Source organism: Oryza sativa, chromosome 5, assembly GCF_034140825.1.
Source record: "Oryza sativa Japonica Group chromosome 5, ASM3414082v1".
In the NCBI taxonomy this organism is placed as follows: Eukaryota; Viridiplantae; Streptophyta; class Magnoliopsida; order Poales; family Poaceae; genus Oryza; species Oryza sativa.
Window position 1 is genome coordinate 15,559,455 of NC_089039.1, and position 133,523 is coordinate 15,692,977.

Genomic DNA, 133,523 nt, shown 5'->3' on the forward strand with positions numbered 1-133,523 from the left:
ACTAGATGTTTCATCTCACCAAATTAGTATGCTTATTTTTTTTACCTTTCCATGAACTAAACGGCCCCTTCCTGGCTCATTCGTTGCAGGTTTTGACTCTGACTCTCCATCCTATCGGTACTGGATTTGAGTATCAAGATGGCTGCCGTGCCGTCATGCGTTCCAATTTGCTAGGTGCAACTAGTGCCCCAAGAGCATTGTATTGAAGTAGCTATAGCTTTATTGTAAATGTATATTAATCTACAAACGATTATCTCACATCCCATCTTATCCTTATTGCAATCGCGACTAAAAAATGATTATCGACAACTAGTGCAGGAGAGCTCCAGGGGAACAAAATTACGCAAGATGTCTGTCCTTTACTCATCACTCATCAGAACGACTTCATCTCTTCTCTTGGTATGTGTCCAGCACAGATCTCAGAACTTTATTCTTCTTCCTCATGAGTCAAGATGAACATTTTCCTCTCTATCCTCTTCCCTCCCCATCTCCCATCCCCACTTCTCCTTCAAGGTCAGAGGGTCCATCGCACCTCAGCAGCAGTGAGCCCGTCCAAAGTTTTCCTACGCCCTACGGCCCCTACTTTTCCCAGGCGAAGGCCAAATTTATGAGTGGTGGTCACACGTTGCGACGGCAAGCTCGTCCTACCATAACTCATCTGGAAACTGATCTTTGGTCGTGCGCTCGTGCCCCCACTACTAAAAAAAGTCTTTCCTGGCAGCTAGACTAACCACATGCGATTGAAGGCCAGTGAAAATTTAAGGTCTTCACAAGCGGGACTTCAACCGCTAGTGACAATCGATTTTCGTTGGCGGTTGTGTTATGCGAGCTGCTAGCGATAATTCATTTTTATTGATGGCTTTGTTAAGCTGGTTGCAAGGGATAATCAATTTCAGGGAAAAAAATGAAAAATACCCCATGCAGCTGCCCTCTAGCCACCAGCGAAAATGAAAATACATGCATGCTGCTGCAATTCGTTCCCAAATCTATATACCAAATCCTAAATCCACATCAAAAAGCACAAATTCCACAATGATGGTTCGATCAAGATCAAATTCATATCACAGAGCATAAATTCCACATCACAGATCAAGCACAAAAAATTCACATCACATCACGAAACACGAGGTAAGGAAGGATTTGTGCTCCCGAGGAAGGGTGTGAATGGTCGGTGCCAGATTTGCTCCCTCTGTCGCTGCCGCCAAGTGCCGCCGTCACCCCCTTCCCCGCTCTGCTCCTGAGGCTCGGTGGCGCCAGATCCACTCACCCAAGGCTCGTCGGCACCGGATCCGTTCCCTGTCGTCCCCTCCCCCGTGGCGCTAACCCCGAGAGTCCCTGCTGCCCCTTCCCAGCACCGCTCCCGAGGCCCGGCATCAGTGGATCCCCTCCTCGCCGCACCCTCTCCCGCACCTCTACCGTCGTGAGCCACCGCCAATCCCTTCCCGGTGCTGTTGCCACCACCTCCTTCCCTGCGCCGCGCCGGCCCCTTCCCCGCGCAGCCACCCTCTCCCTCATCGTCGTCGCTTGTACTCGGCCCGCTCTATCTAGCTAGTTCCACTAGCGGGAAGGATGGGGTCGCTAGATCTGGAGGCCTAGGCCTCCCCGTTGGCCGATGTGACAGCGGTACTGGGCAGCAGTGGAGGCGACTGCAACCAGCGGTGTTGGAGGCGACAACAACTGGCGACGGTGGAGAGAGAAGGGAGGAGGGAGAAGAGTGGGAGAGAGATAGAAAGAGGAGGGAATCAGAGGGACCGAGGGAGGAGGGAGAGACTCGAGGGAGTTTGGTGGGCAGTAGGTGTGGTGGGCTGTGGATTTTAATAGCGTCAAAATTTGTTTCGCAGCGGTGCCCTTTACTTACCGCTAACAAAACCCGATTTTCGCAGAGGCCTGCCTCGAAAAATAGAGTTGGTTTTTTATAGCGGACCTCCTAATTGTCCATCAGCGAAAATCCGTTTTCACTGGTGATTTGTGATCCAAAATAATCTAATATATTTTTACAAGCATTTGTTTCGTTATTCCGCCGGCAAAAATAAAAGGGTAACGCCATGAAAAATTATTTTTATAGTAGTGGCCATCTCGATATTACATTATATTGTCGAGGAGGACTGCAAGAGGCGAAGGCTGGAGAGCACGAGCACCTGTTGGAGATTGGGGTTGCAACCAGGAAGTTAGATGGGGAGGGGAGGGAAGATGATCGAGGGAAGGTAGAAGAAACCTGCTCAGAGATTCGTGCTGGACGCGTGTGAAATCCTTCCGAAGGAGTGAAGGACGAAAGTCCTCTGTAATTTTCTTCAGCTCGAGGGCCAGTCAAGCAAATCAAGGCATCATTTCTAGAGGATGCTACGTCCGGACCATAGAATTTTAATTGAAACATTCCTTTTCTTCTTTTTTTTTTTTTTGCCTACAGCAATTTTCGTGTTTGGTTACTTTTCTTTTAGGAATAACTTGGGCCAAACATTTGAAGTATAAGAGATTATCTGGTTCACAGAATCACAGCCAAACGTTAACTCACTTTACCGCGTCACAAATAGTCACGTTTAATAAACTTCGCTGCCTATTTGGTTGAGGTCACACTGGAGTATAACATGATTCTTTCTCTTCCATCTATATTGTTTGATTGCATGCTCACTCGAGATTATTCTTCTTAATGAAATAAAGGACATGAACTTTAATTAAGGAGCTGTGTTGTATTGTAGCCCTTTCATGCAACCATTTGGGCCCACACGGCCATAGTGAACGGGCAAAGGGAGGGTAAGGTGGACACACGCAGCTGGTGGGAAAAACTCAAAAACTGTTCTTCACCGTCACAAATTTGTTTGGCACAAGAGCATAATTGTGGAGATTATGGGTACCCCATACCCACACGGCATGGTTATCCGACTAGTCATAGGGGATAGCTTATATCTATGGAATATGTAACCGATCATGACTTGGGTATTACGTTTCCTTTTATATTATGAAGCGGCCTAAAGTCCTGATTTGATAATATTGTAAAATAGATTTAGGAAACCGATACCGTATTGGTTAAGGTTTCTATCTTGTAATCCTGCCCCCCATCCTATATAAGGTGGGCAGGAGGCCCTCTAGGGGGCATGAGACAACCTGATCGTCAGATCAATACACACTCGGCGGATTCAAATCCCCAAACAGGAGTAGGGTATTACCTCTCATCGAGAGGGCCTGAACCTGTCTAAATCCTTTGTCTCTGCATCCATCCACTTTTAGGTCTCGTGCGCTACCCCCTTTTATTATTGCCGAATTCATGTTTCGACAGTTGGCGCGCCAGGTAGGGGTTGCGTCGAGTTTCCTATCAACGAGCGCGATGGAATCAATCTCATGAGTCGCCGACTTCGCTTTCGCTTTGGGAGTTTTCACTTCCTTTCCGTCGACCACTTCTTCAAGCTCCTCTTCTCTGACTTGATCCAAATCAGTCAGGGGGAAACTCAATCTGATTTTTATCATTATTTATCATATTGATTTTTAATCTCAGATTAATTTCTTGCTATTTTTTGTTGTTGTTCGCATATAACTACGCGGCACTATTGAGGCGATTGATGCTGGTCATGGACTCGAGGCGTCTCAGCTTTCCGGTCGATCGGCCGCGAGTCCACTCCACCGGCTTGTCCTCGCCACCGCCATTGCTGATAGCAACAACGTCTTCACCGACCGGCTGGCCTTCGCCGCCGCCGACTGGTGTTTCCGCCTGCACGGCTGGTCTATTATGCCGCCGCTGTTGGGCGTCTACGACTTCACCACCGGCCTGCCTCCGTCGCCGCCGACTGGTGTCCTCGCCTATACGGTCGGTTGGTCACACCACCGTTGATGGGCATCGTCATCTACACCGCCGGCCTGCCTCCGTCGCCGCCGACTGGTGTCCTCGCCTATACGGTCGGTTGGTCACACCACCGTTGATGGGCATCGTCATCTACACCGCCGGCCTGCCTCCGTCGCCGCCGACTGGTGTCCCCGCCTACACAGTCGGTTGGTCACACCACCGTTGATGGGCATCATCATCTACACCGCCGGCCTGCCTCCGTCGCCGCCGAGTGGTGCCTCCGCCTACACGGCTGGCCTATTATGCCGCCGCTGTTGGGCGTCTACGACTTCACCGCCGGCCTGCCTCCGTCGCCGCCGAGTGGTGCCTCCGCCTACACGGCTGGCCTATTATGCCGCCGTTGTTGGGCGTCTACGACTTCACCGCCGGCCTGCCTCCGTCGCCGCCGAGTGGTGCCTCCGCCTACATGGCTGGCCTATTATGCCGCCGCTGTGGGGCGTCTACGACTTCACCGCCGGCTTGCCTCCGTCGCCGCCGAGTGGTGCCTCCGCCTACACGGCTGGCCTATTATGCCGCCGCTGTTGGGCGTCTACGACTTCACCGCCGGCCTGCCTCCGTCGCCGCCGATTGGTGCCTCCGCCTACACGGCTGGCCTATTATGCCGCCGTTGTTGGGCGTCTACGACTTCACCGCCGGCCTGCCTCCGTCGCCGCCGAGTGGTGCCTCCGCCTACATGGCTGGCCTATTATGCCGCCGCTGTGGGGCGTCTACGACTTCACCGCCGGCCTGCCTCCGTCGCCGCCGATTGGTGCCTCCGCCTACACGGTGTTTCCGCCTGCACGGCTGGCCTATTATGCCGCCGTTGTTGGATGTCTACATCTTCACCGTTGGCTCACCTTCGTTGCCGTCGACTGGTGTTTCCGCTTACACGGCTGGCCTATTATGCCGCCGTTAGTGGGCATCTTCGCTTTCACCGTCGACCGCCTTCGTCGCCGCCGACTGGTGTCTTCATTGTTATTGATGGACGACTTTGTTCCCACATTGGCCACTTCTGCCATCACCAAGGGGAATATTACAAAGCTAAGTCATCATTTATTTTATTCTTTATATGATATTTTTCCTTTTCCTCTGCCTCACTACACCAATTGGTCTTCCATTGAGTAGTGAGTCGGGGGCTACAGATGTTATATCATATTTTTTATAATATTTATCTTGATTGCTTGCGACATAATCTGAGTACAAAAGTACCTATCGAGTTATGGAGTTCTATCTTCCTATGCTTTCCGTTTGGTTTGCCAATGGATGGTTGCCTTTGGGCCGATTCCTAGCACCCGGGGGCTCGTTGGATGGACCGAGTAGCGCAAGGTGCTAAGTATTATTCGGAATAAATCAAAAGCATAGAGATGAGATAAATTTATTTTCTGCTCTTAATAATTGCAAAAGTACCCGAGTAGTAAACTCCGATCCGTGAAACTTTGTTCCATTAATGACGAACTCATGTCACTCATATGCATGTTTGGGAAGTGCTTAGGCCGACTCCCAGTGCTTGGTGGCTATGACTAGTTGGGCAGAGCGTTTAAACGTAATGAGTCATCTGCTCGGGGAAATCAAAATTGACAAGAGGAGAAATACATATTTATAAATATTTTAAAATACTTGATTTTTTCTCGAGTATTATATTTATATCAGATACTACTCATCCTATATGTTTGTTTTGCAGGATCCAGATCCGGATATGCATAAAAGGGATTCATGGCTTTCAGCTTATCTCTTACGCTCCAGGAATGGATCAGTCAGAACATCACCGACCGGCTTGCCTTCGCCGCCGCCGACTGGTGTTTCCGCCTGCACGGCTGGCCTTTATGCCGCCGTTGTTGGGCGTCTACGTCTTCACCGACCGGCTTGCCTTCGCCGCTGCCGACTGGTGTTTCCGCCTGCACAGCTGGCCTATTATGCCGCCGTTGTTGGGCGTCTACGTCTTCACCGACCGGCTTGCCTTCGCCGCCGCCGACTGGTGTTTCCGCCTGCACGGCTGGCCTTTATGCCGCCGTTGTTGGGCGTCTACGTCTTCACCGACCGGCTTGCCTTCGCCGCCGCCGACTGGTGTTTCCGCCTGCACGGCTGGCCTTTATGCCGCCGTTGTTGGGCGTCTACGTCTTCACCGACCGGCTTGCCTTCGCCGCCGCCGACTGGTGTTTCCGCTTGCACGGCTGGCCTTTATGCCGCCGTAGTTGGGCGTCTACGTCTTCACCGACCGGCTTGCCTTCGTCGCCGCCGACTGGTGTCCTCGCCTGCACGGCTGGCCTATTATGCCGCCGTTGTTGGGCGTCTACGTTTTCACCGACCGGCTTGCCTTCGCCGCTGCCGACTGGTGTTTCCGCCTGCACAGCTGGCCTATTATGCCGCCGTTGTTGGGCGTCTACGTCTTCACCGACCGGCTTGCCTTCGCCGCCGCCGACTGGTGTTTCCGCCTGCACGGCTGGCCTTTATGCCGCCGTTGTTGGGCGTCTACGTCTTCACCGACCGGCTTGCCTTCGCCGCCGCCGACTGGTGTTTCCGCTTGCACGGCTGGCCTTTTTGCCGCCGTAGTTGGGCGTCTACGTCTTCACCGACCGGCTTGCCTTCGTCGCCGCCGACTGGTGTCCTCGCCTGCACGGCTGGCCTATTATGCCGCCGTTGTTGGGCGCCTACGTCTTCACCGACCGGCTTGCCTTTGTCGCCGCCGACCGATGTCCTCGCCTGCACGGCTGGCCTTTATGCCGCCGTTGTTGGGCGTCTACGTCTTCACCGACCGGCTTGCCTTCGCCGCCGCCGACTGGTGTTTCCGCTTGCACGGCTGGCCATTATGCTGCCGTTGTTGGGCGTCTACGTCTTCACCGACCGGCCGCCTCGTCCGCCGCCGACCGATGTCCTCGCCTGCACGGCTGGCCTTTATGCCGCCGTTGTTGGGCGTCTACGTCTTCACCGACCGGCTTGCCTTCGCCGCCGCCGACTGGTGTTTCTGCCTGCACGGCTGGCCTTTATGCCGCCGTTGTTGGGCGTCTACGTCTTCACCGACCGGCCGCCTCGTCCGCCGCCGACTGGTGCTTCCGCCGGCACGGCTGGCCTTTATGCCGCCGTTGTTGGGCGTCTACGTCTTCACCGACCGGCCGCCTTCGTCGCCGCCGACTGGTGTCCTCGCCTGCACGGCTGGCCTATTATGCCGCCGTTGTTGGGCGTCTACGTCTTCACCGACCGGCTTGCCTTCGCCGCCGCCGACTGGTGTTTCCGCCTGCACGGCTGGCCTTTATGCCGCCGTAGTTGGGCGTCTACGTCTTCACCGACCGGCTTGCCTTCGTCGCCGCCGACTGGTGTCCTCGCCTGCACGGCTGGCCTATTATGCCGCCGTTGTTGGGCGCCTACGTCTTCACCGACCGGCTCGCCTTCGCCGCCGCCGACTGGTGTCCTCGCCTGCACGGCTGGCCTTTATGCCGCCGTTGTTGGGCGTCTACGTCTTCACCGACCGGCTTGCCTTCGCCGCTACCGATTGGTGCTTCCGCCTGCACGGCAGACTTATTATGCTGCCGTTGTTGGGCGTCTACGTCTTCACCGACCGGCCGCCGCATCCGCTGACTGGTGTCACCGCCTGCACGGCTGGCCTGTTATAACGCCAACTGATGCTACCTTCTTCACGGCTGGCTACATCGCTGTCACTACTAATAGGCATCAGTATCGTCAACACAAGCTGCCTACGTTTGCCATGGCTGCCGACTGATTTCTTCACTTCCATGGCTGCATGATTCTGCCAGTGTTGATTGGCCTATTATGCCGCTGTTGTTGGGCATCTACATCTTCATCGCCGGTCGTCTCGTCTGCTGCTGACTAGTGCCCTTACCTCTACGTCTGGTTTATACAGCTACCACTACTGATGGACATCATCATCTTCCGTCGCCGACTGATTATGCTGCCGCCGATTGGTGCTTTTATCTTCACAACTACGCGTCTTCACTACCGGATTTCTACTTGGACACCTTCAACACATATCTTCAATCAAGCAATGACTACTCGACGACAAGAAGCTATAATTCTCGACTCTATGTTCAGTTGTTTCTCAACTAACCAAAGAGTCGGGGGCTACACAAATATAAGGCTCAAAATCAATTAATCAGCCAATGAGTCAACTCCAGGAGTCATTATCTTCATCTTTGCTTCGGAGCAGATGTTCTACTTCAGCAACTTCAATTATTTCACCGACAATTTTGGCTTCTCAGCGCTGCCATAATCTACTCCAAAATTCTCAAGTATCAAGTTCAAGATTTAATCTACATGTTCGGAAGTTTGGAGTTATCAACCAATCAGCTCGGTTTAGACGAGTTGGACAACAACATCTACTTTCCTCCAAGTGAAGCATCTACAACAGCTGTAACACTAAGTTCTACAGTCATCTTCGTAAATCAAGAAGCATTGCATTAGTTTTCTTTATGCACACGCTCACATCAAGGAAACTTCTCAAGCTTCGATATCTTCTCAATGGTTTGATGGATTGTTGTCACTGGCATTATCACCAGCACGTTTACTTCATCGGCCCTGACGTCTCCGCCGTTGCTAAGGGGTGACTACGTCCTCACCGTCGGTTACTTTTGTCATCACCGACTTTCATCGCCGACTTGTTATTTCGTCTTCACGGTTGGCCTACTATGCAACTGCCGATAGAGGATCTCATCGTTATCATGGACTGCTACACTACTATTGACTAGATCAACGACATGGTTATCTTCATCAAACATCCTGTCAAGTCTCTTCAACATAGCCTACTCTGCTGTCGTTGATGGGCAACTTCGTCATCATAGCCGGCTATCTCTGTTGCCGCTAATCATCATTACCGTCGGATGCGTTTGCCATTGCCGACTATTTTCTTCATCTTCATAATTGGTGGATTTCGCCATCACCGTTGATGCGCGTCTACGTCTTCATCGTTGGTTTGCTTTTGTCACCACCGACTGTTCTTTCGTTGTTGTTGGGCGCCTACATCTTCACTGCTAGCTGACCTGACTGTTGCCGACTGGTTTCTTCACCTCCATGGTTATGCAACTTCATTACATTTGATTGGTGGCATCTTTACTACCACTGACATCTTCCGTTACTTCTGATGAGCAATTTCGTCTTCATGTTGGTCATTTCATCTCCATGCCGACTGCGTCAGTTATTGCCAATAGACAATTTTGACTATGACAGAAGGACAAGCTATATGCTCAGGGGCTCATCAACTCAAGCGTGAGGATTATATCTCCAATTTGGACTTGTTCCGGATACATTCCACATGGATTCATAGTCATGAGTCTATTTTCTATGCTCAAAGACTGGACCAATTATTATTCCCCGTAAGGGCTATCAACCGAATACTTGCGCCAGTCGGGATTCAATTATTATATTTATTTTGGAGTATCCCATAAGGGATAATCATTCAGATCAGAAGCTATTCATATGAGCTACACTTGGTCTATATTACCCGGAAGATTTATTACTCGGGAGCATGTTACATGCGTCATCCTTTAAATGGTGTCGAAGGCATATTTTTTGGCCTAGGCCTAATATGTCTGCAGCCCATATTTTCAGGTGTGGCCTGTCACGTTCTTTTAGGGACTTAGGCACTTTTCGCTTAGGCCAAAGTGCGCGTAATCAAGTGCCCAATACCTTAAAATCCTTTTATACCGCAGTTACTCAACTTTTTAGGAGTTGGTACAATGCATCTTAAAAGGTGTCAAACAGTAAAGCTTTATATAGCTGGCCCGCTGACTTTTTTATATAGTCATGGTGCTGTTTGGGTTTTTAAGCAATTGATTGGATACAATATCATTGCTTTTTGCCACGTAAGTGTGCATTTTTATTGACCAATATTATGGCTTAGGCTGATTATATATTGTGGTCATTTTTCAGGCGGTTGGTAAATCCTTTATGAGTTTATTTACTCGGATTTTATACCACATATGCCATATATTTCCAGGTGTGGTGGGACCATGTGTCTTCTAGGGACTTAAGCACATCTGTTAAAGCAGTGTGCGCATGGCGTATGCCCAATACTTTGGAAATTTCTTTATTCACAACATACAAGCTTCTTTATAGCTATTTTGCTATGTGAATTTTCAATGATGTAGTCAGCTTTAGGTTGCACGCATCATATTTTACAAAGCAGTCGGTATATCACTCGGATCATGTTATTCAGGGATTCACACCGCATATGCTATATATTAATATTAAGTCACTTGTTTGACTACGATTATCAAAACCACTCAGTTGGTGCATCTATTAGGTACATCTACTCGATGCACCTGACTTTATTTTTCAGCCCTCCACAGTCTTCATATTTGGTAAAAGTACTCGGGAGATCATGGCGAGGATGATTGAAGCACTCGGCTTTGGAGTAATCTAGTTCGAGAGAAGATTATCTTTCCGACTGTGAAGGTCTCAGGGGCTACTGTGGAGATTATGGGTACCCCATACCCACACGGCATGGTTATCCGACTAGTCATAGGGGATAGCTTATATCTATGGAATATGTAACCGATCATGACTTGGGTATTACGTTTCCTTTTATATTATGAAGCGGCCTAAAGTCCTGATTTGATAATATTGTAAAATAGATTTAGGAAACCGATACCGTATGGGTTAAGGTTTCTATCTTGTAATCCTGCCCCCCATCCTATATAAGGTGGGCAGGAGGCCCTCTAGGGGGCATGAGACAACCTGATCGTCAGATCAATACACACTCGGCGGATTCAAATCCCCAAACAGGAGTAGGGTATTACCTCTCATCGAGAGGGCCTGAACCTGTCTAAATCCTTTGTCTCTGCATCCATCCACTTTTAGGTCTCGTGCGCTACCCCTTTTATTATTGCCGAATTCATGTTTCGACAATAATCATTAAAACAGCATCAACAAAAAGATCTAATTATCACGAGATTTCTTCAGTACGAGCTTTGATCATTTGGAAAGGCAAAGCAAGGGGTCCATGGCCACGAACTCCTGTTCGGAAAAGGAAAAGACCAGGATGCATAGCATAGCAGTGAGAGAGTACAATTAATGATCGATAGCAAAAGGACGATGCGACGCTACATGAAAACCAAAAAACCACACCAGCACACACATGCATCAATCGGCATTATTGACGAGTGAGGACCCCGGGCATGTAATCGTCCCGTCCTCTGTGGAGTGTGGATCCAGCATATTGATTCCAGATTCAGATTCAGCTATGCACCGAATCGAAACGACGTTGGTTGTAGCGTGCTGCGTGCATCGTCACTGTATGGTGGTGGTTGGTCCAGGTACGCTCGCTCGAGATTGGAGAACCAACCGGGCGGGCCAGACGGCGGTGGGGCCGCGCGCGCGGGGGCCATCTCCCCGTCGCTTTTGCCGTAAAATCCACCGTCCCGTCCCCGTCCCGCAGAGCTGGGCCACCGGTCGACTACTCATACATGTCGCTGTGTCGACTGCTCGTTTGCTACTTACGCCGAGCGGCGCGTGCCCCCGCCATGTGACGGTTTTGGAGCATGTACTGTACAAACTAGTAGCACAAGCCAGCGGCAGTGGAGTTCTCCCGTGGCCAGACAGCGCGCACCGCAGAGTATTACAAGTGGCGCGCTAGATGCTGCATGCTGTCTGCTGCTCGGCCGTTTCCTCCTTCCTGCAACGATCGATCCAGATCCGGTCCACGGGTAGCACCGTGCGGTGTCTCGCTGCTTGTTCTGGGGCTTGCACACCAACGTTACACCGCACTTGTACCTTTGGGTTACGTGGCAATTAATTATCTGTCATTCGTTGTCTATGATATATGGGTCCAGTGGTAAATAATTTAATTATTCTTTGGGTTAATTATTCTTTGAGTTCGGGGTATCTCACAGCTTGTAGCTTCTGGGGCTTGCACATGCGCTTGGTTTCTTTCTTTTTTCGTCGATTTGTAATATACGTTTGTTGAGCCTATAGATGTTCTGGGATATTGTTTGATTTCGTCGATTTTACTGCACCGATTGGTTTTCCACTCAAACTGGTTTGCCATCTTTGTTCTCACGTTTTCATCGGTTTCCAAATTTCTGCTCAAACAGGTTTTCATTGGAAACAGATCAAAATTCTGTTGCTTTTTTGCTCAAAACCGGATGTTGGGATTCTTTTTTCTTTTTTTTTGGACGAGGATTAGGATTCAAATTTCGATTTGGGAATATTTATTGGTTCAAGAATTTCATTATTTTGCTGATGCACGTATCCTTCAAATGGTACTGATGTACGTTCACTTTATCAGGAAATTGGAATGGATGAGAAAGGCGGAACTAGGCTCTGTTCTGCTTTTATTATCTCCATCAGCAACAATTCAAGAAGATAATTAACGGTAATCTTCCTAAACAACTAAAGGAAGGCCTCCACAGGGAATTGAATCTGTGGTTAGCGTCATCTCGCTAGAAGAGAAGGACGAGGTAAAAAAAACACATAACATCAACATTTAAATTACTAGGATACTGAACTGTATTATAAAGTACTGATGTATAAATCATTTAACCTCCATTGTGTCATAGAAATATCGGCAAGATCAAAAATTGGTGACAAAACCTTGCTACGCTACAGAAACCTGAGCTTGTGAAAATAGCCGAACAAATATAACGATGCTCTCTCTCTCTAAAAAAAATGATGCTGTATGCAAAAATAGTTGTTTCCGAAGGTATGCAAAAATTGTATTATCCAAGTCTAATAGAGCTTCAGTTGGCAAAATGCAGGGCGGTGAACAACACCATCCTAGTTCAATTTATAGGCTGCTTGAGTCCCTTCCATAGATGAACCGCCTGCCCCAATCAGATACTACCAGCATCCTGGTGCGCCAGCTGAATTGCTTACTGCATTCCATAAGAGCAAAACGCCATTAAAAACTCTACACGACACGTCCATACATGCGAGGGAAGATGAAGTGCAGAAAGGAAGACAAGCATGTTCAGTAGGGTGGCATTATTAATACCTGGCATAGACAGAATACCATAGCCATTGGGTGCTGTGACCAACATGTATCCAATCACCCGGCAATTGAGCGGCTGTTTGCTCTCCACCCAGTGGAGCAAACTGGCCAAGGTGCCTGTACCTGTAAATCATAAAGGGCGACCATTAGGGACTGCTGTATTCTGGATGCCATGCAAAAGAAATCTCGTGTATCAGCAATATGTGACAAGATTGGTAGGCTTTTGTTTGGTTTGCTCCACCAACTTTGGTTTGGCAATGCCAATTGTTTTTAGCTACCAACCAGTTAGATGACTAATTTATTGGTGTTGTCGATTTCTTGGCATAGTTGATTGGAGTCATAAACAAAAAAAGTTCATCCGTAAATCCATATCAACATGGTCAGCAGTGTTTAAGTGCCTAATGTATGTATGCTAAGAGAGCAAGGGAAAACAAACCTGAAAGGTTTGAACCGATGACGCCCTGTGCCTCTGATCCTCAACGGACCTTCAGGGTTCTCTTCACAGTATTTCATCTTGTTGAAGCAGTTTGCCAGATAGGCTCCCTCTTGTGAAGCAACCTGAAGTGCCAAACGAAAATTCAGAATACATGAAACGGTTTGTAGATATTCAAGGACACATCAATTTGACATATAAAATGCCAAACAAAAATTTACTCCCTCCATTCAAAAGTCTAAGCCACTTTTTTTGTCACTAAGATCAAGAAATTACCTCATCCACCATGTGACAAAACCACAAAAATTTACTCCCTCCATTCAGAAGTCTAAGGCACTTTTTTTGTCACTAAGATCAAGAAATTACCTCATCCACCATATGTGACAAAACCAAGGAACTATATACATCCATACAACCAATTAGTAAGATGGTTCTTTGTGTTTGGGTCAACAATTTAATTTGGCACATAAAGACTACAAATATACCCAATCTCATTTGGAAAACATATAATGGTTTGTAGATATTTAAGGACACATCAATTTGACATATATTGCAACAGATTTCTTTCCCTATGTGCAAAGTGCAAACTCTCTAATGGTAGACATGAATAATTACCTGAGCTGTTGCTGGGAGCATCTTAACTTGCGAGTCCACTCGAGCAAGGGCTTTCTTGAATTCCTCTATGTTCAGCTCTTTTGACTCCTTAATAGCATTCCCGTCTGAATCTTTGAGTAGGTCATGGAAGTCCTTCATTTGGTTAGTTTTAAGGTACAACTCAACCTGTGGGTACCTTTCATAGATGTCGCCAAGAACATTTTTAATTTTCTTGACAGTCAAAGAGCCAGAATTGTCCTTGTCTGCTACCCGGAAAATTGAAGCAATATCTTCCTGAATATACATATCAACACAATCCATTAAGAATGTCAGAAATTCATAAACAAAAGTAGTTGACAATACATGAAATTTGTTTGCTAAACAATTACTAGCATTTATGTTAAGATGGCATTAACACTACAACAGGTAGATGCTAGATCATGTCAATCTTGCCTTTCTCACAAAAAGAATTTGAAGTAGGAACTGAAAACATCCTCCAAAAATTTTGAAGTTGGTTCAGAAAGGAACACCACGGTGTAAATCTTTATAACTATAATAGTGATATGTTTGAGATGGCTAAACAGCTTCACACAAAGTTGCAGTCTTTAAACCATAATAATTTCAGCATTTGTAATTTTTTATATTTAATCATATGAACTTATTATCAAAACAAAGACTTAGATATAATTAACTGGCAACTTAACACTGAAAAGGGCTAATTGCTGTACATAGGCCACTATTTGAAATTCAATTATGCTAGCTTAGTATTCTAGAGAGCAGGCGATGAAACATGTTAAATTATAATTATACCATAACATATCGAGATGTTCTTGCCAATGACAAAATATGGTGCATTCTTTACTTGAACAAAAAATATGGTATCTTTGCATTGAGAAGTACACACATACCATAACTTTTCTTTGAGTTATTGTCGCGCAATCACCGAGAGCATATACATCATCACATCCATGAACCCTGAGCCATTCATCAGTAGCTAGCACTCGTCGGTTTGCCTATAAATTAAATAAGTGTTTTAAAAACATAATTTAGTGTAATATGTTGAAATGTATTCTCTTATGAGTTCTGTACGAGATATACCTGACCAACTTGCTTCATGAAATCCATTATGAGGGGACGGGTTCCAATACCAGTGGACCAAACAGCCATGCCATAAGGCACAGCAATCTCTCCAGTTGCAGAATTAGTCATAGTGATAGCCTTATCAGACACCTTCACAACCTTAAAATTCGTCTTCAAATCTATGCCTGTCCTCTTGAATTTATCTTCAGCAAATTGGGTAATTCTCTTGTCAAACCTGCATATATAGAACATTAAAACTTTTTTTTGCAAAGAATATCATAAAACTGCATCAAGAAACAGAATTTTCTGAAATTTGAAGGCCTCCTACATATGTAATTATCAACTAAAATGCTTCTGATCGGTAAAACTAAAAGGGTGAAGGTTCAAAATTACTAACATAAAACTAAAAATGTGAATATTTTGCAATGGTTCAACAAGTACAACAGATCTCAAGGTCTTACATTGTAAGGATATGATCTCCAGCTTCAATTACTGAAATATTCGCATACTTCTTCACATCAGGATACAACTTTGCCAAGTCCTCATTGACAAAGTCATGAAGCTCTGCAGCAAATTCTACACCTGTTGGGCCACCACCAATAACAACAAAATGAAGATTCTTCTTCCTCTCTTCCTCAGTTAGGTTTGGAAGGGACGCTCTTTCGAAACATTTCAGGACACTCTTCCTAATTTTTTGAGCATCTTCTACTTCCTGACAGAATGCACATGACGATTCAATTCACCATGCAAAATATGTTGCAAAATTGAACAACATAATGGATATAACATACTAAAGAAAAAGAAGTTATGACGAAAGATGGAACAAGGATATTCTTTGTTTGACAAAGAACAAGTATATGTAAAGATGTAAAAGCAAGTTTGCTGAAGGTAATTCAGACATTGACCAAGAGATAAGCTGAAAGAGTCGTAACTGATAAGATGATAAAATAAAACCGAGTTTTGTTACAACAGTTAATTTCTTTCATTAACCTACTGCCTTATTAGTACTGACCTTTAGAAAATGGCAGTTTTCAACAACACCAGGGGTATTGAATGTATTAGGTCTAGCTCCAACACTGACGACCAGGTAATCATAATCTACAACAAATTCACTATTTCCATCTGAGTCTGATCTGCAGTGGATCTTTTTGTTAGTTGGATCAATCTTGTAGCACTCTGCTTCCCAAAATCTAAATGCGCCGCCTCTCTGGAAATAATGTACATGTAATATTTGTGAGAATTCTTGCATTACAAAATGATGCAATATATCAATAATATAGCTAATTGATTATTAATTCAGTAAGGTCTTACCTTTCTCACAATATTACGGATAGGCTCTACAATACTACGTGCTTCAACTGTGCCACATGTCACACTAGGCAACAAAGGTGTGAAGGTAAAATAGTTGCGAGGTGATACGACATGAACATCGTACAAGGAAGTGTCAATATTTCTCAAGAAACTTGCGCCTGCCCAACCAGTTCCAACGATAACCACCCTCTTCTTGCCAGTTCCATCATTTATTTGAAGTACTTGATTATCCTGGCAAGCATAAGTCAAAGAACCAACACTGCAAAGATATTTGAATAAAAGGTGTGTGAGAGGAGAGACTCAGAGTCCTGAAATATATACAATATAAAATATTATGAAAACTAATATTAAGAGTGCATTTGCCATCTCAGTGAGTTTTAAGTTGCATTTACTAGTTTTTGATTTGCCAATGAATACCAACTAATGAACTTATCAGAGCCATAACAGAACATGTAAATAAAAATTTCTTCCAGCTATAATGAATAGCACACCTCTGCTGCTAGTCTTCTTCACTTTCAAAACAGAAAGAACCACAAGAGAAGTATTCACTAAAATTGCTTGAGACGCTTACAAGATTTTGCTACATGGCCCAAAAACAGAAATCTGGCAATACAAATGTTATTTCACTTTTGTGATCAAACAATATCATGAACAGTATCTGCTGTGCACAATTCCAATATGATCCCGGGTTACAATAAGAAATATGAAGGACAAACCATCACCATGAATCTATCTGGGACAAACATGTCTAGCATCATGGATTAATAGCTATAGCACATTCTCTTAAGCAAAAGGGTGAGAATACAATCTGCTTAAATGCCCACTCCTCTGTCCCACAAAACCCCAATATATCTGAAGATGTACCAGGACAACGTGCGTGTCTAAATACATCTTCAGGATTGGACTTTTTATTGGACGAATATATTATTATTTATTATTTATGACGTTAAATAAACAAGTAGGACATGTTTTGGACTTTTGGTGACACAATACATACTCGTCTCCCTAGAATCGTGAGGCGGTGATTTCAATATTACAATGTCAATGAACAAGAATAATACAATCCGATTTAGACGATTGGCCAAGTAGGCACCATGGTTCCAGCACACTTCAAATAATTTGTTGTTTCACTTTCACATCACAATCACATTCTTTTTCAAGTGTCAAGATGACATAGATAATATTTTTTAGATTTCACCATAACCAATTATGAATATAAACGTGAACCAGATTTGTTAGATCTATGAGTAATTTTACCAATAAATGATCGAACTTCTGAACAACTTTTTCACCCAAATCTTAATAAACAACGTAGTGCGGTGTTTAAGTGTTGGGCTAGGTGTAAAGTAAGCGTCGGGCTACGGACTTCAGGGGCAAAAGAAAAGTTGCAGGTTGACAGATCACCACCGACTTAATTCTTAAACCGAAAAAAAAAATCCATTGAAAAGAACATCCCCGATTAAACTAATCTCATGTTTTGGAGGAAAGGCTTTAACTACTCTCATGTTTATACAGCCGCCTTGATAGAACTAGCGCAAAATCGCGACGAAAACATTTACACGGTGTATCAAAGTTCGGCAATCAAACCAAAGCGCGGACGCGCGCACGTACGGCGGCCCAACGCACCATATCCAGCGCAAGGACACGGTTGCGCACGCGTATAACTAGATCGATCAACGGGGGTGAGGTGTATATCAGGGGCGCGCGGAGCATGAGGGGGAGAGGCGGAAACGTACCCGGCGGTGAGGACGAGGAGCCTCTTCTGCCACCGCGGCGTGCGGCGCGCGGCCTCGACGGCGCGGCGCACCAAGCTCAATCCCCCCGACGCCGACATTGCGATCCGGCCACGGCCCCTACTACGGGTGGTGTGGGACGGAGCAGGGAGGAGGAGGAGGAGGAGACGAGGCGAGGCGCGGAGGCGGCGGCGGAGGAGGAGCGGTTTGCTCGCTTGCGAACACGCGGCGGCGGACGAGGGCGACGTGCCTCCTGGCCTCCCGGAGAAAAGCCTAATTATAAACAAAACCACAGGAGAGGAGAGAGAGAATTTTGTCTGCGTGGGCCGTGGAGCTTTTCCACTTTAACCCCTCATAGGTTGACCGATTTGCTTTTAAACCCCGGAGATTTGACTCTGGAATGTTGGGTAGGGATACGATTAACAATTAAATGTTTTACAGGGGGAGATCAGCAAGACAGACAAATGACAGTTTCGTACTGCGTAATAACTGCGTTTCATTTCCTTCCTTGTTCAGTCGCGGCGAACGCGTTCACACCTTGGACACGATCGAGCGGTGCACCTTGTCCGAGGCTGTCCACGTGGACGGCGCGATGTTCGCGAGACGGGTCTTTTGGCTTGTGAGACAAGAAAGAAAGCGAGATCTTTTTTTGGTCGTACCTGAAGGTTGGGGTTGAGGAGATGGGAGGGGAGTGGGGCCAGCTTTGCTGCGGCGGCGGCCCAGCTGTACCAGCACTACTGTGGCTGCGTTCTTTTCAGGGTAGTCCTCCTCGTTTTCCGTTAGCACGCTTTTCAAACTACTAAACGGTGCATTTTTCTGTAAAAAGTTTCTATACGAAAGTTACTTAAAAAAATCATATTAGTCCATTTTTTTAAAAAAGAATAGCAGATACTTAATTAATCATGTGCTAATGGATCGCTCCGTTTTCCGTAATCACTGTTGAGAAGAAGAAAGAACGCAGCCTGTGTAACAATGGCGCTATAGGGTTTTTTTATGTTGTTTTGGAAACGTGTGATGCTTTTCTTTTCAAGCACGATTACCCAGTTTTTTTTTTTTGAGAATTGATTACCCAGTTTTTTATGGCAACGTTTCATTGGAGATTATAATAATGGGTACCTTAAATAAATCAGAATTGCTATATTTCTTGTGACAAAAATTCTTGTGAAAGAATCTGTCAGATAATGTACCCTTATATTTGCTCTTATACGCTATCTTTCTTTCGACATATTTTCTTGGAAAAATCCGTCAGATTTTGCTCTTACATTTGTGCAAGTGGCATGCTATATTTATTTCGATATAAATTCTAGGAAAAACATTTTTGTTAGATTTTCTATCAAAATGTTGTATAGCTCTCTGTAAATAAATTTGTTGAAAGACGTGCGACTTTCGGTATATAAAAGTGCAACTTCAGTACTAGTAATATGCCCGTGCTAAACGCTACGGTGCAATTCTATATGTCTTTAATTATTTTTTAAAATTTCATGTTACCAAAATAATATTTTTATATGATTTGTGCATTTAAACTTTAATTAAATTCATATCGTGTATAAAATATATTTTATATAAAGTGCAATATTATGATATTACGTGGGCACAATAAAACTTTGCAAGACTTAATTATATATAAGCAATTAAGTATACAATATAAAAGGAAAATATACGCATGAAAATATGTTAAAGAAGTATAGAGTCATTCTATTATTTGTTATTTTGTTAAGAAATGCACCTATGGGAGGGACTGAGAAGAAAAAGAAAATAATTCTATAATTTTTTTCTTATCTTTTAAGATCACTATTGGTAGATAGTATTTTTTTTATACGTCTATATTGTATTTAGAGACGTGTAGTTATATAAATTATCGTGCACCTATATTTTTTTTATGGAAGGAACTGTCGTTTTTTATTTCACTATGACACACATAACATTTCACAACGGTTTTGATATAAAATATTTATTCATCTCATGCGCATCTTTTTTCTTTGTGAGTGACATAATACCACTGGTGGAGAAACCGTCTTTGGTCGGTCGCCCGAAATCCACAATAGTCTCGGTTCCACTAAAAACCGGGACTAAAAATGATCTTTAGTCCCGGTTGGTGGCTACAGCGGGTATATTTGATCTTTAGTCCCGGTTGGTGTTACCAACCGGGACTAAAAATGATTTTAGTCCCGGTTCTAAATCTGTCAGGCCTTGTCAGCCCCCCGAGATCTTTAGTCCCGGTTGGTAACACCAACCGGGACTAAAGATATCTTTAGTCCCGGTTGGTGTTACCAACCAGGAAAAAAGATCAACATAAGCTTTACTCCCGGTTGGAGTTAACAACCGGGACTAAAGATGTATTTTTAGTCCCGGTTGGTAATACCAACCGGGAGTAAAGATTCCCATGCTATCCGCGCCTTTAAGTCCCCTTTTTTTTCTCTCCTCTTTAAGTCTCTCGGTATCCGCCTCCAGCGCCTCCTCGATATCCCCTTCCTCCCCTGGCCCTTCCCCTTCCTCCTTCCCCTCTCTGCTCCCCCTTTCTATCCCCGCCTCCTCCTCCTCCTTCCCCTCTCTACTGCGGCCGGGCGGCGGCGACGGAACGAGGTGGCGGCGACGGAGCGAGGCGACTGCGCGGCGGCGGCTGGTGGGGCCGCGGCTGTGTGGCGGCGGTGGAGCGAGGCGGCCGCGCGGCGGCGGCGGAGCGAGGCAGCTGCGCGGCAGGCGGCCGTGCGGCGGCAGCGGAGCGAGGCGGCCGTGGGCGGCGGTAGGTGGGGCCGCGGCCGTGCGGCGGCCGCGCGGCAGGCGGCCGTGCGACGGCGGCCGATGGGGCCGTGGCCGGCGGCCGGCGACAGCGGCAGTCAACATTGTTTTTTTATTTGTGATTCACTGTGATGTACTTTTGTATGGACAATATTGTGATTCATTGTACATTTGTATGGATCTGTGATGTATAAGATTTGTGATGTTACTTTGGTTTGGGTTTGATTTGGGTATTTGGGGTTTGATTTGGGATATGTATCCCACTTGATTCGAGAGAAAATAAAAAAGAAAAAGAAAGAAAAGGACCATCTCACCGCCGCTACCTCTCTTTGGTCTCGGTTGGTGTTACCAACCGGGACTAAAGATCCCCTCTCTTTAGTCCCGGTTGGTAACACCAACCGGGACTAAAGATCGATCTTTAGTCCCGGGTATTTGAACCGGGACTAAAGATAACGATCTTTAGTCCCGGATTGGTAGTCCCGGTTTGAAAACCGGGACTACAGGGGGGTTACGAACCGGGACTAAAAAGCACTTCTCCACCAGTGTACACAACAATTAACCAAATGCTCCTATCTTTTAACATGTAAAGACATGTTCAGAAAGCAATTTGGGAGATGTTCAGAATGTATTCTGGAAGAAAACATATGCATATTGTTTTGCATGTGGATGTGTACAGAAAACTCATCACATAGTACAACTGAGGTGAATTGAATTACAATTTGGATCATATTATCATACTGTCAAAAAGTCACAGTAATTGATTCACATTCAGTTTCAGCAAAACAATACACATAAAAAGGCAATATTCAGATATTACTGATTCAGTCTCAGCAGAATGAACAACCAGAAAATTTGTACAGGTCCCAAAAATCGATTCAATCACAAGCAATACTGAATAGACAACATAACAACAAAGTTTCATCGAATTTGGTTGTGCATTTCACAAGCAGTATTGAATAGGCCTGAACGACATTGTTTAATGAATTTTCTCATGTAATTCACAAGAAATGTTATATTATTCTAAGGTCAAAACACAATAGCAACAATATTAAATCATGGTTCGTTCTCGGTGGGTTCATTGGAGACGTTGTCATTGTAGATCTTCATTGTTTTCTCGATGGGAGATACCAGCGAGGATCATACCCTTCGCCCACCTTCCTTTTCTCACCTTGTCCTTTTTCTACCTTCTTGGACTTGTATTCTTCCATGGAACTTTCAACACGCTGGTAGCCATCACATATGAACTGAAACATCATCATGATGGCATTCACGTGGCCATGTAATAATTCCCCTTGTTTGCTGTTTGCCTTGATGAAGGTTGCACCTTCACATCATCCTTAGAGTTCATTGACTCCTTAGTTGTGGCTTGATGTGGTGAAAAATCCTCATCATCCACATCATCCATGGATGCCATGCCTTACTACAATACAGAAGAAGTAGGAGATCAATAGGTGCAAACTAAAGTATAATAATTTCCAACACAAAAGAGATAGATTGGAGAACAATACCAAGATGACGAGTTGAAGTTCCAGCAGTCCTATGCAGCCGACAATCAGTGGTGAGTATTTTTTCTTGGTTCATACTTGTTCACCCACTCATATATAGGCTAAGGAGGATAATGTTACCTTTGTTGCTATCATGATATTTATGGAAAGATATAGCAATATTGCCTTGTATGTCTTGTGAGTTGACATGATTGAGCATGTAATACATGGAAATATTGCCAAAATAGCACCTGACAGAGATTTGGATATGATTTGCTAACCTTTAAACTGGTTCACCCACATATATATAGGCAATCAGTGATCAACAATTTTTGGACACGAAATCCATCTCAGAAACAACCATAAAATTATCCAAATAATATGGTCAATGGTAACCTTGCTCGAATTCAGAATTCGCCAAAATCAATAGACTTCAAAGTTCAAATGATCTTCAACAATACAAATTTTGTGAACACAAAGGATAAAACAACAGATATTAGTATAACTTATGCCAATGGATAAAATCTGCACATGATAAATAATAAGTGCCTACATGCATATACAACAAACTAATGATGTGACTATACCAAGAAGGAAAAAAAATTATCAACGGCAGTTGCACAACTGCAAATGGCTAGATCAGGTTTTAACTGAATAAAGTTGGCACAATCGCTGATCGTCAATGTCAACCTAGATGAATCTATATATGTTGAAAATTAACCGAAAACAATAGCTAAAAATGTTATCCTGCAATAAAAGGAAATGGTGAAGTGTATCTATTCAGAACCTTTGACATGCACAGGAAATGTCAAAATTCTGATAGGGCTTTGTTGAAGCTCAAATAGATCCATACCTACAAGCATTAATCAGTTATAGGATATACAATGGGCTCAACTCTGTTTGTCGAGGTACTCAAAAGGAAATAGCAATGCTTAGAAATATCAGTCAAAGGTGCAATGCAAAAAATGATGGTAAAATTGCTCCCAGAAAATAAAAAGGATGAATGGCAATTGATTGGCAGATACTTAATCAACCAAATGTGGAAATATCGTAGTGCAAATCATTCATGATTAAAATACAACAAAGTAAGTAATACATTATGAGCTAGATTATTACATGATATAGTGCAAATCATTCATATTTTTAGAGAATGGATCATATTTCAATATGTTTATAAAAATCTGTAGAAATTTCATTGGGAGTAATATCTCACTGTTGTACACAAAATAAACCACTACTAGATAGAACATGGAGATGCTGCATAAATGTTTGGCAAACTTGTGTTACAGCAACATAGCAGCATAAAATCCATGTGCTTCTATGCTGTTATACCATCAAATTTACAACACTCAAGATCACTCATATTTACTTTGATTTTTCTTTAATAAAGCAATTCTCAGTTGTTAAAGACGGTAAGCTTAGTAACTGGCAAAGAAATGAATTTTGTTTTGAGAGAGCCTGTTTTAATAACTTTTTCATGCAAGCATTACTGAAGCTGTGAGGGGGAGTATGCAGTACCTGATTATGCAGTCCCTCCTCTTTTCTGAATTTTGTGGGGGAGATTCCTTGCCAAGCGAGCCTATCAAGGAGCAAAAGAAGGAAAAAAATTAGCAAGATTAAGAGTTGGAAATGACCAACATCTCCGTAACGATCAGCAGACTAATTAGATCAGCATCAAAAGCAAAACATTTGATATAGTTCACTCCATAAAGAAGTCCACTAGGGCGAGAAGATATAATTTGCAGTAGTTTATCCCTTGATCCGGTTTGATCACTCCGTAAAAAAGAAAAATACCTGTAGCCTTTAAATGCGATGAAACAATGTAATTTTCTGGTGTCATAGAATTAATAACTGATATACTTGACCAAACAAGTTCCAATTCTGTTATTTCATCTACATGGTTTAGAAACAAACTTAATAAAACTCTCAAAAAAAAGCTACTAATCACTGATACCACCAAGCTAGTAGCTGAACTACTCAATAAAACACTCTATAATCGTTAACAACCTGTTGACGCGAAAAACACACACTGGCCTGGGAGATCTGCTTAGCTCCAGTGCAGGTCCAAAGTTTGGTGAGATGTGGGCGTGCCAGTCAGTTTGATCCTGCAACTGACAAGATATGCAAATAGCAGATCAATGAGCCGATCAGTTGACAAGCCCATGGAGTAATTCCAGCCGATGCCGATACCAGCCGATGGCGATAGGGTTTTGAGCAATCGGCTATATGTCCAATGTATATAATGATATGAAGGCAATCAGCTGATGATAATATAGTATAGCAATATAATCCAATAGAAACCAATCGGCTAGCAAGTCCCAATCTCTGATCAACAGGCAGCTTCTTCTGCACCGACCGATTTTCCTTTCCGGGACGAAATTGGCTTGAACTACCGACGTGGTTTTCGTCGGCATCACTGCATCACGGGCAACCTTCCTTCGAGGGTAACCTCATCCCTTCGTTTTAGTAGAATCTAAAGAATTTGTAGTCCCAATGAGGATCGAAATTGTTGTTGTCTTTGTAACACTCCTCTTTCTGCCTCTCAAGCTTCCCTTGATATTTGCTGATGATCATAGCGGCATTGGGCCGATAGCTTCTTCTATTGGCTATCCCCTCGCTTGTGTGGACCATGTTGACAGGAAAAGGATTGCCGTCGATCTCCATGGATTTCTTTGGGTCGTCGAACTTGATTCTTCCCTGCTCAATGGCGGATTGGATCTGCTGCCTGAAGACTGTGCACTCATTGGTGTTGTGAGACCTTGTGTTATGCCACTTGCAGTATTTTCTCTTCCCTAGCTCTGTAGCAGATGGAATTACATGACCAGCAGGAAGGTGGATTTGTTTCTCCCGAAGCAATAAATCGAAGATCCTATCGTCTTTGGTGATGTCGAAATCAATTTTTTCCTCCTTTCCAGAGTCCTTGACCCATTGGCACGTGACCACTCATTTGTTCCTTGCCCATTCAGCTATTGCTACCTCAGGGTCCTCATCCTCTTCGGTTTCAGAGACATATGTGCTAACATTGTTCACCTTTTTATATGCCTTTCTAGCCTCAAGAAACCTTTGCTCGTGTGCCGTCACCTTCTGAGCTAGGTGAGCTAGACTCTCGAATTCCTGGGCTGAGAACTTCTCCTTGATTGGCACCAGTAGGCCTTGGAAAGCGAGATCGGCAAGCTGGGAATCTGTTAAAGCCAAACTAAAGCACCTGTTCCTCATATCTCTGAATCTCTGGATATAATCTTGAACCGATTTGTCATGCTTCTGTTTGATTGACGTTAAATCGGACAACTTCATCTAATGAATCCCGCTATAAAAGTACTTATGGAACTGCTATAAAAGTACTTATGGAACTGTTTCTCCAGATCGGCCCAACTTTGTACAAAATTATATGGCAATGATGAAAACCACGTGAAGGCCAATCTTGACAGAGACAGAGGAAACAATCTGACCCTTAAAGCATCGGTAGCTGATGACTCCCTGCACTGGACTAAGAATCAGCTGACATGTTCATATGTTGTCACATTGTCCTGTCCTGAGAACTTCGAGAAATCTGGGACCTTATACCTGTTCGATAATGGTACTCTCTCAAAATATTCTGGGTATGGATGCCGATACAAGTTCTCACTATCCTTAGGCTTGTGCCCGAATTGTTCCCTCATCACATTGGCTATCATATCTGCCCAAGGCTTCTGCTGAGGTGCTCCCTGGATCTACTGCGGCACCTGATCCAGTTGGTTGTATTGAGGCAGGTACTGGGGCTGAGGCGCTCCTCCTAGCCGATACTGTATCTGAGGTGAGTGGGGCTGGTACTGAAAATTAAGGTTGCCCCTTAGGTGAGGTTGAGGAGTTTGGTGTACGATGTGTTGATCAGGGTTAAACTAGGTGCCGATAGTTGGCTGTTGTTGTGGGATAGGCGAAAGTTGTCCCATGGTTATTTGCGGAATCGTCTCAACTATCGGCTGTCTTGGTCTGAACATAGATGCGACTTGTTCTGGAGAGATCCGAGGGATGTTATGCCCTGCATGTTGCGGTTGTGGCCTGATCAGAACGTAAGGATTGAATCCTGGCTGCCCTTGTGCCGATGTTGATGGACCTTGCCCCCAGGGGGCACAACTGAAGCCATCGGCTGTTCTGGGGCGGCACTCGAGATGGGTTGATGCCTGTCCATGCTGACAGTTTTGTAGTTTGGAAAAACCCTCCAGGCAGAAAAACTGGACCTTTGGCTTGATGCTCAGCTATCGTGCCGTCAACCACATATTTGATCATGTTGGTCAACATGTTGACAAGTACTCCTGATTGGTTGACCAAAGCATGATGAACGGCATAATCAACCTGGTCTTGCATACATCTGAGCGCCTCGAGATCTTCCTCCTGATTGTTGCCCTTGGCTTTGTCGTCTTTGCCAGAACTTGTTTCCGCGTCATCGTTGTTCGACAGAACTACCTTATATTTCTGGACCATGGTGTCGGAACGAGTCTGTGCGAATGAATGCAGGAATCGTTTTGCAAGTCATCTCTCATCTTTTCAAATTCTGCCTTCTGCTCCAGGGTCAGCTTGTCCATTGTTATTGGGATGACATTTTCTGGATCAACTTCTCTCTACTTGAGGCTTGCCATGAAGAAAATTTTACGAAAGTCGGTCCCACCGGGCATGCCAAAAAGTGTGTTGATGCGGAAAACACACGTACTGGCCTGAGAGATCTGCTTAACTCTAGCGCAGGTCCAAAATTGCTTTCGGGTTCCGAGCGCGCTAGTTGGTTTGATCCTGCAACCAGCAAGAAAGAAAAAGGAACAAAGTTAAATCCATCAACGATAGCCGATCGGCTGGATTGCCGATAACGTATTGTTCGGAGCCAAGCCGATGTTACTTGCATCAGATCAGCAAGGGAATATAAGGCATAGAAATTATTAGATCTACCCAATCGGCTGTAGACGTCAGCAGTACGCAATCTATCCAATGAAAGCACATTTGGATCAAGTGATTGGGATAGATCGGGCGATATGCCGAGACAGTATAAATCACTTAATATCTAAATGTGCTTCAAAGTAGGGATTATGTATGCTCACAGCATAGCCGATTGAGCAAACCTAACGTGTATCGACTATTACTCCGATACCACTTTATACTACAATATTAGCACAGATGAAATATACGAAACGTAGACCAATCTAACAAGCAAGGTGTCATGTCCCAAAACGACTCTAAAATATATCCTTTAAATTATGCCTAGAATAATTAAAATCCGTGTGAAAGCCTCCAACAATTAAAATGTGCAAAGTTAAAAGTCAAATAAGGCTTAGGGGATTTTTGTATTTTTCCTAAAAGCCTAAAAGGTGTAAATAAATTTTAGTGGAATTTTCAGAGCACAAATAATAATTACTAAGAAATAAACAAAGTTGAAAAAGTTTTATAAAAAGAAAAACCTTAAAAGTCCCCCTTCCCTCCCTTGGGCCGGGCCGGCCCATCTCTCCTCCCCCCCTCTCTCTCTCTCCTCTCCCCGCGGCCCACTCAGCCTCTCCCCGCGCGCGCGCCGCTGACGGGCGGGCCCGCCCGCCACCCTCGCTGACGGGTGGGGCCCACCCGTCATCCCCATCCTCCCGCCGCTCCGCCTGCGCCAAGCGCCGCCGCCGCCGCCAAATCCGCCGCATCCCGCCGTCCCCGCGTGCAATAAAGTGGGGGAAATCACTCCCCGTGATCCCCTCTCCCTTTCCCCCCATTTTTCCCTCTCTCTCTTGTGTTCAAACGGGCGGATTTGCCCCCGCAAATCTCGGCAGCGCCATTGATGGCGGCCGACCTCCCGCGCCGGTTTCCTTCCCCTCCGGCCGCTCTCTCCCCCTTCCAACCCTATTTAAACCCTCCCCGCACCTCCTCTGTCCGTTTCCGCCTCTCGCCGCCCTTCCTCCTCGCCGGAATCGAGCTCGCGCCGTCGCTCTCTCTCTCCTCTATTGCCAACGACCTTCGGCCGGCCTTCTCCGCTCGCCGGGACCGTCTCCCGCCCCGGCGTCGCCTCCTCCGGCTTCGCCGCACCGCCGTCGACCCCGTCCACCCCCTTGCCGAGTTCGCCGACCGCCGGAACGTCGTCGACCCCGTCGACCCGAGCCGCGCCGCCGCCTTCCTCCGCTCCGGCCGCCTTTTTCGTCGTCGCCGTCGACCTAGGGTGAGCCGTGGACCGCCGCCTCTTTTCCCCCTTCCCTTCCCCTCTCTCGGCCGCCGCTCCGCCGTGCCTATGGCCGCCGTCGGTGACAATAGGGGCGCGGGCACCGCCTCCCGCCGGCCGCGCCGAGTGGCCGCCTTCGGGCGGGCCGAGTGGCTGCCGCGTGGGGCCCGGTCATCAGCCGCCCGCGCCCTCGGGTGCGGCTGATGCGTGTTACCCACGACGCCGGCCGGTGTGAGCCCGGGTGCACCTGGTCCACCGTGGACCGTGAGGCTGCCGCATGGGCCCCACTCCTGTGGACCCGGTCCGCGTGCCCCTTCCCCTCGGCTGACGCAATAAACCCCTTTTTAAATTAAATTTTAAATGAAGAAATTCGCAAATATTCATTTAAAGAGCATATAAACTTTAAATGGCCATAACTTGGCCATTTGAACTCGGAATTGGACCGTTCAAGTCTCTAATTTTTCCTTAAGAAGTCAAGAACCCATTTTTGTGCTTTGTTCCTACTTGTTATATGGAGTTTATTAGAGTAAAAACCCTTTTCATTTCTGTTGGTCGTATAGACGCTGCAGCTTCGGAAGATCCGCTCTTCGTGGAGGTTGAAGCCGACGTTTGGGAAAGCGAGCAAGGCAAGTCACATCATCCTTGAACATATTGAATCCCAGTTTATAAAATTATTTTGATTTAAATTATTGCATTATCGCTTTATTTAAATTCCCGCGTTATCACTGTTTTATTTAGCCATGCCTATTTACCTTTGTTATGACCTTATTATTATTGTTATTGTTATTATTACCTTGTTCACCCTAGAATAAACAAAACCCCAACTAGTGGACACTCTACTCATGGTACCACTAGTATGAATTTAGGTAGATGCTTCGCTGGTTAATTAGGCAACATTAGGTGGTTTTACAACTCTAGACTTTGGGAATATTCTCATCACCTGGACACTATGGAATGGATGGATTATTGGGAATTGGATTCACACCTCCCCCTCTATTCAAAACCCTCAAAATGGTTTTAGGCTGGGCTCGGGGTGCATGGTTTTGATAGTAGCACCTCGGCCATAAAAGGACCAGTCTTCGGGCCTCTGTTGCAAAGCACTACCGTACTTCCACATGTCTAGTGGCTAAGGCTTAGTTTGTGGCTCAGTCTGGTTATAAACAAAAGTACACGGATGGAGATGGACGAAGTCGGGGGTCAATGGACATCTCTAGGGCAAATGAAGGCTACACGAGCTGCGGCCCGGTAGTCGAGATGTCATGGCACAGGGCCGGTGTCCTGCTGCTAGGGGCTCGGTCCTGCCTACCTGTCCCGAAGGTTCCGGCCGTAGGTGGGGTTGGGTCGGTAATCTTGTCTTTGGCTGGGTTGGGTTGGAAACTATGTCACGTCTTCCGTCCGTATACCGTGGTGGTATGTGGCACGTGGTTACACGTGAGAAAGATGTGTCTTGTGGGTAAAGATGTACACCTCTGATCAGAGTATAACCTATTCGAATAGCCGCGCCCTCGGTTATGGGCAAGCCTAGCAATGTACCCAAGTTATTGTTTTAATTCTTAAAACCTGCTTAACAACTAAAATGTGGAATGGTTGGCCTGGGTTGGCTTGGGACGAGCTGGGACCCAGGGTCGGGTTGCCAGTTCGGTCTGAATCATCGTAGGCCTTGGGTTAAGGCAGGTTCGTGTGGGTTCACGGCCTTGATTAATAATATTGTATAGCTCTAGGACTGTGTTTACAAAGTAGGTTGGAGCAACTAAGTGACTTTTAATGCTGTTTACTGCAATCCCTAACCCCCTATATTATGGCTCCCTTGTACTCCCTTGCATTTATTCTGCACTTGTGGGTATGTCTTGCTGAGTACGGTGGTTGTACTCAGTCTTGCTCAATTTTTCCCAAACCCAGAAGAGGAGTTCCTAGAAGATGAAGGTTTTGGTGTCTAGCTCGTGCCTGCCGTCAAGCACCTGTGGTAGTCGCCCTAGTCTTCCGCTGTTTCCCGTTTGTCTTTGTGTGTGCTGGGCCTTCGCCGCCCATGTAATAAATTAATTATTTACGCTTCCTCTTGATAAACTCTGAAATGTATCAACTTTTGGTGTACCTTGCCTCCTGGGACAAGGAATAATACACGCACGTAAGGAACGCCCGTTGGGTTAGTTCCGGTCGTGACATAAGGTGAACTAGTAGATTGATAGAGAGCTTAATACACTTCAAATAGATGATATTTTAATATAAAGGGCAAATTTAGACGATCAAGACCCAAGTAGTGGAAACACGATGGCTAAATCAGGTAAGATCGGCTGAAACTCCGATACTAACTCTATTAGCATTCATAGAAAGAGCTAGATAAAATGTTTCAAGACAGTACTTAGTAGATCGAACCTAACCAATGCAGCATTAAGTGTGAAAAGAAACATAAGATCTAAGCAAGAACGATGAAGACTCATTTGATATGGTAGATATACCGCATAATCTAGCTTAATGTTGATATCTAAATCTGTCGGCCGTTTTCGATGATAGAGGCTAGCCGATGAGATTAGATGACGAGATCAATCTAGATTATGCAGCATATATGATAACTCGGTGATTCACATAGATAGGATTAGAGTGTCATAAAGATGTAAGCACTAATCCTGAGAACGCAATCCGCTATAACAAGCTTTACCTCTTCGTCGGAGATCGAACCTGATGCAGCCCAACTCGAAAGCAAAAACTCGTCGAAACAATGAAAGAGAAAAAGGGTGGCGATGCGCCGAAGTATTATTGAGCTGTCGTCCCCTGATTATAAGGTCTCGGGTCATATTTATACCCAAAGTACATAACATCTCCTTGTTGGACATGACTCTATCTTTATTACAATGTAAAATACGAACAAGTCCCTTAGGCGGACTCTTACCAAAATATCTCTTAAGGAAACTAAACCTAATTAATAGATACAATTGCCCTTTGCTGGACCGATTCTTGTGTGGCAATGGCTATGAAGCACTTCGATTGATCCCGATGATAGTTGTGGACCTGTCTTTTCAAGACTGGCTACATCGGCTTGTCTTCATTGGATTTGGCGTTAGCCGATACATACGACAGCCGATTCCGCTTGTAGCCGATACGTACGGCAGCTGATGCCGCCCGTAGCCGATACACACTCTGGCTTTCTTAAAAAGAATTCCTCCAAATCCGGCTTCGACTCTAGCTTTGAACCCAGCCCATGGCTTTACCAAATTTGGTCGTTAACAGTGAGTTCCTCTAGTTTTGTTGAAACATCAGGATTATTATCCATTTTGTTTGCTGTAAATATCAACTTACTATGTTAGAATAAACTTCTCATAGAAACGAGGGTGTCAGCAAGAACAACCTCAGCGTGTAGGAGCATTACATAAGTAAGACATCTCATCATTTTCACTTTGAAAGAAGTGTACATTTTTTTAAAGTCATTCTTTCGTGACTGAATAAACTAAGGAACATCATAAATCCTTCTTTCTAGTTTCCACCCTCATCGTTGCTGATGCACTTTTTGCTTTTATACTGAATTAGTTACGTCTAGGTTATACTTCTGTAATACAAAGTGAGCGAGCCTCAACTAAAGAGTGCCTTGTACACTACATCTTGTCAGGAAGGATGGGCAACAAGATGGCTTTCAATTGAAATTAATATGCAGATATGAAAGTCATTAATATACCAATGTTTAAAACTTTGAAATCATATCTTGATGTCGCTTGAAACAAACAACATATTTGCATGAAGTGACACGTTTGCTCGATAAGGGCATGTCATATTCACAATGATCATGCATATGCGGCCTTTCACATGCGCTTATTTTAGTAGTGGATGAAGAATCAATGTGGATTGCTACATCTTTACGTGCTTTGTATGGTCTATAATTTTGTTGTAGTGGATTTAGTATTTGACATATGTGCTTCGTGTTTGTTCTTACTAGAATTAAAGGATGGACATCCTTTATACGCTCCATTTATATCTTAAAGACAAAGTAGCTTTGGATCGAATGTAAGCACATAGTAATATTGTAGAGTACCAATGATGGTAATTAGTTATGACGATGTACGAGGATATATCACCCCGAGTTTCTCAGGTGAAATATATGATGATATATGAGCTTATTTTTAACTTCCGAACCACTATATTGTTAAAACTCAGTACAATACACCGCCAAGGGTGGTAATGCTACTAGGTGCACTATAGTACCTAGGGTAGATACCATATCTAGATGGCAAGTTCAAAGCCAACAGAGCTTGAGCTTGAGCTTGAGCCAGATTCCGATCAAAGTAGAGATCATCAAACTGCTGGAGTTGTAGCTGCTGCGCTATGGCCTGAACAATGTTAATACCTTGATAGTGAGACTGCTGCGCCACCACCCTGAGCTGTTGCCAGACTTGGTTGTTTCTCAGTTGAAACGCAGCTGATTGCAATAAGGGGCTTGCCGCTATGCCATACTGCTGCCTTACGAACTCATTATATGGGCTAAGCACCTGTTGCTGTAGCAGGAGAGGCGACTGCAGCTAATATTGCCTATAACTTTGACCTAAAACATCAAACTGCGCAGAGGCGCTGCATGCAGCAATAGCAAGAAGAGCAAAGACGAAAATGATCTTCATTGCTACGGGACACTAGATCTTTCTTTCTTGCTGTATAATGCTTGAACTGTGTGAACGATGGGGAGGGTTTTCATTGCGCTTGTCTATTTATAGATGCGATGGGACTGATTTTCTTTCAATTCCTCATCGGTTGCTTTGGAGTGTTAGTTTTGCTTTGATGTCCTATTAGAATCCAAGTGAGTCATGTCATTTGGACACATGTTCTATTAGGTGCCCCAACAAATCCCCTTTGATTTCATCACGAAAGTAACTTTTGTGTCCATCACATATACTCCCTCCGTCCCGTAAGGAGAAACCCACTTCTAGGGATGAACCTGAACAATCATTTGTCCAGATTCATACCTAAACCCTAAACCTTGTTTAGGTTCATCCCTGGAAGTTGTCATTTTTGGGATCGGAAGGTGTACATGTTGGTTAGCAGGCTAGAAAAATAATGATATGACACATCGCTCACTTTATACGTTAGTTTGGTAAGGATTGCAACCGTTATCTAGCTATATTCGTTATGTTTTGTGAGCTATTATTTCACTAATGCATGACACGTTGAACATTAAGGTCGTGTGGCCTCATGCATTTTATATTACAAAATTTCAACAAGAGTGACAAAAATTATGGTACACCAAGTGCTTTTTATTGTTCCGTTGTTGTGGTACCGAACATTTGATTTTACAGCAAGAATTAGGTTTGCACTGAATTCTTAAATCACCATTCGAGAGATTTACGAGAAATCACCATTTTGCTATACATGTAGTGCAGGATTGACGTAATTCATATTCTTGTAAACCAACTTGTTACGTGTTTTCTTGTCTAAACTTTTTGGATAGACTTGGGCTGTGTTCAGAATCCAGGGTTCCCAACCCATCTCCATCGTATTCCGCGCGCACGCTTTTCAAACTGCTAAACGGTGTGTTTTTTTGCAAAAAGTTTCTATACAAAAGTTGCTTAAAAATCATATTAATCCATTTTTTGAAAAAAAGCTAATGCTTAACTAATCACGCTCTAATGGACCGCCCTGTTTTCCGTGCGCACTTTGCATGTTGGGAACAGCTGATTCCAAACACAGCCTTGATTCGTTTTCGAGATGGAAAAGAACTACCACAGATTTGTAGTGTGTCAAGAACCGGTTTCCTTTGGGTACATCATGCATGAGTTCCTCTAGTTTTTTTGAAACATCAGGTTTATTATCCATTTTGTTTGCAGTAAACTATCTACTTGCTATGTTAGATTAATCTTCTCATAGAAACGAGGGTGTCAGCAAGAACAACCTCAGCATGTAGGAGCATTCCATAAGTAAGACATCTCATAATTTTCACTTTGGAAGAAGTGTACATTTTTTTAAAGTCACTCTTTCGTGACTGAATAAACTAAGGAACATAATAAATCCTTCTTTCTAGTTTCCACCCTCGTTGTTGCTGTTGCACTTTTTGCTTCTATACTGAATTAGTTACGTCTAGGTTATGCTTCTGTGATACCAAGTGAGCGAGGCTGAACTAAAGAATGACTTGTACACTACATCTTGTCAGGAAGGATGGACAACAAGATGGCTTTCAATTGAAATTAATATGCATATAAGAAAGTCATTAATATATCAATGTTTAAAACTTTGAAATTGTCAGGGTTATGGATACCACATACCTAATAGTAGTTGACTAAATCTCGGCAGCACCCACCAGATACCATGTCCTATACGGAAACAACCTACGGATATAGGAGAAGTTCTGGATAAGGAAAGACAACCAGAGTTCTGTATGGAAACGACAAGTACTACTCGGATTGTATCCATATTGGTTTCCCTAGTTTTACTTGGACAAGGGGACACTTATGGGTATAAATACAAGACCCCTTAGGAGGAGAGGGGACACGACCACCTCAATCAACACCGACCATAATCAACATACACGGAACAACAGAAGCCACAACATACAAACCAACATACGCCAAGACAACACGTTGGATATCGACTTCAGGGATAAGCACGGCTAGTCCCCTACGCTGTCTCTGGATACTGTCAGGAGAGACAAAAGTGCTATCTCTGATCTTGCCGGGCAGGAACTAAAGGAGGAAGACTACCCTGTTGTCGACTACGAGTCAGACATACAGACCGCCATGTCGACAACAGTTAGATAGGCTACCCCAAATATTGTACTCGTGTGATTATGGTGAATAAGAGCAATACCGGCTTCGGCCAACAGGATATAGGGTTATTACCTGACAATTCAGGGGCCCGAACCTGTATAAAAATCGTCGCCTCTGTCTCTTTTACCTCAGTCTCGCGTATGTCCTAGTACCGACGATCCCCATACTATGCAAATACCGGAATCGCGACATCAAACGTCGACAGTGGCGCGCCAGGTAGGGGGATTTTTTGGTGCTTCAGGATTTAGACGAGATGGGTTTAAGAGATGGATTCTCCAACAATAAGCTACTCGACGACTTCGGATCAGGGAGATCCAACCTGGCCAAAGTACGTCTCCCAACGAGATTGGAATCATCGCCATCAACTATTCGATCCGGCGAGACCAATCAAGCTTCAAGATGTCGCAGCGGCAGAGGACCATAGTGTTGGCGGAATCCAAAACTGATCCGACACTAACCCATCGACGTGCAGGACGCCAACCGGTGGGCGGCATCAGCTGGCCGGGTCCAAGCCAGACTCGGCATCGATCTCCATCAACAAAACAAGCACGTCGAGGAGCTGAAATACAAGCACCACATTGATCTGTTCAGTGGCTAATATCCTAATCGGATTCGAGGAGTTCTGTAGTTTGCGCTAGAATCAAATTTCTAGTTGACAAATCTGACTACTCGTCCTGATGACGCGAATTCAACAAATATGCCTGCTCCTTACACGTACACAGTACACATGCATATGTATGGAGTCAGTACGTGTCCAGCCACCCATGATCAGGTATTTAGTAGATTGATTTTTTAAATTGATCTACTAATTCTGTAGATATATCCGGCATATATCTACAAAGGTACGCAATATTTTATATACAATTTACTGTACCTACTTTTCAAGATCATACAGCATTGTCGGATCTATAATTTATTATGTTTACCTAGAGCATGTTTTTATACAATATATATTGCGCGAGTGTCCCCGATGTTAAATCGACTACGATCTAACGCTGGGGGCTTGTCACGACCGGAAATAATCTAACGGGCGTTCCTTACGTGCGTGCATTATTCCTTGTCCTAGGAGGCAAGGTACACCAAAAGTTGATACAGTTCAGAGTTCAACAAGCGGAAGCGTAAATAGTTAATTTATTACAGGGCGGCGAAGGCCCAGCACACACAAAGACAAACGGGAAACAGCGGAAGACTAGGGCGACGACCACAGGCGCTTGACGGCAGGCATGAGCTAGACACCAAAGCCTTCATCTTCCAGGGGCTCCTCTTCTGGGTTTGGGAAAAATTGAGCAAGACTGAGTACAACCACCGTACTCAACAAGACACACCCACAAGTGCAGAATAAATGCAAGGGAGTACAAGGGGGTTATAATATAAAGGGTTAGGGTTTGCAGTAAACGGCATTAAAAGACACTTAGTTGCTCAAAGCTATTTTGTAAACACGATTCTAGAACTATACAATATTATTAATAAAGGCCGTGAACCCACACGAACCTGCCTTAACCCAAGGCCTACGATGATTCAGACCGAACTGGCAACCCGACCCTGGGTCCCAGCTCGTCCCAAGCCAACCCAGGCCATCCATTCCACATTTTAGTTGTTAAGCAGGTTTTAAGAATTAAAACACTAACTTGGGTACATTGCTCGGCTTGCCCATAACTGAGGGCGCGGCTATTCGAATAGATTATACTCTGATCAGAGGTGTACATCTTTACCCACAAGACACATCTTTCTCACGTGTAACCACGTGCCACATACCACCACGGTATACGGACGGAAGACGTGACATAGTTTCCAACCCATCCTAGCCATAGACAAGAGTACTGACCCAACCCCACCTACGGCCGGAACCTCCGGGACAGGTAGGCAGGACTGAGCCCCTAGCAGCAGGACACCGGCCCTGTGCCATGATATCTCGACTACCGAGCCGCAGCTCGTGTAGCCTTCATTTGTCCTAGAGATGTCCATCGACCCCCGACTTCGTCCATCTCCATCCGTGTACTTTTGTTTATAACCAGACTGAGCCACAAACTAAGCCTTACCCACTAGACATGTGGAAGTACGGTAGTGCTTTGCAACAGAGGCCCGAAGACCGGTCCTTATATGGCCGAGGTGCTACTATCAAAACCATGCACCCCGAGCCCAGCCTAAAACCATTTTGAGGATTTTGAATAGAGGGGGAGGTGTGAATCCAATTCCACAATAATCCAACAATTCCATAGTGTCCAGGTGATATGAATATTCCCAAAGTCTAGAGTTGTAAAACCACCTAGTGTTGCCTAATTTAACCGGCGAAGCATCTACCTAAATTCATACTAGTGGTACCATGAGTAGAGTGTCCACTAGTTGGGGTTTTGTTTAACCTAGGGTGAACAAGGAAATAATAACAATAACAATAATAAGGTCATACAAAGGCAAATAGGCATGGCTAAACAAAACAGTGATAACGCGGGAATTTAAATAAAGCGATAATGCAATAATTTAAATCAATATAATTTTATAAACTGGGATTCAATGTGTTCAAGGATGATGTGACTTGCCTTGCTCGCTTTCCCAAACGTCGACTTCAACTTCCACGAAGAGCGGATCTTCCGAAGCTGCAGCGTCTACACGACCAACGAAAAAGAAAAGGCTTTTACTCTAATAAACTCCATATAACAAGCAGAAACAAAGCACAAAAATGGGTTCTTGACTTCTTAAGGAAAAATTAGAGACTTGAACGGTCCAATTCCGTGTTCAAATGGCCAAGTTATGGTCATTTGAAGTTTATATGCTCTTTAAATGAATATTTGCGAATTTCTTCATTTAAATTTTAATTTAAAAAAAAAAAGGTTTATTGCGTCAGCCGAGAGGAGGGGCGCGCGGACCGGGTCCACGGGAGTGGGGCCCACGCGGCAGCCTCACGGTCCACGGTGGACCGGGCGTACCCGGGCTCGCACCGGCCGGCGCCGTGGGCCCCACGCGTCAGCCGCACCTAAGGGCGCGGGCGGCTGACGGCCGGGCCCCACGCGGCAGCCGCTAGGCGCGCCCGGAGGCGGCCACGTCGGTGCGGCCGGCGGGAGGCGGCGCGCCTGCGCCCCTATGGTCGCCGGCGGCGGCCATAGGCACGGCGGAGCGGCGGCCGAGAGAGGGGAGGGAAAAGGGGGAAACGAAACGGCGGTCCACGGCTCACCCCGGGTCGACGGCGACGACGGAAACGGCGACCGGAGCGGAGGAAGGCGGCGGCGCGGCTCGGGTGGACGGGGTCGACGGTGCTCCGGCGGTCGACGAGCGAAACGGAGGGGTGGACGAGGTCGGCGAGGATGCGGCGAAGCCGAAGGAGGCGGCGCCGAGGTGGGAGGTGGTCCGGGGCGACGACGGCGGCGGACCGGAGCTCGACGGCGACGGCGGAGAGAGGGAGCGACGGCGCGAGCTCGATTCCGGCGGTGAGAGAGGGCGGTGAGTGGCGGAAACGGTGGTGGGGAGCTCGGGGAGGGTTTATATAGGGTTGGGAGTGAGAGAGGGCGGCCGGAGGAGGGGGAAACGGGCGCGGGAGACCCGGCCGCCATTAATGGCGCCGGCGAGGTTAGGGGAGGGGTTTCCAAATGAATCCGAGGGAGAGAGAGAGGGAAAAATGGGGGGAAAGGGGGAGGGGATCCCGGGGAATAATTCCCCCGTATTGATTGCATGCGGGGAGGACGGGGGCGGCGGGATTCGCGGCGGCGGCGGCGCTAGGGCGCGGGCTAGGCGGCGGGAGCGGCGGGAGGAAGGGGATGACGGGTGGGCCCCACCCGTCAGCGAGGGTGGCGGGCGGTCCCGCCCGTCAGCGGCGCGCGCGGGGAGAGGCCGGATGGGCCGCGGGGGAGAGGAGAGAGGGGGAGAGAGATGGGCCGAGCCGGCCCAAGAGGGAGAGGGAGGGATAGGGGACTTTCTAGAGTTTTTCTTTTTATAAAATCATTTTAACTTTGTTTATTTCTTAACAATTATTATTTGTGCTCTGAAAATTCCACTAAAATTTATTTATGCATTTTAGGCTTTTAGGAAATATACAAAAATCCTCCAAGCCTTATTTGACTTTTAACTTTGCACATTTTAATTGTTGAAGGCTTGCACACAGATTTTAATTATTCTAGGCATAATTTTAAGGATATATTTTAGAGTCGTTTTGGGACGTGACAGGGTTCACTCTATTTTCTTCCATATAAATCATGCTTGTTTACGGTTTACATAATGCCTGATATTTATATATGCTCGTTATATCCTGATAATGCTAGAAAATCCATGTAGTTTTTTGAGTACACACTTGATATTATCTGCTATATATCTTGTCTTCTAGAAAATATTTTTCAGGAATAATTGAGCACTCAAGTAGGTTGTGATCAAGTACACCGCATTATTGAGAACAATCTCGACAAATGCAGAGTCGTCGCGCCCAACCTACCAACAAAGACCGACGACCTATCTCATAGCGCCGGCCGTGGCTGGACTATTTGAGAAAAATGTTGTTAACGGATAATTCCTCGTGAACGTTGTCGGCTTGATCACCCGACATGATTGCGAACGGACATCCGGATATGCTACAAGTTGGGTGTGTGAGTCATGCTGGCCACATGAGATACACATGTAATAAACCAACTCTAGTGCTTCCATTGGTGTTCGAGAGATGATTCTACTCGCTCGCTGGTTCTCGAACCAGTACGTAGCAATCTCCCGCACCGCAACCTCCATTGGTGTTCGAGAGATGATTCTACTCGCTCGCTGGTTCTCGAACCAGTACGTAGCAATCTCCCGCACCGCAACTTCCATTGGTGTTCGAGAGATGATTCTACTCGCTCACTGGTCCTCGAACCAGTACGTAGCAATCTCCCGCACCGCAAACTTCCATTGGTGTTCGAGAGATGATTCTACTTGCTCGCTGGTTCTCGAACCAGTACGTAGCAATCTCCCGCCACTTCCATTGGTGTTCGAGAGATGATTCTACTCGCTCGCTGGTTCTCGAACCAGTACGTAGCAATCTCCCACACCTCAACCTTCATTGGTGTTTGAGAGATAATTCTACACGTTCGCTGGTCCTCGAACTAGTGCGTAGCAATCTCTCAAACCGCAACCTCTATTGGTGTCCAAGAGATAATTCTACTTGTCCGCTGGTCCTCGAACCAGTGCGTAGCAATCTCTCGCACCGCAACCTCAGATGGTCGAGGTACGGCTACAGCAATAACGCAGCAGTCCATGCACCACAACTTCAAATGATCGAGAGACACCTACTCACTGGTTCTCAACCAGTCAATCGTACCGATCTCTCGTACATTCACTTCTAGTGGTTGAGTTACGACTACTACCTGGTTCTTGACCAGAGGTGTAGCGATTCTCCCATTACCTCTACTTCAACAATGTTGATATCAGGTGCACAATATCGCCAAGTGTTTTACCCAGAGATCCCTTACCACGAAAGACACCTAGCGTTGAAACCTAACCTAATGTCCCTTTACGCCGTCTTGACAAAGTCTCTGAGGAACCTAAGGGAACTTCGGCTGGGGACGCCCAGAGCGGATAAGGCTTTGTCGGATCCTTTAGAGACGAAAGACCATCTAAGATCTGGTCGTTTAAGAGTTCTCGCCGTGCGTATTAACCAAGCCGTGTAATCGGAAATGAATTTTCTAACTTCACAGCTGGGGGCTAGGATCAGTGCTTGTTCAACTAAGCCAGGTCAAAGGTCCAAGAGCCTTATCATCCGAGAACGATTCTCCGACGATAAGGCTGGGGGCTAGGGAGAGTGTATAACTCAACAAACTGACTGGTCGAAGTCGGTAAAAGAGTAGACGCTCATACACAAAACATTAGTTTGTAAACCTAATTCATTTTCAGTTTTTCATATATTCTATAACACGTTACCCTTTGAGCACTCGCTCGGGGGATATTTTTATCTAATGTTCTTTTCTGAGTGTTGATTTCAGGAAAATTCTATTCAACATTGTCGAAGACTTCATGTCTCTGTGGTTCTACACCAAGATCGACTAAGGCGAGTACGACAAATGTTGACAAGGCTCCGTCGTAGACTCTGCGCCTTCTCGATCACTCAAGAATGGTTGGTGGATCTCAACAAGGAATACGGAATGAAGAGATGGTGTACCCGCCAAGATAAAATTTCATGACTTCAATCCAAATTCTCGATTACAGCAAGACGGGAGACTTAGTCGTATGCTCTGTACTTTCTTGGTTGACGTTGGAGATTGACTCAGACAAACCCTTTAGGTGCCTGCACGAGGCTGATAAAGGAAATCTAACGTTATCTCTGAACTCACCGAAAACGGTCACATGAGCTCGATAACAGTTCCTCCAAGGTCTGCTGTGGAGAATAGGAACTCGTTCATTTGCATTGAAGTCGGGGGCTACTGTCAGGGTTATGGATACCACATACCTAATAGTAGTTGACTAAATCTTAGCAGGACCCACCACATACCATGTCCTATACGGAAACAACCTGCGGATATAGGAGGAGTTATGGATAAGGAAAGACAACCAGAGTTCTATATGGAAACGACAAGGACTGCTCGGATTGTATCCATATTGGTTTCCCTAGTTCTACTTGGACAAGGGGACACTTATGGGTATAAATACAAGACCCCCTAGGAGGAGAGGGGACACGACCACCTCAATCAACACCAACCACAATCAACATACACGGAACAATAGAAGCCACAACATACAAACCAACATACACCAAGACAAGACGCCGGATATCGACTTTAGGGATAAGCACGGCTAGTCCCCTACGGTGTCTCTGGATACTGTCAGGAGAGACGAAAGTGCTATCTCTGACCTCACCGGGCATGAACTCGAGGAGGAAGACTACCCTGTTGTCGACTACGAGTCAGACCTACAGACCGCCATGTCGACAACAGTTAGATAGGCTACCCCAAATATTGTACTGGTGTGATTATGGTGAATAAGAGCAATACCGGCTTCGGCCAACAGGATGTAGGGTTATTACCTGACAATTCAGGGGCCCGAACCTGTATAAAAATCCTCGCCTCTGTCTCTTTTACCTCAATCTCACGTATGTCCTAGTACCGACGATCCCCATACTATGCAAATACCGGAATCGCGACTTCAAACGTCGACTGAAATCATATCTTGATGTCGCTTGAAACAACATATTTGCATGAAGTGACACGTTTGCTCGACAAGGGCATGTCATATTCACAATGATCATGCATATGTGGCCTTTCATATGCGCTTATTTTAGTAGTGGATGAAGAATCCATGTGGATTGCTACATCTTTACGTGCTTTGTATGGTCTATGATTTTGTTGTAGTGGATTTAGTATTTGCCATATGTGCTTCATGTTTGTTCTTATTGGAATTAAAGGATGGACATCCTTTATACGCTCCATTTATATCTTAAAGACAAAGTAGCTTCGGATCGAATGTAAGCACACAATAAAATTGTAGAGTACCAATGATAGTAATTAGTTACGACGATGTACAAGGATATATCACACCGAGTTTCTCATGTCAAATATATGATGATATCTGAGCTTATTTTTAACTTCCAAACCACTATATTGTTAAAACTCAGTACAATACACCGCCAAGGGTGGTAATGCTACTAGGTGCACTATAGTACCTAGGGTAGATACCATATCTAGATGGCAAGTTCAAAGCCAACAGAGCTTGAGCTTGAGCTTGAGCCAGATTCCGACCAAAGTAGAGATCATCAAACTGCTGGAGTTGTAGCTGTTGCGCTATGGCCTGAACAATGTTAATATCCTGATAGTGAGACTGTTGCGCCACCAGCCTGAGCTGTTGCCAGACTTGGTTGTTTCTCAGTTGAAATGCAGCTGATTGCAATAAGGGGCTTGCCGCTATGCCATACTGCTGCCTTACGAACTCATTATATGGGCTAAGCACATGTTGCTGTAGTAGGAGAGGCGACTGCAGCTGATATTGCCTATAACTTTGACCTAAAACATCAAACTGCGCAGAGGCGCTGTTTGCAGCAATAGCAAGAAGAGCAAAGACGAAAATGATCTTCATTGCTACGGGACACTAGATCTTTCTTTTTTTGTTGTATAATGCTTGAACTGTGTGAACGATGGGGAGGGTTTTCATTGCGCTTGTCTATTTATAGATGCAATGGCACTGATTTTCTTTCAATTCCTCATCGGTTGCTTTGGAGTGTTAGTTTTGCTTTCATGTCCTATTAGGATCCAAGTGAGTCATGTCATTCGGACACATGTTCTATTAGGTGCCCCAACAAATCCCCTTTGATTTCATCACGAAAGTAACTTTTGTGTCCATCACATATACTCCCTCCATCCAGTAAGGAGAAACCCACTTCTAGGGATGAACCTGGACAATCATTTGTCCAGATTCATCCCTAAACCCTAAACCTTGTCCAGGTTCATCCCCTAGAAGTTGTCATTTTTGGGATCGGATGGTGTACATGATGGTTAGCAGGCTAGAAAGATAATGATATGACTCATCGCTCACTTTATACGTTAGTTTGGTAAGGATTGCAACCATTATCTAGCTATATTTGTTATGTTTTGTGAGCTATTATCCTATATACCTATACAAATCATCCCCACTACTAGGAATTCTCTGCATCCTGGTGATTCCACGTCATCTTTTTTCTCTAGCCGTTGGTTTCTAATCAAACGATCAAGATCACTGTCGCATCGACTATCCATTAAAATTTGATTGACATTGTATCTCACTAACTCACGCCTAAAATTAGGGTTTCTCTCCTCTAACGCGACGCCTTGGAGTTTCACCCTACCTCTCCGATCTGGGTTGATTTTGTCCCGGAGTCGGTTAGAAATTCAATCTATGGCTGCTCTGCAAGTCGACGTGAAGACGAAGAGCGATTTTACTGGATCTCATGGCGAGCGCAGCCTCTGCAACGGAGAGTCAGAAGTCGGCGAAACCTAAAGGATCCACGGCAAGCCAAGAAGATGAGGCAAAGGATGATATTGAGATGCTTTTGGAGGGTTTGGATCTCAGGAAGGACGAGGAAGAGGATGTTGAATTGGAGGAAGATCTCAAAGAGCTGGAAGCGGATGCCCGATGGTTAGCCCTAGCTAGGGTTCATACAGAGAAATCCTTTAGCCATGGTGCTTTGTTTGCCAGCATGCGATCTGCATGGAATTGTGCGAAGGAAGTAGATTTCAGGTCCATGAAAGATAATTTGTTTTCAATCCAATTGAATTGTCTTGCTGATTGGGAGCGAGTTATGGAGGAAGGACCATGGATTTTCCGTGGTTGTCCTGTGCTGCTTGCTGAATATGATGGTTGGTCAGAGATTGAATCTGTGGTTCTTGAAACCTATCCCACTTGGGTCCAGATTCATGATCTGAAAGAGAAGATCAGAACAGGGAGTATTGCAACTCAGTTAGTCCGTAAAGCAGGAACTGTCATCAAATTAGATGAGGCGTCAGTAAAAGGGAGTGGTGATGGTGTTCGAGTAAGGGTGAAAGTTGATGTTCGTAAGCCTCTCCTGCGAGTAGGAGCACCACTTTGAATAAGAAGAAGTGGTTTTTCCGGCTGATGTATGAGAAGATGCTGGTCTTCTGTGGGATTTGTGGTCTGGTGGGTCATGTCACAAAGGAGCATGGTGATGGCGTGCATCTTCCAGAAGCGATACAGTATCCTGATACTTTGGTAGCACCTGAGTTTAGAAGATCGGGTAACTGGTTTAATGGTGGCGGAAGAAAAGGCCGAGGCCAAGGAAGAGGAAGGGGATGGAGTGGTCGTTCTTATCGACCTGACTCTGATATGGCTGCGTATGATGGGGGCGACGATGAGGAGATGATGGATACAGCCACTAGCCCTTCAAAACAAGTGGCTAAACACTATGCTCCCTCTACATCCGTAAAAAAGAGATTGGCTCTGGAACAGGTGACGTCACCAAATCTGAAGAGCAAGCAGGCCCTACTACTGGAGAATACACCTGTGCAAGATGATGGAAATATAAATACTGAAGCTCTCCCAAAGGAAGTTGATGAGTCAAACAGTAAGGAAGAGGACAGTTCAACATCACTAGACAGTAAGCGTCAGAAGAAGGTGGATGAAGGCAGCAATACAGATGACTTGGCAACATCGGCGGGCTCCCTCGAGGAGTACCGCCGGGCCTAATGTCTATCCTAGCTTGGAACTGTCGGGGCATTGGGCGAGCCCGGACAGTTCAAGATTTAGTCTGCATGGTGCAGACTCACTGCCCCGAAAATAGTCTTCCTAGCGGAGACGAGGCAAAATCAAAACGTTGTGAGAAACCTAACATGGAGATTAGGTCTGCGACGCTGCTTTGTAGTGAATGGAAGGGGGAAGGGAGGTGGCATTGCGCTGTTCTGGGATGAAAGCATTAAAGTTGAGCTTAAATCCTATAATGTGAGACATATTGACGTTCTTATCACAGAATCTGATGGGGAAAGGTGGAGAGGAACCTTTGTTTATGGCGAACCACGATCCCAAGATCGACTCAAAATGTGGACTTTACTCCGTCGGATTAAATCCAATGCAGCGCTGCCTTGGTTGATGATTGGAGACTTTAATGAGGCTATGTGGCAATCTGAACATTGGTCTCGGGTCAGGCGATCAGAGAGACAAATGAAAGATTTCAGAGAAGCTCTTGCTGATTGTGATTTGCATGATCTTGGTTTTCATGGAGTGCCATGGACGTATGATAACAATCAAAGAGGTGCAAACAATGTAAGAGTACGACTGGATCGAGCAGTAGCCTCGCCAGCATGGCTGGGCAGATTTAGACAGGCAAGCATCACACACCTTGTTACACCTAGTTCCGACCATGTACCGTTGCTACTGGAGAGATTAGAAGAAGAACTTGTTCATAACAGTGTGAAGATAAGTCGTTATGAAGCTATTTGGGAAAGAGAAGAATCCTTTGACTCGGTTGTCCAGCAGGCATGGGGAGAAGGAGAAGTTGTGCGCAACCTTGGGGACTTCAAAACCAAGATGGCATACACAATGGACGAACTTGTCAAGTGGAGCAAATCAAAGATTGGCAACATAAAGAAAGGTATTGAAAGTCGCAGGAAGAAATTAGGTGAACTCAGAATGGCAGGGATGCTTGACTCTGAACCAGAGGTGAAAAAGATCAAAGAGCAGCTTCAGGAAATGCTTCGCCGTGAGGAGATATGGTGGAGACAGCGATCTCAAATCACTTGGCTGAAGGAGGGTGACAAAAATACAAAGTATTTCCACCTGAAAGCGTCCTGGCGAGCTCGGAAGAATAAAGTGAAGAAATTGCGCAGGCCTAATGGCAGCCTGGTGTCAAATGAAAAGGAGATGGGAGAGGTTGCCCGTGATTTCTTCCAGAATCTATATATGAAAGATGAAAATCTTGACCCTACTGAACTTTTCAATTTGTTCCAGACAAAAATAACAGCGGAAATGAATGAGTCTTTGATGAAACCCTTCTCTGAGGAGGAGATAGGAGACGTCTTGTTCCAGATAGGGCATTTGAAAGCGCCAGGGTCCGATGGTTTCCCGGCGCATTTCTTCCAAAGAAATTGGGACCCTTAAGACTGATGTTATTAGAGTGTGTTAACAGTGAAATTTGGTAAGCCTGGAGTAGTCAACGGCTTAGAGTCAGCATCGGCTTTGAAGTCTGAGATTAGCCGATGAGAGTTGTCAAGTCGTCAGTTGTCGGATTCTTGCTATATTCGGTTAAGGAAATTGATCTACTAAATGAAGTTTATCCAGAAGAGACCGAGTTCAAAGAGAATGCGGCATGGCAAGTTATCTATTAATTAGGAATAGTTTGTAAGTTTCCTTTTATCTTTAGGAAAGTTTCTTTCTTGTCCTACAAGGACTAGTATCTACCCATAGGTATAAATATGTACACCCGGGGTCATTGTAAACTATCTTCACGATCAATACAATTCGGCGCATCGCCACCCTTTTACTTCTACTTTTGTTTTTACGTTCCGGCGGAACTTGGCACCCGACATGGGGCTGCATCGTCTTCGATCTCCGGCGAAGGGATCAGTCCAATGTTCCGTCGGCCCAGGCAATTGTATCGTCTACGTCGGCATCGTTCAAGGCTGCATCAGTACATTCGACCTCTTGGATTACTCTGGTTTGGATAATATATTTGCCTGGCTATTTATCATATGTCTATGTTAATCTAGTCCTAGCATCTCAATTTAGCTCTATCGGATGTCTCTCACTTTAGGGTTTCTGCCGGTATCGGCTAAATCGCCTTGCTAGATTAGATTAGTTTAGACATCTACCACCCTGAAAACTCAGTCATCGGCTTGATTGTCTAGATATTATTTTTCTTTTTATGCTTAGTGCTGCATCAGTTAAGTTTGATCTACTAAGTCGTGCTTAGAACCATAATTTCTAGCCTGCTTCTTGATTGCCAATAAGGGTTTCATCGGGGTTACAGCCAATGAGTTATCTGGACGTTGCATCGGCTTACAAGGATTGCATGTACATATAAGTTGGATTTAGCCGATCGCAACAAAGGTTTTACTGTTTTATCTAATCCTGTGGATTTAATGACATCGGACCTCCAGCCGATGTATGCTTTAACCTTCGGATCAATACTTGTTCTACTATATCATATTGTTAGCCGATTGGTTTCTACTGGGCTATTCGGATCAGTGCTTATTATATCTTGTTTCTAGCCGATTGGTTTCTACTCGGTTATATTGTTATTTTATTACATCATCATCAACCGATTGCCTTTATATCATTATCTATATTGGACATATAGCCGATTGCTTAAACCCTATCGCTATCGGCTGGTATCGACATCGGCTATTATCAGCTATCGGTTGGAACTACTCCATCGGCTTGTCAGCCAATCGGCTGTTTTATCTGCTGTTTACATATTTTGTCAGTTGTAGGATCAAATTGACTGGCACGCTCGCATCTCATCAATCTTTGGAACTGCACAGGAGCTAAGCAGATCTCCCAGGCCGGTGTGTTCGATTTTTTCGTCAACAGAGTGGTACAAGCATTTTTTGAAAACGGCGAAATGCAGGAGGGAGCAAATGACACTGTCATAGTTATGATTCCAAAAACTAAGTCACCGGAGGAGATGAAGGATTTCTGGCCCATCAGTCTATGTAATGTGATATACAAGGTGATAGCTAAATGCCTTGTTAATCTATGTAATGTGATATACAAGGTGATAGCTAAATGCCTTGTTAATCGACTCAGACCGCTCCTTCATGATGTAATATCAAATGCATAGAGTGCTTTTGTATCAGGTTGCATGATCACAGACAACGCGCTCATCGCTTTCGAATGCTTCCATGCCATCCAAAAATGCAAAAGGGAGAACCAGAATTTTTGTGCTCTGAAATTAGATCTTTCAAAGGCCTATGATAGAGTTGATTGGGCGTTTCTGGATGGGGTGTTGCAAAGAATGGGTTTTGGAGAATCATGGAGGAAGTGGACAATGTCATGTATGACATCTGTTAGATACAGTATCTGTTTAAATGGGAACCTGCTAGATCCTTTTACCCCAACAAGAGGATTGCGGCAAGGTGATCCTCTTAGTCCATACTTGTTTCTGTTTATTACTGACGGGTTGTCACATATTCTGGAGAAGAAGAGCTTGGAAGGTTCAATCCAACCAATTAAGGTGTGTCGGGGAGCCCCGGGGATCTCCCACTTACTTTTTGCTGACGATAGCTTATTGTTTTTTCAAGCCGAGGTTGATCAAGCGAGAATTTGCTGGAGGCGCTCAGTCTATACGAGAAAAGCACAGGGCAGCTTATTAACCCAGCAAAGTGTTCTCTGTTGTTTAGTGAATTTTGCTCATAGGAGAGGCAGGAGGAGATCAAAGCTGTTCTGCAGATTCAAAGAGCAGGTTTTGAAGATAAATACCTAGGCCTTCCAACTCCCGAAGGTAGGATGAAATCAGAACAATTCCAACCAATCAAGGGAAGATTTTCTAAGAGATTAACAGATTGGTGTGAGAGGTTTCTATCAGCTGCAGGGAAGGATACTCTGATAAAGAGTGTAGCTCAAGCTCTCCCCACCTACACGATAGGAGTGTTTAAGATGCCTGAACATTTTTGTAATGATTATGAATAGATGGTTCGCAATTTTTGGTGGGGACATGACAAAGGGGAGAGGAAAGTACATTGGATATCCTGGGAAAAGCTCACGAGCCCTAAGCTTCATGGTGGCCTGGGCTTTCGGGATACTCGGTCTTTCAATCAGGCTTTATTAGCACGTCAAGCATGGAGGTTGATCGCGGAGCCGAATAGCTTGTGCGCTCGGTTGCTGAAAGCAAAGTATTACCCCAATGGCTCCCTTACTGATACAGCTTTCCCGTCCAATACTTCACCAACTTGGAAAGGAATCGAACATGGGCTGGAATTGCTAAAGAAAGGACTGATTTGGAGGATAGGAGACAGGCGGACTACCAAGATTTGGAGGAATAGATGGGTGGCGCATGGTGAGAAAGTTGAGGTTATACAGAAGAAGAATTGGAATAGGCTCACGTATGTACATGAGCTTTTGATCCCTGGAACAAACGCCTGGAATGAGGCATTAATCAGACATGTTGCGACGGAGGAAGATGCAAATGCTATTCTAAAGATCCATGTGCCAAACCAGGAGACATCTCACTTTCCTGCATGGCACTATGAGAAAACAGGCCTTTTTTCAGTAAGAAGCGCCTATAAGCTACTTCCTCCGTTTCACAATATAAGTCATTCTAGCATTTTCCACATTCATATTGATGTTAATGAATTTAGATAGATATATATGTCTAGATTCATTAACATCAATATGAATATAGGAAATGCTAGAATGACTTACATTGTGAAACGGAGGGAGTAGCATGGAACTTAACTAAGAGTGCTCAAGTTCAGGCCGCATCAAGTACTGCTACCAATGGTGAAAGGAAGCTCTGGGAGAATGTGTGGAAGGCAGACGTTCAACCAAAAGTTAAGATTTTTGCATGGAAACTTGCTCACGACAGGCTGCCCACTTGGGAGAATAAACGAAAAAGAAGGATACAACCAGTAGGCATCTGCCCTATCTGTGGTGTAAAGGAGGAAAATGGTTTCCATGCGACTGTTGAATGTACAATGGCGAGATCGTTGCGAGAAGCCATCAGAGAGTTCTGGGCGCTACCGCCGGAAAGGAAGTTTGCTATGACTGGGCCTGACTGGCTCCTTGTCCTGTTGGATAGCTTGAATAGTTCAGACAAGGCGCGTGTTTTGTACTTGTTGTGGAGAGCATGGTTCCTCAGGAATGATATGATCCATGGAAAGGGGACGGCCACAATTGCAGAGTCTGTAAATTTCCTCGTCAACTATGAGAAGGTACTGTTGCCGATCCGACAACAAAGCGATGACATCAAAGGAAAAGGATTAATGTATAATGAACCAATGGTGAAATTACTGCAGGTTCAGACAACCAATCAGGTTGATAAATGGCACGCCCTTCCCGAAGGTTCAGCAAAGGTAAATGTGGATGCTGGTTTTATAGAAGACACAGGAGTTTCAGCTGCTGGAATCATCATTAGAGACTGCAGGGGTTTAGTGCTGTTTGCTGTGCAAAAAAATCCTGTGCTACTGCTGTCCAAGCTGAGGCATTGGCATGTCTAGAAGGATTAAGGGCAGCCATGGAATGGATTCATATGCCAAGAATCTTGGAAACTGACAGCGTAGAGGTGTTCAAGGCTCTGTCACAACAGGAGCTGTCGAGATCACCCTTGGCAGCGACAATAAAGGAAGCGAGAGGGATGATGCAGTGTCTCTAAAGTGTGCAGGTTTGCAAGATCAAGAGGGAAGCAAATAGGATTGCTCATGCTTTAGCTCAAATGGCTATGAGGTCTAGATCGTGTGTGGAGTAGAAGTTGTGTGCTCCCGCAGGAATCTTAGACTTGATAGACCAAGAATGTAATCATCTCTTCCGTAATCAATAAAATTCCCTCTTTGAAGTCAAAAAAAAAAAGGATCACTGTCGCATCACACATCCACTCGCTTCTCCTCCTGCCGCTGCTCGCGCTTCACCTCCGCATCTCTGGCACGCAGCAGCCGTGGGACCTCCAGGCAAAGCGCTCGCTTCTCCTTCCCCATCCGCCGCGCATGCCATCAGCGGGCCCACAAGCTCAGCTGCGTTCGCTTCTCCTCGCCCCACAGCGCTGCCTCCCCATTCCCCCGCGCGCTCTAGCCGTACTGTGCCGCTTCTCCTCCCCTCACGCAAGCGACGAGCTCGCTAGCCCAACTACACGAATAATCCTCTTTAATTTCCGCTAACAGTCACACACTTATTTACTTTGCCTCTTACTCTTCCTCTTCCCATGTTCATGTGCATGTGAAAGATGCACATGCCGATGCCGGTGATTGCTGCTATATAATGACATGCTCGGTGTTGTTGCTCGCTCGCTAAATGTCTTCGTCTCTCTCTCACCAATTCTGATTTTCATAGACTAATCTTCATAGACTAATCGCTCTAATTAACTTCCTTGCAGTTTTGCTTGAGGTTCTATTTGACTTTCATAATACATTCCAATTATCCTTTCCTTTTGTATCTGGTACGTATTTGAATTAATATTTTAATTACTCTTATTTTTTTCATATGATAACATAAATTTCATAATTGTTTAGTGCCCTGTGTTGTTGAACAATATTTGAAGCCGTTTTCATTTTATATGCTATTAAAAACCCTTTTTTCATTGTTGGTTACACTTCTTATTATGCTGCATTTTCAGCTGATCTTTTTAGCATTAGCATAATATTGTTATTCCTATGTCCAGCAACTTTATAAAGGTTTTTAATACTCTGTATTGTTCTGTATTGTACAGGAAACAAGAAAGGTGGGAGCTTTCTTCATTGAACCACTGCACAAATAATTCCTTTGACGGTACGCCATTAAAATCCTCTTTTCCCCTTGATCATATCTGCCACTGTAGACTGACTAAGTTGTTTTGCATTAATTTTAGTAGCGGTTGCTGCAACCTTGAAATTATCTTAACTTAATAGTGAGACAAGAAAAGGAAGCGAGTTGAATTGCATAAGTTTTTCAATAATTTGAACTGTCAATTTGAAAGTGAACTGTCAATTTGAAAGTTCAACACATTGTGCATATTCGGTTGTCTTGACAACAATATTGATGTTATATTTATTGGAGTCTGAACTCCTATCTGATGTTATATTTATTGGAGTCTCGGCTCCTATCTTTATTATTTTATTCTTTTATTTGATTGAATAGAATAAAATGAAGGGTGTAATATTCAAACTATTTCTTTTTTTATACTTCAAACTGTAGAAGATTTGCCGGATATATTAGAACGAGAAAAGAAGTAGTAAACCAGAGCCTTACATATGTCTGTTAAAAGGAAAAAAACATCTAGGGAAGATATGAGGATTGATTTACATAAAAAAAGAGAGCGATTGATTGAAAGATCATGAAACAGACAGATCCTTGACTATTAGGCTAATTTTTTCCTTCACTAGAAAAGCGACTTAGAATCCATTCTTCAACAATTGTTGGAAAATTCTATTGTGTACCAGCCATATGTTCCACCACATCATCAACAAAGGTATGGAATTACAGAGCTCACTCCACCAATCTGTGATGGTTTGCATGGCTTGCTGTTCTGGGGCTTGGAAGTTCATCCAATTGCACACTTTATCCTAACTATTTCTACATTTATATTGTAAACTATATCTTTAGAAATGTGCTATTTGACTTAACATGTCAATGTAGGCCATGTGATATTTCATTTTAGGTTGTCTGGCACTGGCAGCAGCCGACCCAACTTTCACTATGAGTACTGTATTTTTCAAGTAAATACTGCACATATAATTTTTATCCATTGTTTTAAATAAGCCGACATCTCCAGTGACAACTAAAAGTGCCGCAGCAACACGCGGGGTATATTCTAGTTTCACTAATGCATGACACGTTGAACATTAAAGTCGTGTGGCCTCATGCATTTTATATTATAAAATTTCAACAAGAATGACAAAATTATGGTACGCCAAGTGCTTTTTATTGTTCCGTTGATGCGGTACCGAACATTCAATTTTCTAGCAAGAATTAGGTTTGCACTGAATTCTTAAATCACCATTCGAGAGATTTACGAGAAATCAACATGTTGCTCTACTTGTAGTGCAGGATTGACGCAATTCGTATTCTTGTAAACCAACTTGTTACGTGTTTTCTTGTCTAAACATTTTGGATAGACTTGGGCTGTGTTCGGAATCCAGGGTTCCCAACCCATCTCCATCGTATTCCGCGTGCACGCTTTTCAAACTGCTAAACGGTGTGTTTTTTTGCAAAAAGTTTCTATACAAAAGTTGCTTAAAAAAATCATATTAATCCATTTTTTGTAAAAAAAGCTAATACTTAACTAATCAAGCTCTAATGAACCGCTCCGTTTTCTGTGCGCACTTTGCATGTTGGGAACAGTTGATTCCAAACACAGCCCTATTCGTTTTCGAGATGGAAAAGAACTACCACATATTTGTAGTGTGTCAAGAACCGGTTTTCTTTGGGTACATCATGCGTGAGTTCCTCTAGTTTTGTTGAAACATCAAGTTTATTATCCATTTTGTTTGCAGTAAACTATCGACTTGCTATGTTAGAATAAACTTCTCATAGAAACGAGGGTGTCAGCAAGAACAACCTCAACGTGTAGGAGCATTCCATAAGTAAGACATCTCATAGTGTGGAAGATGTGTACATTTTTTTAAAGTCACTCTTTCGTGACTGAATAAACAGAACATCATAAATCCTTCTTTCTAGTTTCCACCCTCGCTGTTGCTGCTACACTTTTTGCTTCTATATTGAATTAGTTACGTCTAGGTTATGCTTCTGTGATACAAAGTGAGCGAGGCTCAACTAAAGAATGCCTTGTACACTACATCTTGTCAGGAAGGATGGACAACAAGATGGCTTTCAATTGAAATTAATATGCATATATGAAAGTCATTAATATACCAATGTTTAAAACTTTGGAATCATATCTTGATGTCGCTTGAAACAACATATTTGCATGAAGTGACACGTTTGGTCGACAAGGGCATGTCATATTCACAATGATCATGCATATGCGGCCTTTCATATGCGCTTATTTTAGTAGTGGATGAAGAATCAATGTGGATTGCTACATCTTTACGTGCTTTGTATGTTCTTCGATTTTGTTGTAGTGGATTTAGTATTTGCCATATGTGCTTCGTGTTTGTTCTTATTGGAATTAAAGGATGGACATCCTTTATACGCTCCATTTATATCTTAAAGACAAAGTAGCTTCGGATCGAATATAAGCACACAGTAAAATTGTAGAGTACCAACGATGGTAATTAGTTACGACGATGTACTAGGATATATCACCCCGAGTTTCACATGTCAAATATGATGATATCTGAGCCTATTTTTAACTTCCAAACCACTATATTGTTAAAACTCAGTACAATAAACCGCCAAGGGTGGTAATGCTACTAGGTGCACTATAGTACCTAGGGTAGATACCATATCTAGATGGCAAGTTCAAAGCCAACAGAGCTTGGGCTGGAGCTTGAGCCAGATTCCGATCAAAGTAGAGATCATCAAACTGCTGGAGTTGTAGCTGCTGCGCTATGACCTGAAAAATGTTAATATCCTCATAGTGAGACTGTTGCGCCACCAGCCAAAGCTGTTGCCAGACTTGGTTGTTTCTCAGTTGAAACGCAACTGATTGCAATAAGGGGCTTGCCGTTATGCCATACTGCTGCCTTACGAACTCATTATATGGGCTAAGCACCTGTTGCTGTAGCAGGAGAGGCGACTGCAGCTGATATTGCCTATAACTTTGACCTAAAACATCAAACTGCGCAGAGGCGCTGCATGCAGCAATAGTAAGAAGAGCAAAGGCGAAAATGATCTTCATTGCTACGGGACACTAGATCTTTCTTTTTTGCTGTATAATGCTTGAACTGTGTGAACGATGGGGAGGGTTTTCATTGCGCTTGTCTATTTATAGATGCGATGGCACTGATTTTCTTTCAATTCCTCATCGGTTGCTTTGGAGTGTTAGTTTTGCTTTGATGTCCTATTAGGATCCAAGTGAGTCATGTCATTTGGACACATGTTCTATTAGGTACCCCAACAAATCCCCTTTGATTTCATTACGAAAGTAACTTTTATGTCCATCACATATACTCCCTCCGTCCCGTAAGGAGAAACCCACTTCTAGGGATGAACCTGGACAATCATTTGTCCAGATTCATCCCTAAACCCTAAACATTGTCCAGGTTCATCCCTAGAAGTTGTCATATTTTGGGATCGGAAAGTGTACGTGATGGTTAGCAGGCTAGAAAGATAATGATATGACTCATCGCTCGCTTTATACGTTAGTTTGGTAAGGATTGCAACCGTTATCTAGCTATATTTGTTATGTTTTGTGAGCTATTATTTCACTAATGCATGACACGTTGAACATTAAGGTCGTGTGGCCTCATGCATTTTATGTTACAAAATTTCAACAAGAATGACAAAATTATGGTATGCCAAGTGCTTTTTATTGTTCCGTTGATGCGGTACCGAACATTTGATTTTATAGCAAGAGTTAGGTTTGCACTAAATTCTTAAATCACCATTCGAGAGATTTACGAGAAATCACCATTTTGCTCTACCTATAGTGCAGGATTGACGTAATTCGTATTCTTGCAAACCAACTTGTTACGTGTTTTCTTGTCTAAACTTTTTGGATAGACTTGGGCTGTGTTCGGAATCCAGGGTTCCCAACCCATCTCCATCGTATTCCGCGCGCACGCTTTTCAAACTGCTAAACGGTGTGTTTTTTTGTAAAAAGTTTCTCTACAAAAGTTGCTTAAAAAATCATATTAATCTATTTTTTTGAAAAAAAAGCTAATACTTAACTAATCAAGCTTTAATGGACCGCTCCGTTTTCCGTGCGCACTTTGCATGTTGGGAACAGCTGATTCCAAACACAGCCTTGATTCGTTTTTAAGATAGAAAAGAACTACCACAGATTTGTAGTGTGTCAAGAACCGGTTTCCTTTGGGTATATCATGCGTGAGTTTCTCTAGTTTTGTTGAAACATCAGGCTTATTATCCATTTTATTGGCAGTAAACTATCGACTTGCTATGTTAGAAAAAACTTCTCATAGAAACGAGAGTGTCAGCAAGAACAACCTCCGCGTGTAGGAGCATTCCATAAGTAAGACATGTCATAATTTTAACTTTGGAAGAATTGTACATCTATATCTATACTAATATAAAAAGGATGAGTTGAGCCTAGCAATGCTTCAGGCCAAATCATCGTCCCTAATCCCTACCATCCATCCGCATCTGCATCGCATCATCACCCTAATCCCTACCGTCCACCCACATCGCATCACAAATCCGCACTAATCCACTGCAATTTCACCCTCCCACAGCGACCTCATCCTCTCTCCACCGAATTTTTTGGCCTGCGCTCCCGCCACCGCGAGATGACTCTGCGTCTCCGCCCTCAGCGCCACGGTGTTATCGGGCCATCGCGCTTGCGCGCCATCCTAAACACTCCCCGCAAACGTCGCCCTCCACCCACCCCTCTAGATTAAGCCCACCCTTCCTCCAAGCTCCCAATCCACCCTTTCTCCAAGCCTCCCAGGGCCAGCCGTGATCCCCTCCACCGTGCCACTACCGACGGTACCCCCCCCCCACTCCCTGACGCAGCCAGTCCTCCTCGCCGGGTGCACCCATCTCCGTCGTTGTCCACTCTTCCGGCGGCATCACCACCCAGTTGCGCCACCCGGTCGTCATCCCTTCTACCACCGCTGCAAGGTGCAGACTCTGCTCACAATGCACAGCTCCACCGTGCCCCGGTCACTATTCCTCTCAGTCGCGTGCCTTCCTCCCTTCAAGGCTTCAACTGACGTCGCCGTGCTCTCTTCTGCCTCGCGTTGCTTGAATGGGCAAAGGCTGCTTCGATCCACGCAGTATTCACCGTCAGATTACTTTTGTATGGCCTCAAACCCTGAACCTCTTTTCTTTGAATCTTGTTATCAATCTTAATTAGGTTTCCTCAACCTCCCTCCATCTGCTTTGGATCTTTCCTTCTTAATTTCCAGTGAATAATCGGTGAAAAGAAGACCAGCTCTGGCGCCTACCAATGCACAGCTTGAGCAGAGCAGCGATGAGGACCAGATACATTCGACAGGCGGAGAACAATGCACAACGGCTATGGCAGATGCGGCTGAGAGGATGAGACCTCATTCCCGATCTAGCTGCAAGCTGCATGTGGCTGATGCAATCTCCTCCGCATCCGTTTGCTGCGTCTCCGGCCCTCCGCAGCCCGCCCATGCAACTTTGGCGCATGGTACTCTGGCAGCCACAACAATTAATTTGCGTCGCTCAGTGGTGATGACTGACGAGGTACACATCCGCTTGATTTTGTTTATATATGTTACTGAATCTTAGCTCGAATGATTTTTTTTCTTTTACTGAGCGCAGTAAGATTGAGATAGATCAGATCAATTTCTTTTTGCTCTTCCAAAGGCCTTAATAAGACATTCAAGAAGCTAGATCATGATGTCAAATATTCCGGACTTCTTTGGCTCAGAGTAAATTTCTGCCAGCTTATGCTATAACATGGAATAAAAATATACAATAACACAAATGTCTATTGCAAAGAAAGATTCTCACTCTGCAATTCTTTTGAATCTATTGTATATTTGCAGGGGTCAGATTGTCAAGGTACTTATCAACAATTCAATAACGATATAACAACTTGTTAAATCTCTTATTTCCTGCTTCATGTCTCTGATATTCAGATGTTTATTCAGTCAATTGTTTGGAAGGAATTGTCAAGTCACCTTGGGGCTTTGCAATGTTAAGGGTAGATGTCCAAAGGTGTCTTAGGTATATAGCTCAGTTAAGTTGTGGCACAAATTATCTACTCTAATTGGATAAAACTGCAATAATTATGTAAATATTTATATTCATTGATGAACTCAATAGTGGCTTGGTGGCATATGATCTTAAAAGGGCCCCTTATTCAGACAGATCACATTGATGCCAAAAATCATGGTAGATTCTCATAGATAATAGGGAGAAAATTAAAGGGAATTAATGGACATGTATAACAATGTTGCATGTTATTCTTCAATTATTGGAGCGGTCCAGAGAAGGTTGAGAATATATTGGCCATAATAAAAGAGTGATGGAGCAATCTCTCAAAGAATCTCTGAATAACATCAGAATTCATAAGGTATACATTATTTGTTGCTTGATTCACTACATAATATCTAGAGTGTTAATGCCAAGCCATGTAGTGCTCTACTCACACTATGTAGTACATATACTATTTACTCATAATAATTTCATTTTGAAACTTGTATAGGAGAACTTTGCAAAGAAGCATATGACTACAATGTGCTGCTGCTCAGGTAATAAGTTTCAGCATCAAATTTCAATATGTGCAATGCTGGTTTTAGGTTCAGATATCTGACTAACCTTTACCAAATTTAGTTCCAATATGAATAGGTGACACAGACACTTCTTCATGGTTCCATAGCAGCGGCGGTGCGGAGGGTCAACAACCTATGATGCTATCGGAAGACCCCAGCTTGCTCCATCTAATGTGAGATAAAGCTAGATGATGAATGCATAAACTTCAGGAGATGCCATGAACTTAACACAAGCCTGGCAAGCTCTCATGAACTTAACACAAGAAAGTCTGCTCCTGATGTAGGGACATTGGGTGCAGATCTTCCTAGGCTACTTCAGCATGAGCAAGCAGTCAATCAACAACGCCGGCAACAAGCGCAAGCTGGATATTGTGACTGTCTTAATCTAATTAAATCAAAATTAGTTATTTCTCTGCCATTTATTTGGTGTTAACATAAATAGTTCTGATGTATGTCCTTTTGTATGCTTGTAAAGAAGAGATGCCATGTTATCAGGAGATGCTAATCAGAACTCATCTCAGAAGGGGTGTGCGGCTGTGCTATATCAATTGAAAATTGCTTTTTTTTTCAAAACAAATGAATGACAGTTAAACAATAAGTCGTAAACTTGAAAAATCAGAAAAATACTACGTATGTTTCTTATTAATGAATATTTGAAATTGATGTTCGCAAAATACTAAGGAAGTTCCATGTATGTTAAATGGAGTTCAACTTCGAGAAGAGTTTTTTTTTCGATCTGAAGGCCCGTAGTATATAATCAACTCAAAGAAATCTTAATGGATGATCCAACTTCAATTTGGAAATATATGGAATAACAACATCTTTATAATAATACATTCTTATTAGTTTCAAAACCCATTACTCTCTTTCAAATTTGACTTGACTATATAAAAACTTTAATTCCTTCTCTGTTTCAGTGATTTATTTTTTTACCAACATAGATTTCATGCGCTATTGTATTCCGATCGTATGCAACAATGAGCTCTCTTTTTTTTTTTGCATTTTTTAGCTTGAATGGGGATTAACATGAAGCTTGGTTTATTTATTTTATCACCACATTGAAATAAATCGTCTTATATACATATTGCGACAGCAAAATATTACGTTGATGCCATATGTAATATGAAAAACGTGCCTTGCACGTGCATGATTACTAGTTTTTTTAAAGTCACTCTTTCATGACTGAATAAACTAAGAAACATCATAAATCCTTCTTTCTAGTTTCCACCCTCGTTGTTTCTGCTACACTTTTTGCTTCTATACTAAATTAGTTACGTCTAGGTTATGCTTCTATGATACAAAGTGAGCGAGGCTCAACTAAAGAATGCCTTGTACACTACATCTTGTCAGGAAGGATGGACAACAAGATGGCTTTCAATTGAAACTAATATGCATATATGAAAGTCATTAATATACCATTGTTTAAAACTTTGAAATCATATCTTGATGTCGCTTGAAACAACATATTTGCATGAAGTGACACGTTTGGTCGACAAGCGCATGTCATATTCACAATGATCATGCATATGCGGCCTTTCATATGCGCTTATTTTAGTAGTGGATGAAGAATCAATGTGCATTGCTACATCTTTACGTGCGTTTTATGGTCTATGATTTTGTTGTAGTGGATTTAGTATTTGCCATATGTGCTTCGTGTTTGTTCTTATTGGAATTAAAGGATGGACATCTTTTATACACTCCATTTATATCTTAAAGACAAAGTAGCTTCGGATCGAATGTAAGCACACAGTAAAATTGTAGAGTACCAATGATGGTAATTAGTTACGATGATGTACTAGGATATATCACCCTGAGTTTCACATGTCAAATATGATGATATCTGAGTTTATTTTTAACTTCCGAACCACTGTAATGTTAAAACTCAGTACAATACACCGCCAAGGGTGGTAATGCTACTAGGTGCACTATAGTACCTAGGGTAGATACCATATCTAGATGGCAAGTTCAAAGCCAACAGAGCTTGAGCTTGAGCTTGACCCAGATTCCGATCAAAGTAGAGATCATCAAACTGCTGGAGTTGTAGCTGCTGCGCTATGGCCTGAACAATGTTAATATCTTGATAGTGAGACTGTTGCGCCACCAGCCTGAGCTGTTGCCAAACTTGGTTGTTTTTCAGCTGAAACGCAGCTGATTGCAATAAGGGGCTTGCTGCTATGCCATACTGCTGCCTTACGAACTCATTATATGGGCTAAGCACATGTTGCTGTAGCAGGAGAGGTGACTGCAGCTGATATTGCCTATAACTTTGACCTAAAACATCAAACTGCGCAGAGGCGCTGCATGCAGCAATAGCAAGAAGAGCAAAGATGAAAATGATCTTCATTGCGACAGGACACTAGATCTTTCTTTTTTACTGTATAATGCTTGAACTGTGTGAACGATGGGGAGGGTTTTCATTGTCTATTTATAGATGCGATGGCACTTATTTTCTTTCAATTCCTCATTGGTTGCTTTGGAGTGCTAGTTTTGCTTTCATGTCCTATTAGGATCCAAGTGAGTCATGTCATTTGGACATATGTTCTATTAGGTGCCTCAACAAATCCCCTTTGATTTCATCACGAAAGTAACTTTTGTGTCCATCAAATATACTCCCTCCGTCCCATAAGGAGAAACCCACTTCTAGGGATGAACCTAGACAATCATTTGTCCAGATTCATCCCTAAACCCTAAACCTTGTCCAGGTTCATCCATAGAAGTTGTCATTTTTTGGGATCGGAAGGTGTACGTGATGGTTAGCAGGCTAGAAAGATAATGATATGACTCATCGCTCACTTTATACGTTAGTTTGGTAAGGATTGCAACCGTTATCTAGCTATATTTGTTATGTTTTGTAAGCTATTATTTCACTAATGCATGACACGTTGAACATTAAGGTCGTGTGGCCTCATGCATTTTATGTTACAAAATTTCAACAAGAATGACAAAATTATGGTACGCCAAGTGCTTTTTATTGTTCCGTTGATACGGTACCGAACATTTGATTTTATAGCAAGAATTAGGTTTGCACTGAATTCTTAAATCACCATTCGAGAGATTTACAAGAAATCACCATTTTGCTCTACTTGTAGTGCAGGATTGACGTAATTCGTATTCTTGTAAACTAACTTGTTACGTGTTTTCTTGTCTAAACTTTTTGGATAGACTTGGACTGTGTTCGGAATCCAGGGTACCCAACCCATCTCCATTATATTCCACGCGCACGCTTTTCAAACTGCTAAACGGTGTGTTTTTTTGCAAAAAGTTTCTATACAAAAGTTGCTTAAAAAATCATATTAATCCATTTTTTGAAAAAAAAAAGCTAATACTTAACTAATCAAGCTCTAATGGACCGCTCCGTTTTCCATGCGCACTTTGCATGTTGGGAACAGCTGATTCCAAACACAGCCTTGATTCGTTTTCGAGATAGAAAAGAACTACCACAGATTTGTAGTGTGTCAAGAACCGGTTTCCTTTGGGTACATCATGCGTGAGTTCCTCTAGTTTTGTTGAAACATCATGTTTATTATCCATTTTGTTTGCAGTAAACTATCGACTTGCTATGTTAGAATGAACTTCTCATAGAATAGCTAGTCCCAAGAAAGGGACTAGCTAGTGTGCTGTCGACAGTTTTTTAGGTCCAGAACTGTCAAATTTTTCAACCATAGGATTTGTCATCAACGATTACAGGAAAACAGTCTGCACTAGTACAAACCACGAGTCTTAGTGCCCAAATTGATAATAACTTTCAATTCAAAAGTAATATGCATATATATGTCCCTGAAAAAAATTACAAATCCTAATTTTATACCATGTAATTACCCTGTAACTACTCTAGTTGGTGTAAGTGCTATGTAACTAACTAGAGTATGTAACTAGAGTATAAGTGTTATGTACCTAGGGTGTAAGTGATATATAACTACAAATGCTATTAATAATCAGAAAGTGCCCGTACCTCAGCGTAACGTGTGGCAAGTTTGATGGATAGATCCTAGCTCGTTCAATGCTTGTCTAGCCCACACGAGATTTTTTTTATTCTACCCATATGGCCGTATATGTTGCACGAATCCTGGAGTGCATCTAATGGCTAGAAAATCGAAAGTTTTCTAAAGAAAAAACTGTCGCCAGTTTTTTAGCAAAACCGTTGTTTCTTTTTTCTTTTAGTTACATAAAGAGACAAAAAGGAGATCCAACGTCCCACATTGTTTCAATCCCCGGGACTTAGTATATTTTGCACTACTTGACGAGCTCTATACATCCATGGTTCCTGATCGCCTATTCGAACAACGGTTTAAAAAAATTGAACTTTTGCGCATTTGTTCTAATATTCCCCGAAATATACTAATTCGAAACTCGGGGCATTACACAACCTTAGTGTGTAGGAGCATTCCATAAGTAAGACATCTCATAATTTTCACTTTGGAAGAAGTGTACATTTATTTAAAGTCACTCTTTCGTGACTGAATAAACTAAGAAGCATCATAAATCCTTCTTTCTAGTTTTCACCCTTATTGTTGCTGCTGCACATTTTGCTTCTATACTGAATTAGTTATGTCTAGGTTATACTTCTGTGATGCAAAGTGAGCGAGGCTCAACTAAAGAATGCCTTGTACACTACATCTTGTCAAGAATGATGGACAACTGTCACGCCCAGAAATTCACGAACCAGAATTTCTAAGCTGAATGTGCATTAAACCCATGTCCAGAACCAGCCAGGGTATACAAACGACAATTGTTGAAATACAGATCCACGTTTTACAAAAATATAAAAGATTACAAATGCAGCGGAAAAGATGAAAGCCAGCTAAGCCTGAAGACTTGACTCCACATGCATCCTTGACGGCAGCGACGAAACCAATTTCTTCGAGACATCTCCAACTAAGAAGAACTTCAACTCTGGTGTGGGGAAGAGAGAGCAAGACTAAGTACTTCCCACTGTACTCAACAAGTCATACCGGAAGAGGAGGTATGATGCAAGATATAACCAAAGGAGGCTAGCGGTTCATTTGCATAATGCTTGCATTTAAAAGCAGTAGTTGAAAGCAGTAAAAACAGTTGTAGTATTTAATCAATATTAACCAATCACTGCTCAACACTACACCACATTGAGACAAGCCCAAACCACCACCTGAACTAACTAGTTACATTAGCTAACTAGGGGTGAGAATAATTGTCGGTGATATGGGCCTGAGGATATGAGAAGTATGGGGAAGTCTCAATCCCGTCCAGCCACGCGGCCATACAGCCTGGCCCTCCCCCCACATCTCGGACGACGCAGAGGCAGCCAGGGGGCCTCGGGGTGCCACGTCACGCCCCTTTGACCCTCAGGCTGCCTCGCCCCGAGGCCCTCGCCCGGCCGCCACGTGGCGGGGGGAGTGAGTGGGGCGGTGGCCGAATCTGAGCCGCCATCAATGAATAGCACCCCAACCGTCCCACACCGCATTTAATGCGGTGAGGGCGGACGTGCGGCGCTGCCCGATTGACCCGCGTCAATCGGGCGTGACCGGTCTGTGGCCGATCACATCCAATCGGACGGGCGGCGGTGCCCCCACGTTCCGCCCTGTGCTCGGCGGAGTGGGGGCAGGTATGCCCCGTCCCATCAATGCATCGTCTAGAGCCCCCTCCACGTGAGGTGAACCGCCAAAAGTCTCCATTCACTTAAAGGGGAATGACAAGGGCGTCCCCCGTGTCAGGCAGGGGACGGCGCTGGGCCCCACTCGAGGACGGACGGCTGCTTAGCTTCCGGTGAAGGCACGAATGGTGGTCCGCTCCAAGCGGCGTGGGCCCCCTCCCTTGAAGGAGTAGGTAGAGGCGGTGCATGTGGTATCCCCTTGAACTATAAAAGGAGGACCTTGCCCACTGAAAAGGGGGGATGACTCTCACTTAGCCTAAGCCCCAGAGGAAGAAGAGTAAGAGTTCTCCCTGGAGTTTAGAAACCTTTGTAACACTCAACCCTAAATCCCACGCACAGGAGTAGGGTATTACGCTCCCTAGCGGCCCGAACCTGTACAATCCCAGCTCTCACACGCGGTCTCGAAAGACTCTAGGCAGATATACGTTCTTGATCAGTGCGCCCTTTCCCCCGGCCGAACTCACAAAAGGGGGTCCCTCAATCACCCGCAAGAGAGGATCATTCCTCGACAGCTGGCGCGCCAGGTAGGGGGAATTCGCGCGTTTGAAAGAGAAATCGTTTCCTTCCACCACAAGTTTCCCTCCATCCTCAACGATCATGGTCGAGGTCCTAGAGGAAGAAGTGGTGGCGCACACCCCTACTCCCTCCGGGAGTGACGATGCTAGCGGGAGCCGCGGCCCCCACCACCGTCGCAACAACTCTCCCACTCCTGCCCACCGCGACCCCCCCACAGAGGGAGGAACCTCTCCCCGCCGCCGCGCGGGGAGAAACCGCGCAGTGTCGGGGCACGGGGCCGCCTGACATACGGCAACGGCGGCTCATCCCGAGGCGCACTTTAGGCGGCGGGAGCCCTTCTACGGCATCCCCCCATAAATTCGGAGCCGGAGACCCCTGTCCAGCGATGGTTGGACAACATGACCAACCTGGTCACCACTGCCCAGCGGTAGCAGGCTGCGGGTGGCCGACCCGCCGCCTCTGGTACCTCGCGTAACCCACCGCTCTTTCCTCGTCAGCAAGAAGGAGGGCCCGTCGGTCGGCCCTGACTTCGAGGTGGTCGACGGCCCCAACGTCATCGAGGATCTCGGGAAGCCGGGGACGTCATGGTGGCCTCTACGAGGAGGGACGCTCGAATCAACATTGAGCAACACAGGGACGAGCACTGGGCGGCCCGCATGGGGAGGGCGCCTCCTCATCCGGAGTGCCCCGCTCCTCCACGCGAGGCGGCCCGCCCCTCACATTTACCCCTGGAGGGACCAGTTGCAGGGCCTTCAAGGCGAGTCTCCAGAGTCCGGTGGCCCCCGAAGTTTCGCCCCAACCTCACGGAGAAATATGATGGCAGCACGATCATCATGATGCGGGGGGCGACGACTAGGTCATGGCGAATTACTTCCCCATGGCTCTTAAAGGTCAGGTGCGCGGCTGGCTTATGACTCAGCCCCCCGACTCCATCCACTCCTGGGAGGACCTGTGCCAGCAGTTCATTACGAACTTTCAAGGCACGTATCCCCGCCCAGGAGAGGAGGCAGACCTGCACGCTATACAACGGAAGGACGACGAGTCCCTCCGCTCATACATACAGCGCTTCTGCCAGGTCCGCAACACTATTCCCTGCATACCGGCCCACGCGGTCGTTTATGTGTTCTAGAACGGCGTGCGACACAACTGCATGCTAGAGAAGATTGCCTCCAAGGAGCCCAAGACCATCGCCGAGCACTTCGAGCTGGCGGACAAGGTGGCTCGAAAGGAGGAAGCGTGGGCCTGGAACTCTCCCGGCACCGGCGCGGCGGCTGCAGCTGCCCCCGAGCCCGCTTCCCCCCCCCCCCCAAGGGGGAAGAGGAAGCCGGCCCACTCTGATGACGAGGGCCACGTCCTTGCGGCCGATGGGCCCTCTTGGGCCCCGTGCAAAGAAAGAGCCACCGGCAACAAGCCGAGCTCCACTACCCCCCCCCCCCGGCGAAGGTCGGTCTGCGGATAAGTGGTGCTCGATGCACAACACCTATCGGCACAGATCGGCACAGCCTCACCGACTGCAGCTCGGTCAGGAACTTGGCCGAGCGGTACCGAAAGGCCGATGAGGAGAAGCGGCAGAGTCAACGGGAGGGCAAGGCCCCCGCGACCCCCGCTAGCGACCGGCGGGGGGAGGCCAATAAAAAGGCCCCCGCCGATGATGATGATGACAGCGAGGACCTGGAATTCCAGATACCTCAGGGAACCGTCGCCACTCGCGACGGGGGGTTTGCGCTCACACCTCCCGCCGCAGTTTCAAGGCCATGAGGCATGAGCTTCTGGCCGCGATCCCAACTCACGAGGCAACATGGAAGGCGCGCTGGTCGGAAGTGAAACTGACCTTCGACCAGAGCGACCATCCGACGGTGCTCGCTTGGGGAGGGAAGTTGGCCCTCGTGATCTCCCGAACCATCCACAACATCAAGATGAAGTGTCCTCTAGTCAACGGGGGGGCCGGCCTCAGCATCATCTCCCCGGCTGCCTTTGATGCCCTTAAGTCCCCGGGGATGAAGCTTCAGCCGTACCTGCCGATCATCGGCGTGACCCCGGGACACACGTAGCTTCTGGGTCACGTTGAGCTCCCGGTAACCTTTCGTGACTCTACCAACCTCCGCACCGAGCGGGTCGACTTCGATGTGGCGGATCTTAATATGCCCTACAGTGCGGTTTTGGGAGGCCCGCGTTGGTGAAGTTCATGGCCGCCACCCACTACGCCTACCTCCAGATAAAGATGCCAGGCCACAGTGGCCCCATCACCGTCTTTGGCGATGTCAAAGTCACCCTGGCTTGTGCAGAGCAGCGCGCCGATAACTTGGCGGCAGCCACCAAGCCGCAGGCCCCGGAGCCCTCCACACCCCGCGCCTCCAAGAGGCGCCTCGCCTCGGCCGACGAGTTGCCCGTCAAGGAGATTCCCCTTGGCGATGATCCATCCAAGACCGCCAAGATTGGCAGTACCTTGGACGCCAAATAGGAAAGTGTGCTCGTCTCCTTCTTGCGGGCGAACTCCGACGTCTTCGCGTGAAAGCCATCGGATATGCCCGGGGTCCCCAGGGAGGTGATCGAGCACCGCCTCGCAGTGCGGCCAGATGCGTGACCCGTCCAGCAGAAAGTACGGCACCAAGCCCCGGAGCGGCAAGCCTTCATCCGAGAGGAGGTGATGCGGCTCCTGGAATCCGAGAAGTCATCCACCCAGAGTGGCTGGCAAACCCGGTGGTCGTCTCAAAGGCCAACGGCAAGCTCCGGATGTGCATCGACTACACGGACCTCAACAAGGCATGCCCTAAGGATCCCTTCCCTTTACCACGCATAGATCAGATAGTCGACTCCACTGCGGGGTGCGACCTTTTGTGTTGTTTAGATGCCTACTCCGGGTATCACTAGATCCGCATGACTAGGAAAGATAAGGAAAAAACTGCTTTCATTATTCCTGTAGGCACCTTTTGTTATACAACTATGCTTTTTGGTCTCAAGAACACAGGCCCTACATTTTAGCGCATGACTCGTATTACTTTGAGTGATCAAATAGGCGTAATGTAGAGGTGTATGTCGATGACTTGGTGGTAAAGACGCGCCACCAGGACACGTTGTTGCAAGACCTAGCTGAGACTTTCGACAGCCTCAGGTCCACGTGCATGAAACTGAACCCCGAGAAGTGTGTGTTTGGTGTGCCGGCGGGCAAACTCCTCGGTTTTTTTAGTTTCCTCATGAGGCATAGAAGCTAATCCCGAGAAAATACGCGCGATAGAGAGGATGCGCCCCCCAGCAAACTTAGGGATGTGCAGTGCGTCACGGGATGCATGGCCGCCCTGAGTCGATTAATATCGAGGCTGGGAAAGAGGGCGTTGCCCCTATTCAAGCTCCTCAAACGCTCTGGGCCGTTTGTATGGTCGGAGGAAGCGGAGCAAGCTCTCAGCCAGCTGAAAGCTTACCTCACCTCCCCCCTATCCTAGTGGCCCCGGGACCAGAGGAACCGTTGCTGCTCTACTTGGCTGTGACCCCCCATTCGGTGAGTGCCGCCCTTGTAGTAGAGCGTGACGAAGGTGACCTGCGTCGCGAGCCCGGCTATGGGAAGGGACCAGGGGTCCCCTTAACTAGTGATGGCCCCTCGTCCCCCAACAGCCCGATGCCCGAAGCCCCCAACCCCCGGGAAGGCCCTGAGGTCCCCGTGGGAGAGAGAGAGGCCCCGGCGGACGGCCCCGAGGCCTGTCGCACTGACGTGGCTCGAGACCCCCTCGGGGCCCCCGAGCACGGGCGCCCCGAGCTAGGTTGCCCTAACGACAAAGGTCGACCCCACCGAAAGGTGCAGCGCCCCGTCTATTTCATCAGCTAGGCACTCCGAGATGCGAAAACCTGATACCCTCAGGCCCAGAAGATGCTTTACGCAGTCTTGATGGCCTCAAGGAAATTGCGCCATTACTTCCAAGCGCATCGGGTTTCCGTTGTAACGTCTTACCCTCTCGGCCAGATCCTGCACAACCGAGAGGGCACTGGTCGGATCGTGAATTGGGCCATCGAGCTCGCTGAGTTCGATCTGCACTTTGAACCACAGCACACGATCAAAAGCCAGGTTTTGGCTGACTTCAACGCTGAGTGGACCCCGGCGGACGACTCTATTCCGTCCCATATTCCCTCCCTCCCCGGAGATGGAGAAGACCCGAACGCCGATATTCGCACCGGACATTGGGTTATGCACTTTGACGGCTCTCTCAACCTTCAAGGTGCAGGGACCGGAGTCACGCTGACTTCGCCAAGCGGGGATGTCCTCAAGTACGTCGTTCGACTTGATTTCCGAGCCACGAACAATATGGCAGAATACAAAGGACTCATAGCGGGACTGAGAGCGGCAGCCGGAATGGGCATCCGCTGCCTCCTAGTTCTAAGCGATTCCCAACTGGTCATGAACCAGGTCTTTTGGCCCAACCCGCTCTTTTGGCCCTTCGCGGTCTGGGGTCTAGACATCCTAGGGCCCTTCAAAGCGGCCGAGGCGGGTACCAGCACCTATACGTCGCCATCGACAAGTTTACCAAGTGGCCCGAGGCTTACCCGGTCGTCAAGATCAACTGGCATTATGCCCTCAAGTTCATCAGGGGCATCACATCCCGATTCGGAGTACCCAACCGTATCATCACAGACAACGGCACCCAGTTCACCAGTGAGCTATTCAGCGACTACTACGACGACATGGGCATCAAGCTGTGCTTCGCCTCGCTCGCCCACCCCAAGAGCAACGGCCAAGTTGAGCGGGCCAATGCCGAAATCCTCAAAGGCCTCAAGACCAAGACGTACAACATCCTAAAGAAGCACGGGTATTCTTGGCTCGAGGAGCAACCCGCGGTGCTGTGCGCGAATCGGACCACCCCGAGCCACGCCACGGGGGAAACGCCTTTTTCCCTGGTGTACGGCCCTGAGGCGGTCCTATGCTCGGAGCTTTCCCTACGTTTGCCTCACGTCGCGCTGTACGATGAGGCCAACCAAGATGATCTTCACAGCGATGACCTCGATTATTTGGAAGAACGGAGAAGGCGCGCCGCCCTATGTGCGGCGCGCTACCAGCAAAGCTTGCGGCGCTACCATCAGCGCCACGTCCGAGCCCGATCACTACAAGTCAGCGACCTCGTCCTACGCCGCATACAGTCGTGTTTAGGGCTGAGCAAGCTCTCACCAATGTAGGAAGGGCCATACAAAGTGATCGGTGTCCCCCGGCCGGGCTCGGTTCGACTAACCATGGAGGACGGCACGGAGTTGCCTAACCCCAGGAATATCGAGCATCTCCACCGTTTCTACCCATAATGTCGCGCGTTTTTTGCTTTCTTGGGGCTCGGGCCAACCCCCGCACACTCCTCAGCCTGTGCGGGCTTGGCCGAGGGCTACCACTGTTAAATATGTTGTATCCAATCCCTCCCTCAGCAATAAATTTTTCTGCTTAATCAAAAGCTGTTGCGCGCCCTTTCTTACTCCTTCCTATGGCTCGTCCTGGCTTAAGGACGATTCGCGCTTGCTCCGGACCCTAAGTGGCGTTGGATAACCTGAAAATAACCGAAGGGGAGCCTGAACGCGGGCCGTGCCCCGGGCTGCAGCGAACCCTAGGGGCTCGGAAGGGCCTACACATGGCCATCCCCGACCCCCGATCACCGTGGCCTCGGTCTGGTTAGTCCCGCTGGGCGGCTCCCCTGGAGCGACGGCCTTGCCCCTCGCCACCTAAGTGTCGCGGACCAAGTGCAAATTCCCCCTTTTTACCGGAACGAGCCCGAGGGGCGGGACAAAGGGAGTAAAAATGGCAACTTGATCGTAAAGAAGTCAACTAAATGCGTTCGCTTTGTTTTTTTCCTTGCCGCAGGCATTTAGAAGAGAAAGCAAGGATGTAAAAGTGCAAAGGAGAAGCTTTATTTACAACCAGGATGGCACAATGGCCTAGAGTTTCAAGCGTTCACCACGAGCACATAACAAAATAAAGGAGGAGAGGCGGGGGCAATCACGGAGTGCCTGGGCCTCCAAGTACAGCGCCGCTGACCACCTTGTCCCAATCCTCGTTGCCATCATCGCCGCCGCCGTCATCACTCCCGCTCTCCTCATCTGAGGGAAGCGCGAGGGTGAACCAAGGGGCCGTCCCCTCAAAGCTTGAGATGATCACGTCGGCCGCGTCCCGAACTTGCTCCTGAGCCCTCGTCTCAATCCCTGGGGGAAATCCTCGAGCACGTGCCACGGAAGGATGTTGGGGTCGCGAGCTTGATGACTCGCGAGGACAAGCTCCACCGCAGCCCGTGCCAAGGAAGCCGATGACGACTTCACGGCCTCGCCGACCTCCTCCTCCAGCCTCTCGAGATCCGCCGCCATCTCGTCCAGCCGAAGCGCGAGCGCCGGTCTTGTGGGCAGGAGCTTCTTGTCCCGGCGCACGGAGATGCCCACCCGGCGTCCCACGCACTCCAGCCGTTCGATGGCATCGTAGAGTTGGCCAGGCCCGATGTCGTTGGTGAGGTGGAGGGCCGCGATCTCCCCAGCCTGGTTCTGTACCAGACACCCCAGGTTGGCGAGAGTATCTTGGGCCGCGGTGAGCTGGCTGACCAACTCGGCGTCGCCGGGCTGCCCGCGCGCTGCCAGTTCCTTCTCCCTGGCCTCCAGCTCAAGCGCCCTCGCCACCATCGCCGTGCGCTCAACACGGGCGCTTTCCACATGGCGGGTCTCATGCCCAGCAACGGCCTCCTCACATTTGGTGAGCTGCTCGCCTAGCCGGCGCGCCGCCACCTCGCGGCGGTTCACCTCGGCCTCACGCTCGGCGAGCGCGGCATCTCGTTCCCGCCACGCCTCCTCTCGGAGCCACAGCTCCTCTGTGCGACGGGCCACTAAAGCCTCAGTGGCAATGGTGGTCTGGTTGCGCTCGGTCGCGGCCTCCTCGCGGAGGCGAAGGGAGGATTCCGCCTCGGCCGCTGTCGCCTCGTGGACGGCCAAGGTAGTCTCGTGCTGGTCCAACGCGCGCGCCCGCTCCTCAAGCGCTAGGGCCCGCTCCTCCAGCTCCTGGGCCCGCTGCGCCTGTGCCCGACCGCACCCCTCCTGTTCGCGTTGGTTGCGATCGAGGACCTCGATCCGCCGGCGAATCGTGGCCTCGAACTCCTGCGCGAAGCGGGTGCGCTCGTCCAAGGCCTTGCGCTCGGCCTCAAGCGCCACCGACCGGGCCCGCAGCGAGGCGTCGACCTTCGATGCCCGCCGCACTTGGGCCGCGGCCGCGTCGAGGACCCCGCGGGCGTCCTCAACCCTCTTCGCCAGGACCTCGGCGTAGGCCTCATACTGCAGGCGGATGTTGCCCAGCACCTCGTCTAAGGCGCTTGAGGTGATGAGCGCCGCCTGCCGCTCCTCCTCCGTCTCACGCATGACCGAGTCCAGCGTCTCCTCGCGCGCCTGGATCTCCTCCAGCTGGGCTTGGTGCATTTTGCGCCCCGTCTCCCTGCGGGGACCCCACCCTTTCGGCGGCGGGGGCGGGTTCAATTTTTTGACCCACGGGTGAGGTGGGGTCGGGGCCCCACATTTTTGCGGGGAGGGGACGGGGGAGGCATTTCACCGCGGGTGACCCGCGGGGCCCCGTGGGATGTAAATTAAACCTTAAAATGTAGTCCATGGAAGACCCAAAAGAGCCCAATCCAACAATAGTCTAAAATATAAAAATAAAACCCTAGCCTTATCCTCTTTCCTCTCCCAATCTCCTCTCCCCGTCACCCTCACACCACACAGGCGGCGGCTACGTCGACCGCCAGGCATGGGCGGTGGCGACGGCCAGGGCGCGGGCGGCGACGTCGATGGCCTGGCGCAGGCGGCGGCGGTGACCAGGGCGTGGCCGGCGGCGTCGACGGCCAGGCGCAGGCGGCGGCGGCTCGCCTCATCGTCTTCCAACTCGCTGTCCTCGTCGCCATTGTCTATCTTGCCGTCCACCGGCCCAGCCGGGTAGTGCGGGGCCCTGCTCACCCGCCAGGTCCCTGTGGGGATCGGGGCTGGTGACGTTTTCCACCCAACCACCTCTGCGGGGTCAGGGTCGGGGGGAGAAGTCGGGGAGCGGGGGCGGGGGCATTCCAGCTCAACCCGCCCCGTTGTCAACCCTAATCCGGGCCATGACATATGAAATTCAAAGACTCAGAGAGCAAAAAAAGTTTACTGGCTAAAACTCAAAAGTACTACAGCTCCAACTTGAGACGTTTCTGAACATATTTATACATTCCAGCATATCAAAACACTACTGGAGAAAACATCTTTGCCCGGTCGAGCAAAAACCACAATAGTCCCGGTTGCAATAAAAACCGGGACTAACTATTATCTTTAGTCCCAGTTCAAAAGGTTCGAGCTACTTTTTTATCTTTAGTCCCAGTTGGAAACACCAATCGGGACTAAAGATCATTTTTAGTCCCGGCTAAAAGAATAACAGGCGGTGCCATACCCCTCTAACTAAAGATATGTTTCTAGTCCTGGTTGGTGTAACCAACTGGGAAAAAAGATCGGCATGTGCGGCGGAGAGGCCAAGGCGTGCGCGAGATCGAGGAGGAGAATACGGGATCAGTTAATAAGTTCTATCTCCTCCACCCTCACCTTATCTCTTCACCCCATCTCTTCCTCTTCTTCCTCCTCTCCTCATTCTCTTCCTCCCTTTTCTCAGGTAGCGACGGGCAGCGGCGGCCGGGCGGAGGCGGAGGCAGCCTCACGCCGCGGCGGCCGGGTGGCAACGGATCCGGGAGGGGAGGCGGCCGGCGAGGAGGCCGGTGCGGCGGCAGGCGGTGGAGGCCGGCGCTGCTGCTGTATTTTTTTTCTTTTTTTTATTTTTTTCTTAATGTGTGATTCAATCTGTGTTGAATGTGTGATTCGATCTGTGTTGTTGTTGTGAACGATTTGGGGATGAACTATTGTGTGAATGATTTGGGATGAACTATATTGCTATGAGTGATGAATGTTTGATCTGAGATGATTTGGGCAAATAGCAAAAGAACAGTAAAAAAGAAAAAGAGAAAAGAAAAAAAATGAAAAAAAAACCCTATAGTCGGGACCACATCTTTAGAACACCAACCGGGACTAAAGTCCCGGATTCGCCGTCCCGGTTGCATAACCGGGACAAATAGATGGTTGCCAACCGGCGGCAAAATCGGTTGTGCAGCAGTGAAAGGCTTCAACCCAAGCGATACAACTCCAGCTTCACAGGACAACTCCATCTTGACCCAACAGAACTCAGTCTTGCTGATGACAGTGCAGTGCTGTAGACGTCAGTTCTTCCGCACATTGTTCCAGTTTGATTTGATCCTCCTGGCTTTGTAAACCTGACCAATATAAGAGGGAAACAAACAGATGAAACACACCATATCAGGAGACTTGATCTTCTTTATCCTTCAAAACATATTACGGGCCGGCTTCCTAGAGGGCCCAACACATGGCGGCCAATCCCGCAATGTGATTTTTTTTTTCCATTTGGTATATAAACTATGCCCTGATCAAAAATTGCTCGAAAGAGTTGGGACGACATTTGAGCTCCAAACACATAAGCCATTAGCCATGAGGCTCCAAATATATTTGGCCAACTCACAGTGAAAAAAAAAAACAGGTCGTTGACAGTCTCCTTTTCCTTGCAAAAGGCACAAGTTTCATTACCATTCCAGTTTCGTCTTACGAGATTATCTTTTATTAATATTGCATTGTGTACGGCTAACTAAATTTTTTTTTATCTTTAATGGTAGTTTAGCTTTCAATGCAATTTATATGATGTGGCCATATACAGCTGTGTTGTCACATCCTGATTTTTTTTCAGGATTTATAAATTATTTAATAAATTATTATTAGAATTTATATTAAATGTTCTTTAATTTACAAGTGAAGTTAAATGTGGGAAATAAAATTTCCTAAATATAAAGCATGGATGGATTTAATTTTTATTAAATTCTCCATGATTAATTACACTCTCTGAAATTTTCTCGGATTTTTCAGAGCTCAATTCCTAAATGATACAAAGAACAGTTCAGTAATTATTTGATCATTAATGATCTAATTATAATTGTTAGGAGCTTTTCTTGTTTAAAAATCCTTAAATTATAAATTGTTGTTTAAAAGGAATTATTAGAAATGATCTTAAAAGCCTAAAAGAGAAGATCTAATTTTAATTAATAAATTCCAATATAAAATAGGGCCAGATAAAATTTCATTAAATACTTTACTTGATTCTAAAGTTCCTAGATTTTTCTGGGATTTATTTGAGCCAAGGAAGTATTTTTAATCAATGGAATATCATTTCATGAATAATTTAAATTGAAAAAGGTTTTTAAAAGTCTCTTTTGGCTTTGGGCCGAAAGCCGGCCTAAAACCTCTCTCTTTCTCTCTCCCTCCCCGGCCCAGTCGGCCCAAAACCGCTCTCTCTCTCCTCCCCGGCCCAAGCCGGCCCGCATCCGAGCCGCTGCTCTCCTCTCTCTCTCCCGCTGACAGGTGGGCCCCACCTGTCAGGCCTGTCTTCCTCCTCGCGCCGGCCGCCGCTCGAACCCTAGCGCCGCGCCGCCGTCGTCTCCTTCCAAATCCGACCGTCTTTTTCCCAATCCGGTGAAATCAATAGAGGGGAAATGATCTTCTCAATCTCCTCTACCTTTTCTCTTTTGGAATCGTCGGCTAATTTCGTTTGGAAATCCGTGGATTCGAGTTTGATTCGGATCGACTTCTCTCCTCCGAACCCTAGCTTTCCTTCTCGCCGCCGGTCGCCGTGGGCCTCCGTCGCCGCTCGCTAGCCCCTTTATAAGCACCCCCGAGCTCTCCTCTATCCGCCGCCACCTTTGCCTTAGCCCGCCGTCGCGTCTAGCGCCGCCTCCGCGCAGCCCTAGCCGTCGCCGTCGTTGCCGTCGGTTCAGCCGCGCCGCGTCGCCGTTGCAGCCGCCGTCGTCGGTCGTCGTCGCCACCATCGGGATCGTGAGGTCGTCGTCGTCCCCGTCCACCGCTTCGCCGCCGCCGAAGACCGCCGGAGCACCGCCATCACCGTCGACCCGAAGACCGTCGCCGCTTCTTCCTCGTCGCCGGCGCCGTCTGTTGCTCTTCCGCCGTTGTTTTGGTCACCGGTGAGTTCGCCGCGTCGCCCTCTACCCGTTGGTGTCCTCCGTTTGCGTCGTCGCGCCGTCGTTCGCCGGTGAGCATGCGCCGCCCGAGCCGTCGCCGGTGATGACGTCATCGCTGACGTCATCGTTGCCGTTCGCCATAGACCGGTCGTAGACCGTTTAGATCTCGGCCGTTCGTTGTGGATAGGGTAGATCTCGGCCGTTCGTTTCCATGAGCCGCCGCCGTGCACCCGGTCCACCGTGAACCCGAGCCCGCTGACGCAATAATCCTCTTTTCCTTTTCAAAAATAATTCATTATTGCGTCATAATTCAATTAAAATCTATATAAGTGTTTTAATCCGATTTAATCTTTGAAAATTCATAACTAATTCTTTGTAACTCAGTTTAATGTGGTTCAAGTTGCAAAAGTTGTGTAAAATAAAGATCTACGTATTAAAATTATCCATAAATAGAATTAAATTTATTTAATTCTTTTTAAATGGGCTTTAATTAGATTTAATCTTGTAAAATTCATAATAAATTCATATGAAGTCAGAATGAGGCCGTTCAAGTCTCATAATTCATCTAAAATTATGATCTACATGTTTGAGTACTTTATATGTACTGTTTATTTGGTTTTTATTAGTCTTTTTCTTCGTTTTGCGTGTTAGCTTGTCGTTTCCGTCGTTGCGAAGGTTCGCGAGTGCGCCGGAAGTATTCAAGAAGACTAATTGAAGACCGATTATTGCAAGGCAAGTCACACAGATCCTAAACACAATCCTTTGAGCATGTTGATCCTATATTTAAATTCTCTATTTATTTCAACTATGCATTTATTTTCGAATGTCACTGGGTGGTGTGAATCTATTCCTTTGTTATGGCCTGTTTGCATTGATTACTTTATTCCTTGATACCTTGGGTTATTATAACTTGACTATTTGAGCTTTATATATTGGTTCAGCTAGATATTAGATATGATTGCTTAGCCATGCTTAGAAACATTAGCACACTATTGGGATAACTTATGACTCATTATTATTTAATGATGGCTTAATGATAGTTCACGATGGTCAATCGTGATTGGTTAATTAATTACTTGCCAACTAAAACTTGATAATGGTGGGTTGTGAGCACATGGTTTTGAGAGTCGTGCTCATGACAATTAAGGACCGGTTCGCGAGCTACTGTTGTGAAACATTAACCGTGCCAACCACAAGCCAGCGTGGGCAACGGCTTTACCTTTTGTATAACATGATTCATTGCGGAGCACCAGACTGAGAAGTGGCGGAGATAAGCCCACGGGGGTCGCTGGGGAGTCCATGCCTTGTTTTATAAGGGGATGATTATGATCCAGGAATGGTGCACTGTGGTGAGTTGTGTTGTACAAAGGGTATTGTCACAGCCTCTATTCGGGTACTTTCCAGTATCGCGACGCATGGTAGACATGATGTTGAGGCTGTGTCTTGTGGGTACAGTGGTACACCTCTGGCCAGAGTAAAACTATTCGAATAGCCGTGCCCGCGGTTATGGGCGAGTTGAGCAATGTTTTTCGTGATTAGTCTCACACCTCTCACAATAATTATGGATGCTATAACTGGTAATAATTTGTTTAGCTCCTGGTTTGGAGTTAGATCTGTACGGCCGGGTATGGTTGTTCAGAATGGTTGGGCCTGTGCAGCATGGGTGTGTTGTTCAGTGTTGATTAAAATTTCTGATTAATTACTCCACTGTTTTACTTCTCTTAAATGTTTTGCTAAATGCTGCTTTTGCAAATGAGCCTATATTATGCCATCCTTTGGTATCTTTGTGCACTTGCATATTTGCTGTGTGGCTTGTTGAGTATGTCATATGCTCATTCTTGCAATAATCAATCAACCTCAGTTGAAGAAAAAGGATCCAGAAGGATAAGACGTTTGGCTTATACCCCAGTTGAGCTGCCTGTGGGAGTGGAGCTGAAGCCATCGCTAGACCGTTATTCCGCTGCTGTTTTCTTTTCTTTTGTAAGTGTGTAACGTTATTATTATGATGGATTTATATATTAAATTGTCAGTTTGTGTACCTCGGCTGATTCCTGGACGAGGATTTTATGCACAAATAAGTTCGGAAATTACTAGTGAATTTCCGGGCGTGACATGTGTGAAGATGGTTGTACGTTGACTTTACAGAAAACTAAACTGGCCACTGGGGCTCCTGTCACGCCCAGAAATTTGACTTCCGTCAACCAGAAGTCACACTTGCTGAACTTGGCGTATAGCTGGTGCTCCTTCAACTTTTCAAGTACCAGACGGAGATGTTGCTCATGTTCTTCCTCGGATTTTGAGTAGATAAGTATGTCGTCGATGAACACCACAACAAACTTGTCCAGAAATTCCATGAACACTTTGTTCATCAGATTCATGAAGAATGCGGGTGCGTTGGTAAGTCCGAAGGACATAACCGTGCACTCATATAGCCCGTACCGAGTGGTGAAGGCCGTCTTCGGAATATCCTCTTCCCGGATTCTCAACTGGTGGTAGCCTGATCGCAGGTCTATCTTAGAAAACACTTTAGCTCCATTCAGTTGATCAAATAAATCGTCGATTCGCGGTAAAGGATATTTATTCTTGATTGTGACCTCGTTAAGTGCGCGATAATCGACGCACATCCTCTTCGTCTTATCCTTTTTCTCCACAAAAATGACCGGAGCGCCCCAAGGTGAAGTGCTTGGTCGTATGTACCCTTTCTGCAGCTGCTCATCAACTTGCTTCTTGACCTCTGCTAATTCGTTGGCCGCCATTCTGTACGGTCTCTTATAGATTGGAGCAGTTCCCGGTGCCAAGTCAATCCGGAATTCAATCTCTCTCTTGGGTGGCATGGTAGTGAGGTCTTCGGGGAACACTTCTGGATACTCGCAGACTATGGGTATATCTTCCAATTTTCTCAAGTTCTTCTCTACGGTGTCCACTGGGATTTCCGTCTCAATCTAATTCAACGAGACCCCTTTCTTTGGCGAGACTAGAGATTTGTACACCACGGTTTCTCCCTTCTCGTTGGTCAAGGTGACTGTGCGACTCGCACAATCGATGACTCCCTTAAACTTGGTCAGCCAATCCATCCCAAGAATGACATTTAGGTCTTTGGATTCGAGAAGAATGAGGTTGGCTAGAAATGGTGACCTTTGAATTTCTATTGTTATAGAAGGGCTGAATTGAACCGAAGTGGAGCTATTCCCTGGGGTATGAACCCGCATCGGTGTGCTAAGTTCCTCTCTTATTAACCCATGCATCCCGACAAATTTCTTTGAGATGAAAGAATGCGTTGCACTAGAATCAAAAAGTACTGTTGCAGGGATTGAGTTAACAGGGAACGTACCCAGTACGACCTCCGGTGCTGCTTGTGCCTCCTCTGCAGATGCGTGGTTGACACGAGCCTGGATAAACCTTGGCCCGGCACGCCTGGGCTTCGGGCATTTGTCAGCGAAGTGGCCAAGCTCGTCACAGTTGAAGCAGGACCCTGGTTTTGCTCCCGTCTCCTTCTTGGCTTGCGCGGGCTGGCCTGACTGTGCCGGTGCCACTGATGGGCGTGGAGCTGCACCGCGGTTGGGCTGACCTCCATGGTGGTTCTGACTGCCACTGGTGCCCTGGTGGAAGTTGCTAGGGTTGAACGGGCGGTGCTGGCGGACGATCATGGTGGTAGGTCCACCCTGCTGTCCGGGAGTGAAGCGCGGCCTCTGGTGACTTCCCTGATGTGCCCTGAACTGAGCGGCCTTCCTCTTCCTGTCCATCTTGTTGCGTTGGTCCTCCTGACGGATTGCCTTGTCAACCAGCCTCTCAAAGTCGGCGTAGTCCCCAGATATCAGTTGGTTGGTCAGCTCGTCATCCAGACCCGCCATGAACTTCTCCTGCTTCTCGGCGTCGGTGCGGACATCCTCTGGTGCATATCGCGCGAGGCGATTGAACTCATGGAGGTACTCTGTCACAGTCCAAGCTGACGCGGGACCCTGAAGCTGGTGTGTGGCAAAAGCGACCTTCTCCTGATCATTACACTGCAGGAGATTCAGCTTCTTCTCTATTGCATGGAGCCAGTCGTTCGCCTCCATAGGGTTGGTGGTGCTGGAGAAGGTGGGTGGCCTGACGCGTAGAAACTCTGGCAACTTGGACTGAGGGGGAGGGGGACCAAACTGTTGATGCTGCTGTTCGGCGTGCTGCATCATCCTCTGGTGCATCTGCTGGTGCTGCTGCTGCATCTGCTGCATCATGGCTGCCATCATCTGAGTCTGATGTGCCATAACTTGGGCAAGCGTCGGATTCTCGGGAAGTGGTGGCGGACCATTGCCAGAATCACTGTTGGGGTGCACACCATCAGCGCGTTCTTCGCCGTTGCTGCCCTCGCCTGTTGCGCGGCTACCAGTCCTGGTGTAGACCATCTGGAGGGAAAAGCAGACGGGGAAAAAGAAGAAAAACAGATGCTCAAGAACTAAGCTTTATTACAAAGGAATTAAAACTGCAATTGTTCTGATCTGAATTAAAACACTTAAAAAGCAAGCAAAAATCCTTATTAAGACAGCCATATCATAGGCACATGATATCGACCGTCAACTGACCCCAAACAAGCAACCTAAACACGCAAACTAACAACCAGAAGCTAGACCATCGATAAACTAATTGGAAAACGAGACTAATGCTCGGAACGGCTCCTGCGGTCGGTGGAGTCGAAGGCGTCCTCCTGCTCGTCACCCGGTCCCTCTGAGCGACTCCTGGAGCCTGACAGATCAGTCTCGCCGCTGCCACTGGGAGTAGCAGACAACCAACCTCCGGTGCCACTGGCTGGACCCCTGGCGGCTGATGCTGGAGCGAAGGAGAGAGTGAACGCGGGAGCTGGAACTGGAGCTGCAGGAACTGCGGGCGGAACTGGAGGTGCTGCGGGAGCTGTTCTATAGGCTCGTACCGTTGCATCCTTTACCAATAAGGAGGCAAGCACTCAAGTCTCAGTAAATCAAGAAAAATGTGTAGAATCCATTAAAAATGGTTTTGTTCTCTGTTTCAGTAGTCTTATAGCCTGTTTGCAATGTTTGCTTTGTATGCCGCTAGATTCCGATCCCTCCGACGCTCCGGTGTACTTCGAGATAGTCGCCGAGGTTCCCCCAGCAGCAGAGCAAGGCAAGTCATGCTTGTCACTTGAACATGTTGATCCTATATTGCAAATGCTCAATTGTTTCCTTTCAAATATTGCATTGTTTTATAATATTACTATGGGATGGTTACCTATTGTTACAGCCATGCTTTTTGGATACCATGCTCCTTTGTTAGCTTGGGTTATAACATGATTAGAGTTTGGACTAGGAATTGCTTAGCCTTGCTTAGTTCAACTAGATCACAATGGGGAAAATCATATTAATGTTTAGACTGTTAGTTCTAATGGTAATGTTGGTTTAATACCACCGCTCTGGTGTTGGTTAAATAAAATGAACCACATGGTGGGCTGTGGGTGCATGGTTTTGCTGGTCGCACCCATGGCAGTTAAGGACCGGTTCGCGGGATGCCCTGGAAGAATTTATCGTACTTACCACAAGCCAGCGTGGGCAACGGCTGGGCTTGTAGTGTAGCTTTCCTCTAGTCGACGCATCCAGGCAAGGGTGGGCGTGATGGAGCGGGGCGGGCCCTGCGACGGCCTCTGTCGCTTCCGGATTCACCTAGGCACGAGAGGGGACTGCCCGTTGCCCGCTGGGGACGGGGGTGAAACCTGAGGTGTGGTGTGCTTGGCTAGAGGGGGTTATGCGAAGGGTCCTGTCACGGCCTCTTTCCGGTATGTCGTGGTGGCATGCCGGCGCACGGAAACGTGTCGTGGGGCTGTGTCTTGTGGGTACAGTTGTACACCTCTGATCAGAGTAAAACTATTCGAATAGCCGCGCCCGCGGTTATGGGCGGTCAACCAGATTCACCGTGATTAGAATCACATTAGTTTAGTCTAATGAATTTGGATGGTATAGGTGGTTGGTTGGGCCTGTTGCAACGTGGTGTAGCGTTGGACAGTGGATGATTAATACTGCTTAATTTTTACAACTGTTTAAATCTTTCAATCTCTGTTTATAAATGCTCGCTTTATGCAAATGAACCACTTTAGCTCTTCTTTGATGATTCCCTGCATCATACCTCTATTCCGGTATGACTTGCTGAGTACAGTGGGTAGTACTCAGTCTTGCTCTATTTTTCCCAACCCCAGAGTTCGAGTTCGGGTCAGATGAAGGTTTCTCTGAGGAGTAGGCTTCGTCCGTGCCGTCGAGGATGCCTGTGGAGTGGTGTTCCCGCTGCAGTTTAGTCAAGGATTAGCTCCAGTTTCTTCTGTTTTCCGCTGCATTTATGTAAGACTTTACGATGTTTGTAAGACGTGGATCTGTATGTCAACATTGTCGTTTGTGTACCCCGGCTGGTCCTGGACGGGGATTTTAATGCACATTCTGCTTGGAATTCTATTCGGGAATTTCTGGGCGTGACAGCTCCCAACTCCATTTTGCTTCCCAACTACAGCAAGAAGCCCCAAGGCTTGTCATCAACTAACTCACAACAGTGCATAGTGATCCTTGAGTACTACTCTACCATTGCATTGTATCCTCATTATCAATCATATTCTCCTAAATTAAGTACACTACCTTGGTAAGTTGTAATATAATCTCAGTAGTTTGGTCACACAGACCATCCTAATTCCTAAACCAAGGAATATTATTATGATCCGACCTTAGATCCTTATATTGTGTTTTCACACCCATATTGTGCTACATTTTGCTAGGAATGAGCTCACCATTTATTGGATGTGGATTTGCTGCCAATATATTGGCAAAAGCAAGCTTCGGTAAACCAACATCTACTCCAAATGTAACAGTGCGGTGCAACAAAATTCACCTGAGCTTTGTTTTCCAACCATGCACGGCCTGCAGCCTGAGTTTTGTTTTCAACTCATACAGCACAAATAAGGTATATATAAATTTCCCCAGATATCACAGCAAATTACCTGTAGGCTTAAGATGTTTGGAGATCCCAGTGGAAAGGAAGCAACGCATAAAACCAAGGTGACTCATGCTATGAAGTTTCTCCAGTTCTTCGAGAACACGTGCCCTCATGTTAAGAGTGAATACCATCTTGGCTGCTCCCCTTGTGGTGGGGAGTGGTATACCTTTTTCTTCCAAATTCGATGCAAATAGTTGTGAAAAAATCTGAAAAAAAAATTGACAATGTAGAGTATAATGATACCTACTAGTCCACCAAAATTCATGTTCAAATTCGATCTACACATCGAGAAACAAAAAAGACAAATTTAGATATAAACAGTACTCTACTATTCATACGCTGAATTTGTCTTTTTTATATCTCGACGTGTGAGTTGAGTTTGGACTTAAGATTTTGTGAAGTTGTATATATGTGTTGTATGAATGTTGTCAAATTTTTCCAGAATTTTTCATAACCATTTAGATGGTTTTTGAGCAAACGAGGAAACATCTCCTCGAGGGATTAGAATAGTTTCCACTTGTGGTGCGCTTGGATAGCAAGTAAACAACATCATCATCATCAGCGATGCTCAGGGTAGGGTAAGCCGTGTGAAGACTCTCCACGGATATGGCGGCATTTTTCCTCTTGTAGTCTATTTTCCTCATGTAACTATGCAGGGCAGTGTCCAAGTGGTTGGAAGTGACGGAGCATCCAGGCTTCCAGTCATCCCATGAGTGACCGGGATAGGCATGTTCCATGTGTTGATCTTCAAGCTACCATCATCGACCAAGATGTCTAGATGCGAACTTCGAAATTCTTGGCTGGCCACCCATTCGTGATACGAGGAGCGTGGATCTTGAGATGAGTTCAAGATGGTGAATTCCATCTCGACGTACTTGATAGTGTCTCTGCTCTGGTTGACGACGATGTCACGACAATAGTAGGGGCAGCGATTGAGGAACAAAGGCCAGTTGCCCGTAGAGGGCAAGGGCAGCGGCAAATCGCGGAGCTTGGGGCTCTCAATCTCGTCGAGCACATCACAGAGAAGGATGCCTCGCCAGAGATCAACCCAGCCAACTGTACCTTTAGCACCTCCAAGCGTAATCACCTTGGTGGTGGCATGGAAGATCCTCCTCAGTGCTGAGTCAGGGACGGGGCACACCGTTCCCCTCAGCGGCTCCTCCACTGTCAACTGATGGGAGGTCCAACTCCCTGGCTTTCCATCGGGGGTAGAGCGACACAGGTGAAGCCTGAAGTGGACATGATGCAAGGGTTGAAGAGCGGCCACAGCGTAGGAGTCGTCGTCGTCGTTGCCGCAGCTCAGTATGGCAATGTTGTCGTCTGCAAAGCCACGGCCACGTGGGCTCGGGAGACGGTGCAGCTTTGCGCTTTCAGAGTGAGAGTGCACCTTGTAGACGAAGTAGTCGCTGAAACAGTGATCAAATCTGGCAAAGCGATCGACAGGGACACGAAGGAGGACGAGGTCGGCATCCGTGCTGATCACCGTGGGCGCCACAAACTTATCTAAGGGATTGGGATCCAGATCCACCAGACCAGGGCAGTCGACGGAGAGGTGCGAGAGGCTTGGCGGGGTGGCGGCGCACAAGGTCACCGAGATTGGCAGGCCGGTGCTCGTCGTGGAAGTGGCGGTGGTGGCGTCAGGCCGGTGGTCATCGTCGGCGACGTGGCCCCAGAGCTCGAGCAGGACGACGCTTGGGATATTGTCCTGGTGGCGGCGGCCCTTGCCCTCGCCGCTTCCGCTTGCCATGGAGCCAGCGGTGGCCAATCGCGGCGGATTTTTGGCGGAATAATTTAGATTAGGAAATTTATTCTCCCCGGGGACACAACTAGGGGGACGAATTCTTTTCGATTACGGCCACGCAAAAAAGCGTGATGGGCCGGTTGCCCGTAAAGTCTAATGGGAGTTCGGCCAGTTACCAAAATTGGTCCACGCGTTTTCAGACTTTTCTGTTTTATATGAAAAAAAACTAGTAAAATACCCGTGCGTTGTACCGGTAATATACCCAGTGGATAAAGTTTAACTGAAATTTTTTTTAAGCAACCTAGTATGACCAATAATAATCACAAATGTTTTTTTTTGGATAATTATTCCACTATGCACATGTATGATATGAATGATGTACCTGACGCGTTAGTGTAATGATCGTGTTAGTGTAATGATCGTATCATGGGAGCAACAAGTGAATGCCTCGGTCGCTTTCGTGCAAGAGGCGATGGAAGAAAATTTATGTGATTAACAAAAATATGTATTTAAAATAAGTAATTTTACCAATAATTAGAGGCAAATTAAACAAATATTAAAGTGGAAGTACCCATAATTTTTATGTCAACAATAAAACTTGAAAAAAAAATTAATATGATTTGTTTCAAGCAATTCTTCTATAGAAAACATTTACAAAAACACATCATTTAACAATTTTGAAAGCGTGCACGTGAAATATGAAGGAGTACAATTTTAAAAAGTGGACAATGCACCCTTAACTACGAGTCAGAGTCACTGGGCCTGTTTAGAAAAATTTTTGACAACTGCAGCTTCTCTCGAAATAAAAAGGCTTCTCCAAAATAATATGTACTTTCATTGAGATTCTGAGACGCTCTACATACATAATCTGAAACATGAACGAGCTAAACTCTAAGAAGCTGGGTTTCACAGCTCCTCCGTATTATTATATCTTAATTATCAAGTACTCCCTCAATTCCACACGACCACCCAAACCATCATAGTTTGGATTACCTTAATAAATATATTACATGCGCCTAATAAAATTAGAGATCTTGATGGTAGATGATTTAAATAATAATATTTTAATGAAAAAGATGTGCTAGTTAATAACATGCATTTATACACACCTTCTATTATGAAACAACTTAAATAAATGTAGTTATGTCTTATATTATATAAAATGGAAGGAGCAGTTGATTCTTAGAATCTTAGATTTTCCCAGACATACCATCTGACACTTTGCAAAGGCAATTCAGGTCTTGATTAGTTTTTAAATAAAAATTTTTCACCATGTCATATCGAATGTTTAGACATATGCATAGAGTATTAAATATAAAAAATATTAATTACATAAATTGTGTGTAGATTGCCATGATTTGACAATGTAATGCTACAGTAAATATTTACTAATGACGGATTAATTAGGCTTAATAAATTGGCCTCGCAGTTTTTAGGCGAAATCTATAATTTTTTTGTTATTAATCTATATTTAATATTTAAATATGTATCCGTATATTCGATTTTACATGTTAAAAAATTTGGTGTTCACGAACTCAAAAGGCCCTTAGAGAAAACCCTCGAAATCAAACAAGCAAGCAAGCAATAATGCAGTGCAAAGGGCCAAAAGGCATAATTGAGGCCACCCGTTGCAGTGAAAGGTTTGGTGGCCAGCGAAGGGCCGGACCACATACATGACCTCGCGTCCGTCTCACCATAAATCCGCCATCCCTCTCCTCTCCTCCCCACTTTCCTGCCTTCCTCCCCGCACTTCTTCCTTCCCTGCCCCAACCTCCCCTCCACCAAGAACAGCAGTGGAGAAGGAAGGAACGAACGAAGCGATCGGAGCAGCCCCCCGTCCCACCCTGCAAACCTGCATTGCTGCCCCCGGGTCATTCTTGGGTCGTGGGAGTCGGATTCGGGTTTCTTGGCAGCCGGCTGCAATCATCCGTGGTGCCTTCAAAGGTATCCGTCTTCTTTTTGCGCTGCGAATTGTGTCGTGTATGTGCGCTTCTTTGCTTTCTACCCAGTTGATTTTAGGCTGTTTCTTGGGTTGAGCACGAGTCTGCCATTTAGCCGTCGGAGGATTTGGGGTTCGATTGAAATTGGGGTGCCGGATGAAGCCCCTCGATGTGTTGTCAAGACCTGACAGAGCTGATAGGAAATATCATATAACATTTTGGCCGTGAATCTGACAAACACGGGGGAGAAGGCCAACGAGAAAATTGTCTTCCGTGGCCAACAGCTACTGATGAGTTTCCATCTAGCCTTCAGCGGTGGCTAGAATGCTAGATCGATAATCGACAGGTTTCCCCTTTGGATTGTCGGTGTTGCCGATGATATAGGGTAGTTTGTTTGCGCTAATTATGCAACTGAGCTCTCTTTCGTAAAGAGTTTTACCTTTTTTAAGTAGCATAAACAACAGAACAGGAATTCTTGTGTGGTCATAGGCTGTAGCAGGATTAAGAGAGGTAGAGAGACTATCAACTGTGAAACCATTTCTAGTATTGACGTTCTTAATTAACCCAGCTGGTATTACCTGTGTGTCAGTGTGTCTTCTGGTGAAACTGAATGAATCGATCTGTTAAATAGAATTTGCTGTTCAGATCTAGATTTCCTTTCTCTGCACAACCAATTTAGCCACTGGGCCCGCTACAATTTCATGGGCCTAAAACTATGCCTATGGTAAAAATATGGTGTACTTTTACAGAAAGTGCATCTCTCACTCAATTATATGTTAATCACATAGGGACAAACAAAATTTCCACTTGGAATAAAAAAAATACTGTGTGGTCCAATATCTACATTATATCACCTGAACCCCTAGGTAACCTCCATCTAATACGTGTTCGAAAACCATCATGCATGTTCACTTCCACATGGGCTTCAATTCATTTTTATTGAGTGTTCATTGACCATACTTATGTTGAGTGATACAGGTCAAGCTGTCAAGGATGCTTAGCATTCTTATTTACTAGTAATTGATTGCACATATTCTTGCTGCTAATTAATGTATCCAGCCAAATAGTTCAACTCCTTTCCATAAAACGTTTCTCTAGATATTTTTGTTTAACTGGTTAGGGACCTACTTCAGTAAATTGGAAAGCTGTAATTAAATCTACAGAATAAGTCATGCTGTTTTAGTGAATTCTCAGACTATCCACAATTCCACATCACTTATTGCCATAGGAAGAAAATTTCAGATAATCCACTGGGTTGATTTATCACTGGTTTTACCTTGTGCTTTCTCAGTGTCTCTGCTTTTTATTGTAAAAAAAATTCCTTTAAAGGTTTAGGTGATCTACTTTGTTCTACATACCTTTCCTACCAAACTTTAATAATCTGCTGATAAGGACAACAGTAATGGAATCCATTACTGCAGTGGGCCTTAATAATAAAATTATACCTGATTTCTAGTCAATTAAAGTATATATCTAAAGTACTGATTGCTATATTTTTATTTTTATCAAGATATTTACATCATCATTTTTTGGCCATGCGGTGTCTACATACTATAAGGTTTTAAGCCAACAAATGAGATATATTCTGATTTTCTCTTTGGCAGAGTTTGTTTGGAAAATTTTGCCAAATGTTTATATGGATGCATTTCCTTTGTCTTTAGGTGCACATGTGCACATGTGCTGTTTGCTTGCTTTTGTCCAAAATATGATTTGGACTTACTGGAGTTTGAATTATCAATTATGTTAATTGGCCACATACCTATCCATGTGCATGAGTGCATCGCTGTTCCTAGCTTTTCTTTTTCCTGAGTGGATGCTGCTTCTAGCTAGGTGAATTGTTCACATTCACACATCGGCCCAGGGCATGTGTTGGCCCAACTTGAGATTAGGCTTTGCCACACCCCTAAGCCCAACCTTCATTGGACCTGTACCTTGCTTCAAAGGCTTGAAAAGTAGCCTCATCCTGCTAGACCAAGCTTATAGGGAACAGATAGACACATCTACACACACAAACTGACCCTGGTAATCCATTAATTGACTCCACATCTACCTTCATGGCTACAACATCTGTCTTTCCTTTCATCTGCATGTGCATTTTGTTTCTCAATTAGTTTACGAAGACAGACATTTTTTTCCACCCATCACTTGTGTATCTGCAATATTTGCTTTCACTTTTGAAACATTGTAATCACGCTACTTTGTTTCTGCCAAATAGTTAATCATGCTTTATTGTCTGTATTGCAGTATTGCAAGTTGCCGTGAAAGGCCATTCTAGGGAATGCAGAAAGATGTGCTTGCACGCCAGAGATATCTCCTATGAAGAGAAGGGCATTTCTCCCATTGATTTGACATCACTAATTCTTGATGAGCGAGGATTTCAGTTGCTCACCTGGTGCATTCTGCAATCACAAAGTAATAATGATGCTATCAATGTCAGAAATACTGCTATGCTAGATCATGCAATTTCTGATGATGGTTGAAGTTTTTGCTTTTACGGTTTTCCTCTAAAATTCCAATAAAGAATTGTCCGCTAGCATTGTTTTGAATGATGGAACTTGAGAAGAATGGAAACATTCTACTGCGAAGGTATGAGATTGGAAAATTATTGGGGCAAGGAACTTTTGCCAAGGTTTATCATGGTAGGAACATCGTGACTTCACAAAGTGTGGCTATCAAGGTGATCGACAAGGACAAAATTTTTAAGGTTGGCCTAATGGATCAGATTAAACGAGAGATATCTGTGATGAAATTAGTGAGGCACCCCAACATTGTACAGCTGTATGAGGTCATGGCTACCAAATCGAAGATATACTTTGTGCTAGAATATGTCAAGGGCGGTGAGTTGTTTAACAAAGTAGCTAAAGGTAGGTTGAAAGAAGATGCTGCAAGGAAATACTTCCAGCAATTAGTAAGTGCTGTTGATTTCTGCCACAGTAGAGGCGTTTATCATCGCGATCTGAAGCCAGAGAACCTACTTGTTGATGAAAATGGAAACCTGAAAATTACCGATTTTGGATTGAGCGCTCTTGCTGAATCAAGACGACAAGATGGCCTTCTACACACAACTTGTGGAACTCCCGCATATGTGGCGCCTGAGGTGATCAGCCGAAAAGGGTATGACGGTGTCAAGGTTGACACATGGTCTTGTGGTGTGATCCTGTTTGTTCTGATGGCTGGTTATCTGCCTTTTCAAGATTCAAATTTGATGGAGATGTACAGAAAGATTGGGAAAGCAGAGTTCAAATGCCCAGCTTGGTTTTCGTCTGATGTACGAAAATTAGTTTCGAGAATTCTTGATCCAAACCCAAGAAGTAGAATGCCAATTACAAAAATAATGGAAACTTACTGGTTCAAGAAAGGACTTGATAGCAAGCTAATCCTTAAGAACGTGGAGACAAATGAACCAGTTACAGCTCTTGCTGATGTTAATGTTGTTTTCTCCTCCATGGGTAGCAGTAGTAGCAAAAAGACTGAGGAGAAACAGGATGCAGGAAAGCTAACCAACCTTAACGCTTTCGATATTATTTCTCTTTCGGAAGGCTTTGATCTTTCTGGCTTGTTTGAGGAGACTGATAAAAAGAAAGAAGCAAGGTTTACATCAAGTCAATCAGCTTCAGCTATTATCTCAAAACTAGAGGATGTTGCCTCATGTTCGAAGTTGACAGTGAAAAAGAAAGAAGGTGGTGTGCTGAAAATGGAAGGTGCAAGTGAAGGAAGGAAAGGTGTATTGGCAATCGATGCAGAGATCTTCGAGGTGACTCCTTCATTTCATTTGGTAGAAATCAAGAAGAACAATGGAGATACACTAGAATACCAACATTTGTGGAAGGAGGACATGAAACCAGCTCTTAAGGACATTGTTTGGGCTTGGCAAGGTGAACGCCAGGATCAGCAACCTGAAGATCATGGCCAGCCATAGAATTGTTTCAATGTCGAAATGTTTCGTTGCCTTAGGAAAGGCACTGCTTATCCTTTTGCTTATTATTCGTTCTATCTTCTGTCTTCCCAAAATCCATAGCTCAATGAAATTCGCACAACAATGTAATTGGATTCTAAGGAATCTGAACTTATAATGCAGTGTAATACTAGTTATTTTTTGTTGTTGGCAGTTCAGTGTTCGTAATTGAAATACATCAAAGGATAAGCTACCTCACATCGTCGTCTGGATGAACATAGCACCTACTTAATATTTGAGTACTTTCACATGTTTTTGTAATGTGATTGCTGATTACAGGATATTAGGCATACAGTGTCAACAGTGGTACTTACAGAGAGTTGCAGGTGAATCTTTGAAAGTTGCAATTGTGTTTAGAAAAGCCGAGGATTTCAGAAATTTAATTGTGTTTAGAAAAGCCCAAGATTTCAGAAATTTGAAGCACTCAGTTAATTCTCATCATTTTGCCTGTTGGACAAATGATTAGTCATTTAGTTGCTCAACTCTACCTCCTTTTCTTTTCAGGACTGCACTACTTATCTTTTTTTTTTTTGAAGGATTGCATCCTTTTCATCCTTGACAGATCACTAGCACTAGTTATAAAAAATACTAATGAAAAACATTTCTATCCTGACACTAGTAGTTGTACTCCAAAAGCAATGGAAAAATTGGTTGCTTGTCGGTAGTAGCTGCTATATAAAAAAAAATCAGTGTGACTTTGCTGGTTGTCAATTTCCAATTGCTGTCACTTGTCTGTAAAAAGTCATCAATCAACAAAGGCAAAGGAACAACAGCTAATAATGAACTAAATTAAGTAACTTCAAATGAGGGAGCACTGCTATAGTGCTATGCTACGAGTCCTTTTCTTTTTATTCTCCCTTTTTGTTGGAGGAACCAGTAGCCAAGCCAGTAGGTAAAGAAAAGCTGCTTTTATCATACTCATCCTTGTGGAACAAATAGCAAAGACATCCTTTTATTTTGGCTTACAAAAACCTTATCTTTGTTATGTAGTTTGCTTTAGACTGGAACCCTGATTCATTCAGAGTATCACCCTGGCCCCTGACCCTGATGGAGTGATGTGATGTAATGGGATCATCCAGAGAGAAGTGAGTGGACCAAAGTTATATATATGCTCATGGAATCTATAATGTTATGCTCTAGAGGCAGATATTTGTGCACATCACACTAGTAGCAGAGGGAATGCTTATCTTCATGAAATGTGGCAAGGGGACAAACAAGAGAGCCCTACCTGTCCATTCAATGTCAAATTAACAGGAATCCTGTCTCAGGACTAAAATTGTTGGGGTCTTTAAAGCCTTGTCTGGGGCATGGAATTATTTCTTTTTTTTATGATTCATATAGGAATTGATTTTTTTTTTGTGAAATCCTCTTGTTCTGAATGGTTCTCATGAGCTAAAGGCCGTGAGCCTTGGAGCAAGCTCACAACTCACTTCATGTTTAATTAGAGTACCTTTACGGTAGTCTCTATTGGTAGTATATGGCTCAAATACTCTAGATATCCATGCCTTTTGAGAAGCTCAAACTTGAATTATAGTATGTCAGTGTTGTTCGAAACTCGGAACTGAAATATGTGAAGTGTATGAATTAAATCTCCCAAGGTGCTACAAATTAAATCCTAACGTCGACAATATATGCCGTTCACTGTAGAGTTTCATTTAATAAGTGAAACTTCTGCTTGAGATTGGCCTTGAGCCTCTGGTCCAAAACCCACCAATGGTCAAGAAAATGGAGGTCACTTTCTCCATCGTTTGCAAAAGCTACTTTGATTGGCATTGCATTGATCATCAACATAACATGGTTCTGCAAGGGCCACATCATCATCGTCATCGTCATCGTCATCGTCATCGTCATCGTCGTCGTCGTCGCAGTAGTATTTGACGGACAAAACAGTGGGAATCAAGGCATCACCAACTCAAGCGTGCTGAGAGCTACCTGCATATAGGTGCTTGGAGTCTCAGTGAGTGCTTCACATCAGTTGCAACTTGCAAGTTGGCCAGTGCCGTGAGAAGGGAGGGAAAGGGTTTTTTTTTTTCTCTTTGTTTTGTTTCTTTCAGAGGCAGACAGATTTTGCTGGTTCAGTTAGCTGTTGCCTTGGGGAAAAGGAGCTTTCAGGGCTTGTTTGGATCATTTGTTTTGAGCAGTGGAGTTCACTATCGCCGATATGGGCTAATAGCTAGTCTTTTTTGCTTGCTCAAGTAAGTGCTTGCAAGAATTTCGTGGAAAATAGTTCGACTTGTGTAAGTATCCGGGGAATTTCATGTGGTCCAAGCAATTATTGAACCGATAAAAGAGATTGGCTTCAGTTTTTGGCTTCTGACTTGCTTTCGATCGAGACATTTCTTTCGTAGGTAGGCTGCCTTTTCCATCACCTTGCTTATGCCTCCTTAATACGGAGTATTGCAAGTCCAACCTACTGTTTCATATTTGACAATATAGGCTGACCATATAAGCTTTTGAGGTAATGAGAAAAGACGGACAATTCATTTATCCTTCAATAGAAATAAGAGGCACACAATCAAATTTGGATACTCCTTTATTGTCTTGATCTCAATACTCTAAGTCTCAATATTTTGAATAGTCAAATGGCAGACGACGGTAAAAATCCATGTCCTCTTTTATAGGTTCGTGTAGTTCAAAAGTTGGATTTGTCGGTACAGTAGTTAAAGGTTAATCCAAAGGAATTAGTAACAAGAAAATGTTCTCACTTTACCTTTTAACCCCTTTAAATAAGCTCCAAATACTTTGTACTGAAACTTTTGAGATAGTACCGCTTGCACTGTACATATAGTTTGTGCCACCACTACATAGTGGTGTAACCACGATTGAGTAATTTAACTTATTGAAGCCACTTAAAAGATTTACAGCAAATCTTGTGTCCACTTTAAGGCACCCAAGATCAATTCAATTATTCTCTTGCCTACTTCATAGAGAATTTCTGGGATTATAGTTTAATTTCTTGTTTGACTTCACACAATGGAGTTTATGTTGCAATAAAAGTGTTTTCGCGGCAGAATGAAACCTTTGTAAAGGCAATATCCTGATCGACACATATATTATAGAGACCCCAGGCAACGTAAATATTCCCATTTGTTACTGCAAAGGCATTTCCTTTTGGATATTAATGGGTGAAATTGTTCCTTGTTGCACTAGATCTATGTAAAAACTGTTCGAAAACGCACTACTACGAGAAAGATTTTCGTGTGCGGTCAAAACCGGTTTTCGCGTGCGGGTGAGCAGCCCACCAGCACCCAGGGTCTGCAAAAAATCGCGATTTTGGCGTGCGGGTGGCGCACCAGCACGCGAAAATCAGATTTTCGCGTGCGGGTGCTTATGTCGCCTACACGGAAAAACAAAAATCTGAAAAAAACAAAATTTCAAAAAAAAATGAAAACCCCATAATCCTCCGGCAGCGGTGCGGCCTCCTCCTCCTCCTTGTCATTGCCGTCGTCGCTCGAGGACACCGCTCATGCCCTCGTTGGCAGCGGCCTCCGCGCTGCGCTCCGCCGGATCTGTGCTCCCTTCTGGTTGCACCACCACTAACGCCCCTCCCCTTCGCCGAATCTGGGGAGGGAAGGAAGGGGAGGGGAGGGGAGGCGGATCCCGCAGGGGGGGGGCGAGGGCGGCCTGCCGCCGGATCCATGCGGGGGTTGGCCGCCGCCCGCCGGATCCCACGCCTCCACCGCCGCCGTGCCGCCGCCGTCACCTACGCCTGCCGCTGCCATCGGAAGGAGAGGAGAGGGCACAGATGAGTGAGGCCACTATTGTTGACTGATAGAAGAAAAAGAGATAGAGAGGAGAGGAGAGATAGAGGGGAAAATTTAAAGTGGGTAAGAGGGAAAAGAGGGAGTGGGTATTTTTGCATGCGGCACTCTTAATAGGTCCACACGCAAAAATGCATATTTTCGCGTGCGGTCCATTTAAGAGGACTGCACAGAAAAATCGATTTTTTCTTGCGGTCCTCTTAAATGGACCACACGTGAAAATGAGCTTATTTTCCTAGACGCGACCAGTTATGGTCCATCTACAATCTAAATGGGTCGCTGTACAGAAAAATCGTTTTTCAGTAGTGACGAGAAGGGAAAAGAGTAGCAAGTGATAAGTCTAGATTAGGTATCTTTATCAAAATGTGTAGAAAGAGGGGAAACGCATGGAGATTTGGTATATAATCAACTTTTTTACTTTTACAAATTTCATATATGTCCAATTTTTACCCTTACGAGATTTATCTCCATATTAAAGTGATACATTATCAGCCTTAGAGTATGATGTCTCTAAAAATGATGTCTCAACCTCAAGGTTCCAAAAACCGTCCTAAACTTCTGAAGAAATTAAATGATAACTTCATGAGGAATACAATTCAGATCCCTAGTTTCGATCGGTTCATCCAGTACTTGATCCTCCCATTCATCCATTTGAATTCAACTTCTATATCAACCAAAAAGCTTAGAGTTGTATCTGATTTCCAGAGACCAACTTACCTAGTAAAACTACACATTCTGGTGAATGAAACCCGGTGGCTTCAATTGTTTTACAACTGAATGTACTCTTTTGCACCTTTAATGCATTTTGGACGGCCTTGAAATAGAAATAAGACGAAAAACCGTGGTTATTCGTTTGGATGCATGAGAGGGGTTGCTTTGGGAAATTTCAGGATTCTTTTGGCAATGTTGGCAAAATTTGAAGAGCTAAAAATGATAGAAGAAGGTATTTAAATAGGGAATATATCCTATGCACACAAGCTTCCCATGCACACCAACTAGCAAATGTCACAGAAAATTCTAGAAGAAAAATGGACACATACTTTGAATAGTATTACACCTATGTATGAAATATTATCTTCAAATTCATTATATTTTAGCCGTAACAAAAAAAGACAAATTTCTGACAAATTTTTACCCTTAAAATTGTTGTTACAGCTAAAATATAATGAATTTGAATATGGGACTTTGTAGATATGTGTAATACTATTAGGAGTAAATGTCTAATTTTTTTTTGTAGAATTTTTCATGACATTTGCTAGTTGGTATGCACGGAGTGTAGATGGAAGCTTATGCGCATAGCGTATGTTCCCATTTAAATAGGAGTAAATTACTCACAATACAAAATATGGAGAGTGAGTAGGATCTACAAAAGCTTGAGGGTTGTATAAACCATTTTTGCATGGCTATTGGACGTGCTTTCGGACTTTAAGAGGTGCCACATATATAGACCCTTGTTTGTACAAGCTTTTGGTAGACGCAACTTTTTTCAAAATCTATAGCTCTCCCAAGTTGTCTAGATTCTCAACTAGATTATGAGAAATTGTACTTATACCATCTAAAAATAAACTAGAAGAAGAAGAAGAAGATGGAGAACACATCGTTTTCATATTTAGACTAGCTGTCTAAAACTAAACTAGAAGAAGAAGAAGATGGAAAACACATCGTTTCATATTTAGACTAGCTGGCTATCCACCAGCCGCTTATTAAAATCTTAAGCTCTTCTATACAAGGCCATATGTAACTTAGGCCATGTCACCATGCTAGCAAAGCAAGACGTCAGGCAACAACATTAGGGATGCGGGATCTGCTCAGATTTGTTCTTTTGGAGTCTTTTCAATTGCAACCAATGTATGTTATTCACTCTCGGATGTCTAACATTCGAATGGAAAATTAATTAAAATTTTAATGTGAAAAAGCCATGTATGGCCCCAACCATCACTAACTACTACAGCTCTCTAAGATTTGAACAATATTCTTTTCAAGAAACATATTAGTTAGCACTTATCTAGACTCTAAAAGTGAATATAATAGAAAGAACCTACATATTCCTTAGTTGATTCAACTACATGCATACAAGCATAGTTTAACCAATCAGTGGACGAAACACAATTGAAAGCATTGCTGGTGTGCAAATATTGCCTGCATAGTACCTCTCAATTACGATCAAAATTATAGCAACTAGACAAGTCGTGGCACTAGTTTGCACAAATTTCAAATTAATTTACGAGATCGAACCTAGCTTCAGGTGGTTCGAGGACATATGTGAGATTATGTGCACGCACAAGAAGCTTTTTGCAAAATAGTCTTCCACGCATTAATTTCATCGAGGAGCAAAAACAATTCAGAAAACAGAGCTATACTTAGTGCTACTATCGGAAGATTTCTCAATTCAAATCCATTGCAAATTTTATAATGTTCTTTTGATAGAGGTCAATATTTGAAGAAAGATTAAAGAACAATTTGTAAAGTAGAATGGACATCAAGATAAATTAGATTAGAAGTTGTGGGCATTATCAACAATAGAGCTACCTTTTATAAACCGCATTTACAACATTGTGTAAAAGCATTTCTCTGTGCTGCTGGTATTTGGAGATGCACCTTTTTTAATAGAATATATCACTATGACTTGAGAAATTCGATGCACAAGAATGGTTGAGAAGACAGATAATAGGATGGACAATATCCTTCACATTAACCCGAGAACAAATTTTTTTAGGATCTGTAATATGTCGTACTTACCTAAAGGAAAATTCCTAGTGGGCTTAAGGCATGAAATTGCTTTGGACTAGACCTATCTTATCACTTTATCAATATGTTTGCATAATAATCTTTGCTAGTGTTTTTATTTCTTTGCCTAGTAATCTTCATTGGGATTTTTGTAGGGGATAAACAATAGTTGTCGTCTCCACCCTACACATGAAATTCCCATTGTACGCTTATTGAGGTAGGGAAAATGTTTGTACTTAGCTTATCGTCTTATTTCCCATGTTCAACCACTATTCCCATTGTATGTCTATTTCTTATGTGTACAATGGGAATTTCATTGTATGCTTATTGAGGTAGGAAAAATACTTCATTCAAGAAATATTAATTTGTTGTGTCCACCCTACACTTGTGGAAAGTTCTAGGCTTGATTCGATGAAGACATTGGAAGAGCCTAAGTTGATCGCTGAGGAGGGAGAGGTAATGCATTGTTGCTTCTTGCTCTTCCTAGCACCAACGACCGCTGCATAACCTTGTTAACTTAAACGAATCAAACACAACATGCCTGCCAATTAGTTATGGAAGGAAAAAAGTAATAATGGTTTAACCCTACTTACCCATCCTCACCGATCAGGAACCAAACATAACAAGATTAAGGCAGCAAGAAGAGAATAATAAGATCAGGAGGAGAAGAAGCGTTGGCGGCTAGCAGGGTTTAACTTAAACCACATTCGAAACCATCAATTTCTTCTTGCGCATTCCTTCATGTTGTGAGGGTAAAGACACGACTGTGTTGTTTCAATCTCAACCATTAGTTTGCTGTAATTTCCTGGCCTTCCAGGATGAAGATTAGCTGAGGCGGTGTTGGCATCGCTTCCCTCTATCGAATGAGGCGGTTACACTAGCAATGAGGCAAGGAAAGAACGATTGATGGAGTTATTTGAGTGGAGGAGGCCGGGATGTTTTGTACGTTGGGCTTACGACCGGCTGCGTTACTAGTTTGTTGTGGTAGAGTTGCGCGCCTGGACTGATTTTGGCTTGGCTGGTGGCGGTAGGTGCCTAGTCTACAGTGACCACTGTCTCCATATCCTAACAACACACACATAACCTCTATCGCTCGTTTCTATGCCACACAATCGAATGAAAACTCTACTCGAGTACTTTAATGTGAACCGACAATGTATGACACCAACCATCAGTAACTATTGCAGCTCTATAAGATTTGCACAATATTTTTTTCAGAAACATGTTAATTAGCACTTATTTATACTGTAAAAGTGAATATAGTAAAAAGAACCAACATATTCCTTAGCTGATTCAACTACATGCATACAAGTTGTTAAATTGGTTTTGTAAATATTGTTGGTGTGCAAATATTGCCCGCGTGGTACCTCTTAGTTAAGATCAAAGGCATAGCAGCTAGACAAGTTGTCGCACTAGTTGGCACAACTTTCAAATTAATTTACAAGATCGCACCTAGCTTCAGGTGGTTCGAGGACCTATGCGAGATTTTGTGCACACACGAGAAACTTTATGCAAAATAGCTTTGCATACGTTAATTTCCTCGAGGAACAAAAACAATTGAGAAAACAGCGTAAAACATAGCTATACTTAGTGTTACTATCGGAAGATTTCTTTATTCATATTCATTACCAATCTTACTGTGTGCTTTTGATGGAGGTCAATATTTGAAGAAAGATTTAAAAAAACATAATTTTTGAAGTAGAATGGGCCTCAGAATATGGATACAAAGATAAGGGCATTATCAATAATAGAGCTACTAGTTGTAAACCACTTTTGCAAGATTGTGCAAAAGCATGTCTGTGTGTTGTTGGTATTTGGAGGTGCACTTTTTTTTTATAGAACGCATCACTATGATATGAGAAATTCAATGCACAAAAATGGTTGAGGAGACAAATAATAGGATGGATAATATCCTGCACAATAATATGAGAATAGAAAATTTTATGGGCTGTGATATCCCATACTTTTCTTAAGAAAAATTCCCAGTAGGCTTTAGCCATCAATTTACTAGGATTGCTTCGTGCCAAACCTAACTTATTATCAATTTATCAGTATGTTTTCATAATTATATTTATTGGCGTTTTTATTTCTTTGACTAGTAGTCTTCATAGAAATTTTCATAGGGGATAAGCAATATTTGGCGTCTCCACCCTACACTTGAAATTCCCAATGTATGCCTATTGAGAAAGAGAAAATGTCTGTACATTGCTTATTGCCTTATTTCTCATGTTCAAGCAATATTCCCATTATATGCTTATTACCCATGTGTACAATGTGAATTTCATTGTATGCTTATAGAGGTAGGGAAAATGCTTCATTCAAGCAATATTTGTCATCTCCACTCTACACTTGTCGAAAGTTCCAGGCTTGATTCGGAGAAGACATTGGAAGAGCCTAAGCTAATTTTACTGTATGCTTTTGATGGAGGTTTAATATTTGAAGAAAGATTAAGATAAGAATTTGTGAAGTAGAATGGGCCTCAAAATAAATTAGATACAAAGACAAGGGCATTATCAATAATAGAGCTACCTTTTATAAACCACTTTTGCAAGATTGATAAAAATATTTCTATGTGTTGCTCGTATTTGGAGGTGCAATTTTTTTGATAGAACACATCACTATAACATGATAATTTCGATGCACAAAAATGGTTGAGAAGACAAATAATAGGATGGATAATATCCTCCACAATAACATGAGAATGGAAATTTTAGAGTCTGTGATTTGTCATACTTATCTAAAGGAAAACTCCCAGTAGGATTAAGACATCAATTTACCATGATTGATTTGTACCAAACCTAAATATTATCAATTTATCAGTATGTTTGCTTAATTATCTTTATGGGTGTTTTTATTTCTTTGGCGAGTAGCCTTCATAGCAATTCTCATAGGGGATATGCAATATTTGACGTCTCCACCCTACACTTCCCATTGTATGCCTATTGAGGAAGGGTAAATGTCCGTACATAGATTATTGTATTATTTGTCATGTTCAAGAAATATTCCCATTGTGTGCTTATTCCCCATGTTTACAATGTGAATTTCATTGTATGCTTATCGATGTAGGGAAAATGCTTCATTGAAGCAATATTTGTCGTCTCCACCCTACACTTCTCAACAGTTCCAGGGTTGATTCAGACAAGATATTGGAAGAGTCTAACCTAATTGGCATGGAGGGAGAGTTATTATATTGTTGCCTCATGTTCTTCTGGGCACTGACAACCACTACATAACCTAGTAAATAATAACGAATCGAACACAACATGTTTGCCAATTAGATTTTATGGAAGTACAAAAGTAATAATGGTTTAGCCCTACTTACCCATCCTCACCGGCCGGGAATCTAACGTAACAAGAAAAATATAATAAGATCATGGTGGAGTAGAAGTGTTGGCGGTTAGCAATGTTTAACCTAAATCACATGCGAAACCAACAGTTTCTCCCTGCGTATTCCTTCCCGTTGTAAAGGTAAAGACACGGCCACACCGTTTCAGTCTCAACCATCAGTTTGCTGTAATTTCCCAGCGTTCTAGAATGGATATTAGCTAAGGCGGCAAGATTAAGGCAACAAAAAGAAAATAATAAGATCAGGAGGAGAAGAAGCGTTGGCAGCTAGCAAGTTTTAACCTAAACCACATGTGAAACCATCAGTTTCTTCCCACGTATTCCTTCCCGTTGTAAGGGTAAAGACACGGCCGCACTATTTTAATCTCAACCATCAGTTTGCTATAATTTTCTTACATTCTAGGATGGAGATTATATGAGGCGGCATCAGCGTCGCTCTCCTCCCTCAAGTGTTGTGCTTATAGTGGCAATGAGGTAAGGAAATAATGATCAATGGAGTTTTGTTTAGTGGAGGAGGCCGAGATGTTTTGTACATTGGGCTCATGATCAGTAGAGGTACTAGTATTTTGCGGTAGTTTTGCGAGTGCGTGGACTGACTTTTGCTCAGATGGCTGCGGCAAGTGCCCAGCCCATGATGACCACTATCTTTAGGGTGTATTTGGGAGTGAGGGTTGGTAGCACACAAAACAAAAGTAATGTTTAATACATGATTAATTAAGTATTAACTAAAATAAATTTAAAAATAGATTAATATGATTTTTTAAAGTAACTTTCATTTAGATTTTTTAAAAAAACACACACCATTTAGTAGTTAGAAAAACGTGCGCGCGGGAAATGAGGGAGGTGAGTTGGAAAAGTATAGATAAGAACTCAGCCTTAGATCTTAACGACGACGCCCAAATAACCTTATCACTCGTTTATGAGCCACACGAGTAAAAAAAAAGCCATGTATGGACCCAACCATTACTAGCATACGATAGCCTCTATCCTCATTCTATGCTTGAGAAATAAGCATACAATGCTGTAAATGAAATTTCCCACATACCAATGAAATTCCCATTGTACGGGACATATCATCCTTCTACACTTGAATTACACATTGTTTTCTTTAAATTCCCTTGTTTCTTCCGTTGTATGCTTATTTAGAGCACTCAATCACTTGAATTTTTTTTTCTTTTTGGGAAATTCTTCAAGCTAGGTCTATGGCGCTGTGCACATAACGTGCACTGTGCTACCAGCACACGAGCTTCCTCTTGCTCGAGTATAGATGACTTTAATAATTTACCATTTAATAGATAAGTAATATACCCCTACATTATAACGGGTCATGCTCATATGGTAAGGATAGATTAGAATGTTGATTAAGAATAAGGCCTAGCACAGCTCTAGCTCCTAACGCCAACTTATCTAGAGCTGGAACTGTGCCAAACGGTATAAATTTTCTATTTTTTGGAGTGGAGTTGGCAGAGCTACTCCACAAATTTGTACTACGGGGGTGGAGGTGGGCTTTTGCTGCTCCACAGCTCTACTCCACCCCAAAAGACCCTCTACCCTTTAATTTTTTAATGTATTTACACAAAAATGCCTCTAAAGTACCCCTTCACACCTCATCTCCTCCAATTCTCTCTCCTCCCCATCTTCCTCCCTACAGCAGCGACGGGCGGTGGCGTCGGCGTCGGCGTCGGCGGCGACTGGCGGCGGTGGGCAGTGGTGGCACGGTGTGGTGAGCAGTGGTGGCGTGGCACGATGCGTGAGAGCCGCGGACGGCAGCGGCAGCGGCAGGCGCGCGTGCCGTGGTGGCGCACAGGCTGTGGCGGTTCGCTGGCGGCCCTCCAGCGGCGGTAGGCGGTGCATGGGAGGCGTGCGGGCGGGGGCGCAGGGGCGAGCAGCGGTGGCCCGTGGGCTGCCACCAACGGTGACGCGCGGGCTGAGCGATGGCGATGGCGGCGGCAGTGCGACGCCAACCAGGTGTTCGACGAAATGCCTACAAGAGACGTGGTGGAGTGGAGCTAACTACTCTAGCCAAACACTTTCGTACCCACTTCAGTTGGAGTTGGAGTTAGTAGCTGGGAGCTAGAGTTTAGAGTCCTACCAAACGGGGCCTAATACATTGAATCCGATGGTTACTTTCTAAGTATGCACGTGCACGACAGGAGAAGGGGATGGAAGAGATCTCAATTAATTATTTCTCATCTAATGGTTGACTGCTCTAAATAAAAACATCATCTTAGCCTTTGTTTTCACACTTTACCCCCTAATCATGGGTCCTATTTTAATTAATTCATATCAATTTTCCCCTCCTATTAGATGGTAGTGTGAAAAATGGCTACATTGATGTTTTATTAACAGCACTGAAATATTAGATGAAAAAATATTAACTAACATCTGTAAAGTGGCGAATTGTTGAAGTCGTCCTCTTATTGAGATTTTTTTTGTTAAAGTCATATGTATGGAGTGACAACTATTCTTTTCATTTATATTATAAGATGTTTTGATTTTTTAAGTCAATTTTTTTATAAATTTAATCAAATTTATAGAAAAATATAGCAACTTTTATAACATCAAATTAGTTATACAAATATAACATTTGATATATTTTGATAATATGTTTGTTTGATGTCGAAAATATTGTTATACTTTTCAATAAACTTAATCACACTTAAAAAATTAATTAAAAAAAGTTAAAGTGCCTTATAGTATGAAAGGGAGGGAGTCGTTAATTTCCCCCTTCACTGTTTGAATTCAAGGTCAGTGAGATAAACCCTGTGGCAGAAATAAACTATTGAAGGAAAAATGGACAAAATAAATGGCTTACCAGAAATGGAGAAAATATATCACAGCTAAATTGAAATGGGGACATATCCGGTGAAAACGAGTTAAGTGATAGAAACTCGTGAAAATCATACCTAAAAGTTTCTTAAAATCATGAAAAAAATATTAGAGATAGGTGTAGATATAAAATACATTCTCACAAAATCTTTAACTCTAAACTCAACTTCATTTAAGAGAAAAAGAAAGACAAATTTCAGATGAACAGTGTCTTGTTACCATTCACCTTTTTTTTCTTCTTTGTTACTCATAAATGAAATTAAGTTTGAATTTGAGATTTGGTGAAAATGCATTTCATATCTACACCTATCACTAGTATTTTTTTTATGAATTTACGAAACTTTTAGGTATGACTTTCACGAGTTTTTAATATTTAGCTTGTCACTGGATATATCCTTAATTAATTGAAATTCCCAAAATGCAATTATGCAAAGCCCTTGGCACAAGTGCTCTTTCGATTTTAGCACGAGTAATTAGTTTGAGAGTATTCTATTGCAAATCTCCATCCATGCATGGGATGAAATTTCCAAGAAGCCCATCTGACAATTAGCTTCGACTCCACGAGATGTTCATGTCCACAGGAAATTAATACAAATTCGTAGCTTTCTACAGTATATATGTTCATGTCAACAAGTCAAAATGTTATGACTGATTGATAGTGCCACTTAAAAGCTCCCATCACGCCAATTCACATAAGTTGGCATCAGTTAGCAATATTTAATTAAAGATACCATCATGTAAGGTCATACCCGTTTACTTGATACGCAATTCTTGACTTTCGCCGGCATCGTTTGCCCTTTCTTTTCTCATAACATTTCATATTTTTTTCTCCTTAAAAATACTATATCCGTTCTAAAATAATTGTCTCATTAGTATTCAAATTTTATCTCAAAATAATTAACATCTACAGTACTAATCATGTCTTAGTATTCATTTTTTTCATTTTACCCTAACCACCCTTCCAACCCTAGCTATATTTCATTTAATAAGGGTATTATAGTTTATTTTTTCTAAACCTTGTTTTATGATTAAAAAAATCAATAAATGAGGAGCCCGCTCAGGCGCTCACAAGGGTTAGTTCCATTCTCTTTTTAGTTCTTTCAAAAAAAATGACAAACAGATGGACACTCGAGCAAGTTATTTCACCTAAAAGTGGACAGACAAATGAATTTAGATCAGCTTGTCAGAAAATTTTGGTTCGTTGTATATTTAGACCTTCGCACCATGTTATTTCGATGGAATAATGTGCAAATCTTTTACAAGTTCTCGACATCTATTGTAAAAGGTCGATTTTTTTTTTTCAAATGATGATTGTTTTGTTATATTACCTCCGAAAATGGACAGGCACTCAGGGACTGAAACTTGATTAATAACTTTACTTGAACATCCTACTAAGCCTTTTGAACCATCTTCCAGTATATATAGCAAATCCTAATCACCTTCTAAATCTTTTAAAAAGGAAATTATGCAAAAAAAAAAGCTAATTAAGCCATTTCCAAGTTCTTCCTCTGTTCCCCATTGTCTCCGGCGGCGGCGCTCCTCGTCTCGGCGCGCGCCCCTCTCCGGCGCCGGGAGCGGAGCACCGCGACGGCGTGGCAGGCCCAGTCCCATGAGTTGAGCAGCATGTAGGAGGCGATGCCGCCGATGAGGCCGTAGGCGATGGAGTAGGTGAGCGGCATGAGCGCCAGGGTGAGGAACGCCGGCACGGCCTGCCTCATGTCGGCCCAGTCCACCTCCGCCACCGCGCGCATCATCATCACGCCGACGAGCACCAGCGGCGGGCCAACTGCCCACGACGGGATCGACGCCAGCAGCGGCGTGACGAACAGCGCCGCCGCGAAGTAGGCCGCCGCGGTGAGCGCCGTCAGCCCCGTCCTCCCGCCCTCCCTGATCCCCGTCGACGACTCGATGAACGCCGTCACCGGCGACGTCCCCAGCAGCGACCCGAACACGATGGCCGTCGCGTCGGACATGAAGGCGAAGTACTGCCCCTCGAAGTCCCCCGTCGCGTCGTCCACGAAGCCGGCGAACCTCGCCATGGAGTAGAGCCCCCCCGTGGTGTCGAGGATGTCCACGTACAGGAACGTGAAGAGCGCCTCCCAGAAGTAGCCGTGGCGGGCTCCCCGGAAGTCGAGCGCGCCGGCGGTGGACTGGATGCGGTGCACGTCGAACACCTTCTTGAAGTAGCCGAAGCTCTCGTCGCCGGCGGGCGTGTCCGGGAACACCGTGACGGCGGTGTTGCGCGGCCAGGAGATGAAGGTGACGAAGAGGATGCCGTAGATCATGGCGCCCTTGACGTTCTTGATGAGGCAGAAGGCGATGATGAGGAAGCCGACGACGGCGAGCCAGAAGGTCGGGGAGGTCATCCGGCCGGACAGGCAGAGTATCCCGCCGGAGACGGTGCCGCCCGGCATGAGCGCCACCGTGCCATTGGGGAACGTCACGACCGGCGCCACGGACGCGCGCTGCGACGCCGGGCACGCGCCGAGCGTGACGAGCGTCGACGAGCTGAACCCGACGAGGCCCACGCCTTCGCTGCTCTGCAGCCCGATGAACGCCAAGAAGAGCCCGATCCCCGCCGACGACGATATCCGGACGGGCTTGGGGATGAACTTGGCGAGCTTGGAGCGCAGGCCGACGAGGGAGATGAAGAGGAAGATGAGTCCCTCGAGGAAGACGGCGGCGAGCGCGGTGCGGTAGGGGAGCGTGCCGGAGCCATGGAACCCGACGACCGTGTAGGCGAAGTAGGCATTGGTGCCCATCCCGGGGGCGAGCGCGATGGGCAGGTTGGCGAAGGTGCCCATGATGAAGGAGCCGATAACCGACGACGCCGCCGTGGCGACGATCAGGTCGCGGCGCGCGCGGGCCACGCAGGCGGCGTACCCGGGGTCCACGGGCGGGAACCTGCACGCCGGGGACGGCGCGTCGCAGTCGTCGGCGGTGCAGGTGGCGCCGGAGTCGGAGAGGATGGAGGCGTTGACGGCGAGGATGTAGGCCATGGTGAGGAACGTGGTCGTCCCGGCGCGGAGCTCCGTGGTGAACGTCGACCCGCGCGCCGCCAGCTTGAACCGCCGCCCGACCCACGAACGCTCCACCGCCGCGTTCAGCCGCCCGAGCTTCGTCCTCGCCTCCTCCCCGTCGCTGCCGCTGCTGCTCGGGATGATGGGGTTCGCCATGGCGGGCGCGGCTGCTGCGGCGCGTCGCGCGTGGCTGGGTGGTCGTCGCGTCGCGTGCGCGTCGCGGGGATCTTTTTAACCAGTTGTTGCGGCTGTGGGCGTGGAGACTGGGAGAGTCAGAGGATCCAGCCGAGCAAGCGAAATTTCGGGAGGTGTAATGGATTATTACTATTTTTGTTCTAAAATAAATTTTATTCTTAATTATCAGGATTCACATTTGCATTGAGAGAAAAGACGAAAGTATCCCTCATTAATAAGAGAACGTGGTTGTATTTCGGTAGATGGATAGATAGGAAGTATGAAAGGGAACTCTTCTATTTACAGAGAGATCAAATAAGGAAATATGAGCATATTTATATACCTCTAAAATTTCAGCTTGATCCTTTTCATGTCCCTGCCGTTACATTTTTCTATCATTTCACTGTTAAGTTTGGTGGCTCATGTCTTTAATGCCCTTGATGATTTAGGTTTGGAAATAAGTTTGAAAAATAATGAAATTTTTGTTTGAGTGTATAGTATATGCATTTTATGTAACTAATGAGACTAAATAATTAGTGCGGAAAATTTTGACATAAATTTTAAAAATAAAACAAATGTAATAAATTAAAATTTTTATTTTACTAGAAAAGATGTCCGTGCGTTGTAACGAGTGAATAATATTTTAATCTTATTATTATTATACAATTTAGCTATGGTGAAATTCACTGTAGGAATTTGCTTGGATATTTTTAAGATAATCATGAGCTGCAGTTAGGAGTCCGATTTTCATCTCAAACTAGTATGCAAGTTTTTCTAAAAAGATTTCTTATACGACTTCTTTCGTATTTTCAAAAGCAAACGAACTTAAAATTCGACACAAACACCAATATGTATTTCCAAAAGAGAACGAACTTAAAACCAACTCAAACACGGATGACGTACCAAAATACTGGCAAAAATATCTTTAATTTTTATAATAGTAGAGAAATCTAATAGGACAATAGATTTCTTTTGATTGGGAGCATTCATAAAAAATATCGTGAGCATTTATAGTCCTAGCTTTGTATGGATGCTCCTCATTTTTATGACTTTTGAACAAATAAAACAAATACATATGTTTTATTTTATTATCTAAAAATAAATTTTATCATATACTCCCTCCGTCCCTAAATATATGGGATTTTGCTTGGATATGACGTATCATAGTACAATGAATATAGACATAAAGCTGTCTAGATTCGTTGTACTGTAATACGTCATATCCAGCCAAAATTCCTTATATTTTGGGACGGGGGGAGTATAATATATCGCACAACAAACAATAATAATAATAGTCTCATGTGATAAACTTTTACATTTTCAATAATGTAATTCATAAATTTTTATATTCATTCAAAGGATAAAATGGTCATTTTTGTAGAAATTAGACGGTCATCTGACGGGAGGAGCATAGAATGGATCAAAATCAAATTTTAGACTATATAATGAAGTAAGCAAAATTCAGAGGCGTAGAAGGGATTAGCTAAAATTTTAGGGGTATACAAGGGATTTTCTCTATATATTTTATGAATATTTAGTACTACTATTTATTAAACGGTTTTTGCCGCTTAATTTGATTACCTCGTCTAATCCAATGATGCTTCACGCTTTCGTGTGATTGGAATTTGGGAATTCCCTCATTTGTTTTTGCGTTGGATTAGGACAGGAGGGGTCTTTTCCTTCTTTTTTTTTTCCTTTGGGTGACAATTGTTGGAGATCTTTTGGGGGGGTTGGTGACGCGATCGATTGCGTGGTTTTGGTCGGCCGTACGAATGTTGCAGCCATGAATTTGATTGCGTCGATGTTGGCCTCCTCCAAAGATCATAGGATGCACATGTTGAGATGGGCTCCAGATCCAGCTCTCAATCAAAAATTTGCAGCTTTATCAAAAAGAGAATGAATTAGCGGGTTAGAGTGATCAAAAGAATGAAACAAAGAGGTGAAACAAAGCACGCGAGTAAGATTTAGAAGCTAAAGCCCTATGAACAGACCTGGAGTAATAATGACGGGTCTGATTGAATTTCATGAATAAGTTTGCTCTGTCCGTAGATGTCATGTCGTCATGTTAATTTGAACTTTGGATGATTGAAAGCATGAATGCCCGAAGCACGAATGATCACAAAACTAGGCGAAGTGATCGGTCGGCCGGATGAACCGGTTTGTGTGGTTCCAAATATGCTGGAAGGTAAGACAGCTACTTGATGCAGCTTCTTTACTTTAATTTCAGAGCCTTAATTAATTAGCGGAGTAGTCACGGAATCACGTGGCTGTGCAGCTGCTAATGAACGTCATGGAGTACTGCTAATTCGGTACGAACAAAATAGAGGAAAAAAATAGGCAAGGAAAGGAATATATGAACGTCACTCATGACTCGTGTATTGCATCTGCATCATAACTCTATATTTCTTCGTCTCTGTGAATAGTGAACTCCGTAGCTAGATTGAAACGTACTGTTAACGAAACAAATGCGCATCTTGTCGTTATTTTACTTCTAATGTGCTTGGGAGGTACAACTGAATATACTATGCGAATAATTAGACAGCAGATGCTGTGCGATATGATATGCCAATATATGTATGTCTGCTAAATTACTCCCTCGCTCCGATTACAAAGAAGAACCAGGGTAACTTTTTGATTTCAGAGTAGAAACAGCTCCTCATGGGTTTCCTGAAATCCGACCGAAAACCGATAAAAGCCGATAACTTTCAGTCAATACTATACGAAAATCGGTTAATACCGACCGGTTTTCACAAACGGAGACATAGTAGTTTCACGAAAACCAATCGGTTTTTACAGAATTCCATTGGTTTTGTGAACCCCGCAAAGAACACGTTGTTTTTGGCATTAAGGTACAAACTTTGATTGATAACTTTTATTAAAAAGATATTTCAACTAAAACTAGAGTATTATAAAAAAAAACTTTTAGGGCGACCCAAACCTAGAGATGAAAACGATCGATCGATAATAGTCTCTTCTTTTTATTTTTACAAAAATAGTTGAAATCTTTTATATTTATGAATTTAACTATTTAATGTAAACTTCAATGTGATGCTAATAGATAGTAGAAAAACTAATATTTGGAAACTGTACCTGCTGATAAAGATATTATTATTATACTCCCTCGGTTTCATATTATAAGTCGCTTTAACTTTTTTCTAGTCAAAATACTTTAAGTTTGATCAAACCTATAGAAAAAATTAGCAACATCTATTACACCAAACTAGTTTTTATTAAAACTAAAATTTAATATATTTTAATAGATCTTTCGTTTCATGTTAAAAATATTGCTATATTTTTCTGTAAACTTAGGGTGTGTTCGGAATCCCCCTTTCCCAACTCACCATTCTCTTTTTCCGCACGCACGTTTTTCAAACTGCTAAACGGTGTTTTTTTTCCAAAAGGTTTCTATACGAAAGTTGCTTAAAGACTCATATTGATTGATTTTTGAAAAAAAAAAGCTAATACTTAATTAATCACGTGTTAATGGACCGCTCCGTTTTCTGTGCGGAGAGTTTAGTTCCAAACTCCCTAGCCGCGAACACAGCCCTAGTCAAACTTCAATTTGACCATGAAAAAGTCAAAACGTTTGAAACGGAGGGAGTATTAATTTTGTAGAAGTGGATAATATGGTTGGAAAATTTTCTTACTGTTTTTACCGGTACCCGGGCCAAACCTACTGCTTCTGTGCTTCGGCTGTGTTTGTTTGGGTGATAGGGAGTAAGAATGCACATCGTTTTCCGCGCGCACGCTTCTCAAACTACTAAACGGTGTGTTTTTTGTAAAAATTTTCTATATGAAAGTTGCTTTAAAAAATCATATTAATCCATTTTTAAAATTTAAAATAGTTAATACTCAATTAATCATGAGTTAATGGCTCACATCTTTTTGTGTATCTTCCAATCTCCTCAATCCCCTTCTCCTCAAACACACCCTTCAAGTATCAGACAGTGAGAACTGGGAAGACTTCAAGTATCAGACAGTGAGAACTGGGAAGACTGAAGAGATCAGTGGATTATACAAATTGTCAAAGAGCGAGGGCACGTGGAGTGCACGGCGCGGCGCCGAAATATATAATTCTGAAGGTCATTCGGGGTGATCGATAGGTGGGAAACGAGAAATGTGTGTGCAAGCGCAAGCGTGCACGTCTAACGCTCACCTACAGATTCTTCCGTCGTGAGAGAGATGCGTATATCGATCATTGTCCACTTGACCACATAATTATGTGGTGTTTAGGTTACTAGTACTAGATGATACAGACGTGCATGCAGCATATAGCGATCATCACGTTAATTCGCCTGTTCATTACTGCTTGTTTGTTGGATATAGAGTAATATGTACAGGAACTCTATATCACAATATATTAATTAACTTAATTTGTCGTTGATCGAAAAGAGTAGTCGTATACTCGTACTTGCTACCGCACCCAGAAATGGTCACTTGGACCACGTTCTAGCGTGGCATATGCTCGATTGCCCAATGTGGGGATCCCAAAGCCACATGCATAGTAGTACTGTGCTGAGTCAGCGTGATGCGACAACACTGTAACACTCCAAGTACTTCGTGTGAAAGGAATGCACCATTATAAAATACTAGCGTTTGTTTAGTTTACGTTAAAATTGAAAGTTTAGTTAAAACTAGAATAATGTGACGGAAAAAAGTTGAAAATTCATGTGTAGAAAAGTTTTGGTGTGATAGAAAAGTTGAAAGTTTTAAGAAAAATTTTGGAACTAAACTCGGCCTAACAGTTAAGTTTACTAAGAGCAAGTAGTTTAATAATATAGCACTCTAAATTATCTATAGTTAATTTAATAGCTAATTTATACAATAGTTATCTATAAATATATATTATAAAATTAATACCTGATTCCACCTATCATATACACACAGGTATCTTGGAATCCATACTGCAGCTGTCTATAAGTCTATAGTCCGCTGCTTTTCTCTTTATTTTTTGTCTTCTCGAAATGTGTTTATAGCTAGCTTATAATATACAATTGTACCTACTCCTGATCACTGTAGCTCATATAGCTCATAGAATGGCACACATTAATCTACAATTAACAATAATGCCGTTCTCCATAACAAAACAAAGAGAGAGGATATTAAGTTAATTTGCATCGATCTAGAACCACATGAATTTCACGTGAGGTGGTACTTTAATCGCCGGATGAATATACGTCAAGACAAATTCGATATGTATGTTGCAAACAACTGGGAGCGATTATTTGTTCTTCCCCATACAACTACTAGTGCATGATTGTGGGGCTTCTTGTCCTGTTCCCTGCTTCTGGCCCCAACAACGTTTCTTTCTTCTAGAAGGGAGTCTTGTACTGTTGCTCCCTTTGTCACGTCATTCTCGAAAGGTGGCTTATCATAAAGTTCACGACATACTTAAATACACGTGTTTTGCTATGGATAAAAATGAATTATACATATGCACATTGTTTAGAGCAAGTTGGTTGTAAAGTTTTTGGAACAACATATATCATCCCTGATTTTTTTGGATGTTTTTGCATGGTAAACTTAAATTCTTAGAGAGAGGATAAGATATTAACAATACGTAGAAATATTGTTTTATAAAGAAAAAAATACGAATTACCTTTCCCAAACAATCCGGGGTGATACGTAATTAGTTATTCAATTCGCCGCCGCCCCTATTCCACCGCCACCTTCTGCCCCGACGGAGACGAGGGCGACGGCGAGCGCGACGTCGATGGCGAACATGGTGGCGACCGTCGCGGCGAGGATCCAGACTACCTTCCCCTAGAAGGCGGCGCGGCACAGGCGAAGGGTGGTGGCATTGGGGTGGAGCTTAGCGGCGGCGGCCTCGACGAGCGCGGCGACGAGGTGCTTGGAGCGGGGGCTGAGGCCGCGGCCGCCGCGCAGGTCGGCGAGCGCGAGACTGATCTGGTCCCAGGAGGGGCTCCTCCTCATCGACCATCGCCGTAGTCTCGGCTACCTGCACGATATAATCACAGCTGTCAAATTGTAAAATCCAAATTCGTAGACGCACTCGAATCGAGCAAATTTTGGAACAGAAACATAATCTTCAGTTGGAAACAAGAAGTGGATTCAGAATCGAAGCAAACTTAACAAAAAGGGAAACAAAAATGAATCTGAAATGATTGGGGATCAAATCGAAGTTAAAAAAAAAAACACCCGATGCCATAAACCCAAACCAAAACCCAGAGCGTGAACATTTCAAAACCGCCGCCGCCGCCGCTGTGTCCCCTAGCGCCACCGGCCCGTGAGAGAGAGAGGAAGAGTGAGACAGTCAGACAGAGAGTGAGAGAGAGAAGAGAGAGAGGAAGAGCGAGAGAGAGAAGAGAGAGGAAGAGTGGAAGAGGAGTATGACAGGTGGGTTTCATATTTTTTAATAAATAGAATGCTGACTGGATTATCACGCGTACACCACGTAGACCAAAACCACCGCGGATTGGGTCGAGGGGGTTAATTCGTTCGGTATGCATAGTTGGGTGTGAAGAATGTCCGGTTTTATGATTAGGGGGGTAATTCGGTCGACCACTACAGTACGGGAGGTAATTCGTACTTTTTCCTTTTATAAAGGATCCTAGTGGTTACAAGAGCCTCAGTAACATCTTAGGTCCTGGGTTCGACTCCACGAGGGAGCGAATTTTCCAAGATTTAGCGGCATTGTGCTTTCAGTGGTAAGCGACGTACCCGTCGACAACGAGGCGTCTGTGGTGATTTCTTCAATCTCCAGGATTTACTAGTTCAGTCTTCGAAGATGCTCATAGGGGTAGGGTTTTGCGTGCGTGTGTTAGTAAGGATGAGTGTGCGTGTGCTGTGAGTATCTGTGTTGTGCTGTGTAATTTAAAAAAAAAAGAAGTACATACAGTTGTTGTAAAAAAATACAACTGAGTTTGTGGGTGGTAGATACGCTGCCACCATCATTATCTTCACTTGCGAGTTGTGATAAGATCATCTTCACTTCCATTCGTTTTTAGCCTTCTTGCATGACAGCAGCAGGCTGTCTAGCTAGTACAGGGAATTTTATTTCCGTATCATGAGATCGAGTTTTTCCATAAACCAAAGGCAACAGCTCTAAACGTGTTATTTCTTATAGAACAAAAACATCCGAATCGGAAGCATTAGTGGCCTCATAAACAGGAGCATGAATTAATTAACAACATGGATCGAAGTGTTAAAACTAGATTATTCTTTCCAATCACCTACTTATTAAAGACCAAACGACAGCTACGAAAGAGTCACCCCCGATCGAAACTCGAAATTAAAGTTGTAGTCCATCCAATAGTCATATTTTATCTTAGCACACAGACCAACGATAAGTGTTTCTACTTATCATCTATTTAAACATGATACTAGTCATTCCTCGTAAACAAGCGATTCATTAATATTTACATTTCTCGATGTCCATGTAGCCAATCTTGTGTGGAAGAATGGAGAGTCACGCATTAAATCCAAAAAAGACACTAAGACGATAAGTTGTTGGATTGAAATATACCTATCATAAATAAATTTTTCAGATTTGAAAATATGACTATCAAAAATAGATGGAGGGAGTAATATAACTAATTGCGTGACCTCCACAATGATTAACACATCCATTAACGACCAATATGAAGCTAGCAAGCGTTCTTCCCTATAAGACATTATTAGTTAAAACAATCACTATTTTATTTCATTAGAAAACTATTTTTTCGCCCCTTGACAAAATTGGAAAAGCTATACATACTAACTTTTTTTTTTACTAAATTCTTACTAACAATGATGTGTCATGCTATAAGTGTATCTAATTTTTTTTATGATTTTTATCTATATAAATCAAACGGTTGAGATGATTATTAGTAAAATTTAGTAAGGAAATTTTAATACGTGTAGCCGTGCTCGATAAAAAAATGTAACCACTCTTAACACCCCGCCCCCCGGCCCTGCCCGCGCGCGCATTTAAACACAATAATCCTTTCTTACACACATGTAAAGGGTTCAAGTACGTTGATCTTTTTCTAGATTAGGCGTGAAATAAATTCACAAAGTTTGAAATATATAAAATTATCAAACTAGATTTAAAAATAAAAGCATCTGCATTAACAGAATTACATAAAAATAAACCTTGCATTACATACCATTGCAATGTCAAATAACCTTAGCAATTTATATTATTTAGATAATTAATTATTATAAAGGTCTAGAGGGCTAAACAATTCTAGCAAATTTCTTAATGTTGTTTATTTTGTTTTCATATTGATGTGATAAGATTTTGAGGTTTAACAAAATGTCTTATCAAAAAATGTTTTTCAATGCATGGAAATTAAAAAGAGACTACTTCCTCTATCCTAAAAAACTTCATTGATTTTACCTATGCATCTGAACAATTACTTGTCCAAATTCATTGTCAGAAATAATAAAGTTGTGTTTTTGGACGAAGGTTGCATCTTGATAAGTACTTGTCCAAATTTGTGGTTAGAAATAAAGTCATTTTCTTGGACGGAGATATATAGTAATGTCTGCCTATAATTTGTATGTGTTAATTTCAAGTTAAAAAGATACATGGAGGAATTTTCAACTAGTGATGCATCTAGGATCTAGTATATGGGTGGTCCAACCCAATTTTTTTTTCTAATCACAGTAAATCTAACTATCCTAATATATACAACGCATGTATAAATAATAGAAGAGTAAATTCCCTGTGTACCCCTGAAAACTCACTCGATCCCTTTCATGCCTCTGAAATTTACCCGATCCCTTCTATACCCCTAAAATTTCAACTTGATCCCTTTCATGCCCCTACCGTTACATTTCCCTTCGTTTCACTATTACGTTTGGTTGTAAATTTCTATTTTGCCCTTAATGCTTTAGGTTTGAATATAAGCTTGAAAAACGATTGGAATTTTTGTTTGAGTGTATGGTATGTGCATTTTATGAAACTAATGAGACTAAATAACTAGTGCAGAAAATTTTGACATAAATTTTGAAAAAAAACAAGTGTAATAAATTAAAATTTTTATTTGAAATTTTAATAGGACAACGGATTTTTTTATAGTGAGCATTAGTAGTCCTATCTTTTAGAATGCTCCTCTTTTTTATGACTTTTTTAAAAAATAAATACATATTTTTTATTTTATTATCTAAAAATAAATTTTGTGATAAATAATACATCACACAACAACCCCATAACTATAATAGTCTCATGCGACAAACTTTCATATTTTTAGTAATTTAATTAATAAATTTCCATGTTTATCCAAAGGGTAAAATAGTCATCTTTATAGTAATTAGACGGTCAACTGACCGCAGGGGTATGGAAGGGATCAAATTCAAATTTTGGGGATATACAAGGAAGCAACCAAAATTCAAGGGCATAGAGTGGATTAGCTTAAAATTCAGGTATATACAACGGTTTTTCTCATAATGAAGAATGGACCATAAGTGTACCATGATATTTTAATAAAGCATCTTAAAACATATAAAATTAGTAATATAGCTATAAAAGTTTGAATAAGATCACCATATTACTTTTAATTCTTATCGGATGTACGTCTTCTAATGGCCATGAAAGTGCTCATTATATCTTCTTCATCCCCATCTTGTTCTTGAGTGTGCTCGTCTACCATAACCGGGGAAGAAAGCAATTTAGAAGCATTCTTCTTTGCTACATGTTTTCCAAAAAGAGATGCAATCAACAATCTACTATATAATACTACAATTTAATATCACAATGCAACCAGAGTTAAAATTTTAAACATAAATCTGAAAAAGGTAGAAGACCTAAAATTGAAAAACGAAGTAGTGTTGTTGGTCGTCGCGGTCTCACCTCACAGAATACCGAAAGTCGGAATGGGGAGCATGCAGCCGCGTGGGCAGTGGAGAGTGGCGGAGAGCTACTAGCCGGCTGCTGTCACTGGGACGCGGCCACGCGGGCGGCGGCAGCAGCAATTGGCGCTCGTGGCGGGGCGGCCGAATGGCGGCGACGCTCGGCGATGGTGTGCGGAACTTGCGGTCGTGGTCCTCGAGTCCTTGTTGCGGAGTCGGCTATCGGGCATCGGCGTCGCACCTGTGATGTGAGTCGCGCGGACGGTGGAAGTGGAGTGAGTCGACTCGAGTGAATCATGCGTCGTGATGCCGCGCAAAAAACATGGCGATGGAGTCAATCACGTAGCAATGCCGTTATTGTCGCGCGACTCTTCGGGTGCGTGCACCGGCCTTTTTTTTTTTTGTAAATTCCAATACGCAGAGAAGTAGGAGTGGGTCGGTTGCCACTTTTTTTGGGTGGTTCCTATTTTTAACCACCGATCAAGGGACTAGGACACACTAAAGGTGTGGTTGTATGGTTGTAGAGTCGTTGATACAAACTTTACCCACCATGAATCTTTTCCCACCATGAATCTTTTGTCTTCATAAATATTACACACATGCGAAAGTGCTTTAATACGAATTTAGTGGGTCCCTCTAAACATGTGTTTGTGAGCATGTGCGGGGATGTGGGAGTTAGTGTGGAGCGCGTGGTTTTAAATGCCGCCAAAATTTTTTATAGTAGCTCTGTTCTTCGCTGACGGATCTTTTTAGTAGCCGCCAGTGAAAACGCCGATTTTTGTTGGCGGATATTTAAGAGATCCGTCTAAAAAAAGAGTATTTTTTTATGGCGGACCTAAATACAAACCTTTTTCTTTTTTAATAATTTCATGGCATGACTCTATTTTTTCTTTTTAATGTCATGACCCTAAATAGATAAGATCCAGAGCAGCTGCATTTTTTTTCAATCCAAATTCAAAATCAATTTAAATCGGCATCAGATCCATACTCAAATCCACATACAGATTCATCACATTTTCAACAAGCAAACTGCAAAATATGCAGATGAAATTGCCAACACCGCCGGGAGCTGCTGCCAAAAATGCTGGCCATGCGTCGAGCCGCCGGCGGCAGCTGGATCTGCAGCCCGTGCCCGGAGCCACCGCCGCGCCACCCACTACCTGATCCACCGCCTCCCGCGCCTCGAGCCGCAAGCATGTGGATGGATACGCTGCCCAGGAGCATCTCCGCCGCCGGATTTGTCGCCCGCACGCCGCCAGGAAATATTTTACAGACCATGGGCCTGCTGAGCAGCCATTGCTGTGGCTGTGGATGCACACCGCGGCCACAGCTAGTAGCTTAGGTACAGCCGCAACAATGGCTGCCAAGCAGGGCGTGTATTATTTGCATGTATTTATATGTAGGATTGATGATCCCTTGCATGTATACACTTTTTTTAGGTTCGAGGGTAATTATTTTTGCATTTTTGAGCTTACATATAGTGGAAAATTTGTTATGCATCAGAATTCGGCCATAACATACGAAGCTGGCAAACACTATACTATGCTATATTATCTTCGAGGTGGAGTTGGTATTTGTAATCGTGTGATATGCATCCTTACCGATCCTAACATATCATATATGCTGATACATAGACACCATGAGATGCTCAATTATATAACATTCAGTATTAAACACGTTTTCTTTTGCTGCCAAATTTACCAACGAGAAAAATATACAATACCTACCGGGCTGCAGCAAATCAGGACAACAACCTCTTGAAGAACCGCGGCAGTAGGGCAAGAAGCGGCAGCGCTGTCGGGCCCGGTCTTGCGGCGTGACCGTGCGAGGGAGGCCTGCTGGGTGGGGAATGGTAGGGCTAGGGATTTGGTCGGGGAGCTGTGGACGACAGGACACGGGAAGAGGGGAGGAATGGGGGAGATGAGAGCGAGAGAGAGAAGGGCACCTCGTCGGCGGCGCGCGTGCTTGAGGTGCAGAGGTCGGCAACGGCCATGCCGTGGCAGCAGCGATGGGAATGGGGGCAAGGGAAGGGAAGGTGGGGGGATTGGATGGTTCGAGCGACTCGGGGAGGGAAGTGGAGCGGAGCCTCCCGGGAGATAAGATTTGCGCGGAGGCATGCGTGGCCTACGCATTGGCACCGCTGGCTTCCATCTGGGCCGTCGGCTTCCCAGCCGACGGAGTTGGTGTCGGGGCTCGGGGCATGGTTTTTGCGTTTTGAGGGAAATGCGTTTCATATGTTTCCGACGAGGAGTATTCTAGAATAATACCTACTACATCTAGAATCATGTTCATTATTTATTAGTGTTGTTTTTTTATTTCTTTCGATGAAAGTAGGTAAGGTGTCTATTTTGATTGGTAATAAAGAACAGAGTTTACATAAATATTACATATGCTCTAGCAGATAAATAGTTAAAACATAACGATTTTTTACCATAACGGTGGAGGGAGCCAAACTAGAAATTAAGAAATTGGGAGTAAACATTAACCAAAAGTGCATGTATGATTGTTATGTAAGATTTATTGTTATATATTTCAATAAACATTATTGTAACATGAGTCATGTATCTTCTCGTTTGCAGAAATAATTGCATGGGTGAAGTAAAGGGGGCGGGTATACAGAGTGCTTGGATGATCATAAAGTTGATCAGGGACTAACCAATATCCTTCCCCAAATCTACTTCCATGATACCACGTCATTTCTCATCTATAGAATACCAGAGATAAAGTTCTACACTTTTTTATTTGGATTCGGCCCTCCTAACAGCATCAATTTTAAACGGACATGCCGCTGAACTAGACGGACTCTTAGGGTCCATAAGTACTTGTTAAAATGTTTATGGAGTCTACTTTCAAATAGTTTTGGTCCCATGTTAAAATTCTTCCTTGGATGTCAAAAATCTGCAAAACAAGCCACGTGCATCATCCAATTTGAGTTTGATTTGGGCCTTAGACCTTGTAATTATGTCATGGGATAAGTCCAAGGACTGGACACCCTAGGACATCCCTAATCATACTTATTCAATAGCCATCAAAGTTTAGAGTGGTTTTTCTATCGTCATGCAGTTTCAACGCTAGTCAGTTTGTAGAATTCTAACTTCAAGTTCTTAATCATTCATCTACAATTGAGTTACAATCGACTTTGTTCTTGCTTGTGTTTTTCGATTCGCATATAGAGATTATCCTTCTCGGCGAAGTCAATCAGGTTTTAAACTATTGATAACCAAAGGAGATATAGAATTATGATTGGAGGGTTTGAAATCATGTTGATTGGAAGCTGGATCTTGTATGTCAAGTTTCCGCAAAAATCGATAATTATCTTCACTTGATGGAAGATCGAACACTCCCTTGTCATCAATCGATCAAGATTTTTGTCATCATCGAAACTTTCGATGTTACATAAGGCAGACGCTAGGATGTAATTTATTTGTTGCTTATGTTGCAATAGATTTCCTTATATATATGTAGATCATAAAAGGGAAAAAAACAATTTTTACTCTATTAAGCCTTGTTTGACCGTGGTATTGCATATGAGGATGATGACATGGAAAAATTTCCCATTCCCCCTTTTCCCCCTTCTTTTCTCTTCATCCCCCACCGTTGGATGCGCCAGTGGCAGCGTCATGCAAGTAGCAGAGATAGGGAGGTAGCAAGAGAGCGGTGTTGGCCATCAGAGAAAGAGGCACCGGTAGCGGGGTTGGCCCGACGGCAGAGCAGATGCTCAAGCTAAAGCCGACGATGGTGATCACGAGCTCCCCGTCGTCTCCCTTCTCTCCACCTCGAGCTCCACTTGACGGTGACCAAGAGCTTCTCCTCCTCCTCCACCTCCTCATCGTGCGCACTCCTAGTGGACGCCACCACCTCCGCTCCTTCGCCTCTTCGTTGTTTTCACATGCGTCCCTGGTTCGTCGTCGCCGCCTCCTCTTATCTGTCTCGTCTGCCGCCCTTCGTTGTTGTCACGGGTGCCCCTGGTCATTGTAGTCACCTCCTCTTGTTTGTCTCTTCATCTCATCCGCTACCTCCTCTCCTCCTCTTCACATGTGCCCCCGGGTATGCGCCACCTTCTCCTCTTCTCCATCTCTTCCTCACCGTTGCGTGCACTGGATCTGTGCCTCCTCCTTCGACTTTTCGCTGAATATGCGCTCCTCCTCATTACCAGCCGGCCGGAGCAAGGACACACTGCCCCAAGGGCGGAGTGGCCGATGACCCGACGTGGATATCCGACGGCGATAAGGTTGTTTGCGGCCATGGGAGGGCGGAGGAGGCATCGGTGGCTGTAGAGAAACCCTCCCTCACCCCTAACTTTCCAGAAGCAGTAGCAGGCGATGACAACGGCGGTGAGGGAGAGGAGGTGGTGGCAGCATCGAAGCAGCAACAGCAGGCAGCGATGACTACAGCAACAACGGAGAAGAGGCTGCAACTGGAACATCGAAGCAGCAACAGCCGACGGTTGGATGGTGAGAGAGGAGGAAAAGGGAAGAAAGGAAAGAGGGAGAGGAGATTGGTTAGGAAGAGGAGCTCCCAAAAAATAAATAATAAAATGAGGGAAAGGGGAAATTTTGGCATATTATTGTCCACGTGGCATGACACGTAGGCAAGATCATGGTCAAATAAGGCTTTGGACCGGGATGATATAATAAACCGGGTTTAGGGATTTCAATACGTGCTTTGCAAGTTCATGAATCTAGGTAAAATCTATTTACATGTTAAGAAAAAAAACCGCTGGTGCAATTTACTCATCAATACTTAAAAGGTGATGTTATTTCTATCCCTTCTCTCATAAGGCACATATTTGAAACGGACTTTCGAAGCCACCGATGATAAATGGAATATGTACTACAGATCTTCTTCTATTTGTTTCCAATATGATATATTTTTTTTTATTCTAAACCTTCCATATAATATTTTGATATTTTGTGAAAGATAAAATTTGCTACAGATTTTTTGATATTTTTTCCGAAAGATTACGGCCTTTGCTGTGAGACACCCGAAGATCGTGTATTTGCTCGTGGACACTTAAAAAAGTGGTAATTAGCTGCTGGACACTTCTCCCATTATTTAATTATTTTCGATCGAAACAGAGAGAAATTTTGGTTAAAGACAAGTTTGCCCATGGGCCCAGTTGTCAATCTCTCTTTCTCTGTTCTTCTTCGTCTCTTTCTCTGTTCATCTCATCGCGGGCTACCAAGAAGGATGGCGCCAATCGCCGCCGAGCCGTCGTCGTCCCAATCTCATCCACGTTTCATTACCTCCTCAAGACACTGGTTTCATTCCCTCTAATCTCATCCCTTTCCATGCAGTGAGTCGACAGGAACGCCTCTGTGCACATGGATGCCCAGGAGCGTGCTCCCAGGGTCACCGCCATGTCGACCTCGGTGTTCTAGCCGCCGTGGACCAAATTAGGACGAGCCACCGCGCCATCAGCACCGCCTTGATCTCCCCTCCAAGACCCCCCAAGAATCCCAACCGGAGACGCAAGAGGCATGGAGATCGGCTTCCTCTTCCCCGGTGTCGATCTGAAGCCGTCATCACCAATCCCTCCTTCACCGGTGAGCGCACGCATTGTAGAGGCGGTCGTGGACGGCGAACTCCACGGCATGGCCCTGCTCCAGCGTGACACCGCTGCTGCCATGGAGGACCTCGCCGCGGAGGCGGAGGCGGAGCATGAGGCGCTTTGAGTAGGGCTCGGTGAAGACGAACTCCGCGGCGGCGAGGACGACGCCGAGGCGGTCGAAGTGGCAGAGGAGGAGCCTCATGAGCTCCGGCGACGGGCAGTGCAGCACGTCGGCGTGCGTCGAGAGAGAGAGAGGGAAAAGAAAAGAGGAGAGAGAGAGAGGAAGCCGTGTGCCGGGATGCCGCCGTGCGTCGTCGCCGTCGGCGGCGAACCCTGGTGATGCGCCGCCGCCGCCGCCCCTCTGTGGCCGAGCCGTCCTGGCTCGGGCCGGCCACCATCGCGCCTCTGCTCGGCTCAATAGCAAGCGTGAGGAAGAGGAAGGGGAAAAGAAAAGAAAGAGGGAAGGGGCATTTTGGTACTTACACAACTCTTTCTCTCTCCATTTTAACCCGTAATAATAAAATAATGGGAGAAGTGTCCAGCAGCTAATTACTACTTTTTTACAGTGTCCACAATCAAATACACGATCTTCGGGTGTCTCACAGCAAAATCCACAATCTTTCGGTGTACTGTAGCAAATTTTGCCTTTGTGAAAAGTTCCCTTTCTATAGAACCTCGACCGGGGCTGCTCCACTAGCTCTCTTCTTCCCCTCACCTTGCTCTTCTCTAGCAAATCCTTGTAGTCTTGTGAGCGGTGGTGGCAGGTGTATCCTAGTGACTTGCACCAAGTTCTTCTCCTGTTATATTTTATAGATGCAATTTATGTTTATAATAGACAAAACTTAGCAATTCTGGACCTCATTAATGCACACACGTCCGCGTAATAGCTAGGTATGATTTGCGCTTCTTAAATTCATTCTTTTTCAGTTTTACAAATACTGTCATCCTTGATAGCCCCATGTATTTACATTTTACTTCATTTTATTTGTGTCCTTCATGTCGTACTTAGAGTTTTATTTATAGCTATATATGTGAAAATTTATAGTATCTGAAGTTCCCGTGAATGCAAGGATTAACTGTTTGTTTAACCAAATCCTGCAGTTTGTTGTAGCTAAATTTTGTACCCTATAGTTGTGTGCTACTCGTTACCACCCGCATTTTACATTATCAAAAGTGCATAACAGACTTTTAAATCTGAATGAATTGTCGAAACATCATAACTAACCGCACGCTAGCTTTTTTGGTTTACTTGTTTAACCGACTTAATTACTTCAACCATCCCCACAAAAAAAAAACTTACTTCACCATAAAGTACTGCTTTTGTATGAATGATTTGTGTATATTTTATATTAAACATTTTTCTCATCTAGAGTCGACGTCACTTCCTCATCATGTTTATTTGATTTGAAAGGGACGGAATGCATAAACAGGAGACCATTATTGGTACTAATAGGTGCAAGCAGGGGATTCTCTTAAAGGTCTACTTCCTATATAAAAAATCAAACTAGGGATAAATCTGATCACATGTAAATCTGTGTTCAGATTTATCGTTAGATTTGATTTTGTTTGCACAGAGGGGTATGGCAGATACTTGAAGTAACAGGCATGTAATGCTTCTTCTGGCCGTTCACGATAAAAATAGCAACTACAGATATTTTGATCAAGATTTTAAAAAACTGCTCCATAAAAAAAACTATAGATTTAGTATTAAATTTATCACAAAACTATATAATTAAAGCAAGTAAAAAAACTATAGATTTCTAAATATAAAATTAGCACAAAACTATAGATTTTAGAGTTTAAATTCCTTGTATTACCATTATGTCGAAACTATGAGTGTTATAGAATTTTGACTAAATTGGTGCTAAATTTATTTTTTATGATAACTTTATTATTAAATTAGTAGTTTTGTGATACGCCATCTTAAATTTGTAGTTCTGTGATAAATTAAATGCTAAATATATAATTTGTGATATACCAACTTAAATTTATAGTTTTAGGATGATTTAGTCAAAGTATTATTTTGTATCTTGTATTGCGCATTGCAAGATACATAAATATGAAAATGTCCACTCTCAATTAATACTCTAAACTATTTTTTCTGTTCTATATATTTGCCTCTTGCATAAAAGAATGTCTATTATGTATTCATTTTCTTAGGAATATATCGAGGAGACAAATAATGTTTTTGTATGAATGATTTGTGCATATTATATATCAAACCTTTTCTCATCCAAAGTCATCACTTCCTCATCACTTTGTCCTGTTTATTTGATTCGACAGGGACAGAATGCATAAACAAGAGAACATTATTAGTGGCAGGAGATTCTATTGAAGATCTGTGGCAGCTACTTGAGGTAACAAGGCAAGTGATACTTATGGTCCATTACTCGTGACGAAAATGAGATCGATCGTTTGTGTATTCATGTCTCAGTATTTATTTACAAGATATACAAATGTGAAAACGTCCACTAATATCAATTACTCCCTCTCAGGTAAAAAATAATTATCATTTTAAACAAAACTAATGTTAAACTTTAAAAACTTTAACTTTGAATAACTTCTAAAGTATTTTCCTTAGATCTTAAAATGTATTTTAATAAAATCATATATTTATTAGTACTTCTATAATATTGTAATGATCTCTATTGTAATAGAAAATAGTGGTAAAAATTAGTTTTTGGAGATCGTGTTGTTATATCCAGAACGCCAAGTATTTTTAATCTGGAGGGAGTATTACTCTAAACTATTTTTTTCTATATATTTACGATCTCTTGCATAAAAACATGTTCATCATATACTCATTTTCTGACGAATAAATTACCGATCTGAAGTTGATGCCAAAATTTAGGAATCTCGTTTCCGATATACCTTTCAGCCTCTATCATCAGCATCTTTTTGGGCAATAGACTAACCCTCACATATGCAGTGAATTTCCCACTTGTTGCCTCCACATGAACTCCTCCACGCCATTCTTCCTCTTTCCTCCTCACTACAAGCCCTTCCTCTCGCCCTAGCTTCTCAACTCTGTCCAGAACTGACCTGGAATCCGCACCCGGCACGACGAATCGAACTCGATCTGGCAATGGACCGATCAACCCGCTTAGATCGCATCCCGAGGCGAACCCGATTATGTCGAAAGCATTTAGCTCCATTGCTTGCTCCAATTCAGCCTCCCAGCCTCCCATTTCTCCACCTCTAGTTTAGAATGAGAGGATGCAGCTTGGATCATACCGAATGATGACAAGCTCCCATCTTGTTGGAACCAAGGGTGATCGAAGATTTCACCAATCTTGATACGGGTATCGGGTTCCGGTCAAGCATCCGCCCGATAAGAGAGCGGAGCTCCGGCGAGCACCATTTCGGGCACCGGAACTTGGCGGCGCAGATCTTCCGGTACATGGCCATGAGGTTGCCGTCGTTGAACGGCAGGTAGCCGGCGGTGAGCACGAAGAGCACGACGCCGCAGGACCACACGTCCGCCTTGCCGGCGTCGTACCGCCGCTTCAGGAGGATCTCCGGCGCGACGTAGGCCGACGAGCCGCAGTGCGTGGCGGCGAGGCCGTCTGTGGCGCCGAGTTGCTGGTCGGCGTCAGTGAACGTGCTAAGCCCGAAGTCCGTGAACCGGAGGTCGCCACGCTCGTCGAGGAGGAGGTTCTCTGACTTGACGTCGCGGTGGAACACGTCGAGAGAGTGCGCGTGCGCCACCGCGGAGGCCAGCTGCACGAAGAGGCGGCGCGCCGCGGGCTCGTCGTAGTGGCCGCCGCCGCGGCCGTCGAGCGCGGACAGGACGCTGCCGCCGCGGGCGAGCTCGAGGACGAGGTAGAGACGGTGGAGCGGGTGGTGAGGACGTCGAGGAGCCCCACCACGTGCGGGTGGCCGCGCACGTGGCGGAGCGCGGCGACCTCCCGCTCCACGCACCTCCGCGCCGCGGCGGCCGCCTCGGGCGAGCGACATGGGTGGTAGTGCGGCTGCGGCTGCTTTCGGATGGCCTTGACGTACGGCGACATGGGCGCCCGTGCGGGCGTCGCGCGCGCAGTACACCTTGGAGGAGGCGCCCCGGCCGAGCACGCGGCCGAGCTCGTACCGGCCCTGCAGTACCTTTGAATAGCCGTCGCCGGCGCCGTTGGCCGCCGGCGACTTGTCGTCGCCGGCCGGTGGCATCTCTAGCCTCGTGAAGTTGGAGAGGAAATACGTAGCTACTCCCTCCATCCCTAAATATAAGTGATTTTAGTTGGATGTGATGTATCCTAGTACTATGAATCTGGAGAGGATCATGTCTAGATTCGTAGTACTAGGATATATCCCATCCACCTAAAATCCCTTATATTTTGAGCAGAAGGAGTACAACACTAATAGACTAGTTCATTATAAAAGTTTAAGTAGATAGGTAAAGATGGGTAGTTTACTTACTACTCCCTCCGTTTCATATTATAATACTTTCTAACATTACCCACATTAATATAGATGTTAATGAATCTAGACACACATATGTGGGTAATACTAAAAAGTCTTATAATATGAAACGGATGAAATACTATGTTCCAACATTCCCCTTGCAAGGATACTCAATAACCTCTAGCTCTAATACCATATTAACATATTTATAAGTTATATGTACTTATTAGTCCAATTCAAAGGCTTAATACAGATCCGAAAATGCAGGTTATGTACTGATATATATTCCCTCCGTACTCGTAAAGGAAGTCGCTTAGGACAATGTTTAAGTCAAATCTTGAGAATATAAATCATGAATAACTCTCGAGTTGTTGAGTTTGAAAATGTAAAAATTATATGAATAGATTTGTCTCGAAAAATATTTTCATAAAAGTATACATATATCACTTTTTCAATAAATATTTTTATAGAAATAAGAAGTCAAAGTTATGTTTTGGAGACCGTGTCGCTGTCCAAAATGACTTACTTTACGAGTACGGAGGGAGTATTCCGAAAACATTAATTAAGCATTAATGTATAATCAAGAAGGGTAATGATGCTACACGATGGTGCAAAAATATATTAGTTTTTTTCTTGTACCTTTCAAGCAATGCTTAACTATTTGATCAAATAGTTAAGCATTGCTTGTCTTTGCCTTAGTTATAAGTATAAGCCAATTTTGATTTCAGAGTTACTTTAAAGTTTTCTTCGTCGATTTAGTCACTCAGTTGTGGTTTTAGAAATGCTAAAAATGCAAAAGGTTTACCTAAAATGATCATCCGTGGTAATGATATATTTGTTGTTCCTTTAAAAAAAACATCTTTGTTGTTGAAACTTTCTTTCTATATAATTAGTATCCACTAAGAAACATTAACTCATATAAAGCAACACTTTCTAACCATTACATTGCAATATTAGAGCAAAGATAGCAGTCGTTGGATAAGAAGATACATAACCACTAGAATAACCATGTCGTTATTTTTTAAGAGAACATGTTGTTATTGTTTTTTGTTCAATTCATTCCTAAGAATTTTCACATATCAGCTCTAAATATATTAAAAATATTTATCCACAATTAATATATTTTAGCTTGATTTTCTTCTCAAAATCTCACCGCAAAGTGTGTGGGCTTTTATGTAGTTAAACAAAAATACCTCTCAAACATATATGATAATAATGTGCAGGAAACTGGATTTGTGTGTGTGTTTCATTTTTCCCTTTTGGATAAAAAATTGAATAGAGAAACAAGGTGCTCAGGCCCTGGTTTTTCTGGTTTTTCTTGTGAAAGTCATGTGATGTCCCGTTGGATTGGTTGATTTGATATACACCAGCTGGTCCATTGAGATTTGAAGGCATGGAAGCCACAACTTGCAACTGCTGCTATCCTGCACTAAATTATTAGTTTGCCTTTTTAATCATAAAATTAGGAAATTGATTTTGTTGCAATATCTATAGATTGACTGGACTTCTTCTAAAGTGATATAGAAATACATTGTAATAATTGACTGCGGTTTTGTTATCTCAGATGCAGCAACTAGTTTATTCATTATGTAAAAAAAAAATCATTTTCTGAATTTCATGATACTAGAGTCTTAATCAGTAAAGCATAACCAAATTATTCATCAGACCTCCCTACTTATAATAAAAATCTATTTTTAAATAATATTGCATATTATTTACTATGTTTTGTAAATCATATGTAATAACCGTAGCAATAAATTATTACAGTTCTATTATATAAAAATATATCGTATTAAGAAAACAAAAATATTCTTATATATCCGACCTGAACGTCAACTACGAATTATACTTATGCAGACAAAATAGAAAAATAAAATGGAACTGATGTAGTTTGTGCGAAAATTTTTAATATTTACTGGCAAATTCACAGGTTAATTAGCGTCTAAGTTTGCCTGTCATGCACTTAATTTTCCAAAGCTTTTCGTCATTAGTGGTGGTTTTATGGTGTTGGCCAGTACTTCACCTTGTCAAACATAGATATTTTATTCTTAAATCAATGGGAGAAACCAGTATCAGATCAATATTATATAATCTCCTCTCCTTATCTATCACTAGTCGCTGCCATGTGGGCCAGGGCTGCAATGTGGGATCCCATTGTCAGCCTCACATTCGGGCCCACGGCTCAGAACCCGCGCGCCACGCGTGTGAGCTCCTCCTCTCCTCCTCCACCGGCGACCGCATATAAGCCGATCGGCCGACCAACCTTCTCTCTCTCGCCCTTGTCTCGTTTCGCGGAAGAACCGAGGAACCCCGCCTCGGATTCGACGGGAACGGAGGTGCCATCTCCGGCGCCGGCGAGAGAAGTCCTCGACGCTGTCGCAATCCAATGAGCCCCATTTCCATTCAATATGCGTTCTGTAATCCCCTCTCAATGCCGTCTTTAACACAACCAAGAACACCTCATTTGGTGCACCCAATCTCCAGGAACGCGACCGCGTCAACTCGGAACACCGTAGCGCTCTGGACGCCGCAGCTTCACCTTTGCCTGTCGCCCGGCTTCAACAGTTCGTAACAAGCTGAGCCACTTCGCCACGAGCTTCATCAACACCTTCAGATCAAGAATCCCGAAGTAATCGACGCGAGGTGGACCACGATGGGAGATCCTCTTCTTCTTCCCCAATTCCGGCCGCCGACGCCATTCCTTTCTTTCTCCTTCTCTGGTCAGCTTCGGCGCAATCTTTTTCGCCTAGAGCTACCTTGTGCTGATCTAAACCGAAGCACGTACCCTTTCTATGCAGTACAAGCCCGGGGGTACACCGTAGCAGCCGCGCCGTCGCCGAACCAGTACACCATCGCCAAGACTTCGCCGAGCCGCGTTCGCTTCTTGGTGAGTCCCTAGAGTCCTTACCATACGCATGCACGATTAGATCGAGCCTCAAAACCCACATGCATGTGCAAGCCGAGCTTAGCCACTGCCTCTAACACCCTAACAGCCGCTATAGAGCACCAAAGCTTGCAATAAAGCCACCAATGGGTTTGTATGGTTGTTCTCTACACTTTTCGTTTTGGGAGCTTGAGCTGAATCGCCGCCGTTCGCCGCCGGTGATGCTGTGAAGCTCGCGGCTGTGCTGCTACTCTGCTCTGTCCAGAGCAAGGGCATGGCTTTTAAAATTTAAAGACTCCCAGGGATGTATTAACAACTCGAGCAGTCACTTACAAGTGGGACCAATACTAATCTGTAAATAAAATAAAACGCAAGTGTCGTTTTGCATAAAAACCTAAACCACGTGCTAGGGGCTGCGGGACCTATTTTCCCAAGAACCCAGGGGCTTATGCGAAAAAGCTTAGTCGCTGACTGGTGGACCTGAGAGAGTAAATGATTTGAGAAGATTGGAGAAAATGCAAAACTTGTTTCTTATTAACTGAAAAATGACAGAACTTTAGAAATTTGTAGAAAATTCATCCTAACTATAAAAATTGAAAACTAAATTTTGTTGGAATCATATTTTCATGCTCTGCATATAAAAATGTTTAACTTAACAGAATCATAAAGATTTATGTCTCAAAAATCCGAAATGCACTTAGGACCATATTTAACATGTAAACACTTTAAAAATCTGTAACTTTGAATGTAAATTGTTAGATTGAAGTTTCTTTCATTAAAAATCAAATTAACACAGAGCACACCAACTCCATAAAAAGCATTCATTTTAGAGCATGTTGGATTTTTATGTATGTTTTAATTTTAATTTTTGCATATGTATGTTTAGACGATTCGCCGCCGAGTCTCGAGGAGATCTACTTTGGAGCTGAACAAGGAGTGGAAGAGCAAGGCAAGCCACCTCCCCTCTTTGATCACATTGAACCTATGATTTGGTGGTTTTTGAAAAGTTTGCAAAATATGCATGTCTATTGTACACTAATCCATTAAAATCTTGTAAAATTTGTTAGATCAACTCCTTTACTTGCATTATCACCTAAACTCCACAAAAGACCTTAACCATTATTTCAAACCTTAGGAACAATTGATTGTGTCACATTAAGAACGATGTTTGAAGTCACAAGTCTATAGAAATGCTTAGCCATGCTTAGTGATGAGTTTACTTACCATTTGGGCTCAATTACATATATGAAATGATTTATTTTGTGATCTGAATTAAAATGATAAAATGTGATATTTGTTAAATAAAATGTTGGAAAATGTGGATTTTAAGTTTGGGCCTCATGTGGTACACATATGGTGTTTAGTTGTGTGTCGATAGGGGGAGAATGTGCCCAGACCGACCTAAGGACTTCACTCAATGTCAGTTCATTTTGTATACAGTACAACCACATGTGCTAGTATGGGATAGCCCAAGCTTAGTAAATTATTTATGGTTTAGCCTTACATTCTGGTAGGCCGGTGTGTATGAGTTCGTATAATTCAGAGGAGCTTCCTATTTACCCCGAAGTGGTAGTTTAGGTGACTAAGTGTGTCCAATACAATGCTATTGTGCCACGTGGTGTGTTCCCGTTGTGTCTGCCACCACGGCGTTAAGTTTAAGGCGTGGACCTGCCACTTAACGGTTCTAGGTCATATATCGAGTATGGCTTAGGATGGAGTAACACGTATCGTGCTGGTGTAAGTGCTGGTGTAAGGCTAAATCATGAATCTTGGAAGGGCTTTGTTGTGAGTAATAAATCGGGTGCTTATGTATCGCGTGCCATGCTTTTTGCATGATTATTATTTCGCATCATGTGGGTAAAGTGTACGTACTCTGCAGAGTTAAAACTAATCGATTAGCCGTGCTCGCTGTCATGAGCGGCGTGTGAATATGTCATGAGTATAGACATGTGTTTTATTCTTCTAAAGCTGAATTTGAACTTCAAAATGTGATGTGATTTATGGATTATATCCTTGCTGCCATGGAAGGCAATAAGGAGCTATGTTATATGTGTTTAACATCTATTTTGATGCCCATTTGCTAAGTGTATGCTTGCTGAAATTTAATTGAAAATAAATCTGAATTTGAAATGTTCTTTGCAAACTAAATTTGCTTTATGCTAAAATTATCCCATGTAAGCTTTACTTTGAATACGCCATGCATGTAGAGTATTAGGCTTGCTTGGTGCTTGCCAGTACAATTTATGTACTGACTCTTGCGTGTATTGTTGTATTGTTGCATGTTTAGAATTGGTTGCAGGTGAGATCACTCTATTTCGATGGGGATGTTTCTTTCTTCCAGGATGGTTCTTACTAGGGTCTACCCTAGTCGGTTGCAGGAAAGATCTTTTGGGTAGAAGATGCTTCCGCGAACCTAACTATTCGGCCAATCGGCCATACTTATCTAAGTTATAAGTTGTATAAACTTAACTAAAACTTAGAACTTAGAATTCCCTATGTTGAGATATCATGTGCTTGAATGAAAGTGTTTAGTGTGTTCCTTTTGTTAGGGACATATTAAACATGAGTATGAGTTAAAGATATTTGAGATGTTGTAGATCTTTAGCCATTTTTGTTAAGTCTTCTGAATGTGTAACACATCTGGTTGCCGTCTTCGAGTGGTTTGACAGGCACATCTCAGGCTGAAGTTGACTGGCAGGCTAAAGGCCTAGCAATGTCTCACATATCTTTCTCTCGGAGCGTCGAATGTCTTAATATGTTTGATGGAAGAATTGTGTATAGCTATTCATCCTTCAAATATACTAATGGGTTCGGAGTGCTTCCGACACTAAATCGGGCGAACCATATATCCGTTTCGACTGTCTCAACGAGAGATTCAATATGGTGGACTCAAATATATATTTGGCCTCATGTTGTTGGTGGTTATGGTGCGCTTCTTTATAACTCAATCGGAAACTCTCCAAAATGTTCAGAAATGAACTTATTTATGACCTAACCTTGCAAAACATGTTGAACCAATAAAACTCATGGAATTCTGTTGATTTAAAGAAAGAATGGCAAGGTAACATGTTATCTTCTTTTATTTTACTAAAATGTTGGTGGTTGTATTATGTTTAATGACAACCAACACCTACAGTATTACAAACACGCTATTGATTAGCCCATAGAGATTAGAGTCTTTTCCTACCCACAAAACATATAAATTTGAAGGTAGGAGTATTTCCCTTTGTTTTTCATGTCCTCTATGTAATCTTCAAGTGATGGTATCTTACACAATTATTAATACAACATGTGCTTTAAATATTTTGAAAACTCATTCAAACATAAAAACAATGAAATTACTGTCATACTGATACCATCCAACGTATCAAATCTTGTGCATTCAATACTGCATTTATATATGCCTTGCCTACATTGTTTTTATTCCCTCAAAGCATTAAAAAGAATATCACCAAATCTGTTTCCACCCTATAAATAGTATCTCTTCTTCATGTATCAATACCAATCTTGGAATCTTCCAAGATAATCACAATGAGGGAAAGTCGAGTGATTACAGTAACTCTTCTTCTATCGCATATGTTGTTCTAATCATAGGGGGGAAGAAATTCAGTATATAAGCCAAAGGGGAAATACTAGTCAAGGTCTCACAAATTATGGGGTTAATAAAACCATCGAGGTAAGTGCAAAATTAGATCTTTTTGTACATACATAGCATCTTGTTTTGTACCTAACAAGCAAAAAGAACATCGTATCAGGCTGAAGATGGTGATGTCTATGATTGCATCAATATGAATAGACAACCAGGCTTTAACCATCCATTGTTGAAAGATCATACAATTCAGGTAAAGCACATATTTCACCCTAACATTTGATATCATGTCTAATATGTTGCTAAAAAATTCTGAATACATATATAGAGAGATAATAATTAAGTATGTTATTATAGTCATAAATCAAAATACAAGAGTTTTGGGGGACTATAGTATTTTTTTTTTGTTGGGGGGGGGAGACTAGAATATTCACTAATTCAGCTTGTTTTGGATAAAATAGTAAATTTATTTGTTTGTTACACTTCGACCTGGCACTAAAGCCAAAAAAATTTGCGTATCTTTGCTTCATCATGAAAGAATGTAAAGTACAAACCAAATCATACTTAGGATTTTTTTTTTCATAGTGCGATGTAAACTCATCGTTTGTAAAATGGTCATGTTTTCGTTTGTCAATTAGTTGAAACCAAGCTCTTTACTAATGGAGATGGATGTTGAAAATCCATTTATATCTTCCATATCAGAAGCACAACTACCTAGCTACTGCAGAATGCCCTATAGGAACCATCCCAGTACTACGCAACAAGAAACAAGACTATCTCAATTCAGAATACCAATGCAGTCAGCACCAGTCAACAAAAAAAGGTAAGATTTTTGTATCGAGTTGTTCATATGTCTAGCTTCATAATAGACTCACAAAACCACTATATTACTATTGGTCTATGAAAAAGCTATACAAAAGTATTGGATGTTTTCATATTTAAGTGCTAATAAATGAACTCAATCAATTTTGTTAAATGAAATATGTGTTGCTCTGTATAACTCAAACAGATACACAAAACCTAAATATTCCCTCGACCTTGCATTGTTTTAGTTTGACTACTTCTATTTTCTATTTTATAGATAAATTTATAAGTACTAAAAATTACACCGTGCTAACGTAGTATGTTACATGGTAAATATAAACATATGAATTCCATTTATCATAATCGAACAATTTAAAATATATCAGTGGTCAAAGTAAAGCAAGCACCAGTCAAGATTATAAAATATTAAGAAATTGATGGGGTATTATATAATGGCCCCTTAATTTG

At 44.1% G+C, this 133,523-nt stretch overlaps 8 protein-coding genes, 2 long non-coding RNA genes and 2 pseudogenes across 11 annotated transcripts; 2 read left to right on the top strand and 10 right to left on the bottom strand.

Annotated features, from left to right (window-relative positions):
- Window positions 1-12,267: 12,267 nt before the first annotated feature.
- Window positions 12,268-18,185, bottom strand: LOC4338442 (external alternative NAD(P)H-ubiquinone oxidoreductase B3, mitochondrial). The gene is made up of 10 exons (XM_015782427.3): window positions 17,904-18,185; window positions 16,168-16,426; window positions 15,869-16,063; window positions 15,318-15,568; window positions 14,875-15,091; window positions 14,685-14,789; window positions 13,798-14,070; window positions 13,186-13,307; window positions 12,753-12,872; window positions 12,268-12,633 (listed from the first exon to the last, which is right to left on the bottom strand). The coding sequence occupies exons 1-10, from the start codon at window positions 17,999-18,001 to the stop codon at window positions 12,546-12,548; spliced, it is 1,728 nt and encodes a 575-aa protein (XP_015637913.1). The 5' UTR covers window positions 18,002-18,185; the 3' UTR covers window positions 12,268-12,545.
- Window positions 18,186-32,358: 14,173 nt separating this feature from the next.
- Window positions 32,359-32,940, bottom strand: LOC107277349 (prolamin PPROL 14E-like; annotated as a pseudogene).
- Window positions 32,941-42,499: 9,559 nt separating this feature from the next.
- On the bottom strand, window positions 42,500-43,098 carry LOC9271122 (prolamin PPROL 14E). The gene has a single exon (XM_015782958.3). It carries the CDS (start codon window positions 43,028-43,030, stop codon window positions 42,569-42,571), a length of 462 nt encoding a protein of 153 aa, XP_015638444.1. The 5' UTR covers window positions 43,031-43,098; the 3' UTR covers window positions 42,500-42,568.
- An 11,176-nt stretch (window positions 43,099-54,274) lies between these two features.
- Window positions 54,275-54,929, bottom strand: LOC4338443 (prolamin PPROL 14E). The gene has a single exon (XM_015782919.3). The coding sequence runs from the start codon at window positions 54,861-54,863 to the stop codon at window positions 54,402-54,404; it is 462 nt and encodes a 153-aa protein (XP_015638405.1). The 5' UTR covers window positions 54,864-54,929; the 3' UTR covers window positions 54,275-54,401.
- A 2,151-nt stretch (window positions 54,930-57,080) lies between these two features.
- On the top strand, window positions 57,081-58,966 carry LOC107277578 (uncharacterized). 2 transcript variants are annotated; one of them, XR_010741751.1, is made up of 7 exons: window positions 57,081-57,355; window positions 57,434-57,543; window positions 57,661-57,676; window positions 58,106-58,190; window positions 58,323-58,368; window positions 58,451-58,562; window positions 58,674-58,966. It is a non-coding gene; the product is annotated as an uncharacterized lncRNA (long non-coding RNA). The 2 variants fall into 2 exon arrangements; XR_003242225.2 differs by lacking the exons at window positions 57,081-57,355; window positions 57,434-57,543; window positions 57,661-57,676 and having other exon boundaries at window positions 57,767-58,190.
- A 1,245-nt stretch (window positions 58,967-60,211) lies between these two features.
- On the bottom strand, window positions 60,212-60,789 carry LOC4338444 (prolamin PPROL 14E). The gene has a single exon (XM_015782858.3). The coding sequence runs from the start codon at window positions 60,731-60,733 to the stop codon at window positions 60,272-60,274; it is 462 nt and encodes a 153-aa protein (XP_015638344.1). The 5' UTR covers window positions 60,734-60,789; the 3' UTR covers window positions 60,212-60,271.
- Window positions 60,790-70,651: 9,862 nt separating this feature from the next.
- LOC136356647 (uncharacterized) lies at window positions 70,652-71,947 on the bottom strand. The gene has a single exon (XM_066310891.1). It carries the CDS (start codon window positions 71,945-71,947, stop codon window positions 70,652-70,654), a length of 1,296 nt encoding a protein of 431 aa, XP_066166988.1.
- A 14,063-nt stretch (window positions 71,948-86,010) lies between these two features.
- Window positions 86,011-90,330, top strand: LOC4338445 (CBL-interacting protein kinase 18-like). The gene is made up of 2 exons (NM_001402511.1): window positions 86,011-86,227; window positions 88,468-90,330. Exon 2 carries the CDS (start codon window positions 88,769-88,771, stop codon window positions 90,140-90,142), a length of 1,374 nt encoding a protein of 457 aa, NP_001389440.1. The 5' UTR covers window positions 86,011-86,227; window positions 88,468-88,768; the 3' UTR covers window positions 90,143-90,330.
- A 13,858-nt stretch (window positions 90,331-104,188) lies between these two features.
- LOC4338446 (adenine/guanine permease AZG1) lies at window positions 104,189-106,063 on the bottom strand. Its single transcript, XM_015781869.3, has one exon. It carries the CDS (start codon window positions 106,014-106,016, stop codon window positions 104,325-104,327), a length of 1,692 nt encoding a protein of 563 aa, XP_015637355.1. The 5' UTR covers window positions 106,017-106,063; the 3' UTR covers window positions 104,189-104,324.
- A 10,698-nt stretch (window positions 106,064-116,761) lies between these two features.
- On the bottom strand, window positions 116,762-117,915 carry LOC136356706 (uncharacterized). The gene is made up of 2 exons (XR_010741623.1): window positions 117,557-117,915; window positions 116,762-117,189 (listed from the first exon to the last, which is right to left on the bottom strand). It is a non-coding gene; the product is annotated as an uncharacterized lncRNA (long non-coding RNA).
- Window positions 117,916-120,798: 2,883 nt separating this feature from the next.
- Window positions 120,799-121,831, bottom strand: LOC9269781 (uncharacterized). The gene has a single exon (XM_015783231.3). The coding sequence runs from the start codon at window positions 121,776-121,778 to the stop codon at window positions 121,182-121,184; it is 597 nt and encodes a 198-aa protein (XP_015638717.1). The 5' UTR covers window positions 121,779-121,831; the 3' UTR covers window positions 120,799-121,181.
- Window positions 121,832-124,095: 2,264 nt separating this feature from the next.
- Window positions 124,096-125,545, bottom strand: LOC107277513 (CBL-interacting protein kinase 22-like; annotated as a pseudogene).
- Window positions 125,546-133,523: the final 7,978 nt, after the last annotated feature.

What these genes read in the sequence shown, in the direction of transcription:
- LOC4338443 (XM_015782919.3), bottom strand. Translation starts at nt 54,863, where the DNA reads ATGAAGATCATTTTCGCCTTTGCTCTTCTTACTATTGCTGCATGCAGC.
- LOC9271122 (XM_015782958.3), bottom strand. Translation starts at nt 43,030, where the DNA reads ATGAAGATCATTTTCGTCTTTGCTCTTCTTGCTATTGCTGCAAACAGC.
- LOC4338444 (XM_015782858.3), bottom strand. Translation starts at nt 60,733, where the DNA reads ATGAAGATCATTTTCATCTTTGCTCTTCTTGCTATTGCTGCATGCAGC.
- LOC9269781 (XM_015783231.3), bottom strand. Translation starts at nt 121,778, where the DNA reads ATGGTGGCCGGCCCGAGCCAGGACGGCTCGGCCACAGAGGGGCGGCGG.
- LOC4338442 (XM_015782427.3), bottom strand. Translation starts at nt 18,001, where the DNA reads ATGTCGGCGTCGGGGGGATTGAGCTTGGTGCGCCGCGCCGTCGAGGCC. An exon ending in GGAGATCATATCCTTACAAT is followed by an intron (nt 15,092 to 15,317) that starts GTAAGACCTTGA and finishes CTATATATGCAG; the next exon opens with GTTTGACAAGAGAATTACCC. An exon ending in TGCTCCCAGCAACAGCTCAG is followed by an intron (nt 13,308 to 13,797) that starts GTAATTATTCAT and finishes TTGGCACTTCAG; the next exon opens with GTTGCTTCACAAGAGGGAGC.
- LOC4338446 (XM_015781869.3), bottom strand. Translation starts at nt 106,016, where the DNA reads ATGGCGAACCCCATCATCCCGAGCAGCAGCGGCAGCGACGGGGAGGAG.
- LOC4338445 (NM_001402511.1), top strand. Translation starts at nt 88,769, where the DNA reads ATGATGGAACTTGAGAAGAATGGAAACATTCTACTGCGAAGGTATGAG.
- LOC136356647 (XM_066310891.1), bottom strand. Translation starts at nt 71,947, where the DNA reads ATGCACCAAGCCCAGCTGGAGGAGATCCAGGCGCGCGAGGAGACGCTG.